Below are 143,516 nucleotides of genomic sequence, written 5' to 3'. Positions count from 1 at the left end.
GGTGTTTTCCAACTTGATTAGACCACAGAATCATGTCACTCCACATCCATAAGATCTGTTATCATTGCATGGAATTGTGTGGGGTTCCAAGGAACACACTTTGGGAAAATCATGTATCATATTAAGATTTTTTTTCACATTTGTTCTAAAAATTATAAGGAAATATATCGATTTTATTTTTAAAAGCATGCACACGCTTATGTGTCTACCTTTAGGTTACTTAGCTCAAATTCTTGCAACAGTGTGTTAAATTTTTCTATAGCAACTGCTCAATTAAATATCAACTGACCAGTTTACATTACAATGTGAAACACAAAACTTACATTCAGGTATAAAACACATGAACTGGTGTTTCTTCATGCCCCACTTATTCTATTTATAGGTTATTTTCGAGGTTAATATTTAATTAAAACCTCTGTACTAATCAGAGGTGTTCATTTTCAAAATGTTTGCTTGGCCTGGGATACAACCCATAGCAACCCTGGCCTAGATTCTCCCACTCTCAAGCTGTGTGACCTTTGACAAATCCATTAGCCTCTCTGGGCCTCCCTTCACTAGTAGGATGAGTGTTGAAGCAGATAATCTCTGAGGCCTACTCAGCATCAACATTTATATTTTGAAACCCCTGCCATAGCAAACCTCGCTAGCCATTACTGCCACCCTATGATCTAAATATTAGACTTGTAAAATCTGAACACATTTAATTTACTAAAAGCCTCTAATCAAGACCAAAACCTTTTACTTAAACAATTAGAAAACAATTAGCTAGGGAAATAAAAACAATTTTAATTTGCTAAATGGGCTTCCTCCCTCCTAATAGATATGGACAAGACCCTGACTAATGCTTCTGACCACACGGAAACCGCACAGGCATTGCTGAGTCTGTGGGTAGAGGCGTGGGTTGGCTCGATTTTCTATTAGGGAATGGAAAGGCGCTCACATTAACCTCAGCCTTTCTGCAGTGATTCATGTTTAAACATGCGCCTAATGTTTGTGATGCTTAGTGCTTCCTCGTCATTGATCTATCCTGATGCCTAAACAGAGATGAGCCTTTCACAAGCCCAACGCCATGCACACCTTTGTCTTCATGCCTCTCAAACCGCCCTGAATTTATGTGCCTCCCCTCGACCACATGCGAGATACCCCCAAAAAAAGCCTTTTTAATCAATGAGTTGTGAGAGCGTCTGGCCCCAAATTCTAGTATATTCCAGCTAGCAAATGACTTGATTTTACATGATGCACGAAGGGATCAATAGGCATACCTTTCATTTCCACCACCACTCAATAGCAATATAAAGAGTGTGTTTAATATACTCCTCTTATTTAATAGGAAGTAATTTTTCTTTCCATTTATAACACACAAAAATGGAATAATCTCCATTTTAGAAGTTTATCCAGGCTAGTTCTTCACCTTGTATTTATTTCTTTCCTTATTGGTTCACTTTTCCTTACCCTCTTTGAAATGCACGTATTTTAATATTGGGCAAGTCATTTCATCCTTCTGGGTCTTCGTTTTCTGTTTATAAAGCAAAACAAAGATTTGCACCATCTCCATTTAGAAGTCCTTTAAGTTTTTATTTTGCTTTTCCCCAGCCTCTCAAAATGCACGAATTTTCATCTTGGGCAAGCCTCCCGCTGCTCTGGGCTCGGCGGTCTCTGATGAAATGAGGGGTGGGTTCTTTGAGGTTCCTCCATGCTCTATAATAGGTTGGTGGAGTAGTTTCTCATGCAGACATTGGGAGCTGGGGCACCTGCTGATTTTTCTTTTTTCTCTCTGTTTTACTTCTCTGCCCATCTCCAACTTTTCTTAAATTTTTCTCTCCTTTTTGCCTCCTCCCTGACCTATGTCGCAGATTCGGTCCCACGAGGACTAGGAGAGTTGGCTTTGAATCTAGGCCACCCGTATGTGAGGAGTGGCTCTCTGCCTGACCAGGTGTGGGAGACCCTTTGAAGCAGTGTCCATGTCTGGAAAATGGAATGATAGCAGAAACATTCACTCACAGAGCTGTTGGGAGGCTTCAGTGGCTTAGTTTACATAAAGTGGTTAGAACAGTGTCTGGCTCGATATATGTTATCTTTCGTCTGGACAGGACTGTTGGATTGGTCATTGAGAAGCCAACTTGCATGAGTAGAGAGTTCATGAGAAATTTTGGTGGAGAGAGGAGGTTTGAGGGAGCCTGGGGTGGATGGGAAGAGTACCTGGGAGCCAGGAGGACAGCCAAGTGTCCATATTACAGCCCCTTGGTCAACTCCAAGGAGGCCCATGGGAAGAGATGATGCACCAGCGGTGTGGACTGTGAGGACACACACAGCTACTTTGGGGCTAGACAAAGCATGACCCAGAATGAGAAGAGTCTTCCTGACAGTTCAGTACAGAACACAAAATTGCTCTTGTGCAGTGAGGCCTGAAGAGAGCCCAACCAAGGTTGGACATCACAAGGATGGGAACTTGAGGGGCACCCTGAGAGAGTACCACCAGGGCAGATATCAGCTGTCCCAGGGAGGACTCCAACCCCATGGGTGGCACTGAGAAACTATGCCAGCAGGGACATCATCAGGTGGGCAGAAGCTGTGCATACATGGCCCATGGGTGAGAGCTAAAGAGATGCCCCTTGGGGTCTCTCTGACTTTCAGGGGAATTTTGCACAGGGCTAAAGTGCTCACCATACAAGTAAGGGAGCCTGGGTCAGTAAAACTGGGTGACTAAATCCTGTCACCCAGGATATATTCATAACACAAGGGTATATTCACTTCCATGAGACCTGGGGAATCTCAAGTAGTGCTTCAGGATAAGAAGTCTGCTGATCCCAAGCTAAATGCACAGCAGCACATAAGCTGGTACTAACTGTAGCCTTCCCCATCTGAACCACAGCTCTCACCTGTTCTGAACCAAATCTCAGGATACCTGATAGAAAGGTCAGCCAATCACTGACAGAGCCAACTGAAGAATGTGGCTTGAAACTGCAGCTAAGTTGGCTTGCTAACATTTAATCCCCAAATTAGTCCAATGCGACCTGCTGGGGGCAAGCAGGCAGTGCTGGACAACCTCGGCGGTCTTGTACAGAGAGAGCCCCCATCTCTGGGTGAGAACAGAGCTGTTAAATATGTTCCTGTAGGCAGGCAAGTCTGAGCTAGGCACGCCTGGTTCCTTCTTCCAAACTTACCAAGTCAGGGGAAGGAGAGGGACCGGGAGTGTTACTCAAAACTTTCTCTACATAGAAACACAAAAGGGGAAAGATGAGATTCTCCCCCACCAACCTCATCTGGGATCACAAACTCAAATGCTTATGACAGTGTGGGTAGGTGAAGCACACAAGCATGTAGGAAGGGCAAGAACAGCAGCAGGCAGGTGCAGGGTCTGGGAGAAGATGGGGTGGGGGCTGAGACTGTGCCTAGGGATCAGGAGCACCCACCCCCTTCCAAAGACAGCAGCCCCCATTCAGCTCCAGGCCATTGTAGGGCCACGTGCTGGCCGAGCTTCTGAATTAGGATTGTTTTTGAGCAGGGAAATGTCCTGATTGTTAGCTGATGACACAGAATTCAGCCTCACACAGCTCATCTGCGGGCTGCTGGGCTTGTGGCCTATTTTACAGAAACCATGTAATGGCCTGGGAGGGATGAATTTCAGAGATAATGGAAAACCAAGCCCAAAGGCATTGGTTCCCTCAGGTAAGGGCAGAGGAAAGAGAGGGAGATTTCCTCAACAATAAGAAGAGGAACCCAGGGCCCCGGAACCAGGAGACAGGGTCTTCCAGGGGCTCCAAGGCCAGAGCATCTGGGAGATTGCTTTGTGGCCCCAAATGGGGATATTGTAGCCCTTGATCCATAAATATAGGAGATGAAAAGGCTCCCATGTAGAAAAGAAGACGTTTCTGCCAGAATCTGCCTTGTTCTACAAACTCACACCCTCTACTGTCCTCAGTCCATTCAAATGCCTGAAGAGAGGCAAGGCCAGAAGCTGAGTGAGTCACCCAGTCTGCACCGGCTGTCCTTCCGTCCTTGCTTCCCTTCTGCTCTGCCCCCCTCACTGATTATTTCCAGGGCTAGCGCTGGGGGCAGGCACCAGCCAAAGGCCCGCTCTGTTCCCGTCTCCCTCTCAAACAGGCCCCACAGGCCGCCCTGTGTTGCTGGTGCCCATTCATCTGGAGCTGGCTGTTCACAGCCCCAGCTAAAGAGGCCTTTCATCCACTCATTAGCCCTCCACCAAAACCTCAGTCGGGAAGGGACTTCAAAGTGCCACAGCCGAGTCTGATTTCCAGTCCCGGGCAGCGGAGGCAGGAAGGAAAGGGAGCTCCCTGCGCTCAGGTCCTACCTCTGCGGCCCAGTCCCCATCTGTGCGAGGAACGCCCAGCCTGCGGCGAGCCTGCCCTTTTTGGATCCTTCCATTATTGTGTCTGCTCGGGAAACAAAGGCTTCAAAGGCAGGGCGCCCGCAGCTCGGAGCCGCCCCTGCTCGGGGAGGACCCCGATCGCAGCCAGGCTGGAATGCTCTGCCTCAGAGCTCCCCTGGGCTCCGCTGCAAACCGAGAGGCCCCTGGCACGGCTCCTGGATCTCTCCCTCCAACCCTCTTCCTCCTATGATTTCATTCCTGATCAGAACCATATTTCTAAAAGATTTAAAATGAGCCTCTGAGCAGCAAGAGGAATGGCAAAGTAGCCGTTTCCCCCACCCTGATCTTGAGAATCAGACTAAAGCCACCTGGTGCTTTTTTATAAAAAAAATCTGGTTTTAAGTTGAGGTTGGGATAAACTTTCATAGTTATGGATCTTTGAACATTTGTGGTGTAGACCTATCAGAACCACATATGAGCCAGGGCTTCTCCCTTCCTCCCATCACCGTCTTGTTTTCCTGAGTGAGACGCTGTCACTAGGCAGGAACACGTTCATTGCCTGCCCTCCGCCTAGACCGAGCGTGAATGAAAAGTCCTGTGAAGCTTTGAGAATGGTGCACACAAGCTGTCCACTGAATGACCTTAGGCCTGCTGGAACCTCAAGCAACGGATTTCTGACCTGTTTGGTAAACTGAGACTGACCATTTGCCTCATGGGCCAACCAAAGGTGGGAACCTAGACTCTTGCCTTATTTGGAGTATCCCCCCCCCCCAATCTAGCCTTTTCAGTATCTGCTTGGGAAAACCCACTGAACTTGAACTGAATGATGTGGCTTTCCCTCGCCTTACAACAGTGGCTATTTGCTTCTAACACAAACTAAAAAATAATAATAATAAATAGATGCCTCAAGTCCTGTGGGGACTCAGCACTACGGCTCTCTGCCCGTTTCATCAACCGTTGCTGCTTCCCCATTAAAGGCAGCCATCCTGTCCCCAGGAGCCCAGCCAGGCCTAAGGTAAAGGGAGGGTCTCAATGTCCCCTTCGACTGCCGTTGCCTCTTCCCTTAAACCAGCTTCGATGATCTGACATGAGGGGACTCGGGAAGCAAGAGTGAGAACTCACCCTTAGCTCCGAGACAGATTGACAACATCACCTTGTGCATTTCATGAGCTGGCTTTAGGTCCCTGTCTGCTTCTCAGTGGAATGCGTCCAAGCCGGTCTAAACCATCATTGGATAAGTTTGGTGCTTAGGCTTATGAATGGGTGGGGCTAGAGTCTAATTTCCTAAATAGGTGTGGGAATTGAGCGTTCAGCTCAGAGATGGGTCTGGGGAAACTCAAAATCACCAGATACACATTGCACAATGTTCTGTTCATTTTATTCAAAGATTTATTTTATGGAGAAACAGTTCATTAACAGACATTACAAGTTTAGAATGCAAAATGCTTTGAGAAATTTTAAGCTAGAACTGGAGACTGAAAAGGCATTTTCTTGCTTTAGGCAAGAGATTCAGGCAAAGTACTCGGACCCCCAGGCCAGCTCAGCCACTTTGCTTTGCTCACAGGGATAGAAGTTTGGGAAACCTTGCCAATCAGAATGATCATGAAGGTCTGTTAGAACTCCTGGATTCAAAAGTACCTCCTCCTTGCTTTCCTGGGGTCCTCATTCATACCAGAGGTAAAAACTACTTCTCCCCATGTTCATGTTGGACCATCTAAACAAAAAGCCACCCTGAGGGGACACTGTGAGAACTGTGAATTTGAGGACACATGAAGCCCTGGGTGGAGAATGCTCATGGGGGGCAGGAACCAGGGGTTCTGCTGTTCAAGATCATCAGATACCACCTCACAAGGAGCCACCACTTCTAGTTGTGTGACCTTGGGCACTAACTTAACCTTGGATGTGTCTCCGTTTCCTTAGAATGTACCTCGTGGGGTTGTTAGAAGGATTGAATGACTACTTATGAAGTGTTTAGAGCAGTGCCTGGCATACATCAAGTTATAGAAAAGTGTTTCTTGATGAGTAAATAAATTACATTTTGGACCTGCTCCTTTCTCAAGATATTTTAAATTTATTAGTTCCAGCAAAAACCTTCCCTTCCTTGTTGGCCCCACCAGAATTTTCATAGCAATTATTATATGGATCAGTGGTAGGACGGGGTCCTCACTCCTCGTTACCATGGGCATTTTCCCCCTTCCTATCCATGGTTGGGTGGCAAATTTGCATAATAGCTCATGTTAGTTATTCTAAGCAAGGCTGCCTGTATTAGCAAGAGAAAGATGTGTTTGACTTCTAGATACCTGAGATCAGCTGAATAGTGGCCTCCTAAAAATGTCCACATTCCAATCCCCAGAACCTTGCATATGTTACCTAATATGGCATATGGGATTACAGTAAGGAATTTGAGATGGAGAGATTATCCTGGATTATCCTGGTGGGCCCAGAGTGATCATAGGGATCTTTATAAGCAGGAGGCAGGGGATCAGAAAGAGGGGAAGATGCTGCATTGCTGGCTTTGACAATGGAGGAAGGAACCACAAACCAAGGAAGGAGGCTGGGAACAGAGTCTCCCCTAAAACCTCCAAAAGGAATGCTACACCTTCATTTTAGACTTCTGACCTCCAGAACTGTAGGATAATATATTTGTGTTGCTTTAAGCCAGCAACTGTATGCTGCTTTGTTTTCATAGCAACTGGAAAGTGATACAGATACAATGCTCGACAACAAAGACTTTCTCCATATGGAACATGGAAGTTCAGAGGTCTTGACCTTGCAGCAAGGTGCCCAGAGAGAATCATAGCACGAGCCGAGAAAAAGCACAAGAAGACTATTTTTAAAAATAAATAAAAAAGATTTGCATCATCCTCTGGACTGTGTTTCATGAGCAACTAAGAATGAGATCACTTGCTGTCTGGTCACGAATTGTACCTGCAGATGTTCCCAGACAAAGCAGGAAATTTATTCCTTAGAACATATTTGAAAAGTTTTCATTTTTGCCTTTGTGCCATTTCTTGCATTGTTTTTGTTGACTGTTACCCAAATCTTTTATTTGCATTTTTACATATGTAAGAGCACTGACAACTAACAGGCGCTATCCAAAGCATTTACACAATTCGTTCATCTAAACTTCACAATAAACTTCTGAAGTATATACTACCATGATTCCCATTTTATAGATGAGAAACTGAGGCACTGAGAGGATAAGTCATTTTCCCAATGTGACACAGCTAGGAAGAAGACAAGCCAGCCTTCAAACTCAGGAGGTGTGGCTCCCAAATCCGTGAGCCTAATTGCTATGCTATCTTGTCCCTCATAACAATGAACTTGCTAAGGGCCAAAATTCAGTTTATTCGTGTTTTTATTTCTCCCCACTCCTACCCCACTGTGCCTAGAACATTCATTGAGTACCTGTTATTGTAGGGCTATGGTAGCTACTTCCATATATATTACTTCATGCAATCTCTACTGTAGCCTCAAGTGTCTTGTCCAAGGTCATTCAAATTTAAAGTGGAGGAATCCAAACCCCACACCCTTTCCAAACCACAGTGCTGAATTACTGGAGCACTGGAGTTGGAGCCAAAAGGCCCTATTAAAGCCTTAGCTCCACTTATTACCAGCTGTGCAACTTGCACCAATCTCTTCACCATTTGGGCCTCTGTTACTTCACCTCTAAAATGGAGGTGATAGCCCTAACTGGTTTGCTCGGTGGTTAGGGTGTTGGCCTGTGTACTGAGGGTCCCGGGTTCAATTCCCACCAAGGGCATGTACCTTGGTTGTAGGCTCATTCCCTGGTCCCGGTAGACCCAGGAGTGGGAGGCAACCAATCAATGTGTGTGTCTCTCTCTCCCTCTTCCACTCTCTCTGAAAAAATATCCTCGGGTGAGGAAAGAAAGGAGGAAGGAAGGGAGGAAGGAAGGAAGGAAGGAAGGAAGGAAGGAAGGAAGGAAGGAAGGAAGGAAGGAAGGAAGGAAGGAAGGGAGGGAGGGAGGGAGGGAGGGAGGGAGGGAGGGAGGGAGGGAGGGAGGGGAGGGAGGGAGGGGGGAGAGAGAGAAGAAGGAAGGAAGGAAGGAAGGAAGGAAGGAAGGAAGGAAGGAAGGAAGGAAGGAAGGAGGAAGGAAAGAAAGAAAGAAAGAAAGAAAGAAAGAAAGAAAGAAAGAAAGAAAGAAAGAAAGAAAGAAAGAAAGAAAGAAAGAAAGAAAGAAAGAAAGAAAAGAATAAAATAAATAAAATAAATAAAATGGAGGCCATAAACCTACTCCTGCTGGCTGGGATTGGTGGAGCACCATGGCTGGAAGACCACTAGCTTCCCCCAAAACAGCAGCAGGTGCCCAAGGCTGACTGTGGGAGCAGAGCTCTGGAGGACACTCTACCTTCTCTCCAAGCACAGCTCTGGTCCTCCCTCCTTGACTTTTCCAAGAAGAGCCACTACCCATTGGAGGGGTGGGAGTTTGCTTCCTCGCTGGGAGCAGCATTGAGTCGCTTGCCCCAGCTCCCCTCAGCACTGTTTCCCTTCCCTCCGCCGCCCAGCCAGCGTCTCCTTGCCAAGGCGTTAGCAGCCTAGACAGCGACCAGCGTCACTGCCATGCGGGAATGGGGGCAGGTGCCAAGACTGTGCCTGGCCCTTTCCTTCACCATGGTTCCACACACCTACCCAGAGCTGAAGGAAATTTGAAGACCAAAGGCCTAGGGCACCTTCTCGTTTGATGTGATAGAGAGCGGCCCAGTGCCTGGGAAATGGGTGTACCACCGGGTTCTACTACTTCCCCAACTCAAAGAAAGGAGAAGGGAGCCTCCCAGAGCAACCTTCAGCCCCCACTCCAGGATGCAGGAAAGCTGCTCAGCCAATTACCAAATTATTTAGAACATAATTCAGGACTTCAGCTGGTTTAGCTCTCTGGACATTATAATCTGAAAGTCTATGGCTTTTTTGGACAGTTTACTTTTAGACAAATTTTCAGTTCTCATTTTATGGGAATGAGAATAGAAGATTGCCTCTCCTACATCACGTCAGTGATTCTCAGCTCCTCACTGACTTTTCAAGGGCAGACTACACGCCCTGGGTTATCACTGCCACGGCAGAAATGATATGTCTGTCCCAGTGTTTCTCAGGGCAGGCTGCACCTGAGAATCACTTGGGGAGGCCAAGGTAAATAACAAGCCTTGATCCCACCCTGACTAGTGAAGTCAGAATCTCCAGGGCCAGGCATAGGTATTTTTAAAAGCCCCTCCTCCGGTATTAATGGGCCGCTAGAACCAGGAACTCTTGGTGTAGGGGTTAAGAGCTCAGTCTTTGGAATCAGACGGACCCTCCTTATTCCTCACTAATTGTGTAAGATGGGCGAGTCACTTGGGAGTTCCTTGCCTCCATTTATTCATCTGTGGACCAACAGATAGAGCAGCCCTCCCCAATTTTTTAATGTCATGGAACACAGAAAAAATGAAAATATTTGTCAAGCATCCCAGAGTAAACAAATAAGAGGAGGTGATTTCTGCTTCGACCATCCCAGGGGCTGAGGGGATCAGCACCTACACACACTGTGTCCTTTCCAAGGCACACTTGCTGGGGGGCCTTATGGGAAGAGTGCGGGGGGGGGGGGGGGGGTTACCAAGTCACCACACCATAGGTTATTAGAGGTAAAGAGGGAATCTTAGAAAAATGGTCTGTTCTAATTCCTTCATTTCACAGAGGACAAAACTGACTCTGTAGAGGTGGGGTGACTCACTCAGTGTGCCAGGTCGGTATGAGGGTTGCCTTTGGACAAAATCAGATACCCATCCAGGAGGAGCTTACTCTCCCTTTGATCAGATGCCTCTTGTCTGGGCATCTCGCTCTATCCCCGGCTGACATCCTGACTCATCAGCCCCACCCTCTTCTGGCAGCCCAGAGGCTGGCTAAGAGACAACTGTCTTCAAGGGCCAGTGCCTGTGCAGGATGCCAGCAAGCAAGTCTCCTCGCTTCTGTTCCTCTCCTGCTCAGTGGGAAACCCGACAGTCAGTGACTATGTGCAGACTTGAAGCCAGGAGTAGGGGAACAGAGGCATAATCAGGGAGCCACTCAAGACTAAGTCAACCACTCAGCATGTTGAAGTCATTTGCCTGGCTCGAGGATCATTTCCCCCTTTCGGTTTATTTCAGTTGCAGAATGGTTGGGGTTTGGGGGAGCTGTTTGGGTCCCAACACTTGAGCTGCTTCTGCGCTGCTGATTTATACCAGACCCTTGATTCTGGAAACACTGGTTGCCCTGTTTACGTGCAACTCAACTCCCTCCCCCACCCAGCCTGGCAGTTCAGTTTCCCCATGCTGCTCGGAGATGAAAAACCATAATGTGCCACATAAAATGTGCTAGTGACAGAGAAGGCCAGGAAGCCACTGGTTACATGGGACTGGGAGGGGAAGCCAGGTGCGTGCTCTCCAGTATGGCTGCAGACTGTCTTTAAAACAGATGTCACCGTTCCTCCGCCATCCTCTTTGCACCAGGGAGGCTCGGAGCTCCAGAATGAGAGACAATAGGCATTAATATCCATTGGAATGACAGCTGTTTATGACTCGCTTTGCTCAGGACACGTGTCCCCCCAGCAGAATGATTAGTGCTCCGGCAGAATACGATATTCGTGGGTAATCAAAAGCGAATGGCAAATGGTTGGGACTAATGGGAAGCAGGGTCTGGAAGTTCCCACCGAGAATAAATAATAAAGTGAGCTCATAGCAGTAGCCTCCCTCCTACTCATAACGCGGTGGGTTTGTTTAATGCATCCTGGGAGAACTTACCTGCCTCGCCAGGGTGTTATGAGGATTAATTAATGTTTGTGAAGGGCTTGGAATTCCACTGAAGAAATGTACCTTGTCGATGCAAATTATTATCATTCTATATAGTGCCTTTCATCCCGGACTCTCCGAGTGCTTCCCCAACAATTAATTAAGCCTCACTGCACCCCTGTGAGGAAGGAAAGCATCCTTCTGCCCTCGCTAACACAGCAGAGTTTCCACACCTGAGTCACAGCCTAATGTTCCAGTCACCCTCCAGGAGGCAGAGAGACCCCATTAGCGAGCATCCCTAAGTGCTTCCTAATGCATGAGTTGCTAACAATGCAGGCAAAGCACTGTGCCCGATACCTATGGCCATAAGGACTTGTTTAATTTTGCTTGGTCCCTGATTGCCTGGGCTGCTTGTTTTATTTTGCTCTCTCCCCGGTAAAGTAATAATGCGCTTGTCAGATAATAGTCCAATTAGCCACTGTAAGGAGTTAGTGTCCTGGCTCCGCCTTCTAATCCAATGCCTCTGCTCCCGAAATTCCAGAAACAGGTCGCATCCCTCTGCCAGCGCGCACACCGCAAAAGAAGCTGACTTACCTGTCATTCGTAAACATTTTAATGGGGTTATTAACAGGCTGAGCAGTTAGATGCCGTGTTAGCGATCTAGACACCACACGTCCGTCTAACATCTGAGCATCTCAAGCGTGGATTGTAATTCTTTCTTCATTACAAGTTCAGTAATTCATAAGCACAAATCTCTTGTCTTGGCTCCATTTAAAAGGAACCTGGAGATCAAGTGAGCATGTGTAGCATTCCAGTGTGAGCTGGAGACAGATTGGCCCCGCGGAGTCCTCACCAAATGCATTTTGAAACAGAACTTTTTGGCATCAGTTCTGAACAGGTTTTAAGACAGGAATTTCCTTAGGAGGCCAGCATTCTAGTCATGAAAATCTGGAAGGAAAATCATGATTTCCAGCTTTAATCCTATCTCAGGGGTTAAGTCACTGTGTGACCTCAGAAATATTCCCTAAGCTCACATAAAGCTTCCAATTTCTCTTGCGCTCATCTTGGAGACAGAAGAGCCGGGTTCCTGGTTGGGCTGACCACTTACCAGTCACATTACCCCAGATAAGGCACTAATCTCCCTGAGCCCACTTCCTCATCTGTAAAGTGGGAACAGTGATATAACGATGGCTGCCCGACGTACTTTTCATGTTGCTGTGTAGCTGGGATAAGATCGCTTCTGTGTGGGAGTGCTTGGTAAACCATGAGACCTACACAAGTGGAAGTGGCTGCTTATGGCAGGAGGCAAGAACCCTGCAGCTATAGGAAGACAAACTTGTTCAAAGTCAGAAATCACGCTGAGGTAGCCATCTCTAGGTATTATCCATGCTAAGTAGCACTGATAAGGGAAATTAAAGAGCTCTAAGGCTTTGAAATTCTTAGGCCTAATCAGATGGATTGTAGCAGTTATGGTTCTGTTCTCTAGCTTCTTTCCCAGTCCCCCACCCAACACCCAAACCACCCCTCCTAGTTTCCTAGGATTCCTCCCCAACACTGCAGTCACCGTGGGGCTTTCATGTATGGAGTGTCATCCACAGCCCCCTGTGAGAGTGGTCACATGACCCAGGTTGACACCATCCTCTGGCCTCAGAGATGGGCATCAACTTAACCGTGGTCGGTTGGAGTCTTCTCAATGATTGATGTTCAGATGTTGGGAGAGAGAAGTCCAATTTCCGTTGAAGTTGCTAAAACTGGGAGGATGAGAGCTCCTTGAACAAAGCCTGCTTGTGAATGTCACCAATCAGAGACAAGCTGAGCAAGAGAGAGATCGATTACTTGGGGCACATGTGCACTATGGGACAATGACCTGAATATTTGACATTATTTGGGTTCCTGGATCTGGCTGTGTCTAGATCCCTGATTTCCCGAGTATGTGAGCCAGTGAATCCCATTTTGCTTGAGCTAATTTGGGTTGAATATCTGTTCCTTGTTATGGTAAAAGGTTTGATTAATTCAGGCATGAACTTACCAATGGAGAATTGACAAGACCGAGTAGTTCACCCTTGGGGGAAAGTGAGCCACATAAGTCCAATGTCCACGACTGGATGAAGCAGTTGCATTGTGAATCTTTTCACAGTACCTATAAGGTAGATAGCAAAGATGATTTGAAATAACCCTGATTTTTAAAAGAATATAGTCAGCCTCCCCACAAGTCGGTTGGGTATCATTAGAAGTTTGGAGTCCGTTCTCTCTGCCAATTCCTTATAATTTAATCCATATGGTCAATCGCAAATATTCTCCTGATATTCATCCCTCTATCAGGGCTTCCCTCTCTCTTCTGCTCCTACTCCATCAGAAGTCTTCATTTTCATCCCACTGCTCTGCCATTTTTATCATATTATTCTCAATAGGTTAGATGCTTTCCTGTGAGTAAATTGAAAGCTCTTTGGGGACAAAGTTTGGAGCCCCTGAAAGGTGAGCATCCTGCTTGGTACGGAGTGGGAACTTGCATTTTCTAAAGTGATATTGACTGTGGCATACTGCTCACTAGATTTAAGGGAAAGCTAAGGCACAAAAGAACGAATTTCTTGTTCTGAGATCAGTTTCATTGGTTAGGCCAATCAAACATTTAAGCCTGTGTGTGTGAATGTGTGTGTGTGTTTCAACTCACTCATAGTCTTTTTGACTGGATTGTATATTTATCCTAGGGTTTATGGTTACAAGTTCCATCTCTGGTTCCAGGTAGCCTTAGTTAAATCCGGACACATGGGTGACTTTGGGTTAATTATTACATCTCTGTGTCTCATTCTCCTTCTCTGTAAAGGGGGCAAAAAATAAACCTATCTTATTACTGTGAAAATTAAGTTGATTTGCACCAGTAGATCAGTTAGAACATTGCCCGGATCATAGCTAATAATAAATGTAAGCTAGTATTAAGAAGAGTGAAACCCGGCCTCTCGCACTCATTCACCTGGGAATCGCCAGCTTCTCTCTACTACACAGGGCACTTTCTAGTTCCTCTGATTGTTTTGCCTGTGAAATTGGGTGCTTGTTCCTCCACACAGGATCACTGGGCAGCAGGTGGCGTGTGCGTGAAATCCTTCGATGGCGTGTCGCCCCCATGGCAAGGCACAGACGGTGTCCTGAGAAGCCAGTGAGGGGGGCTGAGGGTTCCCATCAAGCTTTAGTTAAAAATCATTTAATTCAATTAAGAATCTCCTTTCTGTGCTCGTCACTGTTTTTTCCGACTTGTTACCCTCGCAAACATTTATTTTTCTTTCTCACATCCCAGTGGTAGGTCTCCACTGTCTGTTTTGCGGCATAAACTTTTACTTTCCCCCCATCTCCCTCCCCGCCCGCCCCATCTGATCCGCATCTGCATCTCCGGGCTTGCGTGAGAAGCGCAGACGTCCACGAGTGTCAGGCAGATGAAACGATCCCCATGCGAAGGCGAGCTCATGAGTCCTCCGAGGCCTCCCACAAGGTAACTTCTGACCTACATGCACTCCGCTCACAGAGCTTTGAAATTTGTTCAACTTGCTAACAAGTCGGAGAGTGCTTGCAGAGCGGGATGAGTCAAATGGGGAACATGAACAGATGGAGAAGAGCCAGTTGTCATGCTTCAAGTACATTTCCCACACCGGGACGCATCAAAGCCTGGCGGTACGCGCTGCCTGCGAGTCACCCACATAGTATAAAACTGATTTAATTTACTACCAAACGCTTTGTTTTGCCATTACATAATCGCGAATGTGCCCCCGAAGAGGCCGCGTCGGAATGTAAGCCAGGGCAAGGAGCCAGCCAGACGTGAGTTCTCGTGCTTGTTGGAAAACTCCTGCCACTCTCCTGCGGGTCCTCGGTGGCCATTCCGATCTGGGACAGGGACTTACCTTCACGCCACCGTTACCTGTGACTTGTCTCGCTGGGAGGGTGTGGGCTGCCCAGCCAGATTCTAGAGCACGCTGGAGGCATACAGAGCACAAGGGAGCTGGTACTTTCGGGTGCTGAAGCGACTCCCAGCTCCGCTGCCCCGCATCCTGCCGGCTCCCTGGCCAAGCCGCTCTGAAAGCAGACCTCAGTGCAGCCGGCGCAGGCCGGGAGAGGCCCCCCTCCCCACTGCCCCCCAGCGCCTTGCCCTTCAATCTCCCGCAAGCTCTGGGAGCAAATTGTCAGCCATCCACTTAGCCGGCCCTAAACACCTCAGCTGCCTCTACTGGCTGAGGGAAATTGCTTTCAGGGATATATGCATCTCCAGAAAGTTGGCTACAAAATGGATTTCTATAAAGAGAATTCCATTTTCTCTTGGCTTCCAGTACAAAATTGGAAAATTTGTCACACCGTGGGAGGAAAATCCTCTCAGGAGACTCAAATGAACATTTGGGATGAAAAAGAAATTAACGTAAAGCCATGGCAATGGCCCGTGGCCCGTTGGCCTGTGCCAGGGCCTGCTGGGAACCACCTCGTGGTTCACGTTCCCTCTGGGTCATGTCCAGCGTTTTGCAGACCGGTTGCGGCTCCCGAGCCTCCCGCGCAGCCCCGTTCCCTCCCGCCCAGCTTGTTAGAATTCCCCGCGGCCCGAGGCTCCCTCTCCGTGTTCCTGCACCCCTCAAACTCGCCGCAGCTCACTCCGGTGGCCTGAGCATGGCATTAAGCTGCAACATCGCATTTTCGTCACCCATCCTCTTATTTACACCCCGCTTTGCTCCTGTAAATAACTTGATGCGGCTTACAGGGAACGTGATAAAACGGTGAGTTTGCATTGCAGATTTACTTCTCCTTGCCCTCCCTAATTAAGTCCATTTTGACATTTTAATGTCATAAATGATAGCCTTAAAATATAAATATTAATCTACTTGAGTTGAAAGAGTTTGACAGGTCATCTCGTCCCACCTCCCACCCAGTAGAGCTTCTACCATCTCCTGTCCGGTGACGTTAGAGATATTTCTCCCTCGGCTCTGTAACAGATTCCTAAGAACTGCACAAAACCCTCCTCCGACGCGGTCCCTGAGAAGCCCGTATTCATGATACGAAGTTTGGTGAGTGTCCCAGGGAGCGAGGGAAGTCTGAGCCTCTCCGGGAAGACTGTGTCACCGTAACCCAGGTCGTTTCCTGCTGCCACTATCGGCTGACAGAATGTCTTCTCTCAATCAGCAGGACCTGGGCATTTCTAGCTTCTCTTTCAGTTTCTGTCATTAAGGTCCCTGGGACAGCAAGAGTCTTTGCGCTCTGAACCCCAGTTCTACCATCTCCTGCCCCCACTTCCAGATGAAAACTGCTTATCTCACCGTCACTCGTTCTCTGATTCAGTGGACTTTCCTGGGCTCTGTCCACAGAATCTCCCTGCCCTAAACTTCCCCTTTTCTGGATCAGTTCCTCCATTCATTTCTGCTTTGTATTTATGAATAAGGCACTAGGTCTTTCTCTTGGCCCCTCAGTGGGGGACTGTAGCTCTCCTTTGGCGCTGGGAAATGTGGGCAGTAACACTGATCTGACAGTTTAGCTGGTCAGCTGGTTGCCAGAGACTTCTCCTGATCTCCCTTCCCATCCTGGAGGTCCAAGCACACCTCTTTCCGGCAAGGACACACCCTCCCTCAGAACTGTAGTTTCATCCCACCTGTCACGTTGTTCCAGGATCACAGGGAGCACCCACACAACGTAAAGTGCATATTCCACGTTCACAAGATTATATGTTGTACCCTCGAGGTCTCAGTGACTCACAGTACAAATGATGTTTCTGTCAACCTGTCCTTGAGAGACGTACCCAGTGCTCACACTTTTAACGCTTCTCAGTGTGTGCACGCGTGCACATGTTCCATTTTTTCTGTTGTTGTTTTGTTCATTTGTTTTCAGTGGTGAGTGAAATCAGTTCTGCCACTGGATCAGGTGGGAGCTCACTGATCCGTGGAACTACATCACCCTCCACCACCACGTGTGTTCCACGTGTGTTCCACTGTCCCCATCATGGGCCCATGATCTCCTACCAGTGCTTAAGCTCCCACATATGTCAGGGAAATAACCTGACTTTGCATCCGCACACTGACACTTCTAAATCATCTCCAAAACAACACTTATGCGCACCGGGACTTTCACTTTCCAGTTTGTTTTTCTCTTGTCACCTGAACAATTGCAGCCTAAACTCTGCTTGCACCCTCTGATCTCCCCTGATGAAGGGCCCCTCTACCGGGCCCTGTGACTCACAGGATACTCCAGGGGACAGGGACCTTGAGACTGGCCCAGATCACTCAGGTATGCGGTTGCCTTGGTTTCCACCCAGAAAGGTCATGACCTTTGACCCTCATGGTGTTTGCATTCCGCCCCTGAGCCTAATCCCACTGCTTTGGGACAAAGGGTGCTAACCTAGAAATTGCCAGGCTCTTTCTTTTCAAGTATGATGACCATTTGAAATCATGTAAAGCTGAACACCTCATGAAAGAACACACATTGAGAGAGGGCTGTTAATAAAAACACCCAGTGAGCTCCCGCTTCATAGACCCATGGGGTAAAACGAAAACTCATCTTGAAGGGATACCAACCTATTCCAACCCCCTCATTTTACAGAGGAAGAAACAGAAACCTAGACTGTTGAGGATCACTTGCTTGCAAGGCTGGTAATGACAGAAAGTAGACTTCTTGTCTCTTAAAGCAACACCCTTTCTGCTTCACCATTCCCCCCTCCTTGGGCTAAGCACAGTAATTTTTTCAGCAACAACAAACCAACAAGAAGATATCTGAGATATTTCTGTTTCTGAGACTGTTACATAATAAGTAATGGCAACTTGTCCCCACGTAGATACGAGTTGGTTTATTTCACTTAGTTCCCATTGGAACTAGTAGAAATAATATTCAGTGGTTCTCCCCACCCTATTTGTGTGTCCCTGGAGCTATCTAACACACCAACACGAGACAGGTCATCACTCGGGAGTGTGTACCCTGCTATCCACGCATGGCATGCCTGAGTCTTTCTCCCTCTTGCTCACAGACCGTCTAACTCTGGGATCTGCTGAAGGAGGAACTCTCTCTCTGTGTGGCCCCAACCACTCCCTGGGAGCAATTAGGTGCTTGGTAAATGCTATTGTAGGGTGACATGTTTTTACTAAGATGGTGATAATTGTTTTTTTTAACAATCAACATCTTGGTGACAGAGCCCAGTTTGGCCAGCTGATGCTGATTTTCGGTATGTTGCAAGATTTCTTTTGGAATCTCTTACCAAGTTCTTTTGAAGGCGTGTGAGTAAACAGGCCATGTGGAGAGAGATGAGGAGGGCCTGAGTTTGGAGTCCGAACATGGCCCTGTGGTGAAATTTCAGAACTTGGTGTCAGAAGTTTAGAGTTTAATTTCCTGCTCAGCCAACAACTCTCGTGTGAGAAATAAACTCACGTCCTATGCCCAGGACTCTAGAGCAGGGAGATCTGCTTATTTTGCCATTAGCAAAAACTAAAGGTTGTCCCCTGAAACATTTAGTGAGCATCCCAGACCTGACACTCCTTCTACTAACTATATGCGCTTCCCTCCTATTTAAACAGCCCTTCACCACCACAGAGTCTGAGAAATTTTTTTTATTAACTCATAAATATTGCAGCCGTGCTTGTTCAAATTGACTTTTTTACATAGTTTTCACTGGATCTGGGGTTTCTCTGATACGTTACTCTTGAACAGAAAAAAAATCCAAATACAAAAGCTATCGTAACAATATTTCTGATGGAATTGCCCTGGTGAGCATTTTAAAAATAGCAACAAAAAAGGCTTTTATTTCTTCCAGTCACAATGTTGCAAAAGAGCCTAAATACAGCTTTGCATTTGTTTAACTGAAAGCTGCCATTTTGGTGACGGTTGGGTGTCACGTCTCAAAATGATGAGCACAGTTAACTTCCTCTACCAGAAAAAAATTAGGAGTCTTAGCATATTTTCACCAGTGTCAATGTCAGAATGAGTCTATGCGAGATCTTGCGAGGAGAAAATCCACAAAGACTGGAATTACTTAAAGAAATACATGGGATGGGTTTGCATTTGATATGCCTTATATCAAAAAGAAAAGAGAGAAAAGTGAATATATTGAATTTCCCTGACCTGGGCAAATTCATCAGTAATAAAGGCAGTAATAATAACAACAATAGCAATACAAATAAAGACCATAAAGTGATGCAAAAGCTTTTCATGATTTTTACACATTTTGGTCTAAGCAGGAGTTTCAGAACTAATTCCAAGCAAATATGCTTTAGGTAGTTCCAAGTCAACCTAAAGTTATCGGGCTGATCAATTCTGAGATCCTTCTTTGCTTTAAAAATATGGGCTTCCTTAAAACAGTGCACCCTTTTAGATTATTTATAATATACTTTGATTCACAAGACTGTGATTCCTATGTTATAGTTCAAGAGCACATTTTTGAATGAACCAAGGTGCCCCATAACAAAAACATGCCTGTGGCCATTGCGTCGGCCCGCACGGGGTAAGCAGTGGCAATGTGACTGGCGCGCCAGGATGCTGATGTTTCTTCTTGGTGCCTATATGTGTGTCTGCTCTGCTTTGGGGAAGGTGGGAGGGGATGCATACAGAAGGTTGGGTGTAGCCATCCTAAACCCTGAGTCAATTTGCCTAGCCATGGGTTTTCTGGCAATTAAGGAAATGGACTTGAAAATTAACTCATGGGCATGTGCGTTGGGCCCTGAGCAGGGTCCATTGACTCTTGCCTTTCTTAAGGACGATGTATCATTGATTCCTCAATGAGATGGCCTCGGTCTGGTAACCCCATCCCAGTGGAAGTCAACAAGGGTTCCAGGCAAGAAAGGATGGAAGACTTGGGTCATCTATTTCTAATCAAATGCATAATTTAAAAAAATGATTCTGAGACTGAAAAACCTGCTTTCTGAAGCCATAACTGAGGAAAAATAATCTTTGTTAAAGTAAGATTACTGCTGCTCTGAAGAAGATGACTTAACAGTGAAAGCTCACAAGGCCAGCTTTAAGAAGGCAGAATTATCTGGATCCCCAAGGACAAGAAATAGAAGAATTACCCCACTAATTTTTTTCTTTTTAAAAACATCCTGTAGGTTTACTGAATTATAGTTATAAGTGGGAAGAAGGCAGTTTGCCATACTTGGGAGAAGAACATGTTAAGTTCACTCTCTCTTTATAAATATCTTTATTTTTAATGCTCACCCAAGGATTTTTTTTCCATTGACTTCTAGAGAGAGTGGAAGGGAGGGGAAAGAGAGAGAGAGAGAGAGAGATCGATTGGTTGCCTCCGGCACTTGCCCGGACCAGGGACAGGGAACCTGCAACTGAGGGATGTGCCCTTGACCAGGAATCAAACCTACAACCCTTCGGTCTACAGATCGATGCTCTAACCACTGAGAAAAACTGGTCAGGGCTACACAGATTTTCTGAGAATTCTAAAAAAGTCAGTTCCTAGCATCACAAGGGCAATATAATTTTGAATTTGGTGTGTAAGGCTGGCATTTGGGAAAATATAATAAATTATTTTGATACTTTGGTAAGTTACTTGGCAATTTATATTAGGTGGCTTTATTTATTTTAAGACTTAGTGCATCAATCTCATGTTTCCATTAATTCAAAAAACATTTATCAAGCATCAGTTGTGTGCCTGACACTGAGTTAAATGCTGGGATTTTCTGAAAAGCAATGCTACCATTTATTCAATAATAAGTAAAATCAAGCAAGAACTATACTCTGTTGGGCCCCTGCTATAAAAATTTAATAGAATCATAGAATTTGAGAGCTTGAAAATATTTTGAAGATCATCTGATCCACTGCAACCCACAGAACTCTATTTTATATATGATCCAGAATATTTTTGTGTGTTTCTGTGTATATAAAATACATATACTTAAGTGAAAACAAATTTCATGAAACAATGTGCACTCATTTTATTCTGATCTATTGCATTTTTTAAAATATTGGTCACAAACTTCCAAGTTGATCTAATAACCTACTAATGGGTCTCAAGCTGAACTTTGAAAAACACCAGTGCAGCACAACCCCTTATCTTAAAGATAAGAGACTGAGCCTGAGCTAGTTTACTTGCTCAGTAGAGCCCTAGCTAATGGGAAGGCTAACCCAGATTCCCTACCTCCTAGTTGACTGATCTCTATCACATTATGTTTTCTTCTTAGATCCTGTTCATTGTTGCCTTGGGTGTTATCTACCCCTCCCCCTAGGAAGTAAAGCTCTGAGAACAGCCATTTTCACTGATGTGGGAACTGTTATTCCACCATGCAGAGCTCGGCATCTACTAGGTGCTCAATAAATATTTTTTGAATCAATAAGGGCTCTAAGTGGACCTTACTTTATATCAAGTGTAGAGGCACCTGACTAGTTTGATAGAGCCATCGCTTTGGAATCACAACATGCCTTTTATGAGCGAGGAAACGGAATCACAAAGAGATGAAAAGACTTGACACAAGGCACACAGCATCGGCGAGAAAGCTGGAACCAGAAACTGGGTCTCCCGACCCCGGTCCAGGGCCTCGAGTTCCCTCTGACATGTCTGTCGTCTTCCATTGTTAACCTAATGATTAATGTTATTAGGCTGACTTACCCCAGACCGCTCCTCACCCCTACAGTGCAACTTGTCCGTCTTCTAAGCGCTAGAGGACCCCAGGGCTGAGGCAGCCACAGTCCGTGTGATGAGCGCTCAGTCTGGCGTGGCAACAGGGAAGGACACTTCCAGATGTGTTGAAAGGTCAAAAATTACACTTGCTTCATCTAAATTATGACCTAATCAAATGGGAAGTGTTTTTACATCCTAGAGCCTAGACAAATCCTAAAAACATGCTTTGTCGTTTACCTCTAGGGAAGCAAATTGCTCCTGGTCAGAGAGGTTTTTGTTTAGTCAAGTTTCCAGTATGACTTTCAAAACTTCTTAGAAACTGAATTCCGGGACTCCATGTCAAACAGAAAGAGAATGAGAGGGGGGACTGAAGAGAACTTTTGACTTCGAGCTACAAGGGAGACCCCAAATTCTGCAAAATGACCCTTGTTTGAAATAGCTCATGTTGCAACTTACCCCAATTCCTCTAAACTCAGCTGCCCGTTTGAGAAAGCCCAGCTGCATCTGACGCCGGGTTTAGGGGCACCCTACAGCAAGTGCACCTCAACCTTTGTTTAATAACCCCAGGTGCCCAAAGTGTCCCCTGTCCATCCTGGGTCTTCGATGAGTAACATGAGTGTAGCAACCATGATGGGTGGTTAAGACAAAGTGCCTTTGACCCTAAAATGAAAGTTTTTGCTGGGTTTTGGTGAATGACCTTGGGTCCAGAGTTTGGGACAGCCTGGGAATATTCTGTCTTCTGAATCAGATTTGCGACTAATAAATACAGGGCGCCTAGGCATTCCATGCTTTACCTGGTTACCCTAGACCACGGGTTCCCCAAGCTTTTGTGGTCTTTTTTAAAGTTGGGGAGGGGACGTTTGAATGACACAGAGAAAAGAAGACTAAATGAAAAGCGATCGTATTTATCGTGCTCTAGAAGCAATTTTCCATTTCCTATGACCCCGGCATAAATATTGCCCTTGTGTTGCGTTCACAGTGCCAAACATCAGGTACGGGACTCCCGTGAGGGCTCGTTTCTGCCTGATGTACCGGGGAGGGAGGCTAGGAAACATTAAAGCAGTAGCCGGAGCTTTAATGAAGTTAACCTGCTGAAACCAGGGGGCGTTCGCCTGAACTACACCTGAAAGCGCTCTGATTAGGGCCTCAGCTTCAAAAGAAACCCGTCCCCTCGTTTCTGAGCTCTGCTGCATTGAGAACCAGAGCTGCACCTTTATATCCAGGCTGATTTCCCTGCCTTGCTGAGGGCCGAAAGCGTTCTTCAGCAGCCTGAAGATGCAGGGAGTGGGAGCGGCTCCCCTCCACCCCGGCCCCCACCCCCACGTCGAACCCCACAGACAGGGGGCACTCTGGACTCTTCACTTGGGGCAGGTCCAAAGAGTAAAGTCCAGCATGACAAATGCCTTCCAGTTCAGAAAAAGATAACCTCCCACTGTCTGCTGACATTGAGCCAGTTGGGGTTCTACAGGTTTGCCTGAAACAAAGCAAAAAAACAAAAGCAATCTCCGGCCTTCCTTGGTAAATCCCCCCCTTTCTTAACACACACACTTCCTTTAGCTTTTTAATATTGTCACTTCATTCTCCGTTTCCTTTTGTTTTGTAATGCTTTGCATCTGTTTTCTTCTGCTTTCTTTTCTGTTTTTCCTTTTTTCCTGATCTTTCTCCTAGCATCCTTTTGCTCTCCTGTCACATCTCTTCCTCGTGGATTTTAGTTCTGCATTTTCCCCTGTTGTTTCCATTTCTGGTCCCAGCTGCCCCCTAATGGTTTTCAAGATCATTACTGCTTAGGGCTGGAGGAGAGAGGGGAAAGGAGGGAAAGAGAGCTGGAGAAAGGAAGCTGGGGATAAACATAAAATGTGTTTTTGCTTCTACCTTCAACATAGTCTCAATACCTCTGGGAGGATACCCCACATCCTGTACCAATGGGGATGTGAACTGGGGAGGTGAACTGCAAAACTGGGGGACAGGATGGGAGGGAAGCTTAAGTTTTCATTGAATACCTTTTTTGTGTTTTTGAATTTTTTCAACAATGTCCATATACCACTCATTCTCTCTCTTTTTTAATTTAAAAAACAAATATAATCCAAGTCTGGAGTTGCAAAAGGAGACTGCCTCTACAAATGATTTCTTGATCGCTGCAGAAAGCAAGCATCCTTTGGAGCCCCTTCCCATCAGGGCTCTCATCCAGATCGTGCGGGTTGATTGGCAGCTCAGTAAACTGCGTAGGAGTAAATATGAAGGGAGAGTGTGGGGACTAATGACTACGGTGGGTGTGAATTAACCCACCCTGGAGTATCCTCAATAGCAAAAGGTCAGCTCCTTGACTCTTGCCTTTCCATCACGACTTTCATGTTCAAATTAGCATCTATTGCCATCATAATGTAACAATCACTTGACATGTAGATGTCTAATTAAGGTACCATAAGACATAAGTTACAAATCTGAAAATAGCAATAACCATCAAAAAAAAAAAAAGTCCCTTATAAATCTGTGGGGCTTGCTGGGTTTGTATGCATGCAAACGAAGGAAAAGCAATGGGCACTCATGGGTGGGAGATTCGAGTTTCCAAGAAAGCCCATCTATGAATTTAGTAAGAGGATGGGAATTTTCAGTTCAAAATAAGATTTTCCTGAATAGTGAAAAATGTCAGACTGTAATTCTAAAATTTCCAATCATATCATCTATAAATGCTGTGAGATTACAAATAAATTCTTGGCCTTTGTTTGTGATTGTGAAGTGGAATGGTAATATTTTTTTTGAGGGACTAGGAAAGGCCTTTGTCTGAAGATAATGCCTCTGAAAGCCCTGCCAAGATGCCTGACATACTTTTTGAGAAAAGGTGCCCAATATAAATACTGTGATAATGGAATATTGTATTAAGCCCAATCTATGCATTAACATACATGATTATTAATTTCAATTACTTAGGGTAACCGTGTAATTAGGACTAAATCCAGTTGTAAATTTATGAATGAGGGTGGAGTGAGAAAGGAGCCCAGCCAAAATTCAAAACTGGAAAGGACTAGTAGTCATTCAAACCAACCTCTTCCTTCCACAGGTGAGGAAGATGGTCCCAAATTGGTTAACAGACTTTTCAGGGATACCCAAGCGCAGTGGAGACCTAAGGTCCATCTGCCCCGACCTCAGCTTTCTGCTGACCCAACCTGCTTCTCTCTACTGAGGACTGAAGCTAAGGTCAAGCGCCTGGGACGCACTGTGAAGTCCCTGATTCCTGGTGGGTGCTCCGGAAAGTCATCCAAGGGCACACGATGAGGCCCAGGATGATGGGCAGTAATATGAGCCAGCCCTTTTCTTCCTCACCAAATAAACACCAAACATTTTCAAATGATGCCTCTGCTGATATTGTGGTTCACTCTTTGGTGAACAGATGAGGTAGCCTCAGAGACTTATAAGGGTCTGAATTTCTCTGGGCTTCTATGGGAAATGCCATTCTCTGGTCTTATGAGTATCTAAAGCTGAGTTGCCCAATATGTAGCCATTAAACACATGTAGAATCTGTATATTTTTAAGGTGCTAGGAAATCATATTTAATAAAATGATAGTCAGTTACTCAGTCACACCAGGCACATTTCAAATGCCCAATAGCTATTTGAAGAGAGCAGATATCTCCAACTTGGCAAGTTGCACTGGAGAATGCTTCTCTCTAGGGAGATGTCGACTGGGTCCTTTCTGAAGCACTGATGCCGCAAATGTGTAAAAGTTAGTGTAGCAGAGGGAGATGAGCTTCATGCTTAAGACAAGCAAAGCAAGGAGAGCAACACGACTTTAGTTTCCTTTGTAAGGATTCCAGGAATGTTTGAAAGAATTTTGCACATTTCATTCTTTTTTTTCATTCATAAGGTTCCCTCCTACCTGATCCAGTGTCTGTGTCTAAGAAAAAGATGAGAGACACACACAGTTTAGAGTGAAGGAGACTTCAATACTGTAAGAATAATTCTGGGAACCCACCAAAGGTAATATCAGATAGAAACTACTAGGCAGTGTCCAAATGTGTAGGAAAAATGTTGACTGTTTAAGAGGTGAGTGGGGAAAACCCCTATTGACCAGAAACCTGGACTTTAGCTTCAAACAAAAGAATAAAAAATGAGGAGCTATTACATTTTAACTGAAGCTTTGCTTCTCAGACAGAGGCAGCTAAATATTAACTAAAGCAGTGTAGTAAATTACAGATTAAGATGCAATTATGCTTCATATCTTCCCCTTTCAGGGTGAGAGCTTGTCGATGTTAGGGCTGAGATAAGGGGAGGCACCCTGTGACAGGTGGTATCTATTGTGGAAGCATGAAGCTTCAGGAGCTTTTAAATCCTGTGTTCCCAGGAGGCAAGACCCAAATGCCTTACTTGCTTGCGTTCCTCCTGCATAGTCATGCTTCCATGAGCATTTAATAAGTACAATGTGATGAACACAGATGGAGAACCATACCTGAAACAAACCTCTAGTAACAACCAATGCTTGAGTGGGTTGGTGGTGAAAGGCCTGGATCCAGCTCCATAAACCCCATCAGCTGGCTCTTTGAACTTGTTCCTGCAATCCTCCTGCCCCGTGAGCTGAGCTTTTCCTATATTCAAATAGGCTCTTTGCTGTTACTGCTAAATAAAGGTCATGAGTTAGACCTGGGATCCCCCCACCCTACTCTGGCATTTTAAGGGCCACGTTTTTGGTGCCTTTTCCCAGAATCTTGAGACATGCATTTGAAAAGTGCCTGGAAAAGAAATGTGAAAAAATACCTATCCAGGTGTCCTTCAGTGAATGTGCCAATATCGATGAAGGCTGTGTGTAAATATAAAACCTCAGGACAGAGGTTCCCAATTGCTTGGCCTGTTAAGCATCTGCATCAGAATCAACTAAAATGTGTGTTAAAATACAGATTTTTATACCACCGCAGATTCAAGGAATCCAACCTGCAGGAGGATGGCACCCAGGGACCTGAATTTTTAACACTCACCCTGGATCAGCAGTTTTCAACCTTTTTCATCTCATGGCACACATTAACTAATTACTAAAGTTCTTGTGGCACACCAAATAATATAGTTTTTGCTCATCTGATGATTAAAAAAAAAATAGGTATAATTTTGATTCATTCACACTGGATGGCTAATGTGTTGGCTGTTGTCATTTTTTTAGTTGACAATCTAAGGAAAAAGAGGCCAGTGCCCCTGACTAAATAGCCAGGTGTTGCATGTTTTAAAAATTCTTGCGGCCCACCAGCTGAGAATCGCTGCCCTGGGTGATTCTGTGCGCCCTCTGCTTTGGGACTGCCCAGCTGGGAAAGCCCATCTTTCCACTGGGGTGTGGCTAGGTTACGGCTTCCCTTTGCATCTTTTATGAATCCATTTTATGTTCCCCACATCCCTTCCTGTCAAAGGAATGGAATGTAGGGTGGGATTATCTGTTATTATTTCACAATTAAAGATAATGAGGCGAAACGTCCTAGGTGAGTCAGCGATGCTGCCAGGAATCTCAGCTTCACTGGTTAGCTGTTTTCTAGTTCTGTATTTCTGTTCACAAGCCCGTTGTTTCTGTTGGTGCTACTGGCCTTTCAGTAGGCAGGCTTCTCCATGCCTACTAAACGATGTAAACTCACAAAATAATGAAAAGTAAGGTGCCTGGCTCCTCGGCCCTGCGCCTCTGGTGGTAACCAAACCAACTGCAGCCAAAGCCCTGAGATTCCAGTCGAGACAAAAGCTGGGGTTTGGCAGGTCTGAGCCAGCCCCAGTCTGGAGAATTTCCCTAAAGGTTCATTTTCCATTGGGCACACGTGGGATTTGTGTCTAGTTCCCAAGAGTCCTTGGAAGTCCTGGATTAAAGCAATTCTAAGTCCTTCCTGGGCCTGCGGGGTCTTGTTCAGAGCGGGCTGGGGGAGAACTGGTCTCACTCTGAATCTCCGCTGGTCTGATAAAGGACTTCGAGCACCTAGAAGTAAAAGCACCACCAGAAGTGCTACCACAGGTAGTTATTACCATTATTTATTGAGTGCTGCCCCCTAGAGGATTAAAAAATTGAGTCCTGAGGGCTCTGAACCAAACTCACCAGACCTCTACCCTACTGCAGGAAATCAGGCCTTTTCTCCAGTGGGCTTTTGCAGAAGCCCATCTGAGGACCCTCAGGAAGTAAATTAGCTCCTCCTTTAGGATACCTCTGAAAAATTAAATTAAAATCCATAATGTTGGCAATCTGGTCCAGGAACAGTACGCTGAAACCCACACTTCTCTCTACCAGACCAAAGACTCTGGAAGCAGCCCAGTGAAGAGACAGATGCTCAACCCTCAGACCCCAACATCAGAAGTCCAGACTTGTCATTTTTGTGGTTTTCCAATGGGCTTCCGTTTATTTTTTTTCTCTCTGTCTCCCTCCCTGTGCCCTTCACCTAAACTCTGGCTATAACGTTCTCAGAAACAGGATTCTTCCATGTTGGGCACTTGCTAGAACGATCTGGCAAGCGTGGTAAGTGGTGAGGGGAGGTGATACTAAGTGATTCTCTTCATTCAGGCACTGTCACTGTAGATAGTGTTATTTGTCCTTAGGTTAGCATCTTGGCCATAATAGAAGCCGGGATCTCCGCTTAAGGTTCAAAATCCAGACTGCCTCTTTACTCCATTAAATATTGGGAAGTGGCAGTCTTTCTTTATAACTGACATTTAACCGGGGGGGGGGGGTAGTAAATCTGGAGTTTTTAATATTGTGGATATGTTCTCAAGCCAAGGCAGGAGGGAGGGGAAGGAGGAAGGGAGAGAGAGAGAAATGAAAGGTAGCCTTTAGTCCTTCGTGGCGATATGCTTGCTGGAAGAGATCACCAGGCCTCTGCTAAATGCCCTTTCAAACCAGGCATCTAAGATTCACAGTGTGATATGCAGCCTGTGGATTTACACAGCATCAGTAAAACCCCTCCACGGCTTGGCTTCACTATTTGCAAATCACTTCTGATTCAATTTTGTTTTGGTTATCTCAGTGTAAATAACAGTTAAGTGGGAGTTACAGATTTTTCAAACACTAAAAGTGATAAACAAAGCTAATGGCAAGTCCAGATAAGGAGGAAAACCACCCAGAAGAACCCACAAGTACAAGCAAAGAAATAAATGGGATAGTCAGATGTGTGTTTCTTGTCACTGAAACTTTATTTTTCTTAATCTGCAGAGTGCCAGAAAAGGTATATGCAGGGTGTTACTCAGCCCGCGCCTGTTCGTCTTTGTGATAGTGTAGTAATAGGTGCCTAATGAAACAAGACAGTTTAGAATCCACAAAACCATCCTCGGGAACAAAGATACAAGTGTTCCCCCAACTGTTAGCTTGCAGCTCCCTCTAAACAGTTTTCACGCCTCCATTTAAAAATAGTCGGCGTAATGCTGGTTTTTTCACCCCACGCTGTGGCCACATTTCCAAGGGGGGAAAGGTGTGTGTACGTAGTCACAGCAGCATTTCCAGGAGACCCCAGGTACCTGTGGGTTTTCAGAGGGTTGGGGGAATCCTGTTTAATTGCCTGAACCAATTCTTTGAAGTCTTTCTTCTTCTGGTAGTTGCAAGTTAGGGGCGTGGGAGGAAGTGAATCACCACCCAGAGAGGAGAGGAGTGTGTTCGGGACACAACAAAGGACCTGAAGAGTGAGCGCGGGGTGTTTGGGATTTTACTCAGCCGGGCTGTGCTGCGCGTGTGTCGCCGCCACGCACCGCCGCGGGTGGGAACGCGTGGCCCAGCGGCCGCCTCGCTCCCTGCCCCGAGCACCGTGCGCCACCCAGCTCCCCTTGTAACGCCATTGCGCGTGGCATTGTGCTGGGTGCTACGTGTGTGGCATCCGAGTCAGGAAATTGGGGGGGGGGGGGGGGTGGGGCAAGGATTTCCCCGGTTTCCCGCGGAGTCTCCCTCGGGCGGGGTCGACGTGGCCAAGGGCAGGGCGCCCTGGAGGTGCCCGGGGCGCTCCTTCTCCGGGGCGTTACGCACGGGCTCCTCGGAGCAGCGCGCAGCCGGGGAGCCCGGGGGGGGGGTGGGAGGTGCGGGGTGGGAGGGGGCGGCTGGGTGCGAGCCGCCTCCACTTGGATCCGGCCGCGGCCCGGGGAAGCCGCCGCCGCCCCGCCCGAGCGGGTGCCGCCGCGCTCGCCTCTGCGCCGCGCGCTTCCGCGGCTGCCTCTTTAATCAGGAACACAGAGGGGGCGGGCCCTGAGCCGGCGCGTAATCGGATAGCTCTGCCGCGGCGCTGACATCCACATGCTGCTCTGCCTGAAAAGGCAGTGGGGAGCCGGAGGGGCAGCGGAGCGCGCGAGCGAGGCGGCCGCGCAGCCCGCCCGCAGCCCGGCTCGGACGCGCAGGCACCGGCGAGGCGCCGGGCGAGGTGGAGGCGAAGGCGGGCGCGAGCGAACTCGGAGAGGGGCTCGCTCACTCCCGGGCGATCCCACCGGCGCCGCCGCGCCGCCCGCGGCGCCCGCGCCCGCAGCTCCTGCCTGCGACTCCCCTCGTGAGGCCGGCCGCGCGGGGGTAGCCGCCGGGGGAAGATCCCGCTGCGGGGAACCCGGCGAGGGCTGGAGCCGGGCGGCCGCCTCCCACTCGGCCGTCCGCCGGCGGTTGCCTCCGCCCTCGCGTGGGTCCTGGGTGCCGGGGGATGTGTGTCAGTTTACGCCTCTGAGATCACACAGCTGCCTGGGGCCGTGTGATGCCCAAGGCAAGTCTTGGCTTTTATTTTTATTATAATTTTTTTTATTTTTTTTATTTTTTACGCTTGGCTTTCGGGAAATATTCGTGATGTTGTAGGATAAAGGAAATGATACTTTGAGGAACTGGAGAGGACATAGATCCGTTTTGTTTTTAAGAGGAAAACCGTCCCCTCTACCCGGCTTGCTCCCTCTTGGCTGATTTCAAGAGCTACCCTCCTCCTGGCGAGGTAGGGATCCAGCAAGAATAGAGGTGAAGACGGGCCGCCAGGACCCAGGAGGGAAACACTGACCATTAGAAACCTCTGCAGAAGACACTGTAAGGAAGAGCATAAGAGAAAGAAAAACACAAAGACTTACAATTATACGAGAAACCTACAAATCCAGCTCTGGAGAGAGCCTCTTTCTCCAAAATGGATATGTTTCTGCTCACCTGGGTTTTCTTAGCTCTCTACTTTTCAGGACGGGAAGTGAGAGGCCAACCAGGTAAGCCCCTGAAAGTTTTTTCTATTCATTTCAACATACTTTCCCTTTTAAAATAACTGCGAATGCAGGGGGGCCACAAGGACTGGCATAGGAGGCTTCCTCAACACTGAATAATTGAAAGAGAGACGATCCCAGCCGGCCCTCCCTACCTTACACCACCACCGCTGCTAAAACCCAACTTTATTCTCCTGCTAGGACTGTGTGTGTCTGTATGTGTGTGTGTGTGTGTGTGTGTGTGTGTGTGTTGAAACATAGACAGAATTTGGCGGTGTTCAGATGTCACATATGGACTGAATCAAAGGTTTAAAAATACTACAAAGCCTTTTTGCATTACAGTTTTTGGGAATTTTTTTCCCTTTCTTGAAGCAGAGCACATCTCCCTTGAGTTTCTTCAACCTAGCCAGCGAAATATAAATCATTTGCATTCCCTCCACTTAGCTACATTGAGCAATGTTAACTGAAGGGCTTGGGAAAGGCAAGAGTCTAGTTTTGGTTTTCTAATGCTGTAGATTCTTTGCAGAATGTGTGGATACGCCTCAGAATCACAGGGCTCAGGCCCATGGAGCAAGTTGGCTCTCAGCTGAGCTAGGGCTTGGGGCTGGGTGCTGCTGGCAACCAAGGCGGTTGGTTCATCGACTCTTCTCTCTTTCACTGCATCCACGTGTGTTCTGGGGAAGTAAATCATGTTCTTTTAAAGAATATTATTAGATAAAACAAACTGTGTGACCCTCCAAGTTCTCTCTCTTGAAGTGGTTAGAAACTTTTGAGTAGAATTTGTTCTCGACCACTGCCAAAAAGGGTGTGTGGACTGAGCGCAGAGACCAGCACCGAAGGCCCTGAATGTCTGGAGCCCGTATTTGTGTGTGAGAGTGTGTGTGGGGGGGTGGCTGGCAAGGGGTACACTCCCTGAACAGGGATCTCTGGTTTCAGGGAATATGGTGGGGCTCGCTCTTCCTTCCCCACACCACTTTGCAGGGTGAGCCTCTCTCCCCTCTGAGAACAGCCTCTGGAATCTGACAAAACTCTTGGAAGCTGCTACACAGGTGCTTGAGAATGAGGAAACCGTCTATGGAGGAAAGGGACAGGAGAAAGGTGAAAAAGCCCTCTCAAAGCGCCCTTACCCAGCGGCACTTCCAAGGCTAGAGCTGCAGGGTAGGGCCAACCCCCACGGCAAACGCTGGTGGGGCCAGTGGGAACCTGCTTTGACTGAAGGGGAAGTTTGTGCCTGGTACTCTGATTCTCCCCAACACAGGCACACCCCCCACTTATTTGAGGGGGGGAAGGATATTTGGGATTGCCCTTGCTATCCAGATCCACATGTTGACGGCGGCACCTTCTCTGCCGCAACCGGTCTTCAGGGCAGCTGCAAATCGTAGCAAAGAGATGGGTGCAGGTCCCACTTGGGGAGATTTCCTGTGCCTCCCCAATACCTCTTGCCTTAATTCCAAGTGACCGGTTTGATGTGAAATGAAATTGCCTCCCGCAGACCTGAAGGCTGCATAAATTATGTATGTTTGTCTGATTCGCTCTGTGTGTGCACACGCTCGGGAGCGCGCGGCGAGGGTGCCCACGGTGTGTTATGTATCCAGGCACCGTCTCTGGTAGGCCCGGTGCGCGAGTGTGCGGACGCTGGAGCACTCGCCGGCACGCGCGCGCACACTGGCAAACGCACACGCACTCACACACATATACACGCACACACAACTTCAGAGTCTATGAGCGGCAGGGGTCGTGAAGACTCGGGGGCCATCTTCTACCCCAGATGTTCGCACATCTGTCCCCGAGCGCTGTGTGGATGGAGTGTGTCAGTGTGTGTGTGACACCGGATGGGACCCGCTCCCGCTCCGACACCTGCCTCCCGCGCTCTCTGCAGAGCCCCCTCCTCCCGGCGCCCGGCCCCCGGCCGCGCCGCAGCACTTCTAGGGCGCGGGGCGCGGGGCAGGTCTTCCTCGTGGTGGGACGCGGAGCTGAAACCTGCCCAGGGATAGGGACTCTCCAGCCCCCTAAAAGGGCGATCGCGAGCCCCGGGCTGCTCGGAGCGGCTCCCTGGCACCCGGCAGCTGGCGGCCGGTAGCAAAGGGCGAGGCCCAGCTAGACCTCTGACTCACCCAGTCGCGCCGGCCAGGAGGGGGCTGGGGCCAGCCCGCGGCCGCGGCGGGAACCCTTTCGGAGGAGCCTGGGGACCAGGAGGGCGGAAGGTGAAAGCGGGAGAGCAACTGAGCAAATAGCCCCGCAGCGCGCAGCCTGGAGGCTGGCGGGAGGCGCGCGCCAGGTTCCCGGCTCCCAGCCACGCCGCTCGGCCTGACCGCGGCACCGCCGCCTTTCTGCTCCCTTCTGCCCCGGGGGGCCCTGCCCGGAGCTCCCCTCGGCCTCCGCGCTCCTCTCTGCGCTGCGTCGCCCGCACCCCTCACCCCCGTCCCCAGAGAGCCGGCTCTGAAGGGCTGAAGCCCGGGGCCGGCGGGGCCGGGGCTTCTGAGCGCTGACCTTGCGGGGTGGCGGGAATCCCGGGTGGGATTTCCGAGCCGAAGGCGCAGAGAGACGGAAAGCAGCCCGCTGGAGCCGCGGGAATGCGCGCAGCCGCGCCGCCTCTAGCCGCGCCGCGCGAGCGCTCGCCCCTGCTCGGAACAGGTGAAGAGCGCGCGGCGCGAGCACCCACGTGGTGGGGACAGGTGGCCCCCAGCCCGCCCGAGCCCCCAGCGCCGTCTCTAGCGACGCATCGATCTGTTTGGGCCTCGCCGCAGAAACAGAGCCGAGCGATCCATAAACATTCTATTAGGCAAAAGTATTCCCCGTGAAAGCAAAACCGTGGCTCGAGCCCGGGCAAAGTTGGCCGCCTCCAACTCCTGCAGCCTCCTCCCCGCCTCCTGACGGAGGACCGCGCCGGGGAGAAGCTTGCGGCTTTTCCGAGGCGCTGCCCTCCGCCGCAAAGTTCAGTGGGCGGCAGTTCCCTGCTCCCGAGAAACCTCCGCAGCGCCGAGCCCCCTCCCCCGCCTCCTCCCTCCCCCGCGCCGCCGCCGCGCGCTTTGCTTTTCCACGAGAGAGAGAGAAATATTCACGGCCAATGCTTCATTTTCACTGATTGATTTCTCTTTAATATCAACACAAGTTAACGGAGGCGAGGCGAGCGGTGATTAAATGGCTGCCCCCCTGGCCTGGGGCCGACTGCACCGCAGTTTTCCGCGCCAGCTCCGCGGCGCCCGGCTGCTGCTGCGGGCGGGGAGCGCGCTCCCGCAGAGCTGACGCCCTAGGGCCGGCGAGGGGTGGCGGTGGGAAGAACCTGGCGACCCCAGGGAATAAGGGGGTGTAGGGGTGGGCATCAGCCTTACAGGCCAAGCTTGGGGAGTCCGGCTGACCGAGTCGCGCTTCTGCAGCCCCGGCTGACTCTGCAAGGGGAGGGAGTGCGCCCTGGCTTACTGGCGAGGGCTCCCGGCTCGCCTCCCTCCTCCACTCCCTCCCTTCCTTTCGGTTTCAGAGCGAGAGCAGAGCCCCCTGGCGCTAGCCATTCCCCGTCAGCGCCCGGCCTGGAAACTCCCCTTTGCTAGAGTTAATCGAGGTCCGCGGGGGACTAGGTTACGCTCAGGATATCGTTCAGGCCCTGACAATGGGTTTCTTCAGAGGGTGGCAACTCCCAGCCCCAATGTCCACACCGCTTGGGGCCAAAAGAACCCGCACCCTGTAATCTACCGCACACACCCCGCCTCCGCCTGGAGAGCTTTGATGTGTCTGGGTTTTTACACCACTGCCATGGACACGGGCAGACTGGGTCAATTCAACCTTCCGTCTAAAATGATCAGATAAGAGGTGTAAATTGGCTGTGGGAGACAGGTCTGGGTTCAAACAAATCCTGAAAGAGAAGCAATGACTGTCTAGGCGCCGAATAAGGGTTTCAAGAGGGTTTCTTTTCTAGCCTGTCTCCCCCAAAATGCCAGCTAGTTATGAGCAGGCATAATAATTTGCAACAAAACTCGAAAGTCCTTGAATATACACAGACAGCCTGCTCTAGGCTCTGGGGACTGGTCTCATGTCTGCATTCTATGGGTGCCCAGTAAACTTTACCCCATAAACTGCCACTGGAGGTAGTGAAACTTGCCTGTTGCCAACAGAGCACACAGTGCAAAACAGTGCAGAGGAGAGCTCCCAGTGAGGGCTTCAGGGCAAGCCCCTTCTTGTCCAAGATGTGCCTGGTAGAATTGTGAAGGTCCAGGCCGCACGGCAGGTTTGGACTTCTTGTCATTCTATTGAGCCACAGAGCACCCAACCTGCAAAATGAAAGGTTGGAACCCCAGGCTATCCAGACAGGACTCCTGCTATCTACCAAATGGCTTTCAACCCCTGCTATTGAATGTAAAGTCCACACTGGGTCAATGAAAGGCCAGTTTCTATCTTCATGGTATAGAAGAAGCTAGGAGCCCAAATGCTAGTTCATATGCATTGAATTGAGAGGCATGAATGCAAATAACTGTTGGGGAAGGGCCTGGAGTGCAGTGGAGGGAGGTCAGTGGGGAGAGGCACCCTGTGGACTAGATGATTCTGAGTTACCTGCCTGGTGTTTTCACTCAGCTGCTCATTAAAGCAGCAAAGAGAATGAACTGACTTTGGGTAACCCAAGTGTGGGGATAATTCTGAGTTGACAGATTTCAGAGTTATGTTCATTGGTAAAGAGTTTTCAGAATATATCCCACGGAAGTCCAGTTTGGAAAGACGTTAGGAAATAGCGATATGATTTTCCTTTTTAAAAAAAAGATAGAGCAGAAGCAGAATACCATCTTTATTCCTTACTCTGACAAGAAAGGACTTGAAAAGTGACGTCTGGGAAGTAGTTTGTAATATCATTAACATATTTGATGTATTATATCATCTGACCATCATTTGCCCCTAAACAATCTTCTTTGAGGCACCCTCCCTGAGTGGCAGACGTGTGTTTGATCCTGAAAAGTTAGTCTTTGTACTGTTCCTTCCAGGTAAAGTACTCACTTAAAAAAAAAATTAACCCATTCCTGGAAGACACTCTGGCAGTTTGTCCTGGAGAGTCTACGGCATTTTTCAAAGCTTTATCTGCCTTGATGAGAAATGGCCGAGGGGCTTAATGGTTTCCTTACCTAACAGGATTCAGGATTCAGGGGGTTGGATTCCTGGACACTGTGGCCTTGTAGTGTGGCTGGCCCTTCAGGAGAAAGCATCTTCTAAAGGTTTAGGAAGCTGTCAAGTTTAGATAAGGCTGAGCTCTGATCCTATGGGACCTTGGTTGTATTAATAAGGAGAAATTAATTTTTAACCACTGGGAACGTTGCCAAATTATGTGACCTTTGGCAGACCAGCTGTGCTATAAAAATAAATCCCCCATTTCTGAAAATGCTGTTCCTATCCAGCAGAACAATAACAACGTGGTATTTAGCACAGATGAGGGGTAGGGTTAAGAAGAAAGGGGAGCTGCCAACAAAAAACCCCTCCAATGTTGTAACATTCTTTCAGACCTGGGCATCCTATCGACCCCCCACTCCCCCAAACACATACCTTGGTCTCCAGTACACAGGAAGGAGGGCCGGGAGGACTAGGAGCAGGGTGCCTGTGGGAGCAGGGAGTGGAGAAGGTGTTAAGTGTTTCCAGCCCTCTCACACCCCAGCCTCGAACACATCTCCCATTGTCCACACAGACAGACTACTGGCACAGGAAGAGACAAAGGAGTTTCCAACAGGCAAAACGTTTGTCTTTCCCTAAATGCCACTGAATGAGTTTGTCACATAGAAGTTTGGGGGAGACCTTCATTGGGCTTTCCAGCTTCTCAAGCATTGGAGCCAGACTACCTGGGTTTAAAGTCCAGCTCAGCCACTTGCCAGCTCTGTGATCCAGAATACTTCATCTCTCTGTGCCTCAATTTCCTGGTCTGTGAGATGCGTTTGGTAATAATAGAGCCCACCTCATAGGTATTATTTTCTGCTCAGTCTGAAACCATTTCACCTTTAAAGCAGCTTCAGTGGGGTTAACTGTATCTCAGAAAGCACATTATAACCATTGTGGTAAGTTTATATTATTTTATGAGTGTTTTTAATAAGTAAATAATTATTCCTCCCCAGCTCTTACCCCACTAAACCTTTGCCTGTGTTTTATACGCGTTGAATACCCCTTCGCACTCTGTTCTTTAGAGATGGATGTTCTCTGCTGGGTTCTCGTCTTAGATATACTCCTCCTCTTTGCATTTTTTTATCTCCTAGTTCTTCCACTTTCAGTGTCCTCGCCTCTACTGGTTTTTAAAAAATCTCTCTCCTTTTTTTCTTTATCCTTTATCAGGAAAGTGTGCTCAGCGGGGATCCCAAGGCTGAAGGTGCCCCCCACCAACCCCCGAATGTGTAATAACTTCTACTCTGGCATTAAGGCCCCTCAGCAGCTGAACTCAAAAAAAGTCATCATAAAGACAAAATAGCTTTTACCCAGCAAGACTCTTAATAATCCCATTTCCCTCTGGGTCTTCATAAAAGAGTCATGATCTAATCCAGAAGAAAAGGGAGGGAGCCTGGGACTAACAAAAGGAAAGCTCTCCCTGTAGTGTGCGGTGGATGGGCCTGCTGGCCAGCTTAGAGCACATGTCCAGTGTGACCCTGGTCCAGTGTGACCCTGCTCGCTGCCTCCAAAGATCTCGCGATACCCAGTGATCTGGCTAGTCTTTCAGTGAAAAAGATAAAGGGAGTTGCAAATTACTGGACTGAGTAGTAATAATAATTGTTTTGATAAAGGGGGAAAATAAAACAGATATGCCCAAAAGGTATTTGGGGGGGGGGCCAGGGGAAGGAGGGTGGGTAGAGAGAAAGGAACTGAAACCCAGCAAGAGGCCATCCATTACCAGCACAAGCTCAGAGATGATGTAATAGTTTGCACCTTCCTGGTGCTACTGACAACAGAGATCTAGAACTTGCCTTTGGGTGGGTGGGGGGCTAGAGTGACAGGGCAAGCAAACCCTCTGATAAATTCTTTTTACCATTATTAGAATTAAAATGTGTCATTTGAACTTCCTCATTATTATCTGAGGTTTGGGTGTCTTCAGAGACATAGTTCATACTAACTCCACCTTCACTTATGACTAGGTATTGTTATCCCAAACTAACTAGTCAAACACTCAGTTTACCACTAAAAAAATAAAATAAAATTCCCATTTAATAGCAGCTGTGGGCTGGGAAGGAAGAGTCGCAGTGGGAGAAGCAGGACAATTGGTGATAAGGCTTTCTTAGAATTTGTGTCTCCTGCTGATACTTCTGGTGTTACTATAGGCAGTAATTTATTAATTCATCAAACCTCATCGAGACTGACCCTTGGGAAAGGCTCTGGGTTTGATCCTATAAAGTTCACCAAAGATGAATCAGAAGGGAGCCATACCCTCAAGTTGAGGTGGTCCGGCCGAATGGATAAGGCTGTCCTGAGCTCTCACACACCTTACTTAGAACAGCGATTATTAGCTGGTATACCACAGGAATTTTTAAAACATGCAACACCTGACTATTTCGTTGGGGGCACTGACCTCTTTTCCCTTAGATTGTCAAATAAGAAAATGACAACAGCTAACGCAATAGCCATCCAGTGTGAATGAATAAAAAGTACACCTTTTTTTTTTTGGTCAGATCAGCAAAAAATATATTTTTGTGTGTGCCCCAGAATTTTAGTAAATAGTTCATATGCCATGAGATGAAAAAGGTTGAAAGTGGCTGCCGTGGAAGATACTGAAGAACTTCCATCTCCCAGGTTTGAGGTAGCTGTGGGTGATCAGGGAGGGCAGAGGTTGTTGCAGCTGAGCCTGGATTGAGAGAGTAAATGAGATTTAGAGCTGGGAAAGGCAAAGCAGGGGAGAAGGGGAAGGTGGGAGCAGAGAATTGGACACCAGGTTTGTTGGAGATAACACTCAGAAGCTCAGTGTGGAGGGAAATAATTGCAAATAAGGTTGGAAATAGTAACTTGGGCTAAATGCAAGCCCAAATTGCTAGGCCAAGGGGTTTAAATTTCACTTACTAACCAATGGGGAGCCATTGATGTTTCAACATAAGCCTTCAGTTAATCAAAATAAATGAAAAAAAATATTATATTACCTTTTTTTTTCCTCCTTCAGTTTTTGGAGAGACCTCAAAATTATTCTTCTTCTATTTCCTTCCCCAAATGTCTGTTGAAATGGTCAGGAATTGTAATCCCAGATCTCTCATCAATGGCATCAAAATTACATTTGCAATGAAGGCTGGAAAAGAGTGGACATAAATATAAACTAATGATATTATATTGGCTGCCCTATTGGAATTGCATTTGTTTATGATATAAGATGACAAATAACAAGGTTACCACAGGTGGCATGATTCGAGGTCAGCGAGGTAATCACATCAAACTTACATTTTAATGATTAAACAGTGGTTCATTTTTAGAATCCCGATTGAGGGGGAGAGACTTCCCAAAGCCCTATTTCCAGACTCAACTTCCAGTTCTCTCCTTGGGGAATCATTGGAGGTGTTCTAAAAGAAAGGTTTTGCCGTGTTCCCTTCTCCTTTTTCCATGCTTCTGTGCTGGCTCTCTCTCCCCCTCTCAGATCCCCTCCTTCCTGCCCTCCTAGAGATTCTTTTATTCAGATTTTGAACTTTATCACTGCAAAAGTTCACGGGGTTTCCATTTGCTGTGCCTTCAGGAGTGCATCATTCACTGCCACCCGGCCCCATAAATTGAATAGATTGCATCCCTTCCCAGTTGCCTTAGGAAGTGGTCAAACAGCCACATTCCTGGGCTGATGGATTGGCTCATTTCTTCCCAGCTTAAGCCAAGATACAGATTTTATGAGACTGTCTTGTGACAGGCTGAAGTCGCTTTGAATAAAACAAAATCCAGCCTCAGCTCACAGAAAAAACTCTTGAAAAGCAGCTTATCCAGGGTAAGTGAAGAAAATTTGGTTAAAACCCTGAGCAGAGGACTTCGATGATTTGGAAGAGGGATTTTAAGAAACTCTTTTTGGTCTTTCTTTTTATGCATCACTGTTGTTGACAGGCTCACGCACAGAACTGTGTATCCATAATATTTATAAATATGCAGCCGCAGACCCAGTTAAGAAAAGAAACTCACGTCAGTAGAGCTAATGTGATTAAAAGAGACATTTGAACTCTCCATAATGCAAGACAGACATGTTCATCTGAAGAATCCTGGAGTTTTGTTTTAGGCTCACCTAAAGCAGATGAAACAGGAGTAACACCTTGAATAAATAAATAATCTGGTTGTCTAGGAGGGTCGAGAACCTTTCATTTTTGGTTCATCTATGGGTTACAGGATCTTTTCCCCCTCCTCATTGTATAGGCTTTGAATTTTAGAACTGGAACTGACTTTTAGACTCACTCTCCTCATTTTATAGATGAGAAAACAAAGGCTCAGAGTTGTTGACTGACTTACCCAAGGTCACACAACTTGCTAGTGGTAAGACCATGCAAGACTTCTTACTGGCTAAGTGGCAAGGTGACAACCTTCTCTTTTCAAGTAGGAGAAAGTGCTTCTTTGCCTTGCTACTAATAATTAAATGAAAACAATGCTGTGGAAATAGGAACAGGATGGGATTAGGCTGTGGATAAAGGATAAATTATAAAGTAAATAAAGTTATTTTAATGGAAATGTGACTTAGTACTTTTCCCCACCAAATGCCCCCAAGTGTATGTAAGAAACAGATGTATTCTAATCCTTCTACACTCTTCTCTGTGGCATTTTAAAGTAACAAGGGAACTGAGATCAGGTTCAGTAGGTTTCAAACTCTATTCCAGGGGAAGCCCCGGTGTTGTTAAAGAGAAGGCCCCTCAGAAATGAGGGAATGGATTTCGGGGCCTGGACATTACACTGATCCTGGCCACCCTCTGTTCCCACACCTAAGAAGAGCTCCACTTTTAGCTGCTTTGCACATTGGAGTTCAGAGTAGAGTTCTGTTCAAGAAACAAACAAACACTTTAAAAAAGAATTTTGAAAACTACACATTTAATTCAGTCTACTCACTGCATTACAGTTTAGGAAGCTGAGACCCAGGCAGGTCACTGAGTTAAGAATCCAAGTGCTGCACCTCTCTTCTTGCTAATACCAGTACCCCCCCTTCCCAGTAACCCGTTCGCATTACCCCAGACCCTCCGCCAACCACACCCTGACTCCAGTCGCACATCCAGCCAGTCCTAAATCCCTCCGCTTGGCCCAGGGCGGTTTCCTCAGCAGCTAAACCAAATGATCTGATTATTATTTTATTGCGGGACTGCCTGCCGGCTGTTGCCTGGTGTCACCTGTGGTCTCTGGCTTGTGATTCTGATCATTTAAAAGTCCTCACTATAGTCAAGCTTCAGTGTGGAACAACAATCGTTGTCAAGTTCAGGCTCTACAGTGATCCTTTAGCAACTCCAGTTGAGTTCCCTTATAAGGCAGACCAGATTTTTTAAAAGATTTTCTTTTACTCCTTCCTAATACTTTCTAAAAATCAAATATTACTAGGAACCAGTGAGTTGTCTGAAAATGGGTTCTGTAGGCGGGTGAGTTCCTTCTGAAGCTGGCAGAGTACCTGAGAATTGTAGGTGAATGGGTACAAAATTTCTTAACCTGATCCAGGGCCTGATTACCCCAAGGCAGAATCAGATAATGCTTAGGCCACCAGCAAACCAAGGGCACCTGAGGGAGGGAAGGGGGAAATTTTATATATCAAATAAAAACACGTAAGTAGTCAGTATGGGAGGGGTGGGAATCAGACCTTTGTGACTTTAGAACGTAGTATTCCCTTTATTTCAGATTACTTTTTAAAATTAAATTTATTGGGGTAACATTGGTTAACAACATTATATTAAGTTTCAGGTGTACAGTTTTATAATATATCATTGTATACATATTGTATTGAGTGCTCACCACCCAAAGCCTAGTCTCTTCTGTCACCATGTATTTGACCCCGTTTACCCTCTTCATCATCCCCCAACCCCCTTTCCCATACTGTTGTCTAGAGGTGTCACTTTAATCCATTCATCCTTGGGCCTCTGGGGTCTTTATCTGTCCAGACCTGGTCATCTCAGATATAGGAGAAAACTCTGAACAGATCAGGCCTGAGTTTGCCTGCTCCTCTTTGGGAAATGAGTTTGTCCCAGGTGAAAGTTATTTACAAAATCTGTAGAGAAAGAAGTCCCTTGTCAACTCACCAAACTGGCTCAGTAGCTCAGACTTCAGCAGGGCCGACTTCCCTTCTGTCTATGCATATTGGCCTAAAGGGCTTTGTCCTTGAGTTCACCTTTCCTTTGGCCGGGCTGGACTCCTCCGGAGAGAGCCATTATGCTGTTCCACTGGGAACACAGTGAAGGCCTCCGAAGGAATGGATGGTATAGCTCTTCAGAAGAAAGCCCATGTCCTTCCTCCTTGGGGGTGTTTGTATTTTAGAAATGGAGGGTCCCCACACCTGGAAATGAAAGATCAATGATAAAGAGGAGGCATAGAAGGATTAGGTGTGTCTTCTTTACAATTTTTACTGATATATTTCAAAAATTTGGTTTTCTCCAAGAAACACAAAGGCAGAAATTCCAGTATCTATCTTGATGGATCTTTGTCTGTCCAGGTGATGTCTGATATCTCATGAGAGGGTGCGAAAGTGTGTACAGAACTAAAGTGTTCATTTCTAATGTGTTTGTGTACCTGGTGTATGTGTTTGTGTTTCTGAGTGTGAGTGCCATCCAGACAAGAATGTGAGTTTGTAAATGTTTGGATATTGGCAAGGCTAACTACACACAAACAAAGCAGATGTTTTAATGAGTTCTCAAATATTTTAATGAGTCCCTTCATTTTCTTCAGATAAAGAAAGGACAGAAGAAAAGAAATGGGTTACTTCTTTTCCTTTGAGTGAAGTATTTTTACCAGGAGAACAGGCAGTCAGCTAGGGGACATAAAGAGTTTAAATTTTTTCTTCATTAGGGAAGTGATGACTCCTGGTGTGGGTCAGAAACGAAACCATCCTATGAGGAAGTTTCCTGTCTTTCCTGCTGATTACGTGTGCCTGCTCTAATTACTGAAAGCTTAAACTTGGCGCCTTGGCAGCATTGAGGGGGTGGAGTTCTTCTTTCCATAGAAAAGGTCAGCAGAAAATTTCCTCTCCTCCTAGCTTGGTAAGACAGCTGGTGATCTAAGCCCCGCACCTCCGCCTTCTCTGAGGGTCACTCTTGTCCTGTTTCACATATATGAGCCAAAACCAAAGGGCCACAATTTGACTTGCTAAAAGACATTAGGTGCCCTGCTTGGGTGAGTGGCGTGGGCACCTGGAAAGCCTTCGGGGATTGGCTGCAGAGGAAGTGGTGGCACCAGGCCTCGCTGCTGGCCTCGTCTTCATCTAGGCTGGAGGGCTGGGCCCATTGTCCTGCTGACCTGGGGAGGGTGCAGGGTCATTAGTGAGCCGTTGATGTGGTCTCTGCGAGCCAGAGGAAATGGCCTGCTTTTGTTTTCCACCCAGTAGGAAATGGAATCTGAATCCATTCGATTCCGGGCAGTTCAACAGGGCACAGTGTGAGATCTTGGAGGCTCCGATGCCTAAAAGGCTACTTGTGTGGATTTGTGTGTCCCAATCACCACTGTGCAGCGGCCCATCTTTTATGCATTTAGAGCCTGTCAGCCTGGTAATCTAAAGCAGAGTTCTGGAAGACAGTAATGCCAACAGGCACAGGGAATAGTAAAGTGCACCTGTAGAGTTAAAAAATGCATGACCCTTTCCCTCAAAGAGCGAACACAGGAGAAAGACCACGTCCTGGAGGGTGGCTGCTGAGCCCTGATACATAATTCACGGGCCCACGCTGCTCCATGCAGATGGCGATATTAAATCGTGATTGATGCTAAGAGCAGCACAGCTCTCAGGAAGGTCTCCGAGAGGCGTCTGGATATTTCCAGGTCTCTTGTGTCTTCTTGTCTTCTCTCCTACTGTGGTATTAAGCACAACCCCCCATTTCCCAGGAACCCTTCCTGGGGATTGAAGAACTTCACTCCCAGATATGAGAGATCTTCAAATGTCATCTCCCACCGTTTCTGCCTTTGAAGATCACCCCCTTCCCTCCTGGCACGTGTGAAGCTGTTTCCTTCCAGCGGGGCACTTAGGGAAGGGGGGATGCTCCGCCAGCCGCCTTTCCCAGGGCTGGTGGCCGCTGGACAAAGCAGCAGCACACTCTGGTGGTGGTGACCAGGCAGGAGGGACAGTGGGCAGAGAGCACGGAAAAGCACAGCCGTCCACTCGGCACAAAGCACTCTTTGTCGAAACTCTGAGGTCAGCGTCGGTGGATTCTCCTATGCAGATTTTCCACTTGGTGTATAATGAAATAAAAAATCAAATTTGTGGTGTGTGTGGAATTAAGTGTTTGGGAGTTTTGCTTTTTCTTTCTTTAAAAAAAAAAAAAAAAAAAGGCTGAAATCACCCTCCAGGGCCTGTTCTGGCCCAAAGCTGAAATGCTTCCTCCGCATCACATGTAATTGTTACCAGCCTTGCTTGTGGATCGGCACCACAAAACCGCTCTTGTCAGTTCCCGGAGCCGTTACTTCTGGCCGCCTGGGCTGGGCTGGGCTGGGCCGGGCTGGGAGACACGGGCGTGCATGAAGGATTTACGAGGTAAAGAGAGAGATGAGAGGTTTGAACGAGCGCAGATGAGCCAAGGCCGGGAGACAGGAAAAGGCAGGGAGGCATGTTAAGTTTGCAGCTTTCTTCTTGTGTGTGTGTGTGTTTTTTCATCCCAGAGCATGTGATTGGGAACATTTATGACCATTTTGTGGAATATTTCCATTTGGGGAGCATGTGTGCGTGCATGCGTGCGTGCATGCGTGTGTGTGTGTGTGTGTGTGTGTGTGTGTGTGTGTGTGTCCAGTCACGTGAGTGGGGCGAAGATGAGCTGAAATAATCTCTTCCACTGAATGAACAAGTAGGCTCGTTTTCTGGACTGCCATAAAAGGTCTGTGAAACAGTCTCAATCAGCCACTGGTAGGGAAGAGAAACGGGGAGAGGGGGAAAAAAAGGCTGGGACATATTTGAAGTTCCTTGGGCTGTTTGCCTTGTCTTTCAGACCCACCCTGTGGAGGTCGTTTGAATTCCAAAGATGCTGGTTACATCACCTCGCCAGGTTACCCCCAGGACTACCCGTCCCACCAGAACTGCGAGTGGATTGTTTACGCGCCTGAACCCAACCAGAAGATTGTCCTCAACTTCAACCCGCACTTTGAAATCGAGAAGCATGACTGCAAGTAAGCACCCGCCCTGCCCACCGTGCGGCCTTGAGCCACACTCCCTCCGGCCCCGGCTCCGACCACTGCGCCACCTAATGGCCCGCTGAACAAGGCAAGGCCGGACCTGGGACCCAGGCACCCCAAGATGGCATTCATTTTCAGGGGGAAAGAAAGGCCTAGTTGGTCCCATAGTGTGAGGGAAGAGCTTTCTTGAGTGAATTGCGTGAAGAGTAGCATCCTATCTTCAAAAGGTGGCAGTGAGGAAAATTCCCTGCGGGGGTGGGGTGGGGGGTGGATTACAAAACGCCAGCTCTTGACTTTAGAATTTGCTCCCCCCTTGAAGATCTCCCCGTTTCCACTGCTGCAACCACATATAGGAACCCTACGGGCTTCCTTAATAAAATAGTAGCCAGATCCCCAAGTGGGGACTTCCTCTGCACCCAGCCGCATAGGATCAGGCTATTATGAAGTGGCAGCTGGTTTCCTTACAGTTAAAAATTGGAGTCTCCGCTGGTAGATGAAAGATTTGCACTGATTCTTGTATCTGTACTGCTCAGGTTAGAGTCGCAAAGCTGGATGTATCTCACAAACGTTCTTCTAATTGCTCTATCAATACCAATTCATTCCATCCTCACAGTGGCTCTGGGAAATTGGGGGGTCCTTACGGCCTCCATTTTGCCAATATGAACAACCAAAGCCCAGAGAACTTAAGTTAGTCACCCGAGGGGACTCGGCCTGTCTCACAGCATCGGTGCTGTCACTGTGGAAATGGGTGGCTTAGGAGACACCACGTGGTCATGTAGACATCTGTGACTGCTTCAGAAATGCCGTGTTAACACAAGCGCCCTATAAATTAGCTGAGGGAGCAGGCAGCATTGTCATGTCAAGAGTGGGAATGAGCTTTGTACCATCTAGTGGGCTCTGTCTTACAGTGTTTCCTCATTGAAACAAAAGCAAAAGTTTTCTGTGTAGAAGGTCATGTCTGCTCCAGATGAGCATCTACAACGTGCCACTGCTCTGATGGGTTTTCAGTGCCCCCTTATGGCTGATAAATAGCCTGAGCCTTCTTTGTGACCAAGGCATTGCAAGTACAGTGGCACCTCGGTTTTTGACCATCTCCGTGGACGAACATTTCGGTTTACAAATGCCGTAAACCTGGAAGTAAATGCTTCGGTTTACGAACACGCCTCGGAAGTCGAACATGCCACATGGCTTCCACTGAGGGCAAGATCCTGAGGCCCAGCTGTTGGATGTTGATCCCTCGGTTTTTGAACGTTTCAGAACTCAAAACGGACTTCTGGAACGGAGTACATTCGAAACCCGAGCTACCACTGTACTGAAAATTTAATCAAGGGGCCAGCTGGTGAGAGAGGTACAGGATGCAGGCCTGGGTCCAGGACCCTCCGAAACCAGTGCTGGACTGTGAAGCTGTGAATCAGTGTCATTGTTATCCTCAGATGACTACTTTTCACCTACATAACGGTTTCCCCCTAACAAGAGGTAGTCTTTGTTGAAAACCCAGGGGTTTCCTGGATGGATGCCTCTTGTGACAAAGAGTCATAAGACCGAGTTTCTAATCACAGCCCATCTCTTGACTCAGTGAAGGACATAGGGCAACTCACCAGTTCCTCTTTGTCTAAGTTAAATGCACACCCTTGGACGCATTTGCACAGACTCTCAAGGCTGCCCATTCCCTGCCAGTGAACTTGACCAAGAATTTCTGTTAGAAGAGCTTCTTTATAAGGTGTTTTTGCTCTTGGTGCCTCTGGCTGGGCTGCAGGAGGTTGGCACAAACTGAAGCTAATGCACAGAGAGCTCAGGTCTGAGCTCAGAGAAATTTGACTAAGCACCTCTCTGAACTGAGGGCCAAATTCTACTATGCTTATGCCAGCAAATCTCCCAGGGAAATTGTTAAGAGGTCATCTTATGTATATTCATAGTGGCAGAGGGAGAAGGCACGGCTTTGGAAGGAAAAACTCAGGAGCTGGTGAACATGGTGTTAAGCATGTTTTGCAGTGTGAAAGGCCAGGAAGACATGCTCCTGCCCTGTTGGGGGCTGTGGGGTACCCCTTCCCCTTACAGGACCAAGTTCCAGCGATGGGGAGAACTGAGACTGGTGAAGCCTCTTGTAGGGGAAGGACTGTAGTTTCTTGCCTGGGTTGGAGTAGGCCAGTGACAGGTTATCGGCTAGCTTATCTGCACTGAGTAGCTTCCTGTTTTTCTTCCCGCTCCCTGATTCTAGGCTTCTGGCTTGAACCAGAAAGGTCAGGAAGGTCAGAAAAAAAATCTTTCTGGGGTCTCTCTCCCCCAGTGCCAAATTGTCAGAAAAGGTCTGTTGGGGTCAAGCCCCTGCTACTTAACCTCGTCCTTCATTCTCTCTCCCTCCCCCATTTCCCCTCCTCTCCCCATTTCTCTCGCATCCTGATTAATTTTTGTATTTAGAAAGACACATCCGGCCCTCTCAACCTCTCACTCGGCAAGGTATTTTTAACATTCTCCCCTGGCCATTTGCATTCAGAATAAATAGGCTTCTCCCCAACTGCCTTGTTTCACTTTCTTGTGAAAGGAACAGTTAATCTAATTGAAGTCCTGGAAGTGCTGTCTTGTTCTTCTCTTTCCCCCCTCTCATTTCTGTTCCAAGGGAGCTCCTGGGTGTGGAAAGCACTGACTATCAAAGGAAATCAGCCTCCTTTCTCCTTTCATTTCTGGTGCACGCTTCCAATTGGGTTTGGCTCTTAAAGCCTATTGAGTGGATGCTCACCAAGAGAAAACTGTCTGAACCGACCTTCTGATGAGACAACACGGCAGTAACATCCCTGCAAAAGGGAAATGAGTAAGAGAGTCGGAAAATCAGCCAGCCCGTGTCCCCCCCCCTTCTTCCTCTGTGCAGGATTAACTGCAAATATTGCCTGGTGACCTGGAAATGGGCCCTGATGGGAGAGGCTGGCCTGGCCAGTGCAGTTGGCCCTCTGTGCCTTGAAATCAACAACCTGAGGGTCTAGGCCAGCGAGTTTCAACCTTTTCATCTCATGGCACATATAAACTAATTACTAAAATTCTGTAGCACACCAAAAAATAGATAATTTTCTCCGATCTGACAAAAAACATAGGTGTAATTTTGACTCATTGACACCAGATGGCTGTTGTTGTGTTGGCTGTCGTTTTTTTATTTGACAATCTAAGGGAAAAGGGGTCAGTGCCTCTGACTAAGCAGTCAGGTATTGTATGGTTTGAAAATACCTGCCGCATCCCTGGCCAGTGTGGCTCAGTTGGTTGGAGCATGGTCCTGTACACCAAAAGGTGGCAGGTTCGACTCCGGGTCAAGACACATACCTAGGTTGAGGGTTCAGTCCCGGGTCAAGGTGAGTGCAGGAGGCAACCTATAGATGTCTCTCTCTCTCTCTCTCCCCCCTTCCCTTCCTATCTCTAAGATCAATTAAAAAAAATTTTTTTTGTGGCATACCAGTTGAAAGTCACTGGTCTAGGCCATTACTGAGTAACCCCCAGACAGAGACTTTTCCCCTAAACTTTGCTTGTGAATTTTGTTCCATTTGCTTGTAAACCTTCACTCACATGCCTCAGCTTCGCCTGAGTCAGTGCCCTCCAGCCACTCTCAGGAATCCAGGCCCCCAGCACCTGCAGGCTGCTCTGGGGCTGAGTCACCAGCTATGGGCAAAACCCAGAGGACCCTGTGGCCCTGCCAGGTTAGTGTGGCCCGAGGGCAAAAGGGCAGGTCTTGGGCCATCTGAGCAAACAGGGAGAGGCCACTTCTTGTGGTGAGAAGAAGCCACTGCTTGCTGCCTTTTACTTGAGTCACCAGCCAACAGGCTGAACGAAAGGGTTTTAGAAACATATGCACACAAAACGGAATCTTTTTCCATTTCTGAAATCTAAAATATATGCCTTTTGAAAAACACCCGTGTGCATATGATCCACAGGTTATTCACAAGTCCTCCTCACACAGGCACGGATGGCAGCCCAGCCCAGCCCAGAGGCTCCACCCAATAAAACCAAAATCAAGAGCCTGGTCCTTTTAAGTTTAAGAATTGGCCATTTCCAGATGGGTATGATGAAAAACGTGTTTTACAAAGTGCAGAAACCACTAAGGAGACTTGAAAGAATGGTTCTTAGGCTAAACACCCACATAGAAGTCCACACTAAGGATTTCATGTGTGTGTTGAGCACAGCAGTAGTTGATTTACCATGAAGCATTGCAGAATAGCTCCATCTAAGTGAAATTTCCAGCTACCAAACATAGCCCTCTAAAGTTCCAGAAGTTCTTTCTAAAAAGGTTATCTGATAAAGGACCTTCTGAAACCTGAGCCACGCTTCCCTGTCTTGTGAAACAAAACCAAAACTAAGGAGAGTCAACTTTCTTTTATGATTCAGGCTTCTGATTCTAAACTTCACCTTTTGAGAGGTTTGTCCTGGCCAGTGCAGTTGGCCCTCTGTGCCTTGAAATCAACAACCTGAGGGTTTAGGCCAGCAAGTTGCAACCTTTTCATCTCATGGCACATATAAACTAATTACTAAAATTCTGCGGCACACCAAAAAATATATATTTTTTGCCTATCTGACAAAAAACCTATGTTTCATTTTGATTCATTGACACCAGATGGCTGTCGTTGTGTTGGCTGTTGTCATTTTTTTATTTCACAATCTAAGGGAAAAGATAAGCTGGTGGGTAATGTCATGTTCAGGTTAGGTAGGTTTAGAGTTGAGTTTCTGTTTACCTTTTAAACTTTGGAGGCCTCAGTTTCACACCTACAAAACTGTGATGATGTTAATAACTACTTGTTAATGTAGATGCACAGTAAATTAGCTACGGTGTTAGCACCTTTGTGTTTGGTCATGGGGAAGTTTGGGCTTTTTTCTATCACTACTCTTGCTGTCGCTTCCTGTTCTGAGTAGCCTGTCTCCTGGAGCCTTCTTCTGACCTGTTTTTACTTTTATACTGGGTGTGGGTTTTGCTTCAGGAGGTCTTGCTGTCTATTCTAGCAGTTTTCAAGTGGTGTGCCAAAAGAATGTTTAAAACATGCAATACCTGACTATTTAGATTGTCAAATTTAAAAATGCCAACAGACTACAGAACAATAGCCGTCTAATGTGAATGAATCAAAGTTATACCTATTTCTTTGGTCAGATCAGCAAAATATGTATTTTTTGGTGTGCCACAGAATTTTAGTAATTATGTGTGCCATGATATGAAAAAGTTTGAAAATCGCTGGTCTCTTGGGAAGTTTTGGTCCTGAGTTCTAAGCTTTGCCCCATGCCAGTGCAACCCCAGGGCCTGTATGTCTGCTTTGCTCCAGCCAGCCAAGCTCACAGCAGAGTGAGGAAGGGAACGCAGTCTAAGAGCGTCAGTGCATGGGGTCCTCCGCCTTGATTGAGCTACTCATGATCTTTTCTTATAAAACCATCGCTCACCCCTATCCCCATGTTCTGGATATTTTAGGTTTGGGATACTTGGCCTTTAGCTCAGTGTCCTGGATAAACAAGGTATTCCTGTGTTTATTTACAGCCAGAGGAGCCCTCCAAATCCAGGAAGATGTGTCTTTCTCCTGAAATAGGGGGTGATATCTTAGAAAGCTAGCAGTTGAGCCCTAGCCAGTTTGGCTCGGTGGTTAGAGCTTAGGCCTGCAGACTGAAGGGTCCCCTTTCACGTCTGGCCAAGAGCACGTACCTCAGTTCCAGGCTCAATCTCTAGCCCTGGTCGGCTCATGAGCGGGTCGCAACCAATCGATGTATCTCTCTCACATCAATCTCTCTCTCTCTCTCTCTCTCTCTCTCTCTCTCTCTCTTTCTTTTTTCCCCCATCCACCTTCTCCGAGAAGCAATGGAAAAAATACCCTTGAATAAAGATTAAAAAAAAAAGAAAGGTAGCAGTTGATAAATTGACCACAGTAAACAGAGGAAACAGACCAGATCTCAATAATCTGGCCCCTCGCCACCATTGATTTCCTATGCTCAGTAAACACCCTCGATTTCAGTCAAACAACCAAATACGACCTTACATCTGCATGAGACCCAGTGAATGTCCAGTGCTCAGGCCCTCTTTACTCTCCCCTCTGCAGTGTCCAGCTGCACGTTCCCCTCTTCTTCCCCTCAGTTTCCTTGATTCCTCCAGGTCTCTATGGACCCTAGACTCTGAACTCAGAGCCTTGCATATCACCTTGGTTTGCTTGCTTGCCTTTGGTTCATGTGTGGTCACCTTGTGTTCTGAGCATGTAAATTCTCTAAGGGCATGGACCATATATTTCATGTCTGTATCCCTAGGGCACCTAGTTCTGAAGAGTGCTAAGCAGGTGATTGTTTTGGTGATATTTTACATTTGTGATGCCAAGACATAGGTCAGCATGGCAAGAACCTGCACTGGAAGACTGACAGAGCTGTCTTCTGTACTTGTCCATCTTGTGATGTGACACAGTGATAGCAGAAGGATCAGACACAGGCTGTGGACGTCTGTAAGCTCTCTGTGACTTGGTCTCTCACCCACAAAATGTCAATAAACCATTTATTCATTCACCCAAAAATAGTTAAGAACCTACTACACGCTGAGCATAATAGCATTGGGAATGCAGTGATGACCACATTGTACTCTTTGCCCTCATGGAACTTAGAGTTTGGGAGGAAGAAGCAGGTAAAAACATATGGGAACTGATGATAAAGCTGCCACATGTGGCGCTCACCAGAGCACTCTATCTTCATCATCTCATTTGATTCATGCAGCAAAACCCTGGGAAGTCATTGTTACTCTCTCCGTTGTATAAATGGAGAAACTTGGGCTCGGGGAAGTTAACAACTGACCCAAGTAGCAGAGAGGGTTTTAAAGTCGGAATACACTACTTTGCCACCTGTGCTCTTTACTCTTATGCTCCACCACCTCCCGCTACACCATGCATTCTGACTGGGGACATGATATGGATATGTTATGTGAGCCCACGGCACTGAGATTTAGCCTAGGCCGGGGCGATCAGGGAAGACTCCCCGGAGGAGGTGAGGCCTGTACTGATCCTGAAGAAGTTAGCCAGGCAAAGGAGGTGTGTGTATGGCTGGTGGTCCAGGCAGAGAGCTGCATGTCCAAGACAAGAGGGGAAAGAATTTAATGACTTCAGGAACCAGAGTAATTGAAGGGCCATCCTTGTGACTTACTGATACAAACCCTCTTCTTAGTAAAGAGGTGCCTGAGCGTTGCTGTTTAATTTTATTTCTGGCCAGGCAACTTCCACCATCTCGGAGAGGGGCTGTGGTCAGGAAGCAGAAAAGACTGAGATTATGAAGAGCCTCTGCTGCCTCCACCCTCCCTCGCCAGGGTCTCTGGGTCTCATACACTATGTCCAGGAACCCCAGTTTAATGCCTGAAAGTGGGGTTGCCTGGGAAAGTCCAGGTAACACTTTGGATTTTGGATTAGGCTCTGCTCATCAGTTTACTCCTACACAAGACTGTCTCTGTCCCTTCCCTATACGAATAGATGGTAGGAGGCCACATTGTCCAATTGGAGGTGTGGCTTCAGCTGGTATCCACCTGAGTCTCTGGAAGTCAGAGCAGAGTGAGAATTCTCTGTGGTTCAAGAGGGTGTCTTGCCCTCAGGAGAGACCCTCAGGTGATTACTCATGACATCATTCCAGATTTACTGCCTGCCCAACCACAGAAATATTCTGGTTCCCCCAAGCTGCCAGTGAGCAGCAATACTTTTCTGTATTGCAACAACCCTGCTAATAACAGAAACAGATCCCCCTCCAGGTATGTGGTGCAATAAACGGGAATAGTCCTGCTGACTCAAGCTCAGCTGGCAGCTGACCCCACACTCGCCAGCCTTGACCAAAGACTCCACCCAGCAACTTAGCTCGCTGAAGAAGTGAGAAAGAAACCCCACAGATTGTTCTCCTCCTCCTACCAAGGTTAAAGAGCAGCTGGGTCAGCCATTATTTTTGGCAGTTTGTTTTTAAACAGGCGATGTTGCAATCATAACTCTCCAAATGCAAGCTTCTTTTGTGGACGTCCTTCTTAACAATGCTCTTTATCTCCTGATTGAAAAAAATCACTTGAGATTTTCTAATGCAAAATCCCACTTGTTCTCCCTCTCAGCCTGGGCACCTCCTCTGAACCCAGAGGTCCCCGAAGGCCTGCATCTCACCCCATGTAACTCCATGTAATTCTCCCATCTAATTACAGCGGGTGAGAGTGTCTGCAGAAATTCAGTGGGAGCTCCAGGTGTGGAGCGGATACAGAGGGAAAGGATAGAGACCAAGTGAAGAAATTAGACTTTTCTAAAAAGGGATGTGTGTGTTGTCCTGTAGTCATAAGTCCTATCTACGGGAAAAATGTATATTCTTTTTGTTTTGTCTTTTTTAATGGTAAGAGGGCTTGAAACCTTTGAATTAAGAGAAACTCAACAGGTAATTTAATTCCATTTTTCTGCTTCTGCCTGGATAAGTCATCTTGGGGGGAAATATATCAGCTGCCCTTGTCTTTCCTTCTAGAAAAGCGCGTCCATAATTGTCCTTCGTTGGGGGACCTTGTGCCTCACAGCTCATCTCAGTTGATTGCAGAGTAGACAGAGAAAAGTCCCTGAAAAGTGTTATCTGGGTATCAGATTAAAATTTGAAAGAAAAAAAAGAAGAAAGAAAGAAAATGTGAGTTGGGCTTAGTTTTGGGAGGGCAGCAAAGCATAATAAAGGAAAATCCACATGATTTTTTATGATTTTTTCCCCCCTTAACTTTGTAGCCAAGCATCTTGGCAGTCTATCAGTCTACATGTGTTTCTCTGCTCTACCTCCACTGTATGTTTGTAGGTGGTTGGAGGGACTGTCCGTTAGACAATAATGCCAAACATTTATTACACCCTCTGCAGGCATCAGACACTACTGCACCGAGCACTTTCCATGTTTTACTTCAACAACAAGCCTACGGGTCTGGTACGACTGTTATTCCCATTTAACAGATGGGGGCTACTGAGGCCCTGAGAGATCAAACAGAGAGTAATGGTAGGACTGGGATTTGAAGCCTGCCACCCAAAGCTGCCTTCATACACCTGTGTCCATGTACCTAGACCCGTCATCTGCTGTCCCAATGCTTAGGTGTTTGGGGCCTCTCTGATTTCCTTAGCTATTCTTGACAATTCTTTTCCTTTTCTCTTTTTTCATTCCTTTCTTTGCCTCTTCCTGCCATGTGGTCACCTCCGGATGCCGGCAGGGCAGTCAAGGAGAGAGAAATCTTTCTGTCTTTAAATACAAGCTGGAGGCCTGATTCTCAGTCAATAGTCTCTGTCTGCCTCCCTGTCATTCACCTCCTACTCCCCTGGTCTCCTCTAGCCCCCCTCACCACCCTCTTCAAATTCCCTGCCATCCTCCCGCCACCCCACTCTCCATCTAGAATCTGAAGATGTGAGGGCTCGTAATAGAGTGTCAGCGGAAGTAATTGATTCCTCACACAGAGAGAATTCTCCTGCCTTTAGTGTCAATGGAGCTGAACCAGAGCGTTGGAGGGTGAGCGAGACATGTAAACAGTCTATGGCTGAGCTGTCAGGGCGAAGCCAGGCACACAAGAGGGAGCAAGAGGGAAAACGGTGGAACAAATCATTGTTTCACTGGAAGGAAAGAGTAAATAATATTTCAGCCCAGGAATCGGCAGTTTGAAAGAAATGGTTGAGTGCTGGGAGCAGAAGGAATCCTGATGCAGGTTTTAATGGAAGAGTTTTCTTTGTCTCAAGGCAGGAGGTTTCATTCCCACCCCACCCCTTTTCTCCCATTATCATCATTATTATCATTAAAATAATTACCGTAACAATTACAGTTGATGAGACCTCAGGTTTATAGAGCACCTTTCATCTAAAAGTTCAAAGTGATTTGTCTATGTGTCATCCCTTTGAGAGTGGTAGGAGGGTAAGAAAGTACTATTATTTTTTTGGTCTTATCTGCTGGGAAACAGATCCAAGCAGATACAGGATTTAGGCCAAGCCTCAGGGCAGGCTGCTGGGTTAAGTCTGTGGGTTTCGCCTGCCCACCGGGGCCCGTATCCTCCTGTGGCCTGCCAGCCAGCCAGCAACACACTATGGCTGTGGGATAAATAAAGGTCCTCCGAGATCTGACTCACACTATTCCCGTCCTGCGAGGAGACTTCCTGCAATCTGGTTCCCTTTCTTGTAGAAGCTGGTGTCCTTTCTAGACATATTTCCTCCTGGTCTTATGAGCCTGCAGCAGAACACCCAACATTCCAAAACACTCGCTGCTTCCACCCAGCCCTTTCATTCGCAGGGGCGAGTGCTTTATTTAACGTGCTGCGTGGACAGGACTGCTTTGGCTCCACGTGCAGCCAGGTGCCTGGAGAACACGGCCATTGAAGAGCTAGCAGTTCTCAAGTTGCTGCTGAGAGACGGAAGCAGTTCCAGCTGACTGGCCACTGAGTGCTGGATTCAGAATCTCCACCCTGGCGTGGCAGCCGCCCTTCCTGCTTGGCCGTCACCACAGGCCCATCATTCCCACACCGTGTGCTTTTTGCACAGTAATGACAACTTTGCCCCTGGAGCCAGGAGAAACTCTGAGTTCTGTAACCTGAAGCTCTGAGTGAATGAAATGCAAGGACAGGGCCCAGCACACCTGCCACCTACTCCCAGATTGTCCCCTGCTTAGATTTCTGCGTGGGACATTTTTCAGACAAGTTTCATAGTTTCTGTGTTTTGTTAGGGAGCCTGGATGCCAGCAATGGAAAAATAGAAAAAAGATTGGGATCCTAAATCCCTGGAAAGCTATAAAGGACTTTTCCGATGCTGTGATTCCCTCATGCCCAGCACACCTCGTTCCCCGCAGGCTCCCGTTTTTCGGACAGATGGGGAGGTTCTGATTCGATCTCACAATCAGACCCTCTGGGAGCCAGGGTTAATGAGCACCTATTCCAGAGGGAACCATTTACCCAGCAAAGTGCAGGGAGGCTGCCCCTTCCATTCCCTTTAGGAGACACAAAGCCACGATCCCTGTTCCCATTTATGAGGTGAGGCAAACTGAGGCAGGTGAGCTTGATTGACCCAGACCAGCTAGGACAATGTAGGGAGTCTCTGGCCCTGCCGGGGTTCCCCTTTGAGTCCGAGCACCAGCTTACTGGTGAATGGACATAAATTGTGGCTGTTCTTACCTCCTTACCTCTCTGGTGTCCTTACAGAATTCCAGCAAGGGGCTGGGTAAGCGCACTGCAGAGGGTGAGGACTTTCTAGACATGGACAGCAGGCAGAAAAAGAAAGACCCAGCAGTCACCCTGAAAACAGCCTACCCCAAAGCCTTAAACTTCCCATTGGCACCAGTTGCCTAGAAAATAATTTCTTACATAAGCAAACACGTTCCATCTGAGCTGGCTCCTGAGCGCTTGCTGGTCCAGGAGCGGAGCGGCGGCCTCAGGAATGTGCCGCGCTGGGGAGCCGGGTCAGGGGGAAGCAGTGCTCGGCCAGAGGGTCAGGGGACAGGCCGTGGAGGCTTTGTTGTGTGCCCTTAATTCTCTGAAAGTTCATCTGCAGTGACATTTATCAGACAGCCTGTCTGGAGCGGGCTCCTTCCTCACGTTGCGAGGCGTTCTTGGCAGGCTGCTCTGTCAGGAACAAGGCGGCCGGGGCGCGCTCCATCATCCCAGGGCTTCTGCAGAAAAACAACCAGCATTTATAAATAGATGTTATTTGTAGTTTCCATACTCTTGCCTTCAAGGTTTTCTGGAGTAATTCCTTCAGTTTGTTTTGGGTTTTTGTCTTTGCGTACTTCCTTTGCCGGGTAGTCAGATTTCCTCCTCAAGAGCCATGGTGACCCTGGTGGTGAGGGGACTGTGAATAAGCTCAGAACATCAGAGATTTGTGGTGGGAAGAAATGAAGGAAGAAAATGGAACTGCAAACGGCCACTATTCAAAAACAACTGGCACCAGTTCAAGTACACAAACAAGTGTAGAATCTTGCCACTGTTCGAGTCCTTGGAGTTAGATCACAAATGATAATGTTAGATAACTAATAATAATAGCAGCGGGAGCAATAACAACTGATATCTACTTATTGAGCACCTACTATGTGCGAGGTGCTGTGCTGAGCGGTCGATGTGTATTAACTCACCAAATTGAGGGAAGTTAAGGACCTTGCTGTTCAGGACCCAGCAAATGGGGGAACCGGTGGTTTTGACCCCGGCCTGGCAGGCTGGTTTCAGAGCCTGGACTCAGACACACGGGGCACATGAGATTGAAGTGAAATCTCAAAAACTCAAGTGAATGAAGCACTGTTGCTGGATTTGTACAGGAGGATTTTTAGAAACCACCCTCTCTCGCACACCCAAGTTGTGGGGCATTGAGATTCTCTCTAACTTCATGATTTTTCTTTTCATCATCATGTGTTTGGTTTCCAAAGTGTCATGTGTATGTAACTCTGCTTTCCCCCAAGTCTACTATCCTGCTTTGTAGAACATAGGTAATAATAAAAATAGCCAGTGTCTCCCAGGCATGTTCTAAGGCATGTAGCATTGTGCTTGGGTCTGTATGTATCTTTGCAATCCTTCCAACAATTGAGGTGGGAACTATTATCATTTCCATTTTATAAATGAAACTGAGACCCAGGGAAGATAAATACATGGCCTGCAGTCATGTCACTATCGGGAGCCAGCAATTAGATGGGCCTGTCTACAGAGCCCGTGTACCATACCTCCCAGAGTACACACACCCTCATGGACAGATGTTTCTGTATAGGAGTAATTTAAGATTAATTTTTTGTCACACACCCCTTTTCTATGAAAATGTACATATACACAAACACAAAATTTCTGCATGTGATTATAGGGGTTCCCAACCTACTGAAACTCACCTGTGGACCCTCCTGAAAGTCCACGGACTTCAGAATACATGCTCTAGATCATACTTTAAGAGCTTATAAATACACAGGATACTATCTGCTCACTCGGTCATATGGTCACATATGGGTGTATATGTGCATATAAAAATACTTCACTTACAAAAATTAATGTTACCCCATCTAAACACTTACATGCTAGATTTCTACTGAGTGAGTCTTGAAACCATGAATTCTAAATCTGCTCACTGCTTCTATTGGTGATTTGTCTATTAATTTTGGCAAGTCCTATAGGCTTTGTTTAAACAAAACAGCTAAATAAAAAGAGCAAGAGTCTGTTAAGTCTCTAACTGAGACCAAGCTGTTTCTTTACCCCTGGTGCCTTCTAATATTCTTGTGCTTTAGCAATCTGACATTCCCTCTGTTCTCAGATACTCATTCAGCAATGAGGCAGAGGGACAGAGGTGAGGTCTGTGTGCCCTGGGGTGAGACTGTGTGGGTTCAAAGCCTGCCTCTGGCCTTTCTTTGTCTTGTGACTTTGAGCAGGTCACTTAACCTCTCTGAGCCTTAGCATCAGCATCTGCAAATGGATGGTAATTGGAACAGGGCATGGTGTGTATTAAATGAGGATTGAATGAAATAGTATCTCAACTGAAGGCCTAGCCCATAGTAAGTGCTCAGTAAATGGGAGCTCTTCCCATTGATAACCCAGCTTATCAAATGGGTGATATCAAGGGAAGGAAATTTGCTTCTCTCAAAACCCCACCTGATGGCAAGCTGATTTCTCCATGAAGGTGGGATGTCCCTATTGACCCCTAGAAGTAGGCAACCTGACTTCGGGCCTGAAGTAACCAGAGACTTTAGCACGGTGCAGACTGCCCCCTGCAACCTCTGTGTCTCAGCAGCTTCTTCTTTGGGAAGTTGTATATGACAGTTGTTTTTCCTCCCATTTTCCCTGCAGGTTTTAAACATAAGGATTAATAAGACAGTGTTTGTAGATGTCTTTGAGCTTCCTGGAAGAAAGGCACTCCAGGAGGTGATAAATTTTCTGGCCTGGATAATCTGCCCATGAAATGTGGAACTTTGAAAGTGTGAGAAAAATTTCAAATCACTTTGACAGCATTTTAATTATAGCTGATTTGTTTGCCGCTAATAGTGAAAATGCTGTCAGCGTGATTTGAGATGTTTCTTCCACTCAAAATGTTGTATTTCGTGTTTTTTAATCACAAGGCAACATTTTGGTTTCCAGATATCACCAGAATAACTCAGTGAATGTGTTGGAACACAAAGGCAAAGACTATAAAATGGACCACACACGCTAAGTTCCTCGGAAAGTGTCATCACAGAGTTCATTCTTCTGCACATGCAGCCCCAACCTCCAGCCCCTCATTGGTTCACGCAGCGGTAGGTCAGTGAGCCCTCCCATGTGCAGGGCACCGAACAAGTGTTATAAACGCAGCAGTGGGACGGCCAGGGCCTTGCCCTCCTGGTGCTCACTGTCCGCTGCAGGACACGGATTCCAAACAAACAAGTATAGTGACTAGGCCTTCACAGGTGCTGATAATAGAAGTGAAGGCAATAGGAGGGCGGTGAGATAGAGAATGAAGGCATGTCATCTGAAATAGGGTGGGTCAGGGCAGGTTTCTCTGAGGTGACATTTGCACTTAGAAGGATGAAAAGGTACCAGCCATTAGAAAAAGCTAACAGTACTGCAGGCAGAGGGAAGAGCCAGTGCAAAGGCCCAGAGGCTGGAACAAGCATGTCACGTACCAAATGTGATAGCTAATGCTTTATGTTACAAGTAGCATGAAAGGGGGCACCGCCTGGGAGGCAGAGGTCATGGCTTCAGGACTTGGGTGGGTACAGGTGTTCTGATGTGTAGACTTAAATCCCAGGGCATGGGCACAGCGTTTTTCCTCAGAGTCCCCAGGTAATCACCTGTGATACAGAAATCCCCTCATAAAGGAAGATTCCGGAAGGGGCTGACGTGGTGCGAGAAGGCCTCGGCGTGGTGAATGTAACCAGCCTTTGGTGGCCTGCCGGGAGGTGTCGCGCGTGGACAGGGTCGTGGGCACTAGAGAGCCTTTCTTCACCTTTGCTAGTGAGGAGAGGAAGAGACAAGACTTTGCTTTTCCATCTCTCTCCCCTGGACTCTAAAAATTAATCCCACTGTCAAGATCCCCAAGCCCCCAGTGTGGGTTTGGGGGGAGAAACAAAGACTTTGAAGTCAAGAAAGAAAGTAGAGAGAGCGTTCTCCAGGCAGACGCTCCACGGGTGATGTCAGCATCTGAGGGGAAAAGCAAAAAAGCACCTGAGGAACCGTTTTAGAGACAAAAAAAAATGAACCGGGAGTAAAGGGTGCTGCTCCCACCTAGGAAAGTAAGTAAATAAATAAAATACTAAAAGGTAGCGCTGAAGCTTTGAAAGGAATTTTTTCACTTATGAAGAATGAAATGCAAACATGATGGGTCATGTGTCTGTTAGCTGGTTTGTGTGTCCTTCCAGAAAGTGAACGGTGGCGCTCTAAGAGGCACGGCTCTTCAGGCTACCCCTGGACTGTTGGGGGTGAGCCCTGAGCTTGTACCCCAGATTCCTTTCCCAAACACACGCTGGCTCTCAGCTGCGAGCCGTGTTCATCCCAGGGCCACAGGCTTCCTGAGCTCCTGCAAGCTCTCACTCAAACCCAACAGCACCGAAAGTTCTGAGATTTACTCCAGCTGTGGCCAATCCCTAATAAAAGTTTCCCCAAATGAGTCAGCCCCACAGGAGGTACATGAGACATTCTGTGTGAAGTCAGCATGTCATTTGGAGTGTGTCTTGTCTACAAGAAGCCCAGCCAGAGCCCTGGTGGTTGCTGGGGTTTGTCCACAGGGCAGAACCCAGACACTGGAGGGAGGGGAGAGTCGGCCACCAAATCACAACTCTAGGTAGTGTTCCCCTCGAGCAAACCTTAGGAAAAACCAGCTTTTCTAAAAGGTTAAGTAAGGGCTGATTCTTTGCTTCACAAAAGGATTCACCAGAGGGGTCCTTTAAATAACCAGCTCAGAGAGAAAATGTACAATAGGATTGATTTAGATGAAAACTTTTTTCAAAAGGGCATCTCTTCACTCTGAGATGATGGTAGGTAAGGATGGCTTCGTAGCCGCCAGCATTACACAGAAGGGTCTGGGGCCCTGTACCCATCGAGGAAATTGGGGCCAGCCTGTAGCTGCGGCATTTGTTGGGAGCCCTGCTTTATCGATGATTCTGCTAATCCCTGAAATTGCTCCACAGGTGATTCGGCAACCAGGTAAAACCTCCCACTTCTGACCGAGGCGCCGGTGGGATGTCAGGGCCTGTCTTTGTCCTTCCTAGAGAAATTGGCACCACAGAGACTGGAGCCAGCCGGTGGTCTTTATAGAAATATTTTTAAGTATTTATTGAGCATAGTCCATGTCCTTGGCACTATTCTAGGTGCTCTCACGGGCTGCATCTTACTTAGTTCTTGCTGAGAGTCTGTGAGATGGATGGTGATGATGATGATGGTGATATTTATTTTTTCATCTGCTAACTTATGAAAGCTGGGTTATTTTTCCTAGCTCTTCTTTGAAAAAAACCTTTTTAATGGAAGCAGCTTTATTTTATATATTTGTGGCTTATTAGAGAAATGTAGGCTTATTGTAAACAATTCAGATAATAGGAGAGAACAAAGAAGAAAGTAAAAATTACCAATTGTCCCACCACTCATATATCTCCCCACTGTTAATATTTTAGTATGCACCCTTTTAGACTTTTTTGTATGTGTATGCAATGAAATATATGTATATTTATATATGTAAACATATATTCGCATATAAGTTTTACAACACACTTTTAAAATATCTACTTTTTTCAACTTACTATATCATGAACATTCTTTTCCATAAACAAAGAATAGAGACCTACAGCACTATTTACCATAGCAGCAGAGAATTCTGTTTTATCCATATATCAAAACTGATGTACCTGTCCTCTGTTGTTGGGCATTCGATATGATGGTGTTTATAAACAAAGCATCTTTTCACTTTTTATGTGCTGCTGCTTATATGTCCAGACACAAAGATTCCTATACATCTTTGCACAATTGTCTGATTATTTTCTTAAAAAAAATTCCTAACGGTGGGATTGCTGAAGTAAAGGGTATATACACATTACCTTTTGTCACACTTTTGTCAAGATTCCCTCCAAAATATTTGAATAGATGTGCATTCCTGCTTCTCCTGCACCTCTCCTTACTCACTCTGCCTCCCAGGGAAAGTCACTTCCACTCCAGGCTCAGCCTCTTCACCTCTGAAATGGGTGTGAGGACAGCAGGTCATAGTTAACATTTATTAGGCACACACTGACTGCCACGCTGTGTACTGACACTGTTATAGCTTATGTTGGTCATTTATATCTCACAACAACCCTAGGAGGAAAGTTGTAATTGCCCTGTTTTACATTTATTTTTCCCATTTCTGAGGCTCAGAGGGTTAAGTAACTTGCCTGAGGGCACCCCGTTAATAAGGCTAAGTTGGGGTCCAAGGCCAGTTGTGTCACTTCTGGGATGGGGAAGGGCTCTTTCTCACAGGGCCATGCACTTGCTAGTCCAGGTGAACCAGTGGTGTCTGCGTAAGGAATCCATGTGGCTTCTTCACCGCTGGGCATGCTGGGGGACATCACTATTACTCAGCCGGGAGTGACTCGCTCGCCACACTGACTAGTGTGGAAATAGTAAGGAGGGATTTTCCACAAGGTTTGGGGAATTTCCTTTGAGAATCAACTGTCTTCTCACTTTTGTTTTGGAAGAGAGTAAGCATGTTTTCAAAGTCAGCACCATCTCCCACACTGAAATCACAGACCCACACAAGTCCTCCACCCCCACTGCCTTCCTCAGTCTGTGGCCATCTCTCCAGAGCTCCTGGCAGAAACTGTGCCATCGCCTACCCTAGACTCTAATCAGCTTCTGTGATTCTTTTGGCTGTAGGATTCCAGCTCTCTGGGATCAGAGAATGAACCTATCCCGATCCACACCTTATACTTCTTTCACGGGCCTATTTATTTGGATATAGCCAAGCAATCTGAAATATGGGTCCCAGGGGCTGGAGGGAGGCCTTGGGCCACTCCTGCTCAAACAAGCCACTGGCAATGAGCTCACACAAACCCTGTGTGTGGCAGGCACATCCCAGGGACGGTAGCCTTTCCAGACCCTCTTTTTAACCGAAAGAAAGAGATTTTTTTCCACGTCGTTTTAACAGGTTGATGCAAAATAAACAAACAGCTGGAGAGGGAGATGGATGATTTTCAGTAAATAATGGTGCAGTGACCAGCCATTGGAAAGGAGCTGGTAGGGAAATTTCCCACCTCAGCAGTTGGGACCCCACAGAAGGGGCCCAAACAGAGCACAGTGAAGATTGCCAAAGCACATAGCAAGGCTGAAAGTATGTGTCTGTACAGATACAATGGTGCAGGATGTGTGCACCGTTCCAGGGGTGCCTTTGAGATGTCTTTCGCCACCCAGGACCAGTGTGATTCCATTTGAAATGAGCTCAGGCGTTGGCGGTGTGGGGAGGCAGCCCACTCTGCCTCTTGCTGAGGCTAGGAGTTATGTGCTCAGAGATGCTGGTCCCTGGAGATTCACCCCCTGCGCTGGGAGAAAGGTTTTTATTGCCTTATCTGATATGATGCTGATTCCTTTTAAAAACATGTTGTTGACCAGACATTGCTGATGTGAACTTCACAGAGTCCTCTCAGAGAGGGAGGTGGCCCATGTTTGGGGAGTCTTTGTCATGAATAATTAAAGAGAAGAGAAGAGGGGAGGGCCCAGAAGAAAACTGAAAAGTGGGGGAGGGAGCAAGGAACTAAAAATATCTCTGAAACATCCCCAGTGTGCCTGGCTTGGTGCCTAGCACCTTGCATATTTTTTTCATTCCATCTCTATCCCAACCCTCTGAAGTGGATATTTTTATTCTAATCTTCCAGATGAAGAAATGGATGCACAAATGGGTTAAGCAACTTGCATTGCTACAGAGCTAAGAGGAAACTACCAAGACTCAGAGAGATCATAATGGAAATAAAAATGGTTCTACGGAAGGAAGGAAAAAATGTTATTTGAGATATTTCATAAGAGTGATGCTACTGCTCTTATGTGGGCACGAGATAAGGCCTTAATATCTAGCCATCCGCTGAGGTGCTCATTCACTCTGTGGCTTCAGTTAAGCAATGCAACTTCCTGTGTCTGTGTTTGGCACTCTACAAGCACACATAAGTGACCTTGGATTAGCAATCTGCAACACCTAGGTGTCTAGGAATGAATGGAGGGCACATGAGTTGGAGTGAGGCAGGGGGTCCTTTTCATCTCCCTAGAGTGATATGTGCCCCTTCATGCCCTCCTCACCTAGGTATGACTTCATTGAGATTCGGGATGGGGACAGCGAGTCTGCAGACCTCCTGGGGAAGCACTGTGGGAACATCGCTCCGCCCACCATCATCTCCTCGGGCTCCGTGCTCTACATCAAGTTCACATCCGACTACGCCCGGCAGGGTGCGGGCTTCTCCCTGCGCTATGAGATCTTCAAGACAGGTCAGTGCGGTCATGGTGGGAGCCAGGAACTGGGCATCTAAGAGAAGATGGGGCACTGCCATCTGCTTCTGGCCATGGGGCACAGTGTACAGGAACTGCGTAATAGTTATATGCTCTCAGACAAATTGATGGAGGGGAGGTGGGTTCAAGGTGAACCTGGAGACAGCCCAAGATGAAAAACCATTTAAACTTTTCACCCAACTTGAGAAGGCGAGTTGCAGGGTTAGTGCTGGGTGCTGCCTGACAGGCCAACAAGCATTGTTTGTGGCACCAAAAGAGGGGGGGCACCAATTAAACAGAAAGCCACTTTTGGAAAGAATCTGATTTTTGTGTTTTTAAAAATCACAGTAATCTTCATGGGAAAAAGCAAAACATGGTTGACCTTCCTCCTAATTACTTCACGGTTTAATGTTGCCTTAATTTGGAATTACATGGGGCAGGAGAACATAATCTTTTTATTGTTGAGAGTCCCTAAAGATCTCACTGTGACCTGCCCCCTCCCAGTGGGGTCATACAGAGGCTGTTAAATTCAGATATGGTTCCTAGAATTTCCCCTTGCTCATCCATTTTACCACTTCTACCCATTGAGCCCCCACTTCCTAAACGCCAATGAAGCTGACCCCCTGAAAAACAGTAAAAAAAAGGGGTGGGGGGGAAGGAGGCGTAAAATACTGCACGTCAAGGTGACAGCTTGCTTTCCATTAGGTCCCCTTAGATTACTGAGAGTAGGGGCCAGTGCTTATTTCCATAACTGGGTAGAGCCAGCTGTCAGCCACAAGGCGCTGGTTCAGCATCTCCACCGAAGCACTGCAAGCAGCGTGCCCTCCCGTCTGATATGTGAGCTCATTATCTTGAGGCCAAATGAAACTTATCGTCCAATTCTTCCCTCTCCCTTGGCCGCTCCACCATCTAAGAGGCTGCCCGCCCCATCTAACGAGTGCTCCCCTCACCAGCCTAGGTTTTGCAACTTGTGGATGGAGCCTGGTGAAAGGGGAGGCCTTGTCATCGAGAGGCCCAAGTCCGGCGCCTGTCGAGTTCAGTGTGAGGGGAGCTATTCATATATATTTTCTTTTTCACTAAACAGTTCTTGAAAGGAAATGGTAGCTGCTGAAAGCACTTTTTATATCCACTCTGTCTAAATATTTGTTGGATTTGTCTGCCTGAGAACAAGAACATAGAGTCCAATGAAGGGGTGAGGCCAAGGGAACTGTATCAGGCCAGAGTGGGAGCCCGGACTCTCCCAGGACACAAGTCCCAGGAAGGTCCCTCTGCCGTGGGTCCTCATGCCCCTGACTCTGTGAGGTCACAGGGACTGACAGTCTGTGTCCAGTGGCTCGAGGCTGGTGGGAGGCTCCCAAATAGCTTGCTCCGCAGTCCCTTGAGTCCGTACAAGATTCAGATCACTGATGAAAAGCTTATTGTTCCCTGCCTGGGAGCAGTGGGGGAGAGTGGAGAAGAAGAATAAAAGAGTGTTGCCCTCTTCTAGTGAAGGGGACAGGTGTGTCAACCCTAGCTCCTAACAGAGGCACAGTAGATGTTGTTAGATGAATATATGCAAACAGATATGTAAATCGGAAGAACAACTGTAACTTGGGGCAGAGTGAGTGAGCCCTCAGTGAGGTGCGACTAACATGCTACGGTCATAACAATGAGGGCTCCCTCGGGGGGCTTGGCAAGCAGAGAATCTGGGAAGTCTGTTAGGTAGGAAGGTCCCCAGTGCGAAAGCTGTCGCTCGGCTCCACTGTGCTCCGAGCAAGGTCTTCCAGGGAGCTGGCGACAGGAAGTGAGAGCGAGAGAGCAGGACCGTGCAGGCTCACCTCTGTTCCTGCCTCCTGACTTGGTGCTTCGCAAGAATGCTGCCACATTCTTCAGAAAGCCACAGAAAAAGGGAATTTTAACGCTGTCCCTCATGCAGATTTGAAGGGACGGTGTTAAAAGATAAAACACACAAGAGGGTATATTATAACTGGGCGTTGAGGCTCTGAGGACAGGTGGAAGTAGGATTTCGAGTGAGGCAGCGAGTCCACGCACTTCCGAGACACAATAGTGCCGGCCAAGAGAGGGGGCTTGAGTGTGGAGAAATGGGGAGCCCCATTTAAGGACTGACACTGTCTGTACCGGGAAGAAGGAAATTACTGCAGTGGGGGGTGTCCTGCTGACAACAGCCATACTTCTGGGGAATGGAAGAGGGAAGGTGAGAGCCCAGTGGTTTTCTCAGGGCCACTTACCTGCCATCATACCCACTGCAAAGAGCAGCTCTCAGCATGTGCAGGGGTGCACAATTCAGCATTGTTCCAGGTGCCGTGCCCTGCACCCACTGTTGGAGTCTTGAGAGAAAATACACCGTTTACATCACCTGCCGAACATGAAAGAAATGCACGGACGTTCTAAAGAAATCCAAACAAACACAGCTATGTTTGCTGATCAGATTCATAGAGAAAGAAGGAGGAACCATAAACACAGATACGCAAATAACCATACAGAGGGCTCTGGAAGCCTTCGACGGCACACTGCCTTGGCAAGACTGCTGCAAAATTAAACCCACAGACATACACCCACAGCTTGGGTACAGACAGGGGCCATGTGGCTGGAGTGGGAGGTTCATGTCTGCCCTGAATGAAGTGGTTTATAAAAGAGTCTATATATTACCAGACTATCCACATATAAAAGGGTAAACCAAAACAACTCGTAAACTTAAAGGCTCTCCAGTCACCAAATCATGAGCAGAACAGAGAAAGGAATTTTAAAGTAACTTAAAATATAGCATCGGAGACTGAATCCCTGGAAAATGTGGTTTGTTTGTTTGTTTGTTTTCTGATGCTCCTTGGACCAAAGTTCAAGATCAAGTTTTCTTTCCTGGTGCTCAGTGACATTCTGGGAACTGCAATCTCTGGGGTCGTTCACAGACAGAGAAAGCCTGGAGTGCCCGCTCCCCCCACTCCCGGAACTGAAGAGCTGTATTCACCTCTGGTCAGGCCAAGCTCAGCTTTGGATAAATCCACCATGTTGTAAAAAGCTTTATGCGTACAGATTCTTCTTCCGCTTTCAGGGCTGCTGTAAAATTTACAGTGGAAAAGCACGGCGTGGACATTTTTCATACCCGAGCCCTTTGGTATGAAATCATTCACTGCAGCTGAAATCCCCCAGCTTCTATGGACAATCTCAGCACTGAGTGAACTTGAGTATTTGTTGACTGAGCTATTTTTTTAATTTTTTTTTTTAATCTTTAGCTCTGTAACACATTACAGAAAAGGATCTTGGATTAGGTAGATAGCTGCAAAACTCAACTTTTGTCTCAAGGAGAGTCACCCTTTTCCGAGATCCCTTCTCCACATTTGCATTCAGCTGCCTGCTTTCTGACACTTTGACCACAGTAAATAATGAGATGGTGCAATTACAAACTCACGATTATAATGGGAAAGTTTGAGTTTTCTGCATAAAAAGGGTAAAACTCTTTGCCTACCTCATTCCAAATAAGCCAGGTCAGAGACAGATACACACTCTGTTTTTCTTTTCTTTTTTTCTTTCCGTAAGGATGTCAGATTACAAAATTCTGCCCAGTCAAGTGCAGGGCCTCAGAACCTGGAAACAGTGGGCACTTTAGGTCACATCTCCAGGCTGCTCTCAGTGTTACTCAGTGTCCTTTGTAGAAGCCTCTGGCCCCCATGGATGATTCCACCGTGAATTCCCCACTCCCAGGGGGGTGGGGATTCCCCTTGCCTTGGAGGGGAAAGACAATGGAGCCAACTCCCGGAGGGAAAGTCAGGGTTCCTCTTCTAGCTCTGGAAGCAAGTTGTGAATAGAGACTAAATTTCCTCTGGCTGAGTGACCCGCGGGAAGAAGGGTGCACAGCAGTCACAAACGCTAACCTTTTCAAAGTTCCCTGAGGCCCCAGGACCTGCCTGCTGGCTTGGCTTGGCTTGGCCAAACTGCCTTACCCCAGGCCATTGAGGGAGGCCCTCGGGAGCTGAGGGCTGGATGGTAAAGGAACTGGGGACTCTTTGGTTGACACACAGGGGGAGGCCATCCACCTCCTCCCTCTGGCCCTGGCCCCCCATGGGGCTGCCCTGCCCCCAGTGACTGAATGCAAAGCTGCTGAGATGTGGCACTTAGCCTCCAACAAGTCCTGAAAAGGTTAAAGGTTAGCCCCTCCCCCCAGGTGCCCAGGGTCCCCACCTCGCTAAAGCCCAGGGCTGGGTAGTAGAGATATTGGAATTTCCTGCCTCATGATAAAGTTGCAACCCCCCTCCCCCGCTCATTTGCATGACACCTTTTTAAGTCAGACATTTGCAGCTTTCCTGAAAGCCCTGGTCAATACGGAGTCTCACGGAGGGGCCCCTGCAGGAGCCGCGGGTAAAGACAGTGCTGCGGGCCAGGATCAGCAGAGTTATACTTCAGCGGCCTCCCCAGAGGACACTTCCTGCCAGTAAACACCTGGTTTATGGAGGGGTTGTGTGTTTTTTTTCTTCATGCTTAGAGTGCCTATTTATCCTCTTCATAAATCCTGGTCCTTTTTTTAATTTTAAAATCGGAACGTCGTGAAATCCAGTCTAATTGGCCTGCAGGACGCGCCCTGCATTAACTTGTAACCACTGCGCGCTCTGCACCTCATGCGCCGGTGGTCAGGCGCAGTGTCCCGGGACAGCAGTGACCCCGACAGCCCTGGGCCTCTCCTGGCAAACGGTGGCTGGGTTAAATAAAGCACAGGAGGGCTTTCAGTGTGACTCCACCCAGAAGCATTGGGAGAGAGGGAGGCTGTAGCCCTCTCGCGGCTCCCGCCCTCCAAGCCTCCCCAGGATGCGGGTGTGTGCCACATTTAGTAAGGACGCCGCCTGAGTCCCAAGAAGGCAGACACAAGCGCTTAGGCGGGAAGCAAGGCCATCCCCACAGAAAGGAACCAGAAGCCTTCCAAATGTCGGTGCGCGGCCGCATTTTTCCAGACTTGCTGCTGGAGCGGCCTTTCACATCCCCAACGCCCCGCTGTGATCCACCGGCTACAAACGTCGATTGTTAATTGTCTGGCCACTACAGAGCAGCTCGTTTTAATATAGTCATGACATGAATGAGACCCGAGCTCCCCTTTGCCCCTCCCCTGAGGCACCTTGGATCTTGGAGGGAGAAGGGGGCACTTAGTTGGCTCTGGTACAATAGGGGCTGTGTTGAGGTCAGCAATAAATAAGGGGTAACATTGTTTGCCCTGCTGGCAATCAGCAAGCCTTCCTTAAGGATTGAAATAACTTACATTTCTGGAGCAAGCAGCTGAGTAATTGAGAAAGAAGACTCTGTTCCTCTTTGCAAGAGAAGCTCTCCCTCTTCTCTCTTTTCTCTCTCTCTCTCTCTGACACACACACACACACACACACACACACACTTCTTTCTCCCCCCCCCCCCCTCAATTCCTCAATTACTATTCTTACCCTTATATGTAGAGCAAGCCATCTCGCCTCCTTAATTTCTCTCTTAAAGAAGGTCTGGCTTAAGGGCTTGAAACGTGAATGTGAAGAGTATGTTGCTTCAAGGGCCACTCCAATGGAAACAAAAACCTCATGAGTAGGGGGATTGGGGCCCAAACATTTAAATAACACATGCAACAGAGGCAGCTAAGAAAGGCATCTTCCTGTACTTTCTTAACGCTACGGTTCTCTTTTACATACAGGCTCCGAAGATTGTTCAAAAAACTTCACAAGCCCCAACGGGACCATTGAATCCCCGGGGTTCCCCGAGAAGTACCCACACAACTTGGACTGCACCTTCACCATCCTGGCCAAACCCAAGATGGAGATCGTCCTGCAATTTCTGACCTTTGACCTGGAGCACGACCCCTTGCAGGTGGGAGAGGGAGACTGCAAATACGATTGGCTGGACATCTGGGACGGCATTCCGCAGGGTGAGTGGTGTCCCTGTCACAATGCACTTCTCAGTAGCCCCCCCTGTGCCTGTTAATTGCTTTAGTAACAATAAAAAATGAGAACCGAGACTTCAAAGCTCCTTAGGGTTTGTCTGTGACCCATGATTGCTTTCTTTACTTATCGGTCACCAAGGATGATGTCAGAGACACTGCAGAAAGGCAGTTTCCCTTCTTGGAGATAATGGTTTGGAGGATAGGAGGAGACTGAGTTGGTCCTTGGATGAAAATGAGAAAAACCATAGGTGATGTTCTTTTCTGCTCCACGTTGCCAAGATTTCCATAGAAAATGACTCAGTGGCCACCCTCTGTGCCCACATAGGACTCTAGAGCTGGAATGATAAGTTTTAACCCCTGACTCTGCTATTAGCACGTCTGCAACCTTGGGCAAGTTGCTAACCTGTCTGTCGAATCTGTATAAATAAGCTGCTGTCATTGTCATTATTATCACTATAATTTCATTATTATGAATATAGTTGTAGATGTCAAAAAGCTACATCACCCAAAGCCAAGAAGAACCAGGAACCTGTACTTCTGAGGAGGAGACCAGCATAAGTCTTGAGTGTAGTCAGTATCGGTGAGGAAACCAGCCTTTCGCTTTGGTAGTCAGTGTTTTGCCCTGAAACGGAGACTTGACAGCTAATCAGTTTCATTTCCTGAGAAAAATACAAGATTTAGTCATAACACTCAGGTTTGAGTCGCAGCTCTGTTAATTCCTTGCTGTGTATGAACAACAAAAAGTCATGTGACCTCTCCGAACCTCCATCTATTCTTCTGTAGAGCAGTCTTGATAGTGATACCTTTCCAGCCCATCTCCCAGGGCTGAGAGTACAGAGTAAGGCAGGTCAGTGAAAGTGCTCTTTACTCTGCAAAAAATATTAAACATTGTTCTTAAAACAATGTTTGGTGATTCTTTTATGCCAAGGCATGCAAAGGGATGCTCTATTGAATGACTTGCACTCGTTCAAAGGGAGAATGTATTGAAAATGGAGTTTGCCATTTCCATATCTGTTGACCTCTGTTTGTTCTGCATATCCAGTTGGTCCCCTGATTGGCAAGTACTGTGGGACCAAAACACCCTCTGAACTGCGTTCGTCGACGGGGATCCTCTCTCTGACCTTTCACACAGACATGGCAGTGGCCAAGGATGGCTTCTCTGCACGCTACCATCTGGTCCACCAAGAACCACTAGAGAGTGAGTTGGCTGGCTGGGAACCTCTGACCTGCCCTTTCATCAGAGGAGTGAGAGTGTGCTGACCTCTCCAAGACAAGGGGCCTGGCAGGAATTCTACAGAATTTGCAATGGCATCAGTTCAGAGAATGGGAGCTGTATCCTCTTGTTAGACAAAGATGAATGAAAATAGAACAAATATTGATTTGGGTGCTCATTTCTTTAAAGAAAAAAAAAGTATGCATACCAAGAATTAGTTATTCCCAGGGTACGTTATGAGACCATCTGAAGCCTCAGTTTTCTCATCTATGAATAGAAGGGAGGTTAGTTGGGATATCTATATAGAGTTCCCCTCTCTGCTTACATGTTTTTAAAAAGTCTCAGGCCCTTTTTCTCCCTTTCCAAGTCTCAATGGCCATTGTCAGAAAACAGCAATTGTATATCTCTCTCTATAAATGTTTTGACATTAAACATCCTTGCCCTCGGTAGAGTTTCCCTCACTAGACTGGTATACTGGTTGGACTTCCACTTCACACTTCCAATAAACACAGCTTTCTGAGCTTCTGCTACATGTCAGGCACTATGCACAGCTCTGACCCCAGTTAACCTAGAACTTGCTGTCTAGGTCATCAGTCTCTTCCCCTGAGCTCCATCTTCATATCAGCTCCTCTTGAATATGTGCTTCAACTGTGCTTCTGTTTCCACTTAGAAACCCAAATGATAACTTTAAAGACTAAAGGGCTGCTTTGAGGATGGTTAGAACTGGGGAAGTTCTACCATGGTTGTAGATAACATGCCACATGCTTACCTGTAGACATGGCAGCCTGGCCTGCTGGAAAGTTGATGAGTTTTATTCTGGGGTTTTTTCCTTCCTTTTTTTTTTAAAAAAATTTGTTATTTATTCAAAGGGCTCATGAATATTGAGTGACAAGAAAGTAATATTGCAAATTTTGCACCAAGTGCTTGCAAATGGCAAGGGCAGTCACAAAGCTAAATAGGTTTGATACCTGAAAAGGTTGCCAGTCCTTATCAGACACATGCACACACAAATATTGACCAGTGTCCACAGTATCCATGGGAAGGACAGCAATTAAACTGATGGCACAAGGTCAGAGTATGGGACTTCTGAGTCTATTTGCCCATACAGGTGATTTGGAGGAATGTAGAGTGACATGCATATGTTTATAGAGAGGTCTCCCAAAGACAGGTATTTATTGCTTTGTAATGTCTGTCTTCTGTGCTACAACTCATGAGACACTGGAGTAAAAGAAAGAAGGAAGCAAAAAGCGCCTTCTGGGTGTTTATTAATAAAGCAGGCTTCCCACGATGTATCAGCCCACCCAAATTGCCACAGTCTATCACACATGTACCTGTATTTTAATAATGGTGCATCTGGCATCTGTAGCCTGCAGCACTAACAGTTCTTGTGCTTTAGATTGTATTTTTAATTTGTATGATGATTCTTACTTACCCACAGCCTGATTTCTTTTAGGTCCAATTTAGTTTCTTTCAGACCCAGAGGGGTTGTCAAGCTCTATGACTTGGTGTAGTTGTTTTTAACATGTGAGTGTATAATTAGGTCTTTGTGATGAGAGAGTGCCTGTAAAGACTTGTCCCTAGAAGGGAGGAGTGTTTTGAGAATCCCAAGGGTATGAAGTTGAGATACCTAACTGCACTTGACCATCTCCACTCCCCAGATTTTCAGTGCAATGTCCCTCTGGGAATGGAGTCTGGCAGGATTGCTAATGAACAGATCAGTGCCTCATCTACCTACTCTGATGGGAGGTGGAGACCTCAGCAGAGCCGGCTCCACGGTGATGACAATGGCTGGACACCCAACTTGGATTCCAACAAGGAGTATCTCCAGGTACCTACTCAGACATCAGAGGGTGTGCAGGGCATGTGTATATTGGTGGGCAAAAGACACATAGAAAATAAACACAGCATACTTGAGAATACCATTCATTCACCTGTCTGCACAGATACATGTGCCAGGCACTGTGCTGAGTGCTGGGATAAAATGATGAGTAACATGGGCACTGCCCCGCCCTTGTGAAGATAACCAGGCCTTGGAGAAATTATTTGGCCAAGATGCTGTTTGCCCTATCACTATAGACATCCCAGGAACAGTCTATGAACAGTTCTAGATATTCCTCATTCTTGGCACAGGGAAGCATCAGAAATGTGACAAGGTAAGGGGTGGCGGGCGTCTTCCTAAGGGCAGGCTTGTTAAGTTGCTAGCTGAGCATGGCAGCTTCCCATGATCTTTGCTATCTGGAGGGAGCCCTGCCAGGCAGGTTTTGCACATAGCTATCAGAAGAGCACATGGGGAAATGTCACTACCAGGAATGAAACTCCGGTTGCCCAGATGCTCTGCAGCATTTTTTCAGACTACTGTTTGCTTTCCTTCTGAATAAGACTTGGAGTCATGTTGAGTAATCCTCCCTTGCATGACAGACTGGTCCAATTCTCATCCCCAGGGAAGAGCAAGCTGCTAGTTCTGTGCTAGAGCAATGACTTGTGACACACAGCAGCCAGCCATGTGACCCGTTGACAAGCCTGTCTTATCTCTGATGCGACATGGTGACCTCTGCTCTGAGAAGGACATTGCAGAGCACACAGTGGGAAAGGGAGAAAGACCACTTAGAAACTTTCAGGGAGGTTCTCACAGCACGACCCTAAGGCCATTTGTCACTGTCTCTCCCAAAATCCTTTTCATCCTGCAAAGCTTCCAGAAAGTTCTCCCTTGTAATGGGCATTCCATTGATTATACCCTTAGTTTTGGTGCTTAATCACATACTTCCTCTTACTGCTATCCACCTGTTTATCATGCACAGATACAGCACTGGGTACTTCTTTTGAATGTTTAATAGTGCTGAGCACATATTAAGTAGCCAATAAATGCTTGCTGAATCAAATTTTACCAGTGTGTATGGGCTAAATGTTGGTCATATGGAGGTTATCATTAAGAAACACTGTGGCCGGCAAAGGAATGACATCCAGCAATTTCCAAATGGGTTTGGTGTGGTGGAAGGGGGGGTGTCTCCAAATGTTGGCCATCTTCCTCATCAAACAAAGGTCAAGACTTGGTGCATAAGCCTAATTGTTTGGGCAGACTCTGCATGCCCTTTGACCTCTTACTGACCTGAGCCACTAAATACACAATGGATCGAGGGACGGAGGGGAGGGGAGACAGACCTGAGCTGAGACTTTTGCAGCTAGGGCATCCTAAGTGAATTGGATTGAACTGGACTGGAATTGAGTGGAGTGGATTGGATTGGATTTAGCAATTGTTCCTTTGAAACAGAACCTGCTTTCACTATCCAAGGCTAGCTGCTGTTTAGTAAGATGGGGTCATACTTCTAGACATTCAATGATTCCTTTAAGATAAACTTAATACTGTCAATTCAGATTTGTAAAAAGAATCATTACAGTTTCAAAGGTGTCCCATTTAGTGTCAAATAAGTTGAGTTTAACTGTCCAGTGGAATTGCAAATTGGTCCTTAATCACTGATACATCTGAGTGAATCACAGACATAGGTTGTGAGCTGAGTGTTACAATTGTGTCCTTTGAAGAGAAAGCAAGATGCTGCCTGGCGTTGGGAGCCACAGCCCCCTTACTTCTCCGCCTCTCTTCCTCAGGTGGACCTACGCTTCCTAACCATGCTCACAGCCATTGCAACACAGGGTGCGATTTCCCGGGAAACCCAGAATGGCTATTATGTCAAATCCTACAAGCTGGAAGTCAGCACTAATGGTGAAGACTGGATGGTGTACCGGCATGGCAAAAACCACAAGGTAAACCCATCTCCCCACCTCAAAGGCATGTGGGGACGGTGCGGGACAGGCGGGATGAGAGGAGCTTGCAGTCGACCCCACACAGGGAAGGAAGCCTTGTTCAGTGACGCTCAAATAACTGATGGAGGCATGGGAGACGCTGGCCCGGAAAATGTTCTTCCTTATGCTAAAGTGATTGGAAAATACCATTTCTCCGTACCATTTCTCCGACAGCCTGGCTGCTGTTGCATCTTGCAGAGCAGAGAGAGAGCTTGCAGAGTGCTCTCTGACTGCAAATGAAGGAGAAAATGTGTTCTCAGTCCGAGTCTCCCCACACAGGATTCATTGAGCATTTATGGCCTGAGTCCCTTCCCCGTGCTGGATTAACAATCACAAAACCACATGAAACGGCAGTTTAGGAGTTACTGAGGTCTGGAAATGAAAGGGCACAAATTCTGAAAGGGAATCACAATGTCCCGAAGAAGAAAGAGGACAATAAATAGTGAGGAGAAATTCCTTTTGTCAGGGATGGCATCTGAACAGGCAGTCATGCTTGGGAGCAAAGCATTGAAATCTCTCTGCTGGTGCCATCAATGTTGGTGACTCCCGGAGGTTGTGACCGGATGGGTGATGTGGGGCTTTTGTTGTACATATGGACAAAAGACTGGCACTCAGATTTCTTAAGACACATGGCATTCTGGCTTGAACAGGCCTGTGGCTGGCACTGGCGATGTGGTTGTGCGCTCGTGTCTGGGGCTTATTATAAATGGTCGGTGGTCTCACCTGGGCAGGGGGAGAGCTCTGGTCATCATTATCATTGTCTGGCTCTTAGGTCTGGAAGGAAAGTGTTCAGCATGTCTCCTCTTTTGTGCTATAGTTCCACCAGGCCCCTGGTCTGTTGGGTTGTGAATGACCAAAATGGTATACGTGTGGCCAGACCTAGAGAGGCCAAAGATCTTTTCCAAACAGTCTCCTCAGGTCTTCACTGGTCCAAGGCTTGCTCTTGCCAGTACAAATGGAAACCTTGGACCCAGAATATCCTGAGCTATAGTGTTGGTGGCACTGTTTCACTTGGGAAACATGAATCTTTAAAGGAGTGGATTTTTTAACATTAAAATTGCCATAGTAACATGGCACCATTCATCTGAAAATCGTGGCTTCTCAATATTACTAGGCATCGATGCAATACACACATACACAGGAATTCCCCATTTCACAGATAAAGAAAGCGGGTGAAAGACTTCCTCGCCCTGACCCATGAAGCCAGGTCTAGTTTCTCACTGACTTTGTTTGTTTCAGAAAGAGTGGTCAAATATCGCTTGGAAATGGCAGGCCTGGGTGGGCACTGGGGGCTGGGAGCACTGTGGACTGAGTCTTTGTCCCACCTCACTCATTTTCATGACGTCTTTTTCCACCCACCCTTTTTAGTAAGAACTGGTGGAATGCAGAAGCTTAGCCAGGTAGGCAAGGGCCAGCAGCTGGGTAGCGGTGGGTACTGGGGGAGGAGAGGAGGTTCACCTGACCGCCGCCCTGTCCGGGCTCAATGACTAAGCAGGGCTGGCCAGAAGGATACTGTAGCATAAGCTGATTTTAAAAGCACACAGATGGACCAGGATGCTATTTAAAACACCATTTGTAGGAAATCTGCTTTTGGAAATACCTTAGCACTGCACATTTTGACAGAATGCTGTCCTCCCTGGCTTTATCCCTGGTGTTTGTTCTGCAGAGAGGATATTCCTGAGAATTGAATGTTGCTTTCTGGGCTCCTTTAGAATCATTCTTCTCAACATTTTCATATTGGATACATCATTCTCTCTCTCTCTCTCTCCTGTCTCCTCTTCCTACCCTTGGCTAAATTTTTTTCCCCAGTAGCCAAAGGGTAATTTCATTTTTGTTTTGTTTCATTGTTTTTTTAGTGAATCGATCCTGCCCACATAAAGGCACCAGGGCAGAGGAGTAGTCCTGTCTCTCCCCATGAGAAACTCATCCTCTTGGTACCTAAAAGGACGTGGGAGATGCAAAGCTTGCCAATTAGGCATTGCTCCCATGCTCCCTCGCCCCATGCGGTGTGGCAGGCGACAGAGGAGACCCTGCTCGGTCCTCCCTCCCCTCCAAGGGTGATCTCCGCTGCCCCTTCGTTAGCAGATCTACCTCCCAGACATCTGTATTTAATGTGCAGATTCCATACCGTTCATGAGCCTCCACGTGGCTCTCTGGGCTGTTTGGGCTGAAATAGTTGAGTGAACCATGCCAAATAGATTTGTCAAGTCTGCTGCAGTTGATTTGATGCCATGAAGAGGAGGCAGGGTAAGGAGGGAACTTGGGGGCAGTGGAGGGAGAGGCTTCGTCTGTGCTGGGCACTACCGCTGAGCCTTTCTTTGTAGCCGCTGGATGGTGGGCGCCGTGCCAAGCTGACTGGTGCTAAGTAGTGGGCTTGAAAGCAAAATTCAGACAGCAGGACCTGTGAGTAAAGCAGAGCCAAGACAGAGGCAGCAACCGGCTCTGCTCAGTGTGGGGGGCAGGGTTCATAGACTTCAACCAGTGCAGAGGGTCTGAAGAGGCGATGGTGATTTGGGGGGCAGAATTGTGGGAACTTCATTTTATCCCCTGGTCACTGTCAACACCAGTGCAATGTACCAAAGACCAGGGAATTGGGGACACTGGAGAAAAGTAAGATTAATGAGCATTCAAGGTGATGGGGGATTGGCTGTGCTATTTCCTTGCAAAACACTATTTATAATTTGCACCCAGTCTGGGCTAAGGCAAGGACTGGGCCTGTGGGGAAAAGAAGTGAGGAAAACTCAGGAACTCTTTCTCAGCCTCCCCTAGCCCAGGAGCAGCCTCTTCTTAGTCTCTTTCTATCCAACAGGTAGTAGTAGGGTTGGTTGCCTAGGAAAAAGGCATTACACTGTTCCCGTGGGTATTGCGAGCATCCTCTTGGCAAAACGCAGCACAGTTATGCAGACCATATGCACAGCACATTCCCAAATCCTTATCCAATCCCACATGCCGTAAACATGGACCCTATGATTTTCCTATAGGGTGGGTCCTCCTTATGCGTATTTATGGCATAACCACAAGGCAGAGAGCCCATCCGCCCGCCTGATGGAGCCCATATCTCACCCATGTGCTCCCTTAGATTACCCAAATTGCTTCACGTAGATTTCCTCCAAAACCACAAGCAGAAAACGACTGCTTTTGGTTTCCCCAGCTGTATTAATAACACCCCAAACACAGACAGAGTGTTGTAAATACAATAGTAGGAGGTTCATGGATGTGTCTGTAATTATAGGCACAATTATGTACACATAAACCCAGGGAGAGGGAGGCGCAGGAAAGGCCTTGGCCAAGTTCCTGCTCACCTCTGAGATGCTGGTTCCATGAGACTGCATTAGAGGGAATGAGACTAAGACTGGTGTCAGGACAGGGGGACAGAGGCCATTGCCCTTATATATCTAAGCAAAAGCCCTTGTCTTCAGTCCTCCCTTATTTGGTAAATGTGGGCACCTCCCTTGTTGCCACAGCTCTGGTTACCTTTCTCTTAGTCACAGTGCTGCTGGGCTATTCTGATGTATTTTGAAGAAATTTTAGCTAAAAGAGAAAGTCTAGAGGATGCTAAATATATCCTGATGACCACATTGAGAATGGCAGGGTGAGAACTGGGGTGAAGAAAGGTTTGGGTCCAAGAGTTTTTAGAATTACCCCATAATGAATGGCAGAAATACACTAAGTTCGTCATATTAATGTAATGATGACCTCCAAGGGGCTTGAAGAATCCTCAGACACCAACTTATTTGCTTCCAAATTTAACCGGGTTTAAAAGACTATGGAATTGAAGCTCTCAGAGACAAGTAATTTGCCCCAAGGACAGGGGGAACTGTGGGGTCCCTGTAGAAGGCACCTGATCACCGGGCTTTGACTCCCAGGCAGGTGTTCTCAACAATCTGGTCCACACCTTGCTCACCTCTTGCACCCAGAGGGAAATTGGCTGCCTAGCTCTTCTGTCTAGAGGTGGAGAGCTGTGCATTTTCCTGGAGATCCTCTGTTACAGTGGAGATCTAAAGGCAGGTCACACCTGGACAGCATGGCTTGGAGTGCCAGGTTCAGTGTTTCAGAGTTTGGGCTCCATCCTAAAATCCTGAGAATGTAGAGTTGAAAGAAGTCACTTTGCATTTGATTTGTCCACATCCCTTGAAAATAAACAAACACTCCACTTCAAAAATTCTCTGTCCTATATTTATTTTCTAGATTAAAACGACTCATTTTGAAAGCCATTTGAGAATTTTAAAACCTCTGCAAAATGACCAGAGAGGAAGAGAGAGAGTGGTGTTAGAAAACCAAACCCCCCCTCAACAGTTGGAACCACATGGCATCTATTCCTAGATGATGAACTGTGTGATCTTGGAAATTTCTCTGAGCAGCTTTGTGCCTCAGTGTTTCCATTCACCCAAATGGATGGTACTGCAGCTGTTGGCAGAGCACCTTGGGATCCGTAGATGGAAGGCTCTCTGCCGATATAATTAATGTATTAGATCTACAAAGCTCTTCGTGAGCAGAAGCAAGTTATCAATTTTAAAAGTAACAAGGCCCCATGGGATATTTATCTGCCTTTTTAAAATCAGAGGTCTGGGAGGGACCTAATAAGTCATCCAGACCTCTCTCTGCATCTGATGGGCCTACACTTGCGCTGCCTGAGACAAATGTTACCCCGCTCAGCCTCCTCTTAGGAGTGCCATCAATTCTTCCAATGAATAATTTTGAGTTTTCAAGAAATACTTTTTTTTTAATCTCCCAGTGGATGATTGGCTTCCCCTTATCCTTTTTATTGTTGTAATTGTGTTTGTTGTATATAAGATTAGGGCATGACTCAAATCGTCAGCTAGTAATGGGCACCAGCCTTCAGATGTCATGGCTATGACTGCATCATTTCACCAGGGTACGTGTGTTCAGAAGAGGCTGACACCCTTTCCAAACTCAAGTCCCCCCATTTATCTGCTCCCCCTCCATTATAACTGAGAAGAACCCAGGGCCCTAGGTAATTAAGTTTGTCGCTTATCCATTTGCCATGGGATGAGCTCAGACCTTTAGCCTCTCCACTTAGGAAGCTCAAGGGAAAATTTCATTATACATAAGCTTGGAACCTTTTCTCTATCAGGCTCCCATGGCTGGCTTCACCCAACTCCCGTGGGTGCTGAATTGTCTCTGGGAGCTGAGACCAGCCTCACTGGCGCTTTCAGCCTTGATGCTAAATTCCCCATGCTTGCCAGGCCACTGCCATGCTCGGGGGACAGGGACAGAGCCAACGAGCAAGGGATGTAGAAGGGCGCAGTGATTTCACCTGGGTTGGGAAAACATGCTCTTTGCCCTGAGCCTGGAGTCTAGGTGAGCATCAGAGCCAGCACCTCCTCTGGTAGGTCATCAGGTTCTTTGCTCTCACCATTTCCCTTCTTGGATTTGCTGAGATCCCCCCAGAAGAGGAACACGGGTGGCAGATAGGCTCAGGAACCTCACTCTCTATACCCTTTTGCTTTCTCTGCCCACCTGCAAGTTCAAAAATGTGGCAATGTCTGTTTTAGGAGGTTTTTAGTGTGGAGGGCTCTTCCCCCCCAGTTAGAATGTCTGTTTCTCCCTCCACCTTTACCAGAGGATGCTGGCCATTCCCTCCAGCCCTTCATTGCTCTGATGCTCCACTCTCCCCCACCCCGTCTCCTCCAGCCCCAAATCCCTGAGCGGCCCTCCTCTCCTCTCCTCCTGATGCTTTCCTGTCTCAAATCCTGAAACCCTAATCCTGTTAGTATGCTATGTTCCAGGGCTCAGCGTCTCCATGGGGGTAACATAATCCTGCAGTAAATCTAACGGCCCCACCAGGCGCACACAGATGGGGATGCACACATCCCCCCCACCTCCCCCCACCTCTAGAAAGAAACCCACAGGCGTCCCCCACCCTACACCCCATGACACGATCCTGCTTCTCAGTCTCCTCCTTCACATCAGCAAAACTGCTTGATGACAAAAACAGCCCTAAAGTAAAGGAGGAGGAGACAGGAGGGCATCGTGGTCATAAATGAGCATTTGGTGGTTAGGGAACTTTCTTTGCCCTACCCCCCCTTCTTACATCCACTTACATCCCTTCTGACTCCGTGTCTGGCCAAGTTCCCACATCCACTAGAATGAAAGCAGGTTAAAAAAAATTTTATAGTCTTTAAAGAAGAGTTTTAAGAGAGAAATGTCAGGACCGTGATTTACAAAAAGGAGGCAAAAATGTCCATTACATTAACATCATTTTCCTTGAGTGCAACAGCCCCCTCCACACACACATACACTACCCCTTGCCTGTTTGGTGCAACAAATTAATTAAACAGGATGGCATTCATTGATTAACAATTTATTTTCACATGTTGATCCGATGGCTGGTTTTAGAGAAAATACAGGGGAAGGGGGTGGAGAGCGGAGACGGGCCGTGGATTCTGCAGTGAAGATGCATCAGCACAATTGTTTCTGAGACAGATTTTTAAAGGGTGCTGCTCCTGGTTTCCCCAGTTCCTGCCACCTCTCTTTCCCCCCTGTTTTGTCTTCCTCCTTCAGTGTCTGTGCAAAGTCGATTGAAAAGGAGAGCTTGGGGTGCAATGAAACATTTATTAGTGGAGAGAAGTATTTTTATTTTTTTAAAGAAAGGAGTGGAAGAAAATCTCCTGCACACTTCCTACCTCAGGGCCCGAGCGCTGTGCTGGCTTTGAAAATTTTCCTGCTTTCTTCACAGTCCCTGGAGCTGGCTGCGTTCAGATATTTACAGGAAAGTAGAAATAAACTGTAGGTCGCACCATAGGTAATGAAGAGACGGGCATGTGCAGACTGAACACCGAATCCCTACTCGAGCAGGAGGCACTGTCCACACTCAGCCTGCATCTTCGGTCAGGGGCTTGCTTGTCGAGGAAGGTTGAACGGCCAGGCACCGCCGTGAGCCTGCTCCGCTCGAAGGCTTTGACGGACGTGGGCACCGCCGCTGACCTGCCACCTGGATGTTGGTGGCAGACATTAATAGAGTATAAGAAAGGGACTGAGACCTGGCAGAAAACCCCTCCCAGAGGCCTTTAGGGGCAGGCAGGCTGAAATACTCACTGTTCTCAGCAGTGCCAAAGTCACTGCATAGTGATGCTCTCTGGCTAGATATTTCTATATATATAATCTCCTTTCTTTTACATAGTATTACAGTTCATGCCTTATGAGCTCACAGACATGGTCAAAACATGTTGATTTTCTTTTCCTGGTTTGGGGTGGGAGGAGGAGGGGAGGTATAGATAAAAATAAAACTGGGATGTTGGATAGCAGCCAATTTAATTGGCAGGTGCCCCCCTCCCCCAGAGGTGCAAATCAGAAAATCCTACGAGGTGCTGCTGGTTTCAGATCCTGTCTCACAGAAAATCAACCAAAGGTCTCAAGGATCAATTGGAAAGTGTTGGATTATGTTCAGAATTCAGCGAGGCACCAAATGGATTATACAAACCGCTTTGTGCCCTGAATTGTTTTTCAGACTTGGTTTACAGAGATACATTTAAAGAAATCTTTATGTTCAACATAGCTTTGATATCTGTATAATATAAAGATTTTCCTCTTCTATTCCCACCTCTTAAGAAAGCTAAGGTCACCTTGAACATACTTCTGGTTTTCCTTTGGGTGGTAAGGCAACCATATTAGCATCTTTCTTTTAAAATTAACAGAAACGTATGCCATCTGTGACATCCAGCTTTTAAAGCAGATGTTATCATTTGATCATCGCATTTGATACATGCCTGTCTCTGTACCTCATGCTGACAATCCACTGAGTTTTCTCAGCCTTAGGGACATGCACTGAAAAGTTATGGCTTGAAAATTTCTGGCCTCGAGGTTTGACTTGGGAGCCAATGGTTTTCAGGACTAGAACTCTCCCGATTTAACACAGACCCATTTGTTACTCGTGACGTAGCTTCCACTCGAACATCTGTCCTGGGTGTTGTGCAGGCACTGGAGCCAACAGGGAGGGCTGGTGGACTTTATAGTATCTATCGGCAAGCCTGTTATTGACTTTATTTTCCTGAAGGAGAAACCAGGGTATCTAAGGTTTATTGATTTGCCTATAGTGATTCAGTGAGTCGGCAGAGACTAGGGAGTAAGACCAATTTCTTGGCACCATTTCCCGTGGACACAACCCCTTACCTTACAATGCCTAGACTGGAAGCCAAGAATCCATCTCAGAGAATTTGATCAGAAAACATATGAAGGGTGATTCGGAAACCACAGAAGCATTGAGAAAGTCATAAAGATGTATAATATATGATAGCATTTACCAGCTATAAATAGGGAGGTGCAGGGAAAACAATAGAGACCTTGTCAATCCATTGGGTCAGGAGAAATAGAAAGTGCTTAATATTTCATTAAAAATGGATTCTCATAAATTGCATGTTGATATCTTTGGGCAAAAGACAATATGTAAGGACCAAGGTGTTATTTAGTACTCTTTGTTATTAATAATTTGAACTGTTATTGAACCAAAATATCCACAAGGTACACTCTCCCTCTGAGTGGGGTACTCACCATGTGTTCTGGGCACCATTGTAAAAGTATAAAACCCACAGAACTTGTCCACAAATGCACCGAGGCTATAAGATGCCCTGTTACAAAGTGGACACTCCCAGAGCAGTGCTAGACTGGAAACTCTTGTGAAGGAAGCCTCAGAATCTGGGGGCCAGAATGGACCTTACAAATCAACTCATACAATCCCCTCATTTAATAGAGGAGGAAGTTGGGGCCCACACTTTTGAGCTAATTAACAGTAGAGTCTGTCCCCTGACTCGTTCAGTTGTGTTTGGATTTTTGGGAGAGTTTTCCCACTATGCCACACTCAGAATGAAAGGTGTATGTATAAATAATTTAATAAAATAAGAAGGCATTCCTTCAGCAAAGGGTCCAAATTGCAGAGGGCAGATATGAGCACAAGATCAAAAACAAACAAGAAACCAAGAAGGAACTGGCCTTGGAAACATGAAGGGTCATTTGAGGTCACGTGGAAAGAGCCTCATTTGGTTCCCGGGGTGGGAGAAGCTGAGCAAAATGGAATGGCAGAGTGAAGTTCAATTTGAGCAGCCAGGTTGATGGCCTGGGACAGATAAACCCAGTGTGTGCCTCCCTTGTCACTGATGTCGCTGTAGGCAGAGACCTGAGGTGCTCCCTCAAAGCCTGTGACCACGTGCACCCATGGGGAGACCAGCCTTCTCCCTGGACGTGTGTGCACACACATGCAGCCACACTCACACACTCGCCAGCCTCCCAAAGGCAGTCCAAAGACACAGTCATTTCCTTACTAAGGTGCGGGGAGAAAGGTTCCTTGGAATGATCTGCCAAGGCTGAGAGATGAAGGGGTCAGATAAGATAAAACTGGGTATTAGAAACACATACGACGTGCTGTGTTTCTGAACAGGACGAGCGTGGCCCGTGTGCTGTGGATTGCAGCTGTGTTAAAGTTCGAATCCACTCAACACTCCAATGACCTATCACATGGCCAATCAAGCCCCCACCCCTCCAACTCCGTAGCCTCTGCTGACGAGGCCACACGCAGTCACTGTCATGGTCCTCAGGGAGCTGGCCAGTGGTGGTCCCCACTGCTCACAGCACCTGCGGAAATAAGCAGAGCACTGCACTTGCTGCTTCCTTGCCAAAGCAACACAGAAACGAGCACAGCCTCAGCTGCACGCTGATGTCTAAGTGAACTAATTAACCTTCCCTGAATGGGCTCGGTCCCTCTGTCCTCGGAGCGTCCGAGTACTTGATGAGCACCCAGGAAGCTAAGGAATGGGCAGGGTGAGGCCGGGGCCTTCCAGGGCCTTGTTCCCCCTCCAGCCGTCCCTCTCTGAGGTTAAGAGCCTCAGGCTCCTTTCTCCACTTCTCTCTGAAGGTCTTCTCCCAGGTGTCTGGCTCTCACCCTCTTTCCATGTGTTTCCTGGGCCCTTCTTTGTCTCTTCTAGCCCCTCTTTGGGCTCAGTCTCTAAGCATAAAGCAGCCAGAGTGACCCTGGGAGAGATGCGTGGTTGAGGGTCCTGCCTCTGTGCTCCCTGCGGTCAGCAGGGCGGCCGAGGCAGAAGCTGACAGCCTCGGGACCAGGACAGGAGGCTCCCCGGGATTCGGTGGGCTTAGCACCGGAACAAGAGGTTTAAACAGAATATGGTGGACTGGTGACAACCTCCTTCTTCCTCTCCTTTCCTCTATTTGTCTTAAGCAAACCACTTCTCATTTGGTTGCAAAAGGTGCGATGTCTCTTAACCCTTCACCCTCACCATCAGGGATGTGCTGTATATTAAATGGCTCTGACTTTGGACCTTAGCAAGCAGGGAATATGGGGGGTCCCAGGTTGCCAAATGGCAGAGCTCCTAGTTACACCTCCTGGGGAAGAGAGGACCACGTTGTTCGTTAGCTCTGAGCTTCCGGCTGCCCTTTGCTGTTACCCAGGGCATTCTCAGTTGGGATTATAAACACACCGGGAGCAGCAGCTCTGCCTCCATTCAGTCTGCACTTGGAGACCAGAAGGGCTCCATGACTCCTAGCCACCAACACAAACACTGCAAGTGTGTTAAAAGAGATGAGAGCCTACCTAGGAAACTACAGCCTAAAACCATGGCAAGGGCTTTGCATCCAGACAGATATCTCTGAGCCTCAGTTTCCTCATCAATAAAGTGGGAATAACATTTAACCTGTGGGGTGTTGTGGATATAATTGTCTTTACGAAGTGTAGGCTCGAATATTCGAATATATCAGCTTCCCAGCCCTGTCAATGAACAAACACCTGGCACATTCCAGGTTTCATAAGCTGAAGCATCTACCAACTCTCACCCAGGAGAAACTGCTGGCTGTTGCAGAGTTGGCTGTGAGCAGATTTATAGTGACTTGGTTGTTATAGCTATGACAGGTATGATTTAAACGTGATGGCTGGTTAGTTGGTCTTTCACCCCACCCTTATCCAGGAAACCAAGAGAAACTCACATATACTTGCTCCAGCTACTTTTTTTATGGAGAGCACACACAAGAAAGCATAAGGTCCATATGGCAGTTATTGATTCAGGCCATCTGGTAAGCTAGGACTCGCTCCCACCATGTTGGATTAGAAGCTATTCCGAAAAGCCTTTCCTCCCATAAGAGATGCATTGGTCAGATGGGGACAGGGATGGATTTCATTATAGGGCGGGGACTACAGCGAGAGGAAGCCAGAACAGGACTCCAAGGGGACCGTCTGCAACCCTGACCTACAACAAAGACCAGAGAACCAGGAACATGTTGATTGACACAGGGGCACTGGGGGTAGACGGTGCCCCCCACCCTCTCACCCATTCATGGCGCAAGGAGGCCTCTAAGTAACTAACAAAACAATTGTGAAGCACTTCACAGTTATTAAATACTCTGCAAATATTACTATACGCCTGCAACATGGGGAAGGAGGAGAGTCAAGTTCAAGCTAGTGAGTGAGGTCCGCTAGCCCTACAGGATGACATTTCTGCTCCATTTTTAAAGGATATCCTACATTTTTTTCCTTCTTGCTCAGCTTCTGAAGTGTTTTCCTTTTCAAGCCTCCTTCCTCTGCTAGCTCTCAGCCCAGAGGCACAATTTTCCTTGCCTCCAAAAGTTTTTGTGAAGACCACTTATTGTTTTCAAGTTAGAGCTCTGTGAGAAATTAAATTTTTTTCATGGTGCTGCTAAAAAAGCCCCAAACAACAAACCCACTGGTTATTTTTAAACTTGAGGGAAATAAAACTCAACAGAATTTTTCTACCCTCTTCAAAGGCTGCACCGTTGGCCCAACTACAAATGGGGATGCTATTGATGTGATTCTGCATCTTATGTTGCAGGTGTTCCAAGCCAACAACGACGCCACGGAAGTGGTTTTGAACAGGCTGCACACGCCGCTGCTGACGAGGTTCATCAGGGTCCGCCCTCAGACCTGGCACTCGGGCATCGCCCTCCGGCTGGAGCTCTTTGGCTGCCGGGTCACAGGTGAGGTGGGGCTCCAGAGAGGTTGGGGAGCTGATTACATCCGGGCTCTGCTCTCTTTTTCAGCCCTCTTCCAACAGCATGATCGCACCGTGTGACCTTTCGAGAAGGATTGGCTCAAGGACTCAAGTCCTAGCAGAATTCCTCCATTCATTCATTCGTTCATTCAGTATATGTTCATTAAACGCCTACTATTTCTAGTAGCTAACATTTATTGAATGCTTATGTACCAGGTTCCATTCTAAGCACTTAGGTGTGTTATCTTTTAGAATCTTCATAAAGACTCTATGAGGTAAGTGTTATTATTCTGTCCATTTTACAGATGAGAAAACCAAGACTTAGAGACCTAGGTCCCCCAGCCACTAAGCGGTGGATCCAAGGTTTGAAACTAGGCAGTTTGAATTCAGAGTCCAGGTCTCAAATAACACTTTCTGCTGCCTCACCTGGGGGCCAAGAGCTATGCAAGGTGTTATGGATACAATGATGAGCTCACTGACCCAGCTCTGTGGGGACAGCTGGACAGGCTGGGAGGACATAGTAAGAAACAAACAAACCCATAAATAAAGATAAATCAAAACTATGACAAGGAACATTGTAGGGGACTTGACCCAATCTTGGAGGCCAGGGAGGAGGAGGACTTCCTTGAGGAGGTGGTGACTAAGCTGAGGGCAAAGGGCACACAGGCATTAAAAACTGGAGGGAAAGTTCACCAGGGAGTGATCACAGCTTGCTCATGGCACAGGAACAAGAAGGACCAAAAGAGAAAGTGAGGGGGTGGGCATGGAATGCAAGCTGAGACCCCAGGGGTGCACTGTGGAGGGCAGATTGGAAGGACCAGAGTGGGAGCTGGGATAGTGATCGAGGCTGGTGCAGTGGTGTGCGTGAGAGAAGACGGTGGCTGGACCCGCCCCAGCTGTGTGTGAACAGTCTGAACCCTTCACCTTGTAGACTAAGCCCAGAGCAAGCAAGTTGCTTCTTTGGCCTGGAAGAGTCTTCAGTGCACATCTGGCCCCATCCTGTCCCGTAATCATCCCAGCTCTGAAAGGGAGTGCTCCCTGGCGGGACCTTGTTTTAAGCTTCGAGTTAAAATACCTCGCATTTATACAGTCTACATATTCCACATGCCTTCTTTGCATACCAAATCATCTATTGTCTCTAACAGCCCTTGAGGTGAGTGGGGCAGAAAACCAAGCCTCAAAGAGGATAAACAGTTTGCCCAAAGTCGCCCAACAAGGAGGCAGCAGAACCATGAACTGAACCCACATTTTCTCAGTATAAATTCTCTGCTCTTTTCTCCTTTGCACAAAGACTTGGCTTCCCTCTTATGGGAGTGGTTCATCCTAACCCCATGTAGGAAACGGTTTTCTGTTCCCTTCACATTGCTGTTCCAGGTCAGCATAGCCTAACCAGCAAGGACTCAGTTAAAACTCATTTTCTGGAATATAGAAGAGAGAACCAGGGGATTTGAAGAGTTGGGACCACCTGGAGGGTCTGTAATTCAGTTTACAAGTGTCTAATGTGCACTGACAGTGGACCCTGTCTTCTCCACTCACTCATTTGCTCCACAAATATTTATTGGAGGCCTGCTGTGTGCCAGGCCCCATGCTGGGAGCTGGGGCCAGAGAAGTGAGCAAAGCAGATGGGATCTCTGACATCACAGAACTTTCAGGCTAGTGGGCAGGATAGCTAATTAACAAAGACAAGTACTGGATCATTATAAACGAAGATGTGTGTCAGGAGAAAAAGAACAGGGTGCTCTGAGAAAGAGTGACCGAAGGGACCTCATTGACTGTCGATTGAAAGTTTCGGGACAGCCTTTCTGAGGGTGTGACACTTAAGCATTGAGGATGAGGAAAGGCTAGTCTGGCGGCCACGGAAGGGAAGAGCGTTCGGGGCAGCAGGAGCAGCCGGTGGGAAGGAGAGGAGGCAGTAAGGAGCTGTGATAACACCTGCCGAAGTAGAGATCTGACCCCAGCAAGGTTTCCATCCAATTGGGAAAACAGTCACCCAGGAAACAGTGCTCAGCTGAGCTCCCCCCTGTGCTCACTGCCTCTGGGAGGGTCACTGGGGACTGGTGCCACCAACAGGGATAGGAGGGTGCTTAGCTAACAGCGTTAGATGCTTAGACATGTCAGGCACTGGGCTGTGAGCTTTTATATAGTCACTGACGGAATCCTCACAACGACCTCCAAGAGGTAAGGACTACTGTTAATCCTCCTTTAGACCTGGGGAAACTGAGGCACAGGGCCATTCAGTCATTTGTCCAAGGTCACGCAGCTAGTAAGTGGCAGAGCAAACATGAGCCCAGACAGCCTGGCTCCCAGGCTCGGCTCTCAGCCACAGCACTATTCTACCTTGAAGTGCAAGGAAAGTAGTGCTGACTTTAAAGTGTTCGATACCGGTTGGTTGGTTTTTTTTTTCCAGCTCCCTACAGATGGAGGGTTGTCCCCAGTTGGCATGGTGTTGGCCCTGACCTCCTGTATCTTCCTCCCTTCTCCGCAGACGCCCCCTGCTCCAACATGCTGGGGATGCTCTCGGGCCTCATCACCGACTCTCAGATCTCGGCTTCGTCCACCCGCGAGTACCTCTGGAGCCCCAGTGCCGCTCGCCTGGTCAGCAGCCGCTCGGGCTGGTTCCCCCGGATCCCGCAGGCCCAGCCGGGTGAGGAGTGGCTTCAGGTGGACCTGGGAGTGCCCAAGACGGTGAAAGGCGTCATCATCCAGGGGGCCCGAGGAGGAGACAGCATCACTGCGGTGGAAGCCAGGGCATTTGTGCGCAAGTTCAAAGTCTCTTACAGCCTAAACGGCAAGGACTGGGAATACATCCAGGACCCCAGGACCCAGCAGCCGAAGGTAGGCCGTTCCTAGAGGACTCTGTCACCTTAAGTTGGGGTTGCTGGTTTCCCATCTAGGCAGTCCTCACCAAACCCCTATAATCCAATATAACAGATATTAATTAAGAGATTACTCTGTGCCAGGCACTGTGCTAAATGCCTTATTGTAATCATTATTATTTTAATCCTTACAACATTTTTAGAAGGTAGACCCTTTGTCACTCCCATTTCAGAGATGACAAACTGAGGCTTGATGTCATGCCCAGGATCACACAGTGTACCTGAGGTAGTTCCATGGTACAGACCCCATAAGTCTGACTCCAGAGCCCAAATGCTTCTCTGTAAAGTTCGGCACCCCTCGTACTCTCATTCAGATAAAGTTTCCTTCGAATTGGCCAGGTATCCAAAGGAGATGTGGTTTTTGGAGACTAAACTATAGAAACAAGGGGTTTACTTCCAAAAACAACTGTGTTTTTCTGACTGTTGCTGCCCTCCTTTACAGTTTCCTAGTCTTGACTCTTAGATCTTTCCTGCCTCTCGTACTGAAGCTGGGGAGGCGCCAGAGAAACCTGCTCCAGGCCTGAAGTGCAGGCCAGTGTAGCCCCTCGGCCGTCAGAGAGGAGTGGAGGGCACAGAGGAGCCCCAGGAAGGAGAGAAGACATGGAGTCTCTTCTCTAGGTCAATTTCCCGGTTAGCCAGGCTTTCCCGTCCTCATTTCTAAGTTACCCCTAGTTTTCCTCAGAAAAGCAGGGCCCCTAGCAAGGAAAGGGTATCACATGTCCCTGTTTAGCCCCTTTACTGAGCAAATGTTTTCATTCTTAGTGCAGAGGCGAGGGCTGGGCTGGAGGTTTTGCAATGCTGATGTAAGCTCTCAGCTCACAATTCTGGAGGCTAGAAAGGCTCAGGGCTTGGTAACCGGAACCTCCAGTGGATGGAGCAGAAATTGGACCACAGGCTTCCCCAGGGAGAGCTGACCCTGACTCTTCTTAACCATTGTGGGGGCCTGGGAAAGGAGATGATCTTAGCCAGGGTCAGAGCCTGCCTTCCCTAGGACAGCGCCCCCCCCTCCCCCCCCCCCCCCCCCCCCGCTTTGGGAACTGTAGACCTAGGGCATCCTGCAAAGTGGGGTGGTTTTGCAGCATTCCTGGTGCTGATCAGCCACAGCCCCTGGCTCTCCGCACACCAACATTTCCCTAAATCAGTAGCTCCCAGGTGTTCTCTGGGCTGAGTCCCCCACTAACTTCAACCAGGGAGACCCCAAAGTCTTCAGGTATATGTTTTGGGGCTCTAAGTGAGTTTTCTTTTAATAGGATTGCCTCCATTAAGCAAAAGTTTGGGTAACACAGTCTTTATCAATGTGTGACCAGAAGGCATTGTTGTTCTAGAGAAGGGGACAGAACTTGGACCTATCAGTCAACTGAGACTTCCTAAATATAGACTTTCAATCATTAGAAAAATAACTAGATTAGAACTTCTTTTTCTAATAAACTGAGAACCTCAGAACAGGCAAGGCAGCCTAAACTCCCTTCTCTCTGGCTAAGTCCAGCGTAAAGACTCATTCGGAGCCAAATTCTTTTCTGAGCCCTCAGTTTCAGTCCCAGGATAGAAGACAGGACCTGGCAATCGCCACTTAGACCTGCTTTCCATGTTCTGGGCTTCTAACCACCTTCAAGTGAACACGAGCATTGGTTGGTCTGAGGATAGAGCTTCCAGGGACTGTAATGTCCAGTGACCACAAATCAACTATGACATTGCTTTCTGGTTGGATGGGATGTGAAGGGTAGGAAGGAGAAGGGGGGAAGAAGAGGGTGATGGAGCAGGGTATCCCCCATAAGAAGGACTAAGCAGCCTGTCTCCCCTGCAGCTGTTTGAAGGGAACATGCACTACGATACCCCTGACATCCGAAGGTTCGACCCTGTGCCTGCACAGTACGTGCGGGTGTACCCCGAGAGGTGGTCCCCAGCAGGAATTGGGATGCGGCTGGAGGTGCTTGGCTGTGACTGGACAGGTAAGGCCCTGGCTTCTTAAGATGCCCTGGAAGGAGATCAGACCATGGAGTGGATGGGGACAGAGGGGACACCCATCTTGGTTGAAGCCCTATCAGCCTAAAACCCTGCACCCCTGCCCACCCTGGGCTCTGCCATGTTCTCCTGCCTCAGACCATGGGCACTGCAGCCTCTGGTCTTGAGACAGTTTCTCAAGGGAGGTGCTTTGTCATTTTTAAAGGATCGTTTCAGCTCCCCAACCCGAGCCTCTCAAAAACAAATCATAACCACACACCACCCACCCAAATTCAATTAGATCCTGACTCTTCAGGCCAGGGAGCTGTGGCTGTTGATTTAGGGAAGAAAAAAAAAAAATCCTCATGATAATAAAGTAATCGGTTTATGTCTGAATCTGGCCTCCAGATGTCAGTGGCTAGGAGACTTCATTTTCGTTTCGAAGCCACATCTGTAAAAGGCATTCATTTGCTCAGGAGGGACCCTGTTGCTGGGGACTTCTTCCCAGTGTGTGGCAGGAGATTGCTCATTCCTGCCCCTGCCAGGCAGCCGGGTGGAGGGAGAGCCTCTAATTCCCCTTGACAAGGAGCAGGCCCACTGAGCATGCCCACCCTTTGCTGGGAAGTGCCCTGTCCTTTTGAGTCAGACCCCACCTTCCCTCTGGGCACTGGCCCTCCTCCCTCTGCAGAACTGGCACTGGGTCTCCCCTGGAGCTCACTCACTGCCTGCCAAAGGAGCTCGGGGCAGCCCCACGAGCCCCACGCCGGCAGGAGTGGCAGGTGGGCTGAGCCTTCCTGCTCCTCTCCACCGGGGCCCCAGGTATCTCCATTTTCCTGCCTGTGCTCTACCTGTCACCAGCTCCCCGGCAGGGCATGGTGAAGGATTAATAAGGGCATGTCAGAGAAGTGCTTTTGGCTCCCAGGGAGAAAAGTGCCCCCTGCATGCCCGCTGCGATGGTGCAGAGGAGGAGGCCTGTTGAGGCACACAGGTGGGAATTGGCCCAAATTAGCCTCCCCCTCGGCGTGAAGGCAGCCCCAGTGAACACAGGTAGTGGGAGGACACTCTACTCCCATTAGGAAGGACTGAGGCCAAGTTTCCCTGCCGCCTGCTGACTGTGTGCCACCTGTCCACTTGAGGTGCTGAAAACTGTCCCTCCCACAGCGACACAAGCTGGTGGCTTTTATGGCCTCTTTGGAATCAGAGGGTTAGAGATTCGGGGGACCCGGGAGCTTCTAGGCCAATGGCTTTCCAATGATTTTAACCACCATCACAATTTAAAATAAATTTATAAATGATCCACTTGACTTACAAGCACATGTGTGCGTGCATACACACACACATAAGTGCACACACGTGTTTGCCTGTGGGGAATAGTGTGTCACTAAGTGCCTGGATTCCAGTGACAGATTGCCATGTACAAGTCCTGCCTTTGCCGACCACTGGTGGCATAACCTCAGACACGTTACTTCACCTCTCAACATCTCAGTTATACTGGCTAAAAAATGGGGGTGATAATGATATAGCGATACCCCCAGGGTTATTAGGAGAAATCAGTAAATAATGCATATCAAGCACTTAGACTGCTGCGCCACACCTAATAAACCTGTTAGGATAAGTAAATCTGACTGAAACGAAAGGTTCCAAAGGCAGTGTTCATCCCTGCCATGTGCGTGCACTCTGAAATACTATAGTTGCTATTTTTAAAATGCTGGTCACGGCCCATTAAATTGATTCCACAACCTACTAATGAGTGTGACATACAATTTGAAAAAATCACAAATCTGAGCCGGCGCCTCTTTCACAGACAAAGAAACTGAGTCCCAGAGAGAGGAAGAGCCTTGGCAGAGGTCGTTCAGCTAGCTGGGGGCTTTCTCACACTTCCCTCCTCTCCTCGGCCCCTCTGGGCCATGCCGCCCCCAGCCCGGCCCTGCTGTATGACCAGCCGGACAGTTGCAGATGGCCTTTCCCACTTACTGCTCCCCCACCCCAACCTGGCCCAAATTACACTGGTGATGGTCAGCAACAGGTTTCTCATTTCAAAGTCCTGCCTGGCTGTTCCTCAGAAGATCAGAGTTGGGGCTTGTTACCCTCTGCCCAGACTCCCTCCCTTTGAAGTCTCAGACATCTGGTTTCAATTGTAGTTTAACGGGCAGTTACCTCGGAGCGCCCAGTACAAACACAGTGGACACAGAGGCCGGCTGCTGTTTCCTCACTGCCAGTCACACGCCCTGCCCTCCCGTGGCCTCACCAGCCCCTGTGCCCCTGCATTTAGCATCATCTCCACCAACCAGCTTGTCCATTCTGCTAGCTAACATTTCCAGAAACTGCTCTCCTAGGGCATGTGGCTTTCTGGCTTGTCACATGTCCATGCGTTTGTGCAACTCATCCTTAGTTCGCTTCTTCATTACTACCCCAGAAGGATCCCAGGGAAGATAATGGGCTGGGCTCAGTCGCTGCAGCTAAATAATTTGACAGGGCTGCTTCACCTGTTCGCTGGTGTGTGTTTCAAATGATTTCTTCTTGCCTTGCTGCCCAGAGTTTGCTTTACAATTGAGTTTGAGGTTCTGTGACACGGTGACAAATTTGAACTTACAAATTAGGACGCTTCGAGGTTATTTGCTATTTACTGTGAGCAAGAGGCAGACACGGCGAAGAGAAGTCTGAAAGGTTATGTGAGTAGTATTTAATAGCAGAAAGATGGGAAGTGGAGCGTGAAAAAGCTATTCAGCGTATTTAGCGAGTCCCTTCAGCTCCTGGCTTTATTAAATGGTATCCTGAAGGGGGCCTGACAGAGACGCCCAATCACACACAATAGTGCCGAGGAACAGGTATAGAAATGGAGGAACAATGCCGGGGCGTATGCGGGTAGTCTCCTTGGAGTGCAGTTCTGGGATGAAGACCCCACCCCACAACACACGGACTTGAACACCAGTTACCAGAACTTCTTTTTGTCCCACTAAGGGCCTGACTCACAGTTTCATTCATTTCCTAAATGGTGGCTGAATGAAGGATGGCCATGAACAAATAACAAGTGAATGGGCAGGTGAATGAATCACTAGGTCAGAACTGACTGCCTGCAGCCAGGTTTGGCCCAGCCCTGTTTTGTTGCATTCTGCTTGTTATAGTATTTTGAATAAGTAGCCAACATTGATAAGTCTGGAGGTTTTCCATGGGAATTTTGAATTCGTGTGGGGGGGAGGGGGGATTTTTTTTTTTCAAGATGTGGGCTACCTCCCCACCCTTCCCCACCCTCGCCCCTCGGGGCCTCAGTCTGCTGGAGCCAGTCATACTGGCCTCCTTTAAATCAGGCATGCAAACTTCTGTCCCACACTTCACTCTCCCCCACACCCAGTGCCCTGGCCTCCCTTCCAGTAGCTGTTTGCACTTAGGAAGCTTTGGAATCTGCCACACCTTGACCTAAAGGTACAGCCCCACATTATTTCCACCAAGTGAGGTCTGGGTGGCTTCGATTTCATATTCCTTTCCATTCCCTTTTGTGCAAATGTGAACCAGTGTCTGCGGCCACACCTTCCAGGCTTCTGGCTTTGGTGATTGTGCCTCCTAGATCGGGTTAGCTGTGGTTCAGAAAGTTCTGTCTGGCTCAGAGAAAGAGGAAAAGAGAAAGTCTACTCCACCGGAAAGCAGGAGTGAGGCGGAAGGCATGTCAGCTGCCACCCCAGGGGAAGTGCACAGATAGGCATTGTCTACAGAATGGAAGCTCACTCTGTTGAGCACCGAGATGTTCTCAAACTGTTTTGGATGGGCATTACTCATTGTGTGTACTTGCCCACCCGCACTTGTCTCTTAGAAGAGCACCCAGAGCCTGGGCTAGCCCTGCCTCTGGGTCAACATCGCCCACATTCATTCCTGTGTTGTGTGGCCTTCCTGCTGGCCTCGGGGCCTCTGCTGGGCAATAAGGAGCACGGGTTTGCATCGGGGCCTCTGTCAGGGCTGTTTCTGCAGCTTTGGCCTGTTTTCGTTCAGCTTGGACAATGCTCCTGACATCACTGACAGCACACAGAGGTGACCTCGGGAGTGTGTGTGTGTGTGTGTGTCTTTGTTTTCTTTCCTTTACCTTTCTCTGATAGCCCACACTTAGAGAGGAAACCTAGATTTTGGCATCTTCCTTGTGCATTTCAATGCAGACCACTGCATGTAGCACTCACACCCCGGCCTTTCCCTTCATACAGACTCGAAGCCCACGGTAGAGACGCTGGGACCCACAGTGAGAAGTGAAGAGACCACCACCCCGTATCCTATTGACGAAGAGGCCACAGAGTGCGGAGAGAACTGCAGCTTTGAGGATGGTGAGGATCTGGGTCAAAGTTCTATTTCATGCAGGATGGCACAGGTGCCAACCAGTGGGGGTGGAGGCTTACCTATGGCTGGGACCTGGGGATCCCCTGGGTCAGAGGTCAGGGAGGCGTGGATACTCAAGGGCTTGGGGCAGTAGCCTTTTATAACCCATCTGGAAGCATTCAGTATTGGAACAACCTATACAGCCCTATGGGCACGAACCCACTGGTCATCAGCTGAGATAAGGGTCCATTTAAAGATGACTCCTCTTTGGAGAAGTCTTCTTCTCTAGCCCTCACTCCGCACCTTCAGAATCCACAGCTGTGACCCTTTTTCCTATGAAGCCATGTCTTCATGGTACAGTCAGGTGAAAATCTGGAGGTGACCCAGTTCATGGAGCACAATAGTCAGGTTAACTCAGCAGTTAGCCGTCCCTTAATTGCATTTCCCCATGTCTTTCACCACCAGTGATTGAGAAAATGTAATAATTATGACTCTATGGGAGAGCGCATCCTCTGTTAAGCAAGTGCAGGTCGGTGACAACGGAGGACATGTTAACAGGCACCTCAATGTCCTTCAGAGCACAGAGCCTCCCCCTCGTCACGTGGGAAATCTGGATTACTCTCATTTCATCTCCTAAACATACCCACGTTCCATAGAAACAATTGGCAGAGCCCAAAAGTGCATCACATTTTAAATCATGCCACTAAGGTTACCGAGAACGAAGACATTCCTAACAAACCACAAATTTTGGAACACCTGGCATTTTTGGCTAGAAGTTAGTGCTTTGCAGCCTCAATTTACAGTAAATTACTGACCATTATTAAACGTTCATTAAGCACAGTGAGGGAAGGTGGGCGGAGAGACTTGGGGAGTGACGGAGACACACGGGCTCGCACCGACTGCAGAGGCGGCCGGTGGGGCCTGTGGGGCCCACGCTCAGCCCTCGGACAGTCTGAGGGAGCGCCGGCTCCCAAACAGGGCTGCGAAGAAGAATGGGAGGGAGGCCAAGAATAAATGCTGAAGCTGTGTGACTGAAAAATGATAATTTAATGCATATGCTTTTAGGAATGTGCTTTTGTGTATTGTGTGGGCGGAGGGACACTATTGGTCAGGGTTAGTTGAATACAGAATTCTGACATTTTAATGAACTTGTTTTTGTTCTATGAAGAAGAGAAGGAGACTTGGAGAATCTTCCAAGACGTGTTTAAGATAGTTTGAGGGCCAAAAGTGGAATGCATAGGGAGTTAATATATGGTATCGGATTAGCAGAGCTGGCTTGGTGGAGGGCGGGCAGTCCAAAGGAAAATTTAAGGGTTCTGCTGCAAACATTCAGAAGTTTAATATAATTTTCCCGTTTGTAGTGGTTTGTTTCCTTTGAGGTTTCTTGGGTGGTTCCTCCCTTCACTTTTTTTTGCAAAAGATCTCTTTGTGGAATTTGGTTCCTGAGATACCATATGCATGTAAACATTAGAGAGGAATTACGGTATATTGAATTACTCCATATTTTTGAACGGAAAAATAGAAATTCAGAAATTGTCGGGAGAAGGGGATGGTGAGGGCTAAGAGCTGCCTTTTCCAAGCCACAGGTTGATGCTTCTGTAATAGATTCCATGTGTTTCTTCTCCACTCAGGCTGACTTTGGCCAACAGTAGGCAAACATTAAATATTCCCTCTTGAGAAGGAGAGGCATAAACAGGACTCGGTGGCACTCTGCTCTGAGGTCAGCCATGCTCTTCCCCTCAGAGGTGTGAGCAGTTTGTTTTCACCAGTCTGTTGTTCACTTTATGTTTCCTAACCCACATTCGAGGCCTTCCCTGCGGAAATTCCTGCCTGGGAACCCTGAGAAGGGAAGTGAGAAGGCCAAAGACCCCACTTCCTCTCTGCTGCCAGCATTAGCCAACACTTTTCTGCTGTCTCCACAGCCCCTGCCAGCGAGCGCCCAGATCTGGGTTCCCATTTCCTCTTTTCTCCCACCTCCACCCCGACCCCCACTTAATCACATACTTGGCACGAGCTCATACTAGATTTTTAGAGCTGAGTAGAAACTCAAAAGAAACACCTTGGAGCCAGTCTTCTAGCTTAGGCAGGTGAACCACCGAGCAGCTAGGACAAGCCACTGGGTGGTCACTGCTTAGATTTCCATGAGAGTACATTCTCTGCTGACCTTGGGTCTGACCTGCAGGCACTCAGCACCATGTGGAATTCCTTTCCCTCTGGGTCAGCACTGAGCTGGGCAGAGCAGCTGGTCCAGCTCGGCTGGTTCCCTCCTTTGCCCTAACATGCCACCTGGCAGTGCCTTCCCGGGATGTTGAAATGACCTGATCTTCTGAAATAAGACCTACCACAAAGAGGTGAAGGGTAGCAAACAAGCCTCCCTTGTTTCCGAGGCCACTGTCTCCTCACTGGCCCACACCTCCCCGGCATTCTGCCTCTCTGGATGCTAATGGGCTGCCCCATACTTCTGAGCGCCAGGTTGGCAGGAGCCAGCCTTCCACTGAGGCGCTGGGGAGACATTCTTCTCTGGGCATTTAGGGAACAGCAATTTCCACATTTGTCTGCTCTCCGAGGTGGACAGAAGAGGCTGATGAGAGCCTGAAGCCATTTGGTGGCCTCATTTATAATTGCTTACTATGGGAACCACTGGCAGACTTGGCTTTCATGCCTGGGAAGGATGAGACCAAAGGCTGACCCGAAAGCCAACGATCGCCAAGATGAGTTACATGAATAAGCAAAAGGGAGCCACTTTTTTCTCTGCTCTGCACTCAGGCCTTGCCAGCCATTTAAATAACACCACTGTGGCTGTTCTCTGAATCCACTTCATTTGCCTTCCTTTGGGTTATTTTTTCCCCCCCTTTTAGACAGAGATTTGCAGCTCCCTTCAGGATTCAACTGCAACTTTGATTTCCCTGAGGAGCCCTGTGGTTGGATGTATGACCATGCCAAGTGGCTCAGGAGCACCTGGACCAGCAGCACCAGCCCAAATGACCGGACGTTTCCAGGTAAGCCAGCTGCAAATTAAGAGACAAAAGAGTTAATGCCAGCTTTCTGAAGCCACGTTTTCAGCTCACACTCTCTGACAGGCTTTATAATTGCCCACCACAGACCAATCCTCTGCTCTTTGCCCGCAAACCACCACAGTCTTTGCTCACCACGTCACCCCACAGAATAGCGGGTTGGTGGTTTCTACCCTCTCTTGTGATTATAGGCTGGCCTGGAAGCTGGGAGGGAGTGAGAGAGGCCAAGATAAAAGAAGAGGAAGAAAGAAAGAGCCATTGGGAGGTCTAGGAGATGGGATGAGAATGTCCCCTTGTTCCCGTAGCCAGTACTCGCTGCCAGCATCACAGAGCCTCTTGTCAACTTCAAGCTGGGTATTGTTCCTAAAATGGCCCATTAGGAAACCATAGCCCTCGAGTCTGACTTACCTTCTCCTTGGGTGTCATCGCCTCTGTAACAAACCAAGTCAGGGGCCTGAAATCTGCCACACCCAAGGGTGTCCAGCAGAGCTGCCGGGGACTGTCCTCTCAGAGTCCGATTTCAGAACCCTCGGCCTTCTAAGTAGGTAGAAGCGAGTCATCGACCATCTCCACCGGCACACACTGGTACAGTGATGTTCTGATAGATGTTTAGCAACCAGCTCTCCGAGGATTAAAATACCCTGCTTTGTGATGTTTGCCACTTTCTATGGTGTAACCCTCCTACTGTGGTCAAATTCAAGTACCAGCCATCACTGGAGGTGGAGAGAAGGGCAGCAACACAGCATTGTAGAGTTGTTTCCCATCAGACAGTCATAATACACATAACTTTGGGAGCATCGGTACCGGTAAATTGTATTAAAATAATTAAGAAGTGTCAAGTTTTGAGAATTTATTACCTTGAGTTTGTAATATAATTTATTTAATTGTAGCTGTATATAATTTAATTATTAATAGTGCTTGCATTTAACCACTGGCTTGCAAAATTCCAGATAATTTAACAATGGGCTCTCACAAACATTGGCTCCAGCACACCAGGCATTAGCTTTCAATTTTCCTCCACGCCTGGCCTGGACCTTGGGTCCCGGTAAGCATTCGAGAGGAAAAGGGTTAATTCTGGAAATTAGTAGATTAAATGTTGCCTGACTAGAGAATAGAAGGGGAAAAGGACCGCCCCTTCTGCAGGGTTCCCGAGAGCTGCTCCCCTGCCCCTCACTGCAAGAACTGGCCATGGCCCCTGTCCCCAAGGGAGGCAGTAGGACAGACGCCAGGAGAGCACTGCGGCCGCCTCCTGACACAGCCTGCACTTGCTTTCCCAGAGGGTCACAGCGTCTGTTCTAGAGAAAAACATTTTCATATTTCAAGTGTTTATCTCTTCAGCATTCGAGTGCTTGGAGAGATTAGTATCTGAAGATCACCGCAGCCTCGGGCAACGGGAGAGAGCACTTACCCTCGTCCCAACCTCAATCACCCTCCCTCCCCTCATTCACTGCAATAATGTTTAATTAATATAATGAGCCTCCTGCACGTTGGAAAAAATACTTATTTTTATAACCCAGCCTGGATTTTTCATTTTATTTCCTCTCCTTTGAGACTTGGCCCAATTAATTGGCTGTTCTCCCAACCCCCACTTTTTATCTTAAAGATTCGTAGGGGATATGCCTGTGTGTGTGTACGCATAGTGTTTATATGTGTGTATTTTTGGTTTATACGTGTCTGTAGGTGTTTCTTTCTCAAGGTGTTTGGGTCTTTTGTGTACATGCATATGTTTTGTGTTTTTATATGTAGGTATAGATGTATTTATAAATATGTATGTGCATGTGTGTGTGCATGTGTCTGTAGATTTGTGTTTGTGTCTGTGGTTTCTATGCATGGGTGTGAATAAGAGGGAAGCTTGGCAGAGGCAGTTTGAATACAGGGACGTAGGTGAAATAGCACGGGGACATTTCCTGGCTCCTATTCAGCGTTCATCTTCAGGTGCTTTCTAATAATTCAGCCTCTTGCACTCTTCTGAGCAGGTTTTCTCTAAGAATGCCTGTGGCCAGCCCAGCTCAGGCTACAAGGCCACCAGTTAGCAAGTGACACTTCTGGGATAGCTTAAGTTACTCTCCGTTTGACCCTAGCCTTTACCTCTGTTCCATCGCCTGTTCGCCCTGCCTCCCCCTGGTCCAACTGTCGCCTTCACCTGAATGTCCCACCCTCCGCCCTGGCTCCCCGTGGGGATTCTACTTCTTGTCCTCATTTGGTTGATTCATTGCAGCCCGTGGCTGGTAGGGCTCTTCAGAGCCAGCTTGCAAAGCGGGCAGAGTCCCAACCTCTGGCTGGCCGGATGGGGACAGGAGGGAAACGCGGGCCGTAAGGAACTGCTAGATCTAATGGTGTTTTTCCCCTAAGATGTTGAGAAGGAAAATAATTATGTTCCTCCTCCAGAGGAATCCCTGAAGTTTGGAAAAGTGGCACTTGTAACTTGCCTCCAGAAAACAAAATCATAATATTGTCTTCAGAGCCCTTCCTTCTCCCCTCTGCTGATTTAGAAAATCATCTGCTGTATTTCCCTTGTTCCTTCTCCTTACAGAACTGGATACTGGCCTTTAAGGAGGAGAGGAGAGAAAGCCCTTTCTGTTCAGGGTGGTCCTTTCTTCTTCAAAAAAAAATGGGGCCCTGAGGGGAGCCGTTGGGAGAAAGGAAACAGCTGTGCTTGGTTAGGGGCAGGGCAGATGCTAATGGGATCAGAGTGGCCGACCTTCCAAGTCAAACCTGAAAGCCATCGTGTCACCCACACATCCCCATCTCCCAGAGAGGAGCCCACTCCACTCTTTAAGAAGAGTGTGCCATATGTTGTACCCTTTTCTTTGGTTGGTAAACAGAAGTAATTACATTTAAGAAAGGAGGTGTCTCCATCAAGTAGGCAGAAAAAAGAAGGAAGGAAAGGAAAAGGGAAATGGCCGTGTTGAAATATCACACACAGGCCATTTGGTTAGATGTGTCTGTGGAAACCACTTACATTCCTAAGATATTTTCTGATTTCTTTTCTCATGTTTTGTTTTTTCGTGTTTGTTTTTTTTCTCTTTTCCTTTTAAGTAAGCAATTAGTTCTGTTCTTTTGGCTAGCAGTGGTGGTTGCTTAAGGCTGACAGGACACCCACTGGTTTCATTCCACTGTTTTTGTTTTTCAGGATAGTCTTTCAAGCCACTCGGAATTTCTTTTTTTAGCTCTTTGCTTGTGCTCAGAAGCCTGGAGTGTGTTCACACCCGCCCCTGGGGAACCTGTTCCCAATTCAGTGACCCCTGGTGGTTACCGAGGAGCCCGTCCCATGTTCTCTCAGAGGCCACTCTGTCTTTTCTCTGTAGCTACGATGACACAGAAAATATCTCCCCTAGTGGGAGTTTTAAGGAAGATCAGATTTAGGTCTTTAAAGAACAAGGCAAAAAGTCCTTGAGGTGGCCCATTTGTCAATATACTAGCCACATGTGGCTATTTTAATTTCATTAGTTAAAATTAAATACAGCTAAAACTTTGGTTCTTTCACACCAGCCACATTTCAAAGGCTCAATGGCCATGCTGTAGTGGACACTGCAGGTATAGGACATGCTCATTGTCACAGAATGTTGTCTTGGCGAGCACTGCTCCAGCACCATTAGGCATTAACACGAGAGTGACCTCTGAGACCCTCGCTGCTACTGTTCCTTGGTCTGCTGTAAAGCAAGAAGCAAGTAACTAGAGGGATGTGCCATCCCTACTATCCTTTCATGGGAGTGTCCCATGACTGGTATTTTGGTCATTGTTTCGTTTTACCCCAGTGCCCAACCACAATAAAGTAAGCAAGTAACATAGCATTGGCTAGTATAGGAACTGCTTCATTCAGTCAAAAGGAGCATGCTAAATAAATACTAAGCAATACCATTAATAGTAATAATAATCATTTTTGTTGTTGTTATTGTCAGGAGCAAGACAGGAAGACTAGAGATACAGGTACTGTGCCAGATTAGCTTCAGAATCCTCAGGTGTGTGGTCTCCCTAAACGTGTGCTCTTGTACAAACTTGTTGACCTCATGCAAGGTGATTACAGTATGACTTGATTTTAACAACTTCAAATCATGGAAGTGATATAAAGAAAAGTGGCAAAGCCTACTTGGAAGAGTATGCCATCGTGTAAGGACAGAGCTTGGCTGCCTCGCGTTCATATGTTTATTAGATTGAGAGAACAGAATCTTTACTCTGGGTTCCAAAACAAGCTCAAGTGGGAGTGAATCAAGAATACAATGTTCTGAAATATTTGAATTCTACAGATGGTGGCTATTCCACCAAATGTACATGGTAGACATGGGCTGTTTGGATGCAGATTAGGCCACTGTATAAGCTCTGCTAGAATGGAGGGCCAAAAAGGTGGGACACACAAGAAGAGAGTAAGCGTGGGTCAGGATGGTGGGCGGATGGTTGCACAGAAATCAAAGGAAATAGTTGATGAGTGAACTTGCTTGTAATGGGAGTGATTTTTGCCAGAGAGCTACTGTTGACTCTGTGAATTAAAAAGCAACTCCCTGAGCTCAAAAGACCTTCCCCATAGATGGGACCAATGGGAACAGACAGCCCAGACACAGGATTGTCATTTGCTTGAACTGCCTTGAGAAAGAGGTCACTGTGGCTTGGCTGGGGCTCTGCAGCCACTGCAGATACTGAGACAGGAATTTCTCGGGCTTAGATCATGATAGATAATTAAATAGCAGGAGCAGCTTGGCCAAAAGAAAGCCAATGTTCAAGCCATAACTTCAACTGGAAAAGAAAGCATAGACGTCCTTCACTAAGGAAAGTAGAAACACTTCTCTGGCTTTATAGAAAAGGCAGCTGTCGAGAGGACTCCTTTTTTTGAAAGTCATGATTGCTTGAGTTTCCCGGCAGTGTGTGGATTGATACTAAAGGAGCAGAATGATAGCAAGACTGCCTTCATTGCAAAACCTTCATGGAAGCTGACATACCAAAACAAAGCTTTAGGTAGACTCTTGCAAAGACCAGGCCTGAAACCCCAAATTGTCCACAATTGTAAACCTTGAGAACATCCTGCTGAGTTCATCCAAAGTCAGTGTTTCCTTTCACTGGTTGTTAATTCGAGGACCTTAGTGAGACAGACTGACCTTGGGAGGCCAGCTGAGGGGCTGACTCATGTTTTAAGCATGACCTATACAAAGAGACTCCATCTCCTGCAGCACTAAATATTCTTTCAGATGGTTGCTCTAGTAGGAGGGTGAGATGCTAGCCAGGAGATGTACGTACTGGACAGATGGTGTGTTTGGCTTCATGATAGCCAGAGGATCAGGCTGGTGATTTATTTCAGGGTTTGGTATGGTGGGGACGCTGCGGTTCCACTGCTGTTGGGCCAGACGCTGTCACGTGTTCACAAAGCATTTACGCAGCTGAAGCCAGATGTGGCTGTAAATCGCCAGGTGAAACATCAGGAGACCCCTTTTAGAGACGGCAGCAGGTTAAAACTCCCGAATGACCCTGTCCTCTGCACTTCCTCCCCACCCTTTCGAACTCCTGTTGTTCATTCCCATGCGATTGCTTTCCCTGTATCGTGGGTAACAACAGATGTTTTGAGTCAGGACCCTCGCAAAATGCCTCCCAAGTATGTCAGGTCTGGGAGGAGAGGGATTGTATCTCTGGGACATGATTTCTTCATTCTCTGTCAACAACTGAACACGTTTCCTTCCCATTGCCTTTTTGCTGGAAGCTCTCCGTTGCCGGCATCACTGCCACCAGGTACAAGAACAAGATGACAGCCTCCAGCAGGCAGGGCTGATTCGTAGCTAGTCAATTGTCATGTTCTAGCAACCTTTGAACAATTCAAAGGACTCTTCCTTAAAGTCCAAGTGACTCATTAAAGTGGCCTACCCATGCCATGCCAACCCTTTGCTCTATCAAGCAATCAGCAGCCAGTGTGTGCTTAGCAATCCCTCTGTGTTTGGCAGTAATGGGCCATAAACTGGGATGTTCCAGAAGAACAAACTTCACTTTTACAAGTGTGTTTCACTACAGCACATCAGTGGTGCCCTAACTTAAAAGAACAGAGGCCCTTAGTCAGTGGAGACCCACCACTCTAACTAAAGACCTGGAGAATGGCCAGTGAAATGAGCAAAGGTTGTGTTTCCTGGGGAAGCAAAGACTAAGGGTCTTCATTCTTCACGAGTGGCAATGTCTAAGTCAGAGGATAGATACTGGCTGTGCTCCACCAGAGATAGAAGGGGAGGACATGTGTCTAAATGACAGCAGGAAAACTTAAAACTGAATTTAATAAGTTCCCGACCGTTAGGGTTGTGACCCAGAAAACACATTGCCAACGTAGCCTATGGAAATTTCTTCCCTGGGAAACTTAAAGCAAAGGGTGGACAGCTGTTCTGGATGTTTCAGCATCATTCCTCTGGACGGCAGGGCTGTGTCTCCATCCAGGATCATGTATTATTTTATTTCATCTAGCACAGATTCACACACAGATATGTGAGGGTGCACCATGTACAACTGTGGCTGCCTGGTTTCTGGGATTAGGATGATGGATCTGGGAACCGTCTTATTCCTGAAAACATCTTTACTGTCCTCAGGCCATACTTCCCTTTGAGTCTTGGATTAGTCTTCCCAAGTTTTTGGTGGTCTTTCAACCCTTTTTCTTTCATAAAAAGCAAGAAGGCAGGCACAGGAGGCAGTGTGTATAGCCATAGTAGTAGAGATAAAAGACAATAGTTTTATCGAGCTCTTGCTGTGTCCCTGTTACTGTGCATTTCCTCCTCCTCACACCCTGTGCAGTAATGTTATTACACTCATTTTACAGACGGGAAGACTGAGGCTTTAAAAGATTAGTGAAGTCGGGGCCAAGATTCCAGCCAGGGTGAGAGGCCATCTTCGGTCCAGTCAGGGCTCATACCCTACTTCCATCACTCTGTAGCTAGGGTGTCAGACACATCACTTCAGTTCTCTGAGCCTCACTTTCTTTTTTTGGTGAAAATGGGCGAAATGATACTTATTTCATAGGGAAGATTACATAAAGTAGGCAGACAAAGCCTCCAGTGTAATATCTGGCACATAGTAGGTGCTTAGTTAACATCGGTTCCCTTCCCCCTGCTTCTCCTCTCCCCCTCCCTGGGATTTTCCTGGTCTCGGCCATTCCTTCATGATGTCCTGGTTCTAATCAGGCCTCTCTCAGTGACAGGCGGGGACATTTTGCAGCTCAGTGTCCCTCCGACTGATGTCTACTGCTAATTCCTTAAATTTACATATCATCTTTCTTCCCTCCAGCTCATAGCACTTAACAGACAAGTGGGACACAAATGATTTAACTAAGTGAAATTCAGAGGCCTGCTTGTCTTGAGATTCTGCAAACCAGTGGATTAGCTCAGATGTCAGCCCTGAATTATGATCCCTCAGCTGCTCGTGCTTAGCACGCCACCAGCATTAACTCCCCGGTCTTCCAGTGGCCCTTTAAATCATGCACAGTGATTATCATCTTATTGCTGGGAGGGGAGAGCGGGAGCTCGGGCCCCTGGGAGAGGAGTCGGGGAAACCTTTGGCCTCACTGCGCTTAAGTTTTAGCCACAGGATGAGTGAATAGCACAGACCCAGGTAACACCCAGCCAGCCCAGCTCTTTACACCTCCACGCACGTTTTCCTCACTAAATTCTAACCATTATAACACGATTCCCCTGCCGCTTCATGTAAATTCACACAAGTGACAGTATTTCTGCCAAGCACTTTTCAGACAGCAAGGGGGTCTTATTTGTGAAACTGTGAAGGAAGAAGGCTGAATAATAAGTCTCTGAAAGCTGGTTGCCTTTATATCTGGGTGGGAGACAGCTGGGGCTTGGGAATGACTGGGGCATGGGAGCATCTGGGGGTTCTCACTGGTGACTCAGTGGATGGGGGTTCCACAGGCACCCTGCTATTACCAGTTCAACTCACCTTGAAAAGAGCTGTTGGCTCAGGAGGGTGGGAGGCAACTGTGAAGAGATTTCATGAGTCTGAGGGATCACTAGAGGCTAGGTGATTCTCCCTCTGTTCTTACTTCCAATACATAGCCTCATATCATTCTTTACCCATGTGTTTGTCATTCGGTCATTCATGGGAACAGAATTTTTTTGAGTAGTGCCATATATATGTCACTATTTAGGGGCTGTGAGAAGAAGCCGTATTAAGCCTTATGTGTATAATACCAGGACCTTTTTATCTAACTGGGCCGATAAGAAAGATACACATGAAACAGTTAAGTTATAGTATAAGGCAGTGGGTGTTAACCTGCTGAAATGCATGAAAAAAGTGGCCTCCAGTCTTTGTAAACACAAGGTGAAATCAGTGAAACAGTCTGTAAATGCTCGAGCTGTTGCGAGAAGAGAAGTTAATGCTGAAATGTGCCAGAAGGGTTCAGAGAAAAACTAGCCAAAAAGGTGGGATTGGTGGATTGGTCAGGGAGGGGGAATTACAGTAAGAGGAGTGGAAGGAGCAATGCCCAGTAGGGAAGTCAGTTTACCATGAATAGAGTGTGATTGGTTGCCCGGGCTTGGGGCAGGGCACCTGGGGCACAGCTGAACTGAAGAGTGTACTGTCTGAAGGTGGGAACACAATGTCAAGTCTGGCTCTACTACTTACTAGCCTCTCTACCTTGGACAAGTCACTTGAACCTTTCTGAGCCTCAGTTTTTTTCATCCTGTGCAAAGTAGGGTTAATAAAACCGAGCTCTCAAACATATAGCAAGGATTAAACAGAATAATGCATACAAACATGCTTTGTAACCTGGAAAGCATTATGCAAATATGATATGACATAATTATTATCATTAACAGCAGTAGTAATGAGATCTGATAGGAGAAGCATAGGTTTAGAAGCGTGTTAAGTGTCTGGTTGTGGCACCAGTGTCTCCTCCCTCGGCAGATCCCCATCATTAACATTCTCAGCTGTAGGCAGCTGCCTGGTTATCTGTGCTGACTTTGGCCTTGAAGAGGTCTTATATTGTGGGGTATTAGACAGGCATGGCTTTGAATGGTTAAGGAGACGCAAACTGGAATCCCAACTATGCATCCTAAGCTGCTCTCATTTGACTTCAGGGCAGGGGAGCTTCTAGAGCAATAATCCAGAGACTGTGACCAGAAGGGGCTCAGGGAAGCCACAGGAGAGGAGAGAGGTGGCTGGGAGGAGAGGGGTAGGATCTGTTTCTGGGCCACTGATGGGAGGAAGGACTGTCACAGGTTCAGCTCTCAATAGAAAGATGATGTCCGCAGGAGTAACAACAGCAAACCAGTGCTTTCGGAGCTCTGAAGTCCTCGCCTGTCCTCCCCGACAAGCCCAGGGTGTTCACAGACCCTGCTGAGTAAGAAAGCTCTGTGCACATGTCTCTGATTAGCATGACCCTGAGGTGTCTGGTGTGCTGGATGTGAGGTGCAAAAGTGTCCCTGCCGTCTCACAGAAGTGTTCAGCGTGAGAGGTTTCAGGGCCAACAAGGAGGCAGTGAGGTTTTCTCTTCAGATGGCACCTTCTTCTCTGTACAAGTGGCCAGAACACTCCTGCCAAGTTGGATTTGCAGGTGCAGGCCCCCACACCTGTGTCTGCAGGGCCTGAGGTCTGCAAAGAGGAAGAGGAGCTCCATTTTTCACATAGTGTCGGATGTATTTGAAAACTAATCAGCTAAAAGGCCCATTCTCTGAACATTTGGACGTGTGAAACCTTAATTTTCCAGCATGTGTGTATTCTCTACCAAATGCATAGCCTTTGTTAGTGATGATGACAGCGCCTGTTTTCACTGGAGCTGTGTTTGCCCGGCTGTCTGAGAAAGGCCAAGTTCAGGCCTCCCCAGGCTGGGCTGGGCAGGGAAGGGAGGGGAGCCTGTGAATCACCCCTACTCGGCTCTCACCCCCCTGTTCTCTCGAAGCTGACACTAAGCTTCTGATTTACGGTCGCCCAGGCACCATCTAGTAACGCTGGTGGAGACAGAAGGTTTTAAATGTCTTCCATTGGGACAGTGCCCAGCCAAGATGACAAAGGCTTGAAGCATAAACCACCTGGCAGAATCATCCTCTAGTCTAGCAGCCACCTCACCCCCTATAATTCAGTTCATTGACTGCATTGGTCCCTTGGGTAAGCCAACGGTGAACAAGATGCGAGTCTGGCCTCTTAGACTCTAGGGAGAGAACACAAGGAGAGTCACAACCAGCCGAGACATAAGGCCAGCCGCGCCGGGTGCCATATGTAAAAGAGGCTCAGAGAAAGTGATGCCGAGGGATGGGCAGGAGGGACCGACCTGATGGAAAGACTCAAAGGGCTTCAAGAGGACGCAGCATTTGGATCCAGGCTCTGAAGGAGCTTTAAGAAAAGGGCGCAGGGCCTGGAGAGCCAGGACGTGAAAAAACAAGTCACCCAAACTCTGACCCCAGCTTTCCCCTGGAGGAGCAACAGCTGCAAAGCGGTGTCTTTCCCAGGCGTTCACCGGGAACCTCTGTTTGGCTTGTTTCCCCCAGATGACAGGAATTTCTTGCGGCTGCAGAGCGATGGCCGGAGAGAGGGCCAGTACGCGCGGCTCATCAGCCCGCCGCTGCACCTGCCGCGCAGCCCGGTGTGCATGGAGTTCCAGTACCAGGCCACGGGCGGCCGCGGCCTGGCGCTGCAGGTGGTGCGCGAAGCCAGCCAGGAGAGCAAGCTCCTCTGGGTCATCCGCGAGGACCAGGGCAGCGAGTGGAAGCACGGGCGGATCATCTTGCCCAGCTACGACATGGAGTACCAGGTGGGACGGCGACGGGGGGCCTGGTGATCTGTGTTGCAGTATTTCAAAGGGCCGAGGGTGCCCATTCATCATTAGGGAGCGTGGTTAAGCGCTGGTGTTTTCCCTGTGTTTCTCACGTTGCCATGGCAACTAAATGACACTCTTATTTGTTATTCAGAATGTGCCTATCTCTACACCCAGACTTGGTTCTTTGTTCCTCCTATTGCCTTTTCTATTGCTGAAATCTCCAGCAAATGTTTCTTCTCTCCATTTTATTTTAGATCCCTATCAGGTAGGCTGACACAGGGACCCAGAAGCCAGGGAAATAAACACAAACAGACCCTCCGCACACAGGGAAGAGGCCTGTGGAGTCCCTCAGACTCCAGGGTGGGGATGGAGGAGCACAGCCTCCCAGACCTGTCCCAGCCGGGGTGTGAACACAGGCAGGGGAGGGCTGCTGTGTGTGCTTAGTGGCCAGCGGACCAGAGAGACCCATCCCTGAATGAGCAGTTTCTCTCCCCGTGGCTCCAGGAGTTGAGTTCTATTATCTCTGCCCCACAGAGCTAGAGACTGAGGCACAGATGGGTATGCGCAGCTGTGGGCTGAAACTCGGTAGAGTAGACACACTGTGGAAGAGGTGACTAAGAACCAGCCAAAGCATTAACCTGCTCCTCCCCAGACGAGAAGCAGCAACAGATGGCTGGAGAGGCAGCCAACTGCTCGCTTAGCTTGCCAGAGGACATGTGCTAGTTTGCAGAGAGAACCTGGGGAGGGCGAGAATGAGGAGTGGCTGGAGACCAGGGAGGAGAGGGGCTTCTGTGTGCAGTCTGTAGTCCCTCTCGAGGTCCTATGGTGTCGAGTTCCTCCCCACCCCCACTCACATCCCCACTTATAAACCTTTAATGCAGTGCATTGTTAAGTATCTGTTTGCATTTTTGTCTCACCCACTGGATGGTGAGATTGTCAAAGGGTCTTATCTATTAGGTTTTGTAACTGGCCTTGTGCCTGGCACATAGTAGGTGTTCATCAAACTACTGGTGAAGGAACAAATAATTTCCCTCCTAGTTGTAACAATGGAGCCATAAGACAGTGTTACCCCCAAGGCAATCTAAACTTGCATACTATATTTCTCACCTTATCCCCGCCTGCTCATGTCTCCTGAGTTTCCAAATACCTGGATTGGGCATTTGAAAGATTTATGAGAAATGAACCTCAAAAATGCTAGGGAAATTTTAACCCTTCTTTAAACGTACTCTGAATGTGTTCCTTTTACTCCACATATTCGAGTTACTAGACAACCGCATCCATCACCTTGTAATATATATTTTTAATCCCTTCAAATACGCATTTGATTTGAACCAACTCTTTTTAAATTAGGATTTCAAGCACTGTAGCCATGTGGTCAACAGATGTGTACCTGGATCAGTAACACACACACACACACACACTTGAAGCTGCAGTTAACAGAAAATCAGGACTCCTTACACTGTTTGGACCAGGAGGCTCAGCTAACGATGGCTCTTGTTCATCTCGCTTCTAGATCGTGTTCGAGGGAGTTATAGGAAAAGGGCGTTCAGGAGAAATCGCCATTGATGACATTCGGATAAGCACTGATGTCCCACTGGAGAACTGTATGGGTACGTGAATATCTGTCTCTCTGTGGCTCTTCCAAATGAGACACGGTGGGCTGGGATGTACAAGAGACAGCAGTATACCACGCTCAGACACAGCTGCTACCCAGCGGGTAAGGCGGCGAGAGTCTGCAGCAGGTGAGGTGTGAGCGTAGCTGTGTCTTAGGCTGCATTCAGGATGGGAGAGGTGTCAGATAGGGAAAGCCTTACAGCCCCTGTTCCCATTCAGAAATAGACATGCACGAAGTATATGGAGATTCAGGGTGCTGAGACCCCATCATCAGACTCCAGCTTTTAGCAAAAAAAAAAAATGCTAGAGGACAAGAACAACTGCCACTCAGAATTACATGCTGGAAAGGTTTGATGGATCTAATGGAAGCCTTTGCTGGGGAGCAAAAATAGTACATATGTTACATCAGAGCGATCACATAATTACCCAAGTAGTTCTTTTGCATGAATGAATTGCAGGGCATTATGGCATCTGAAGTAACATTTTAGATTTTGCTTTGAAGCAATCCCAGAATTATTGTCAGATTAAACACGCCACACCAGGTGACCGGTGTTCCCTTGGACAGAAGTGCAGAGCAGGCAGCCACCTTATATACACATTCTACCCAACTCACCCCAGGGACACCCTGATCATCTTCCATCAGAGCCACAGACATTCCTAAAAGCAAGAGGGAATCCTGAGAAGGACTGGAACCTGCTTTCAGTCGGCAGAGTGACTGTAATAACTCACCGAGTGCTTTTCTTGGCACATGGTCCTGGGTGTGTGTGTGCGCCTGGTGATGTCAGAAGCACCTGGGACTGCCCCAGTCCCTTCAGGCAGCTCTCAGGCCCCGGGCATCTAACAGTAATCCAGACTCTGAGAAAGTAATCAGTGGTAAGTGACTGATTACAATGCTTCTGGGACCCATTACTCTATGAAGGACTTTTTGTTCCAAAGCAACTTTGAGAATCTCTCCCCGCCCACCCAGCCCCCATGATGATGGTGTGTTAGACACAGTCTAGAGCATGTGGAGGACATGGGACACTTTCCGAGGGGTACTGTAAAAAAAACTGGAAGTCATCTTTGTAGTGCCCTATGTTTGCCAGATTCCTTATCTAACTCAAAATATTTTCTTTCTTTTTTTTTCCAGAACCCATCTCAGCTTTTGCAGGTGAGAATTTTAAAGGTAAAAAACAATTCTTTTTGCATGCCTTTTCCTTCCCCTCATATGATGTGAATTTGATGGAGGGGATAAACCTCCAAATTTAGCAAATCTCACAAGAGAAAACATGCCACACCTTCCCGCCACTAGATGGCACCAACAACACCTGTAGGAGCAGGGGAAACAGGATTGAGATCCTCACTGTCTCTTGTTTAATTAAAGTTTAGAAACCTATAATAGAGACAAATAGGTTACAGATAAACCTTTCAGCTTTGCATTGTCCAACGGGGAGCAATGAGGCTGAAAATGCATGAGTGGTGAGAAAGGAGAAGCTGTGGGGAGACTGAACAACAACAAAAAATCAGTAGTAAATTAAAAGTGAAATGAGGTGGCAATGATTTATTTTAGCCTGAAGACGGTTTCTTTCCAGTTCCAATTCCAGGGTACCAAGGCAGCAGTTTCAATTAACCTTCGGTGAGATGCAGTGGCGCAGGCAGTGTTGTGAGGGAAGAAAGTTAGGGGCAGGACACAGTGATCATCCTAAAGAGGAAACGCTGCAGGATTCAGGGGCTGGTGTCTAATACAGGGACGAAAAAGACACATGTGGTGCCTGGAATTAGAGCACTTTAAGCAGAGGACTGAAAAACAGAAAAGGACATTTTCTCCCTAATAAAGTAAATAAAGAACAGATCAGAAAGAGAATAATTTGGGGCGCTTGCCTCATCCAGGGGGGAAAGGGCCTCCAAGCTGGGGGATGGTTACCTGTGCTTCTATAATGCAGTGGGTTTCACATTTACCCTCTGTGCAATCCAGTGAGTTGGCACTGCTGAAGTGTCCACCTGGGTCCCAATGCTAAGTGTTTAGAAGCCACTCGAAATGCCTCACTTCGGTTGGCCTGGTGTAGAAGCGCACTCGGAGACACTCACCCTCACCCGGGACCGGGACGGGTTTTTCATGACCTACTTTACGCAATCAGTTGCGAGGGTTGCTGGGCCCTGTTTGAGCTGGCTGGCCTTCACCCCGTAGGTGACAGCATTTCGGAGATAAGAGAAGTCAGTTTTATATCTGAGTCTAGACTCATTATCTTCACTCTCATTAATCTGTCCAGCTCCTGGCTGGAAAGAGATGAATTTCCCGTTTGTCACCTAGATGCACTGTCTGACTCAAAATCATCTTGCCTAATTTGCCACTCATCAACCCACGGCCTTAAGACAGTGGGGAAGAAAGTGGCCGAACAGAGAGTGACAGACCCACACAGATTATCTTTTCTTTCTTTCTCACCTTCGTTGCCCCCCCGAACCCCTTCCCCAGTCCCCATCGCACATTTTGAAGTATTAAGGGTCTTCATGTGCCTGTGTTGGTGTTTCTGGGATATGAGATTTCTGTTCATGCGAATCTAAGTATGGGGAGGAAAGCTGAGGTCTAAACTGAATGACTTGGATTACAGTTGAATTCAAGTTCTAACCTTCAGGACCCAAGGTAACATTGATGTTGGGGAAGGGGAACCCGCTCCTATTGTTTCACCGGACTCATGGGTTGTTGAGACTTGAAGCTCCCGGGCAGGCTGGTCGGAGGCTTCCAGCCACCACCGCAGACACTGCTCTGTGTGCGTACGCATGCCTGGGTCCTGACTGACAGGCCCGGTGGCTGAGCGCTCGGCTTCTGTAGAATAAACAAACTGGGCACATGTGCTCTCCTTGAGGCTGTGTTTACCATGCAGCTTCACAGTCCAGTCATGTTCCCTTGTAAAAAATATATAAATAAAATATCAGCAGAGCCGTGGTGCTCATTTAGCCAAAATAAACACAGATCTTAGTGACTTGAAGGTAAGAATTTCCAGTGCTCCGGACTGGCTGGTTTAGGGATTAAGCAAAGGCCGAGCACGGGGGCATGGGCTGGCCCACGGCTGTTGTCCTGGGAGATAAAGAGCATCTTTGGACAGTTTCAGCCACATTGATGAGTTCGACATGGATCTCCAAATTGGTAGCCAAGTGAATCCAGGGCCAGAGTCTACTTTTGGGCTGAGGCCCATTGGACCTCAGTATACAGCTCTGTTTTGATTCAAGCAAAGCTTTCCATCGGGAGAGGAAAGAGGACCATTTGCTGTGTCTCACCTGGCAACTGGCATGCCGCTCCTCTCCTGGCTGGGCAGAGGCAAAGCTCTTGGCGGGGCCACGGGGGCCTCGGGATTAAATCGGCCTTTTCACTCAGACAGAGAAATCAGGTTTGGGCAGGCAGGATATGGAAAGTGAATGGTAAAACACTACTAACAACAGGCGTTTACATTGTTTGTGTGTTTTTCAAATTTGAGGTGGTTTTTCTTTTTGATTCTAAATTAACCATGAGACAGCAGCACTCTCATTCTTTAGGCGAGACCAGTGTGTACTAGGTGCGCCTTGAAGGAAACGCAATAAAAGTGGCCTCTGAACCTGGGCTTATCAGACAGTCTTGCTCTTTTATATTTTGAAGTCTGTTTCATTTTCTGCCTCTCACTCGCTTCTTGCCATGAAACGTGTTCGTTTTCTATCAATCACCTTGTGTTTTCTGCTTAGCGTGTACCTATGATTGTACGGCAGGGTGTGAGTCAGGAATGAAGAGAGAGACGAGCCGTGGAGAGAAAGAGAACCGTGCAGAACAGGGACACGGGGAAGAGGGCATGAATAAGCTGAGCTGTCGCGTGATTTCTGAAAAGACTTTTTTCTTGTTGTTATGAGTCATGTTTTAAACAATGTAGCCGGGGTGTGCGTTTTTTCTTTTCTCTTTCTGTTTTTAAGCACTGGCTATAAACATAGCTCCGTCATGTGTCTTTTTCTAGAACTTGAGCTCCAACAAATGAAAAACTGTGTGTAAAGAAGGAAAAAAAAAGAAAAAAACGAAAAGTGGTGTAATTAAGGTGATGGATTGTTTCCTCTTAACCAATACTTTCTTTTTTCAATAAAAGAAAAAAGGGTAATCAAGAAGCCAGTAAAAATACATAAAGCCCGTAATCAAGGTTCTGTGGTGGTTGTCCAGGCGGTGGTTTTCAGCAGCTCTCGGTGGGAGCAGTTCTTGTTCATGTTAGAGGCTGTGGGCTTTGAGCAGAGCAAGGGCAGAGAGCCTGAGTCTGGGCCCCTCCCCACTAGAGACCCATGGAAACCCCAGGCTGGGTGCGCTTGTGAAAGGTGGCTGTTGGAGTGAAGAATTGTCTACCCCTGATGGATGCTAAAGGGACGTCAGTAATGACTGTGAATGTGCTCTTAAGTCTCAGACCAGGTCTGAAGGTCATAGGCCATCTCTTGGGTTTCACATTCTGCAGTCCTCCACAGTCTTCCTCCAGGTAAGACCAGGAGAGCGTGAACATCTAAGACATTTTCGTGGGCATGGAGGGGAGCAGTCAAGAGAGAGCCCTTTTGGGGTAATGACAGAGCTGGCAGGGGTTCGACTGTGCATCAGGTCTTAAGTTCTGTTTAATTGGTGCCAACTGGCCCATCTCTCCCTTCCCATCCCCGCCCTCATTCCCTGTTGGCTGCCTCCCAGAGGGCTTGCCCGCCAGTGCCACGGCCCCCATCCCAGGGCACAGGGCCTGGGGCTGGCCTCACGTTCCCACTCTCCTTGGCTTCCTCTCCCCCACAGCTCCATCTGCGAGAAGCCCTTCTGAGACGCAGGGAGGGTTAAATGGTGTTCGTGCACGTAATCCTCTGATGAAAGGCAGAGAAGTATTCCTAGACCCTGCCAGGGTTCGGCTAGGCAGCTGTGCTGAGTCCCCCTTGCCCCTCCCCGTCCGTCTCCAGCTGCCAGATGCAGCCTAGGTGTTGCTGAGCAAGGAAGCCTGGAGATCAGATGTGTGTAAGCGGGTAACTGCCTGGCTGCCGCCGCTCGCCCAAGGGGACACTGAGGCATCCTCTGTGAGGCTCGCTGGTGCGCGTCGCCTCTCCTGTCGCAGAGGCCGGCGCATCCCCTCCCAGCAGGTTTACCTTCATCTAAACAGCCGCCAGCAGCAGTCTCTGTAAGGGGAGGAGAACATTTCTTTCTCGGACTTTTCCTCTCTCCAAGAACAGAAAGGACAAGCCTTAGTTTAAAGACAGTTACACAAGTGCCACAGGAGAGATAAGAAGTGTCCGAGACTTCAGCCAACCAACCACAGATCTGAATTTAGAGGCATTGTATTTTTTTTTTTGGATGCAATAAATAAAACTTTTATTCAAACAACTATAGTACAAGGCACAATTCCGATTTTTTTTTTTAAAAAAAGGGGAGGAAACAGAAAAATATTTTTTAGCACTTTATATCTTTATACAAATTTTGCAGGGTTTTTTTTTGGTCTTCTTTCGCCCATTCAGCATGGAATCCACGGGATTTGAAATCTTTTAACAAAATTAGAACACCAACAGAAAAGGTTCTCTTTACATAAGTCCATGTTTTATGTAAAAAACAAACAAAGAAAAGCGAATCATTTTCGATAGATGGGGGTGGGGTGAGGTGGGGGTGGAGGTACGCATGGTTTCTGCGAGCTCAGCGCAAACCTTCCTCTGACCCTCCACATACTGCTCGTGGGGCAAATCGAGAATCATTTCTCAAGGATACTTCATACTTTTACATTCTTTTTCCAAACAGACCACATTCTTCTACTATCTTCTGTAAACTTTTCTAGAGGAGCCAACCTTTTTTTTTTTTTTGGCTTGTTTAATCTCCCAAATTAAATAAGCCTTTTATCTGAAATGCCCCTTCACCGACACTTTATTTTCAACCTATATGCAAAGGACACCACAGACAGGCCAGGCCTGAAACGGTTCTTACTTGCATCGAGCCTTTATTTTTGTTCCCCTTTTGAGAGAGAGAAGACTCACCGTTGTTGTCTTTCAAAACATTACTTTAGGAGCCTGGGTGGGTGACTCCCCAGGTCCGGAGGATGTGTCGTAAGCTTAGCTGTGACTGAGCGAGAACCTGGCTTGACTGGGATGGTCCTCAGACAGGTTCGGACAGAGGCAGGCGGCAGAAGGGGACGGGGAGGTTCCTGTCCAAGGCCAGGGGTCTGCACACTTTCCCTGTGTCGGGCTTTATGAGACCATCGCGAGTTCTCAGCTCTGCCACTGAAGCACAAAGAGCCAGAAGCAGCATGTGAACGAAGGAGGGAGGCTGTGTTCTAAATGGACAGCGTAGGGCTGGGCCGGGTTTAACCAGAATGCGCTTCTGGTCCTGCCCCTGCCCCTTAATGGTGGCGGGAACTTCTGAGGGCCCTGGGCCATCTCTAGGGTTCCACTGTGTGTTGTTGCTCTGCCCTCCTCCTCGATTCTCCTCCAGGTAAAGCCAGGAGAAAATCACTTACGCCCTCAAGTGCTCAGGTCCCATCTGAGAGTCATGAGAAGTCAGCAGGATAATTCTCGTGATGGTGATAGCTCAGTGCCCACCACACGGGAAACGCCCACTCATTGTTACTGCCGTTCTGACCACATTTCCCAACTGCATATTAATCCAGGAACCCTGTTTGCACAGTAGGAATGGAAGGAACACTACCCACGGTGTAGTCTTTCTCCTCACTTTCCCCCTATGCATGACTTCTTCAAATTTATTATTTTTCCAAATTCAAATCCTGTGCTTTCACGTTGCCCCCTATCCTGAGGGCTCGGAGCCTTTACCGATGAGGGCCTGTTCAGCCTTGCAAATACACTCGCAGTTACTGACTCTTTTAAAATATGTTTCCCATTATCTCACACAAGGAGAATACTCTGTGGAGGACTGGGGGGTGGAAATTAATAAAAAAATAGTTCAGGAGTTGATTTTCCAATTGGAAAAAATGGAGGTATGTGAGTTAGTGGTAGAAGTTGGAGCAACCAGAGGGAGCGTTCAGGTCAGCACCTGACCAGCTCTCAAGGTTGAAGTCTTACCTACGCTTTCTCCATGTTGGGGACCAGGCCCAGTCTCCTTTATTTTAAAGCAACAGCCCAGACACCTTATGTGGCTGAAGGTGCAAGTAGGGCAAAAATGCAGCCACTCACCAGCCTAGGCACCTGGCGCAAGTGGAATCTGCCCAAAGGGGGCACCTTTTTTGCAGTTTTACATAGCGGCACCGTGTGAGCCAGCAAAATCTCTAGCACTTCCCAAGAATAACTGTTAAGTGCCAGTGGGTCATTACCATTTTCCAGGGAATCTGAATTTTGGCCCAAAGTACATTCTTCCACTCATCCATCCATCCATCTGGTATTTGTTGGATTGCCACTGTTGTCTGGGAAGGTGCTTTAGAAAGGGACTTAACCCCAATTGATCTATTACCTTCCATTTCTGGCAAACCACAGCCTCATCGGCATAGAGCCCTTGAAGGCTGCCAGAGAGCCAGATTCCAAACCCGCCTGCCTGTGGGAGTTGAGTCTCTTTAGCTGGAGAACGTTCTGAGAAACTCTGGCCCCCAGTTGCAGGTCTCCCAAAAATTGCTTGTAGGAGATGAGGGGAGGGTATCCTCTCTTCTCTAACTCCCTTAACATTAAAAGCACCAATTCAGGTAGTATGTTTCCTCATTCTCCAAACCAATGTTTAAGGAAAACGTTAAGGAGCCAATCTAATGTCCCCCAAATGGCTTTGGTCACCAAGATTTTCTACATGTTGATAATTTCCGGGGAGGGGAGCATTGCTCACAAAAAGGAAGAGGGTCTTATACCCAAAGTGGAGTTTGTCTTCTGAAGCAGAGCAGAACTCTGAGGCCAGGGTCCAGCCCTGATTCTGACTGGGCAATCCACGTATTGTAATTACCTTCCTCCAGCCGGCCCCCTTGGTCCTCCCCACTGTGCCCCCACTTTCTCTATCGTAAGAAACACTCCAGGAGTAGCATGAAGGCCACATCCTTCCTCAGCCCCGGCACTAGGAGCCCTGGGTGGTGTATTTAATGTTGAAAACCAGGATCTTGGCTGATGGAAAGCAAAGCTTTGAACTGAGACTAGGTGGTGATGGAGGGAAGGCGGGCAGTTGTGGCTGTTTTCCGCTTGGCAAAAATGTGTGCTCCTGCCCTTGGGGTGTGGTCAGGTGCTTCGGGTGGGGAGTTAATCCCTGCAGATTTGTCGCCTTCCTTTCCTCTCATGGGTGAGCTGCAGCTCATTAAAGGACAGCCCTCACTGTGCAGCGAAATCAAAATCAGAGGCAAGCCCAAGGACGCCCTTTAGGGGAGGGGTTCGGCAGTGAGGAACTTGGGGCCGTCCCTGTGCACTTTGTTGTTTCTCGTGCATTCTTCTGAGCCCACATGAAAATCCAGCAGCAGGATGGTTGCCAGGCAGCAGATACTCTGGTGACCTGAATAATGAGTTGACACCAGTTCGCTGTGACTCGAAAGCTGCCCATTTCAAGGAGCTGTTTCCAGCGCCTTGCTTTCCTTTTCTCTGTTTCTACACATAATTTTTAATATAGTTGGGGGGGGAGGGGTAATTTCTCAGCTACAGTAATGAAATTATGAAAAGACAGCAATGGCTTGGGAATCAAGAAAAACAGACTAGGTGATGAAGATGTCATGTAGGCAGGGGCAGGAAGGGGACCCTGGGATTCTGGGATCCTTTCCGCCCCAGGGGCTGTGGATGTGGCTGCCAGGGCGTGTACTGTGTGACGCGTCCTTGTCGAAGCTCTAATACTGTGGCACTTCTGATGGCTTAAGAGGCACCAACGAGCCCTGCACCTTTGCAGAAGGGATCCCTAAAGCCAGAGGAAGCAATGATTAAGATCTGAGAAGGTAGGCAGGCTCTGAAAGATTTTCCAGGAAAAAAATGCTCTCGTTTTTCTGCCACTTCTGAGAAGACAGCAGTGATCCCCCACTCAGAGAGGGGAGTTCTGGTGTTTGGGCTGCAGGAGTGGGCGGACACTGACTCAGAAATAGAAGTCATTGCCTCAGTTCAGGCATTTATTGAGTGCCTTCTCTGTGCATGCCGGGGGGGTAGAAACCAAGATGAGAGCGTGTTCTCCTGCTTGAGGAGCTCCATGTCTCACGGGGGAGGCCTGAAGATATACATAAGCTCTGTCTGCATCTGAGCAGAGATACACCCACAGGGTAGGACCAGCGATGTATGGAGAAGGCAGCCACACGGCCATGGCCCCCCACTGGCTAGCCCATGGATAGAGAAGATACATCCTTCTAGCCACCGGCACTTGATGTAAGCAGCTAGGGAGGAATTTTCATAGGTTAAGCATACATCATTTTTCAGAAGTAAAGATCATGTCTGGTTTTGGCAAGCTCAAAAGCTCCTAGTCCCATTCCGGGCCAGATTCTCATCTGATGTAAATCGTTGGGAGAATCAAGTTGTAGTACTGTTTTGCATCAAGTGGGACTCCAGCCAGTCTTTCCCCGGAGTTACCCTGAGCTTAAATCTACTACATCATCTCCATGGCAACCAGAGGCCGGCCAGCAAATGTGGTTGCCTCCTAAATCCTCGCTAGCTTCTCTTCCCTCCTCTGTCTTTTCCATGATTAAGAACAATCTCCCTCCCTTTGCTCACACTCACTCTCGCTCTCACACACCCACTATCATTTCGTGCCCACATTTTTTGTTGCAACATCCTTCCAATCAGATTTTTAAAACCTCTATACAATTAAAAAAAGAACACGAATCGTTAGTCATTGCTTGACAGTGGTAATTGACCTGTTTAGACAAGACCAGGCTGATTTCAATGGGCATGGAAGCCTTGGCAATCCAACGTGGAATTTACCTTCAAGTCTAGCCAGCCTAATTAATACATTGCTTGAAAATGCTGGCCAGCCAGACCAAATACTGTATTTTTACCCATTCGGGGAATCAGCCTTATGGAATCCCAGAAGTCATTTCAACATCATGTACTCGTGTGTGTGTGTGTGTGTGTGTGTGTGTGTGTGTGTACGCGCGCATGCGTGCGCATGCATATGTATGAATTATACTGCTTCTGTGCATTATAGAGTAATTGTGGTGTAACAGAAAGAAGAAAAGAGCTCTCTAATCATACAGCTCTTGGTTGAATCCCATACTTACTACCTACTTACTGCATAACCACTGTTGGTTTAACCTCTGAGCCTCTATTTCCTCAGCTGTAAAATGGGTCTGATAGTACCTGCCTTGAAGGTTGTGAATAGACGTGCTTGTCACGAGCTAAATACTCAGTGTCGCCTTATTCCCCTGTCCCCTTCCCTATCCACTCCAAAGCATGTGTGTGTTTCCTTTTTTTTTTAATTGATTTTTGATTAGTCTGCATGCTCTCCGCCTAGCAACACTCTTCTGTGTCTCTCCACCAGGGGGCACCCTCCTACCAGGGACCGAGCCCACAGTGGACACGGTGCCCGTTCAGCCCATCCCAGCCTACTGGTATTACGTAATGGCCGCCGGGGGCGCCCTGCTGGTGCTGGTCTCCGTCGCGCTGGCCCTGGTGCTCCACTACCACCGGTTCCGCTATGCGGCCAAGAAGACCGATCACTCCATCACCTACAAAACCTCCCACTACACCAACGGGGCCCCTCTGGCGGTGGAGCCCACCCTAACCATTAAGCTAGAGCAAGACCGCAGCTCGCACTGCTGAGGGCCGAAGCAAGGACAACACCCAAAAACGAGAAAGACTGCAAACACGTTGCCTCGATTTTGCACTTTTTTCTCCTCGCCTAGTCTCTGTGTGACTCAGACATCTCTCTCTTGGGGCCCAAACCCTGTGCACTCCTATCCATCCTGACCATTTCTCTTGAGTTGGTTTTTTTTTTCCCTTTTGTTGATTCCAACCAACCAACCAACCAACCAACCCCAACTCTAATGTTGCATCTTGGACTATGAGAAGAGAGACACCCTAAACACTTCACAGCCCAAGGCCCAGCTGGCTTTCTTCCAGAGACTGGTTCCCTGGCCCTCCCCTTGCCTTATCCCACACCCCCTCTCGGCGGGCAGTCTGCCAGGAGACTGGGGGGGAACCCTGGATCTGTGTTTGTACATAGTATACATTTGGCGTGTGAGAGTAGCTCGGTGTGGGTGTGGGTGTGAGAGAGACTGGTTCATTGTCAGGGGGGAGTGTGTGGGTGTGTTCAGAGAGGGCCCCCTTTACCTATTGTGTTACTTCTCCGGGGGTACATTTTACAAGAAAATAATATACTGTACTAGTTTTGTTTACTTGGAGAAGAGATTGAAGCTTTTTGTTGCCTTATCTAGCTCTGGCTGGCTTTCTGTTGGCTACCATTGTCATCTCCAGGTACCTAAAAACCTAGAGGCCGCATGGACCGAAATGTGGCCCCTCCCATCCCTCGCCCATTCCCCACCCACCTGACCCAAGAGGAAGGTTCCCGTGCACTCGGACGTGACCCCATGTCACGTCTCCTGGCTTCTTTGAAGTAACAGATAACAGCCATTGGGTGCGAGTGGAACCATCTCTACTTCCAGCCCTGAAGCAAATCTGTCTCATGTTGCCTTATAAAAGAGAAGCTCATAATGAATGTTTAGCTTTTGTCAGTTAAGTCCAATCCTGGAATAAGTCATAGAGAATGATGGAACTGAGACTGATGCAGAGAAGCAGCAGCTTGTTTAAGCTGAGAGCAGGAGGAGGCGGGGGAGAGAAGGCAGGAGAAGGAAAGGACTCCCCGCCCGAGGGGAATCATTGGGCCCAGCTTTAAAGGGAGCTGAGTGAGACGGTTACGAATCGTATTCCTTGGTATTATATTGGTCATTGTAATAGCATTTGTAAAATATGGAGAGAAGGGGTCCTTCGCTTTCCTTTCATGGTGTTGATGTGTGCCTGAACCTACAGCTGCTAAAATGTAAGGCTGTCCACCTGACTTATTTGAATATTATGAGAGAATAAAGAGTAACCATTTTTTAAAATGTACCAATGTGCTTCCCCTTAAAGCATCTGTAGCATCTGGCAAGTACACCCTCGTAGGCTGGCGTGGCACTTCCAGGTGTTGCCACATCGTCAGGAGAAGGTATAGTGAAGATAAATCCATGGCTGCCCGTTTGTCCTCTCTAAGTGACACAGGGAAAGGGAGGTTGGAAATAAATGGCCTAATGATATTGTACAAAGGAGAGATTCAATAATGAAGTCAATGTCATTGATAGAAACTTTGTATTTTAACGAGATGCTCAGTGTCCTGGGGCTCCGCCTTGGGGGTGTTTATTTCTCACCTTCCTACTAGGAATCCACTGGGAGAGTCTAAGATTCTCTCCAAAGATGGTTGCCTGGGCTGAAAGCTTCCAGGTACCTTCTGAGAGCAAAATACTAATGATTGAGTTTTTTATTTTTATGTTTTTGGCTGCTTGGGGGAGAGAGAGACTTTGAGCGTTCCTTCAGAATATCCACAGCACTCCCTCTAGCACACGCACTCACTTTCGCATCTGGTTTGTTTCATCCCCCTGAAAGAATGGTGCTCTCCCACTCTTACTCTATTTCAAAGAGCCACTCTCTCAACCACAGCAGCCCTGCCAAGAAAAGAAAAGATGAAAGGCTAGAGCATGAGCCACCTTGAGATTTCAAGAAGAATCCTAGCCCAGCTGAAGGTTGCAAAGAGAAGCAGGCAGAGGGAGGAGGGGCAGGAGCCCGGGGTACCATGTGATGACTTCCATGCCAGTCGCTAAGGGCTTTTATCTCAGGTGTCCACATCCAGACATGCATCTGGGGCCAGGCATTCCCTCGAAATGATTAGCATCCCTGGAGGCGCCCCCTGGAGGCGTGGAGTCAGGAAATTAGATCTGGAAAATCCAGCCAGTGTAGCAACTGAGTTACCATATGCCCTTGAAGACTTCCCTTCTTTAAAAGAAGATGACAACAACTTTGTGAATTTGCTGTATCTTTATCCGATGCCCCGTGTGGCATCATCTTTATATACATGCCATAGCTGAGAATACGAGACCGCTCAAATCTTTGTAAAGCCCGTGATGCACTTCAACTGGGGATGTCATTCCCTCTCTCCTCTCTCCTCTCTCTTCTCTCTTGGCCCCAGCACCGTTCATAATATTATCTAGGTCTCTGCTAAAAGGGCAGCTCTTCTATAAAATCACGTCTTGCGGTTTTAAAACGCAAAATTCTGCATTTCATAAAGGGAGGGAAGGGTCACTCTCTTCTAAGGAAAATAGGCTGCACAGGTGACTGCATGTGTGCATGTGTTTAGAGTTGCTTCTCGGAAGACAAAGAGGTAATAGCAACTAATAAAATATAAATGAATGAATGAATTGAAGGTCTAGCTCGGGCTACTAAAGTTTTTGCCTTAGTAGAGGTTTCATATCAACAGACCCAGGAAGGAAGGAAACCCCTATCTCTGGGTGAAAATCCCGTCCTTGACATTGTGCTGGCAATTGCTATCCCCTAATTGCTGGCAAAGGCGGGGGAAAAAAGATCATATCATTGCCATTAACAAAACAGAATGCTTAAAATAAAGTAAAATTGTCTTTTCCCTTGTCCCACATTTTAGGGATTAAAGCCAGAATAGAATAGGAAATTCAGTGATAGTTCTGAAGTTGATGCCCCATCTTTAAAAAGACCCTCTCTTGAAAATAAAACTAGCAGGCAAGCTAACACCTAAATAATCGAAAATTACCAAAGAACAACAGAAAACGAAACAAGAAAATGTAAACATTTTAACTTCCTATTCTTACCCCCTCTCCCTATAACTGTGACAACTCTTGCATTGCTCAGTTGCCTGTGTATCAAAATAACTTGTGGACAATGGAAACTATTTGCAAATGTATTGTGTGGAATGTAATAAAATGATAATATTTTTTATACAAACATCTGGGTTTTTTTTCCCCTTGGCCTGTGAGAACAAAGTTGAAACGTAGGCTTTGAACAAATTGATGTTTTCAAAGCTTACAGATTGTCTTCTGAGCTACAGGGCATTTCTGTGGGAGGTAGGTGGGTTTTCTCCTTGAGGCTGAATGCCAGCTCTTCTTTCTTTTATTTTTATTACTGCTTGTCAGGAGTGTTATCCAATTTGTGCAACTGAGCCAACTTTTGTGATTGGTGTGGGATTTTGCAAAAGTTGCTAAGTGCTAAATTGTTTGATGTGATTTCCACAAAATGTCTCTTGATGGCAAACCCCTGGAGACTGGACTCTTCCTTTTTTTTTTTCCTTAAATATGTTTTTATTGATTTCAGAGAGAGGAAGGAAGAGGGAGAGAGAGAGAAACGTCAGTGATGAGAGAGTCGTTGATCGGCTGCCTCCTGCACGCTCCCTACTGGGGCTCAAGCCCGCAACCCGGGCATGTGCCCTGACTGGGAATCAAGCCGTGACCTCCTGGTTCATAGGCTGATGCTCAACTGCTGAGCCACACCAGCTGGGCGTGGACTCTTCTTTCAAAGAGCCCCAGAGGGGAATGGGACCGGTGAAGCCGAATCATGTACTGGGCTCTATGGAGACAGATAACTTCCTCTGGAAGAGAGGCAACGTCTCAGCCCTCGCCTACCTAATTATTACTTCCAGAGGAAGGTGGATCTCCAATTTATGAGCCCTCTCACAGACAAAACAGAAACTTGTAGCGTGTTCGAGGCTCAGAGATATTCCAGACTTCATTTTGGAGCAAGTAATGAAGATCATGATGTGATTACTGTGATCCTGAACTACCAGGGTGGAAGAGTCTATGAAAAGAACATTCCATAAATACTTTGAGGAGAGGGGCTTGGGGACACTTACTCCAAAAATGAGGTCTTGTTGACAGGTATTTTTCTTTGGTTTGCTTCTTTGGGTTGTTAGTGATTAGTTATATAAAATATTTCTATCATAGGGGGATTAGGAGAGAAAAAAAATCTAGGAACTACAACCTCCCAGCTGTTCAATGTTTCTAGAATGTGGTCAAGAAGAGACTGTGGACGGATTTTCCACCACCCCCTATTCGGGGAGCATTCCATCAACCAGGGGCCGTCCTCAGGGCTCTGAGAACCATGATTAAAGGTCTTAAAAGGGACATATCCCAGAGGCCCAATTTCCACCAGAGTCCTCCTTTTTTCCCTCTCTAAACCTAGGTCCAGGAAAAAATGTTTTTACAGCTATAAAACCTCTCCCAGTGGCGCTAAAAGGAAACAGGCTTCTGGTTTTCAGATCTTAGAGGAAGCTCTGTCTGTACAGATGGCTCCATAGATGTCACTGTCTGTCCTGTGCAGGGGAGTAGAGGAGACTGTCCATGACGAGAGCCCTGTTTGTTCCTCTAATGACAAGCATAATTACCCATTTTATCTAAATAACATTTGGCTCTCCTTAAAGCCATTTGTTCCCATTAGTAAAGGGTGAAATGAAAGCATCTCAAAAGCACATCTTTCAGGCGAAGACCCAGGCTCAGTCAACATTTTCCTGAGCTGGCCTGGGAACAAATTTGCCAGACGAAATTAAATTAGCCACTGTGTATGCTTCGTTAGCATTCCTACTTTTGGAACCAGTTTTGAGAATTTCATCATTGCTCTTCCTGCCTTGGTTCTAGCCCCAAGGCTTATTCTAGAAGTACTTTCTCTGCCCCAAAAGAGCGAAGACTGTTAGGACTCCAATCTTAGGCGTCAGACACGGCACTGTTATCAGTGTGGTAGTTCAGACAGAACTCAAGCATAAATGTTACAGAAATTGTGTTTCCATGGATCATAAATACCAGATGTCAAGGCCCAGTGTGGTCTGTTTGGGCTCCTACCTGGCCCTTTACGATGGTTTAAATGTGCGATCTTGCTGCTGAAGCAAGGCACTGCCCTCCTAGCCCAAGTAACCGAAGCCCAGCCAATCTGCTGTGCCTCGTGTTTACTGTAACCCCACACACACTGACTCTTCAGTTGTTTTGCACAAAAACTGTGGCCTTTCGGTAATTGTTGATGGAAAGAGCTTCATTTTTAAGTTCTAATTTGTCTACCTTGTGGGCTACTCATCTGAGCCAGTCTGCAGATCTGTCCGTGAGGCTTGTTTTCTCTCTCTAATTGTGCACATCACTGGGCTTCTCACGGCTCTAGCCTGCCTTTCATCCACTTCAATGCTGGCCCAAAGAAAACACGAAACCCAACTGGAGAAAACGGAGGGGCAAGGGGAACGCCAGTGATGGCGTTACAATCAGCGGGGAGATGCATCGCCTTCTATAAATAAATTAAAAGCTAGGAAGAGTGCAGGAATTAATTAAGCCTGACATAAATCGGGCGCACTGGAGTATGTTTAGAGGTTAGATATAATCAGAAACCTGCACCCTCAGAAGGCATCAGGCCGTGGGCCTTGGCCAGAGCACATTTTTACTAACTGTATAGAGGAGTTGTGTTTGGCCCCAAACCTAAGTGCTGAAGAGATGTAAGGTTTGGGGAATCGCCAAAGAGCAGAACCCCATTTAGCATAGAATGGCACAGTGGCCTCAGACAAACCAGAAGAAACCATTCTTGCCCCACTGCCAGTGGGTAGGCAGGAAACCCAAAATCATTCTCCTCTTTTCTGGGTAAAGTAATTATTCTTGGACTTTCTTTGGTCACTGACCTTTAAGAGTTCAAAAAAACTAAAGTCCCACAGGCATTCGATCAAGAAATAGGAATAGCCATTTGAAGAGGCAGCAACAGACTTGCTGGTGACAGGGCTGGGTGTTGAGTGGGAAACACCTTTTTTTGGCGGCTTATAACCAGAATGGTTACTGAGCATGAAGGATGTTGTTGGGGGAATTTTTAGGATAGTAACTGACTGGTTTCTCTTCTTTTCTTTTTTTACAAGTTATACATAACTACATCCTCAAAAAGTACAAATAATACAGAAAAAGCAGAAGTCCATTTTATTGTTAACCAGTCCCACTCGCCTCCCCAGAGAAAGTAAGCATGAGAGATAGTTGGAAGTATATATTTCTAGGCCGCCTTTTATACCTTTACAGACATATATGTTCATGTCCAATTCTGTGGTTTGGTTTGGTTGGGGTTTGGTTTGGTTCTGCATAAGTGGGTATCATAGCGCTTGCTCTCTTTGTTAGACAACTTGCTTCTTTTCATTGGACAAAGCCTGCAGGATACATCAGTACCCATGGACAGAGTTACCCCACCCTTTAGCTGTTGTACTGGATTCCATCTCATTTGAAGTACTGTAGTTTATTAAGTGCCCCCTACTGGTGAGCATTCAGGCTGTGTCTGGTTTTCTTTTTTTACTATTATAAACAATACTGCAATGAACAGCCTTGAAGTCACCTCCTTGTACACACGTTTGTCTTCGATAGAACGTCTGGGTCAGATGGTGTGCCTGTTTTCATTTTAATACATGCTTCAAATGGCTGAGGTTTTCCTTTTAAATGAACCTGTCTCCATTTGAGAGGACAACAAAGTCGTGGACATCCTGGAGGACATCCCCTGTCTCATTTGCACAAGCCACATCATCTCTGTGACCATCTCCCTTTCTCTAAAGTGAGGAGAGTGCTTGCAAGCAAAGGCTTTGGATAGTGTTAGCCAAAGGGAATTTTAATCCCAGGGGCTCTTTTTTTTAAAAAAAATCTTCTAATATGTGGAGAATGTGTGCCTGGCTGTACATCGTGGCCCACCAGAGCCGTGGCAGCTATGGCCCAGGAGTTAATTCTGTCCCCGGTTCGGCAGGCAGAGCCCTGTTCTCCATGATTAATGAGTTCCACTTGGTTTCCTCAAAGAGTGACTGTGCTGTGCCTTGCTGTTATTTATTTATGTTTTCTACTAAAAAATTCATGTAAGAACCATTCTTTAAGGTCAGTGCTCAGTATTGTGCTGCAGACTAAAATGTTCCAGCAGCACAAGTAGGTCTACATGCCAGCTGAGATTCTCCAGCCCTTGGGCTGAAAGGCAGTGTCCAGCTTCCTTCTGAGGAGGTTCAGGGCTGGTGTGACCCAAGGAAAGGCCGCAGGCAACAAGGCCACTTTCCAGCGGGAGGTGTATACGTGCAGGCAAAGCTACCAGCCCAAAGGGCTCCAGAAAGGAGCAGCATATGGAAGAGAAAACAGGGCACCTGTTAGTTTGAAACACCATTTTTTCCAAGAGCACTACTCTATTTCTACCAGGCACTAAAACAAAGGGGTCATGAAAATGCAACTTTGCGCATAATGGATAGCTTCTCCGGCCATATGTGAGCTTTGTGGGCTTTCTGTGACCTGCCAAAAATCCAGGCCTGCTAACTCTCTGACATGGGGCATGGGTAGATAACTCTGGGTGGCTCAGGAAAAAGAGCAGCATCAGCTCTAGGTGTGAATGAGCTAGAGACATGTCGCCACATACACAAGCTTTGTTTTGCCTTCTGCGTGTAATTGTGTAGAATTGAACCCTTTTAATATCATTAACTAGCATCCCCGAAAGCAAAGGCTCTGATCCAGAACTGGAATGACAGTGTGCCATGTCTTGGCCTTTGACCACAACAATTTCTCTCTGGCAGCAGGACTTATTAACGGGATGGCTGGACTAGAGTTCTCTGTACCTTGTTAGAGAGCAGCTGGCTCCAGTAATGATGGGAGTGCTGAGAGAGCTTTGAGCCAGAGGTGGCCTTGACCAGAGTCCTGTTCTCAGCCAGCCTGCTGGTTTGGGACTTTATTTTAATACAGTCTGTCAAAGAAACGTTTTGTCCCTCAGTGATTCCCTGCTGCCACCAAGGAACTGAGGAAAAGACCTCAGGGACCCGTGTAGGCTTCCCCATTGCTTCTCTAGGGCAGTTCTGACAGCTGGTACTGAGGTAGGAAGACAGTTATTAAGACCTAGATGGGGGGTGACATGGGGGCATCAAAGGAGACCTGGGGGTGCCTCATCAGCCTTAGCCAAATGCAGACCAAGAGTGTGAGCTCAGTAATAGTGTTCACGAGAAGCCCTGGGCCCACACCATAACCACCATCTGCTCCACAACCCCTGAGAGGGCCATTGTCCCTCTTTCTCCAAGGAGGACCTGTCTCCAGCCCCTGCCTTTGTTCCAGGTGGTCATCTTCAGCCTCCGCCCTCTCTCTTGGTGGCCCCTGTTCCTGTCCTCTGACTTCCTTACACTTTCTCTGCCCTCCCTCCACCAAAGCCTTTTTGACACATCTACTAACAGTGATGGAGAATATGTCTGATTTTTCAAAGACCTAGAGTAGAGAAGAGGTTCCAGAATGGTCCTCCATCTGCATTGCTGGTTTTTTCCAGCCTGCACAGTCATGAAGCCCATCTTTATCGCTAACCATTTCTCTGGCTGCGTATTTTTTATTTCCACTCCATTGTTGGGGCTCAGTGGAGCCATTCCGGCCTCCGCTGCTCATCCACCTCCACACTTGAAAGTATTATTAGGTCATTTCACAGCCTTCTCATTGCAATTGCTATTTCCAATCCTTTTTAGTGTTTCCTTCTAGTTATTCAACTAAAAATAATAAAAAAAATATGACTAAATTCAAGTTCAGACTCTTCCAATATCTCAGACCAAGCCCCCTTTTCCTTTCCAGCTTGAAACCATTTGAAAACTCCAAAAACTACTCCTTTTCCATGACTTTCCATAGATTTGGCTACAGCCTAAGAGATAATAACCCATGATGAAGGAGCTTCTGGTGGTGTTTCTAAACTCAAGCCAAACCCGGCAAGAGGTGAATGGCTCTCACATAGCCTGACTGTGGAGGAGTTTTGGCAAGGTTTAGGTTAACGTCTGAACTTTTGGCTTCTTATAGCAACTGTGGACGAGCAAACCAAGTTAGGGAAATTGCGTGTAGTGGGGAGGGGAGGACCTTAGGCCAATACTAAAACACTTCAAAGGGCCAAGAAATATCTCTTGGTCCTTCATTATTTCTCATTTATTTTGGTCCGAGTGTTGTATGTCCTGCCAGGATCAAAACAGAATGGCTGAGAGAATTTTCTGAAGGCTACTCTCATCCAAATAGTCCAGCCATTTAGCTGGCTCAGGGGGCTCGGGAGCTTGGGATCAAATTCAGCAAGAGCTCTAAGTAGCCAAGGGCTTATCCCAAACAAGTCATAGACCCATAATAAGATGTTAAAAGTGTGGCTTGCTCTCAGTTCCACTGCTGATTTGTTCAATGATTTCTTGCATTTTTCTACTCTCCTTTCTCAATTTCCTCCTCTTTAGCATAGAAGCAATGATACCTGGTACCTGCGAAAATGAATGATTTTCTGTGTGGAAGAGCCTCTTCAATCCTTGCTTGACAGGCTGCTTGCAGTTTGGTGGGTTAAGTGGAGGTGTTAAGGCTGGCTTCCCACGACATTTTCTGAGCCCTGTCTCAGTTAAGGTGCAGGCTTGAAACTTGAGGCACACTTAACTCACTTCGTCAGTTTCTGGATTGCCAGTTGGCAGGACTGGTTCCTAAGCCTAAGGAGCAAGTATCACAAACATAGAACCTCATGGCTCCCATTTATCTGTCCTTAGCATGGTCTTCTCTTTCCATGCACACCTTAAGATGGATGCCTTCAGGGAGCACCCTCTTCCAGGAGAGGACAGACCTGGGGTGAAGACTGGGGCAGTGAGCAATGTGCAGCCATGGAACCCTTTTCTGTAGAAGTCACCTTGTCTGCTTCCACTAGCGAGCCTTCATCAGAAGGGCCCCTGTAGTTTTATTATTTCTGCCCATAAAGACGGTAGAGTTCTAGAGCAGGGGAGATCAGTGGTTACTTTACAGAGGAGCAGACAGAGACTGAGGGACGTCAACGCCTTGTCCAGGCTCTCACACCTGGGGCAGTAGCAGAACTCAGGCAAGAAGTGGGCAGTCTGCTCCCAGACAGTGCTCCTAGTCTGGTGCTCCTCCAGGTACAGAGTGGATAGCCCTTTGGGTATCTCTGCTATACATCCCAGATGGCAAGCCTGTCCTCAGCTTTAACCAAGCCTCTTAATCCACTGCTCAGATTTGGCTTGGAAGAGACTCTTCTAGAGAACCAGTGTATGTCGGTGTCCTGAAATGATCTGTGTGCAAGTGACCCAGAGACGGACTGTCTTCAGTTATTTATCTAAAAGTAGCCAGTGGTTTGGGACAGACTTCTAGCTCTCCTAGCAACCCTGTGAAGCTCCCTTTACAATGCAGAAAGTACACGGAGCAATGTCAACGCCTGTACACTCACAGTAGACCACAGCAGAACAGAGGTGGTGAAAGTGAAGGTCACAGTTTTTCTATAACAGAGTGAGAAATGAACCCCAAAGGATCTTAATTTAAGAGAGGAAAAAAAAGGAAGAAAATAAAATAAATAAAGTGTGTGTGTGTGTGTGTGTGTGTGTGTGTGTGGCGAGAGAGAGAGAGAGAAGAAAGGGCTGTGAGAGAGAGAAAGCACTCTGGTTTGAGACCTAAACCTTGCTCAGCCGGGAATTTCCCGGTGCAGGTTGGAGTGTCTGGGGTGTTTCCCCTGCGTAGCATGTGTGGTCTTACGCCACCAGGCAGTGTTCCAGAACCCTTGGGGGAAAACATCTCTTAGACTAGGTTCGGTTCTTAACTAGGTGTGGCTGTTCACCCTCCCTGCCACAGTATTGCAATCTACTGATGAGGACACTGGAGACTATTTGACTCTTCCACAGGGGAGGGAGTTCCTGGAACAGTCCAGTGGATGTTTCAATAACTTGCGCTGAAAAATCAGAATAGTGGGAGATAGATGAGGCCTTGAATAGCTCATCACTGTGTACCTAACCCACCTCTAGATGATGCTAAGGGAAGGGACTCCTGGGGATGCAAGAGTACTTCCAGTCTGAGGTTCACGGTCAATATGAAAATGACCGTGTTTTGTTGAATTGAGTTTTTGTTTGTTTTTTTAAGTAGACTACTCTGCTCACTTGATTGCTCCAACTCTACTAAACTCCCTTCGGGTCACTCATGAGCCCTTCGCCCTCTCACTGTGCTGGGCTGAGGCAGCTGGTGAAGGGAGGGGCACAGAGCCCTGCCTCTCAGGTAGGGAAGTACAGGGTGGGACATTTGTGGCAAGGCAAGGCAATCTCCTCGAATTCTTCAGTGGATCTGATAAAAGTGAATATGAGCCCAAAACCAAGAAATCAGTGGATGAGTAAAAACTCCTGGTGCCATGTTTGAAACCATTCTTAGAACCCCCAACCCCCACTTTGCAGCTTAATCCCAAAGCATCTTCCTCCTCACTCCCAGGGTTTTTCCCTGACCGTGGTCCGGCCTCACTTGCCCAGTCCCTGCCCTGGGCTCCCGCAGCACTTGAAGTCTGCTCCACGATGCCCCGCTTTCTCATACGCTATTTTGGCTTGGGGGAGTCTCTGCTTCCCAGCCACACTTAAGGGCCTTGATTATAGACACCTAGTCCCATCCATCTTCATTTCCCAAAGTCCTCAGTATGGTTCCTGGGCACCCTCTTAATAAGTGATGGTTGGTTGATTAGTTGGTTAGTGGGTTAATGAAGAACAACTTAAATCAGCCTTCCCTCTATGATTAATGCTTATCATGGAAAATGTGAAGCCCTAAATTTTAGATCACCACATCTTCATGTTCATGAGAGGTCTTCATTAGTTCCCATCAAAGTGGTGAGCCATTGATGCAGGCAAACAGCTGGAATGTGTGTATCTGGCCAACTAAGATCCAAGGCAAGGCAGACCTTTCTTTCTTTCAGACTGGGGGAATGATAATGTGGTGGCATTTGTAGTGTCCTGCCCATACCCAGAGAACTTGAGTGCATCCTAGGGGAGGAGGGCTCTCCTCTGGCCCTAATGCAGTACTGAGAGTGAGCTTTCAGGCTTTGTGGTCAGACTGGCCTGAGACTGAACCCATACAGGGGCCCAAAAGGAAACAAGGTCATGTGAGCAGAAAGGTTGAAAGTGGAAGTCAGGTGCGTGGTAAGATCCATTCCTGATCTGTGTTTTCCTAAGGCCGGGGCCCATCCCAATCCTCCTCACCCATCTCACGCTCACAACTACAGCCACCCACTAAAACAGTCCTGGCAGGTTCTCTCCAAGTTTTTCCTCATTAAAAAATAAAAAATAAGCCTAGCTAGGCATGGCTTCAGAGGTTGAGCGTCGACCTAGGACCCAAGAGATCATGGTTCGATTCCCGGTCAGGGCATATGCCCAAGTTGCGGACTCAATCCTCAGTCAGGGGTGTGCAGGAGGCAGCCGATCAATGACAACTCTCTCATCATTGATGTTTCTGTTCTCTCTCTCTCTCTCCCTTCCTCTCTCTGAAATCAATAAAGATATATTTTAATTAATTAATAAATAAATAAAATATAAAATGAAACTCCAAGTCCCTGGTCTCCACACTTTTTTGCTCTCTGCCTCACTTCCCAAGCTGGGTCCCCACCCTGTGGCTATCATTTTTCCTTCCCAGGGAGGTGCTGCCTCCACTCTCTTCCTTGAGTTCCTAGCTCATGACTTCTCCCCCCTCCGAACCCTTGCCTTTTCTTTGCGTTAGAACTACAGAAACCAGGTGGAAGAACCACACTCTTTCCTGCCAGCATCCTGAGCAAATAGGCTGAGGTTTACCTACCAAGCTCAACAGAAAAGGAAGATGGCCCATGAAGGGCAAAGAGGATTTTGAAAAAGAAAGCTCTTAATCAAACACAGATATCAAGAATATTGGCAAGGGAGTAGAGAAAAGTGCTATCAAATTAAATTGCCTTTGTAGAAATGTTCCCTTTATTTGGGTTTTCCCCAGTGTGCCATTCTTTCTTTAAGGCTTGGTGAACAGATGTGCTTTTGAAAATGTTGATTAACTTATCCTTTTTCCAACCCCTTCCCACTCACCCAAACTCTGGGAGCAGTCAAAAACCAAGTCAAGCTTCTAATGTGTTCCTCTCCTTCAGTAGTCTTTCATTCTCCAGGTGCAGAAATAGCAGCCACATCGAGGCAATCAATTTCATGGATCAATTCCATTGGTCCAATTTCTTAGAAATGGACCAATTCTTAGGAAGGCATCTCATCCAGTCCCCTGCCTCCAGAGACAAGAGGCTGTGATCTCCTGGAACAAAATGTTCTTTCTCATAGTCATCACCACCCTTTTATCTTTTTTTCCCTAAGATTCATGCCATGCCCACCCCTTTCCAGCCCATCATCAATAGTGTCCTAAGAGTTCTTCCCTGAGAGTATGAGATGGAGCAAGATGGCAGTCTAGCCTCCAAGAACTCATCACATCCTTAGCAGAGACCAAATACCTAAAAGCAAGAACAGGATTTGCCCCAAAACTCACTGGCAGGAGCCCCACAATTCTAGGCCAATTCATCGTCTCACCCAGTGTTCTGAGTCTTTTGACCATGAAGGTGTTAAGACCTATGAACATCCCATTAAAACAATTAATTGTTGGAAATGTGATGGCTTTCTTCCTTTTTCCGCGTTTGTTTTTTTTCATAAGGTTAAAAAAAAACTCTGGGTTGACTTTCACAAGTTTGATTTGATCCCCATGACAGACACCACCTGCCTCTTGTTGATTCATGCTCACGTCTTCTTTCCAAGGAAACAGTCGGCCTTGTAGGAGCCTGGAGAATAATGCAAGGGATGGGCACTGAGGTGGGGAAGCCAGCGTGGCCTGCAGGTGCCAGTTGCTGTGCTATAAACATGCCAGGAGCAGGCTGCATTTACGGAAGATTGGTGCCACATGGTGTTGATCCTTTCAAGTAGGGTCTTGGCACATGATTTTGGCATCCTTTCCAAGCGACCAAGAGGATGAGAGTGTTCTTTAGCACTTTGGCCATGAATGAAGAAGGCTTCTAACATGATTACAACCACTGCCTCCAGGAAAAGATTGAATTTTATGTGTGGCTGATGGATCGACCCTCAGTTCGGGTCATGGTCAAATAGATCTTCCCTGAGATGTTGTGCTGATGAGGGAGAAGTCCAGGCTGGTCTGAAGTTCTTTTTTTCCTTTTGTTTGATACTTTGGCATTTTGGGATTTAGATTTTGTTTTAAGCCTTGATTCTTGGATATCAATGTACAGTGCTGGCTTCAAGGTTGTCCACTTGACTTTTGGTTGAATAAAACTCTCAAAGGTTCGCATACATTCACTTGGTGCCATTTTGCTGACAGCCAGGACACGATAATTAACTCGTGAGATTGGAAGAAACGATAAGACCCTGCTCTTCTTTTTTAATGTGTGGGATTTTTTTTTTTTTTCATTTTGGACAAGTAGTTTTTATTGGCTCTGATTTCTATAAGATGGAAAGCTTAGTGAATAGAGAAACCTGTATTATGCCCCATCCCCAAAATATTATCATAAAAAAAGAAACAGATAGTGATAATACTGGAGAAAATTCAGAGTAAATTAACTTAGCTGTTTTCAAGCATGGGCTAGTCAGATTGGATGCCCATGGTTGATCTACTCTAAATTGAAGAAAGCCAACAGAAAAAATAGACGGGAAAGAAAGATGAGCGATAATAACACAGATCTGTGAAGGTGAATAGGCATTATGACATCCTTTCCAATTCTACGTCTACATTAAAATATATAACAATGAAACGTGACGTCTTTAAATTACCATACATTTATTTGAAATCCAGAGGACAAAGACTCTTGGACTTTGGGTCCACTTAGGCGCATCATATAAGGAGGGGCAGCATGTTGCAGTAAATGAATATCACAGTAATGGCAACTGAGGATGGGCATGCGATGTTGGTGAAGTTGCCTTAGACAAAACTCAGACCTATATTCGTCATGAATGACAATCATTATAAAGACGCAAGTGAAAATTTACTTGGCACTAAAGACCTTTCTTATTATTCCTGTTCTTCTGGTTACTGGAAGTAAAGACAGATTATTTGAAGGGAAAAGCTCCAGTAATGTGCCTGTTAAGTGATCTAGAAGCAGATGGGATGCTTGGGCTGCCCACCATCCCAGGGAGTCATTCTTAGAAAGGTTGCATCTCTGCCTTGTAGCCATGGAGACAGACCTTGCTATAACTTGATTCGTTTGCGGTCTTTTTCGTTACAGTGGACATCCCAGAAACACATGAGAGAGAGGGGTCTGAAGATGAAATTGATGGTGAGTATTGCTGTGATTTAGCAGATAATCATGAAATTCAAGTTTGGTTATAAAGACGTCAACAAAAATAATGCCCAGGGTGTTAGAGCGCCAGAAACCACAGATTGCTCTGTGAAGGTCAAGTTTAGAGTTTAGAAAGTTTATCGAGTTCCCTCTGCTTAATCTGAAACAGGTCCCCTACTTCAGGCAGTTTTCACCACTGATGGACTTCGAATCTGGATAAACCCTTTAGAAGTGAGGGCCAGGCTCCTCTACACGAGTCACTGCTTGAACCCATTAACCTCCTTCCAAAAAGGGCCTGAGCGAATGAGCGTAAACATGCATATTCTCCCAGGCCTGCTGTGGTTCCCAGTTCCCTGGCTTGTAGGAACCCTTCTCACACTATCCCAGACTCCAAGTTGGGGTTCACGGCAAGATTTATGTTTCTTTTTCACACTACCCATTCCGTGTTTTCATATTTATTTCAAGCTCTATTTTCCCACTTCAAACACACATACTTAATGAGGCTGAAGCAAGAGTCCTGACTGGAGGACCACTGAGCAAACATGCAGATGTAATTTCTTCCCTTGACAGAGCAGCACAGGTCTCTCCGGGCTTCTCCAAGTGCCAGAGTTGATCTCTGAGAGAGATCACTAAGGTTCCCCTCAAAGAACAGCTTTTAGCCCAAGATTGATGCGTTTAAGAAGAGCAGTTTATAGAGCAACTGCTCTTAACCCAACCTTAATCAAACACTTCAAGTGTAGTTATAGAAACAGTGACTAATCCAAACAGTACCTTGTTAACCGAACACAGACTCTCCCTGCAAAACCAAGTCTAACGCTCCTTTTATGGGCAAAGCTGCTCCCTGGCCTCTGCAGGGAGGCTGCAGTGGATCAAGCAGCAGAGCGCTGTGCGGGGGGAGAAGGAGAGAGGCAGGAGGACGCGGGACGCCCGGTTCCCAGTCCCAGCACAACTGCTTGCGAGTTTCCTAGTCACCTAACTCCTTAAAACCTCAGTTCCCTCATATGTTAAAAAATATACGTTTCACCCTGTTTTCTTCATGGGATTTTTAGGAAATGCCACAGAATGAGCCATGGGTGTGCTCATGCCTTGGCCACAATATAGAAGACATTCGTTTGCTAGGGCTGCCTACCAGAGTACCACAGACTGGGTGGCTTAAACAACAGAAATTCACTTCCCATCATTCTGGAGAATGGAATAGCCCAAGATCAAGGTGTCAGCAGGGTTGGTTCCTTCTGAGGGTTGTGAGGGAAACTGTTACAAGCCTGTCTCTTTGGCCTACGGATGACCATCTCTGTATCCACAGGGCATTCTGCCGTCTGTGACTGTCTCCAAGTTTCCCCTTTTTATAAGAACACCAGTCACACTGAATTAGAGCCCACCCTATTTTAACTTGATTAGCTCTTTAAAGCTCCTATCTCCAAAAAAGGCCACATTCTGAGGTACTGGGGTTTAAGACTTCAACACAGGAATCTGGGGAAGGGACATAATTCAACCCCTTAGTAAGGTAAGATGTGTGTCAAGTGAGGTCTGGTGGCTCAAAAAAAAAAAAACCCTCCCGCTTGGATGGGTAGAAATGCTGAACTGAGAAACTCTTCATGTGAGAACAGTCTCAGCCTGTCCTTTGCTTTAACTTGAAGCAGTTGGGAGGAAGGGAGGAAGAAACAAAGGAAGAAGGGTGCTCAGACCCAGGGCCATCCCAGGAGGTCCAAAGGCACCCTGAAAGTTCTGTTAGAATACGTGTTCGCCTAACATGAGTTAAATTATTTAAGCCACAAAAACTTAGATATACTCACTATGTGCTGGACGCCAAGCATTTTATATTTAATTCTCCTAGCAACCAGGTGAGGTAGACTTTATTAATGTCCCCATTTTTCAGAGGGGACAACTGAGGCAAAGAGAGGTTAAATAACTTGTTGCCCAAAGTTAACAGCTAAGATACGGCGGGGCTGGGCCTTGAAGCCAAGCAGCACAAGCTCCGGCTTCCTGCCTTGGCTCTGAGGACCCCTGAACTGGGCTGGGGACGCTCAGGTCTTACGCCCTGAACGAAGCCTTGCCTGCAACCTGTCGTGTGCTTTATGTCATAGATGAGTATGAAGTGGACTGGAACAACTCTTCTTCCTCGACCTCGGGGTCCAGTGCCCCTTCGGCCGACAAAGAGAAGAGCTGGCTCTACACGCTGGACCCCATCCTCATCACCATCATCGCCATGAGCTCGCTGGGCGTCCTCCTGGGGGCCACGTGTGCGGGGCTCCTGCTCTACTGCACCTGCTCCTACTCGGGCCTGAGCTCCCGCAGCTGCACCACGCTGGAGAACTACAACTTCGAGCTCTACGACGGCCTCAAGCACAAGGTCAAGATGAACCACCAGAAGTGCTGCTCCGAGGCGTGACGGATTGCGCCCGAATCACACCTGACGTTTCATTCCAGCAAGAGGAGCTAGTGGAGATTGCAGATTTTTTCCTTGGGAAACTGAATGCCATAATCTCGATCAAACCGATCCAGAATACCGGAGGCGTGGCCAGGACAGACAGGCAAGTGGAGGGAGGAGGGGAGGTGCAGCCGCGGGGGGGTCACCACCCACACAGCACCGCGGGGGCCGAGTCATTGCTGGGACAAAGACCGGAGCTCATCTCTTTGGGGTCACAGTTCTATTTTGTTTGTAAGTTTGTTATTATTATTATTATTATTATTATTATTATTATGTTTTGTTTCTTTGGTCTGTGAGCAACTCAAAGAGGCAGAAGAGAATGACTTTTCTAGTATAGAAGCAGAGCGGTGATCACTATTCTATGCTTTCTCTTTCCAGTCAACACTTGAAAAGCAAAGGGTCTTTTTAGACTTTCCATCTTTAGGGGGGGAAAAAACTAAAAGTTTAAAAAAAATAGCCATCCAGCTCATCCCGTCCTCTGACCCTCTCGGGACTTGCGGATTTGCTGCGGTGTAAGCTCTGCCAGCGGACCCTGTAAGCTGCCATCGCCAGTCCTAGCATTAAAGTAGGATATTGTTGCCTTTAACTTTGTTTATCCAGGGGAAAATTGCCATTTTAGGGTCAGCACGAACAGCTCTTTCTTACACGCGATTTAAAACAAACCAGAAAGGAAACTTCACACGTCAAAACCCGTGGAAGCACCTCCGTGTTAGAAGTGGACCGGCCTTAACCTGCTATATGACTAGGAGCCATTCAGACCAGAATTTATGGCTGTGAGGCTACTTCGTGGGGCCCCTGGTGGTGGTTCTGCTTTTTCTTTTCCCTCCCCTTGTTCTTCTAAGACATGTACACACACACACGCACGCACACGTACATGCACACATACACACATGCACACACACACACATTTGTCTCTAAGCCCCAGGAAATAGTCTTGTTTGATATTCTCAAAGATGGGGTGGGGAAACACAGGCTGTTAGTACATTTTCTCTGTTGGTGCCATGTAACCGGTGACCACTGGATGGAAAGGAGAGCAGTGGAGAGGGAGAGAGAGGTCCAACCTCTGTGATCATGTGATGGCGAAGGCTGAGCAGACTGTACAGGGAATCTTGATGAGCTAGTCTCTCCAATGGTAAGCACTGATTTCTCCTTGGGGTCACGGCCATCACCTCAGCCTTTCAGGAGAGTCAGAGCTAGGATGTATGGATGTCTAACCAGAAGTCTGCGAGCACTGTGAACCAAAACGCTGACAACGCTGCTTGAACCCCAGAGAGACCATGTTCTCACACATACACACACACACACACACACACACACACCCCGATGTATGTGTTTTTTATTAAGTGCCTTGAAAGAGTGAAGAAAAATGTATTTTCCCTCTACGTCAAAATCAGTGAATATCATACAAGTTAAGGCATTTCTCCCTCCCTAACCCCAGTGGCTCCACTCCCAGTTCCCCCCCATTGCCGCTGATCCCACTAATGGAATGAGCCCTGCTGCCTAAGTGGTAGTCATAGCCCTAGATGACTCTCAACTGCTCCAGAAAGGGAGGCATCAGGAATAGATTGAAACTGAGTGAAGGATAATATTGTCCACATCAAAGATTCAAATCTGATGTTGTAGTAATGCCTAAGGATTGCCTGTGTGCTGGAAATACATTCGAAACCCAACCAGTGTGCTCAGCCTATTGCATATCAGTGGTAAACTGTCCGACCATTTTTGCTGCTATGGCCACCCCCACAATTTCACTTGTCTCATACCCAGGTGAAAGGGGAAGGGTAAATGGGACTGGCAGCTTCCTTTCAATGTTAACTTATGGAAATGCTAGTTCAAATGGTAATGTCATCGTGTTTTGTATGCAGAGAGGGAGATTCCTACCGACAGCTATTTATTCATATGTGTGTGTCTTTGCCATCTTTGAGTTCTCTGTATCTACTGTGTATGTGAGTGGTCACGTGGGACTCAGTGGTGTTGTTGTGACTTTGACTTTGACCTAGGGCCTGAGTTAACTGCTGATCTCGGCACTCGTTGGCACAGTGGTAGTTAGAGGTGAGAAGAAAAGCTGTCAAGCCCAAGGGCTTAGCTTTAGGCACCCCCTGAGCTGGGGGTACAGCAGAAGCAAATGTTTTATTAGCCTCCCCTCCTCTTCTCCTTCCCGTGTAGCTCCATCTTCAGGAAGCTAGCAGGTCCTGGGGATATCCAGAAGTAGCCTGCACAAGAAAAGTTCAGACACCTTCTCTGGGGGTCTGGCCGTCTCATGCCCAGTGGGCCATGTTACAGCTCCCCAAAGACTGGCCCTGTCTCCAGCCTGCAGCTCACCTCTAAGTTATGTTCAATTCAACCTGCACCCCTCTGTATTCATGTTCTCTGTGGGCTGATGTGAAGCCTCAGGTGGCCCTGAATGCTGAACGAAAGCAGGCTTCCTGGGCTGCATGTAGATACCTCACCAACGCTGGAGGCTGGTCTCTGGTGAGACAGAAAGACAGTGGGCCCGATTATAACTTGGCCAAGAGGCACTCTGGTGCATTTGTTGTCTCCATCCACAGGTAGGCTGGCTCACCCGTCTCCTTAAGCCGTTCCCTTTGGGAAACCCAACTCACAGTATTGATCTCCTTTTTTGCCTTGTACTGAATGACACATTACCTCCACGCTCTCCCAGACTAGACAGTCAACAGGGCCACAGGGTTGCTTTCTCTCTTAGGTGGGAATGAGGAGTTAAGAGGGGTGAGGGTCCAAGGAATGAGCATGAATGGCAAGGAAACAAGGGGAAAAGTTAAACCATCACCCAGAAGGTTAACTTTTCCGGGGTGTGCAGTTAAAGGTATTCGACCATTCGCTGGCTGAGCCAGATCACGGGAACTTGAGAGCTTTTACTGTGATTCTTCAATGTAAAAATGAAACAAACAACAATGTCAAACTGTGTTTATATGATTTGTATAAAGCCTTTTTAAGATTACTATTTAAATAAACATTATACCAGAGATATATTGTGGCTTTTTTTTTTATTGGAGATGAGACTTGAGGTGACCAAGTCATCCCCGTTGCCCAAGACTTTCCTGAATGTCCTATATCCTGAAAACCCCTCACTCTCAGCCGAACTTGGACAATGTCTCTCAACACTTTCATGTGGGATTAATAAGTTGATTGTCTGGCTGGCTTTTTATAAAATGAAATTGTGATGGAGAAGGGTAATGGGCTATCTGGCCAGTAGGGCTATTTTAACTCAAAGTCTTGCCTGGTTGATTTCCAAGACTGATCCCAGAAACACACCTCTAAACAGTGGATCAGGGAAGGCCTCTCTGTACAGGTGATATTTAAGCTAAACCCAGGAGAGGTGAGAAGTCAGCTAAGAAAAGTGCCCAGGAAAAGCTTTCCACATTGAAGGAACAGCCTATAGAGATACTGCTGTGGGAAAGGGTCTGTTGTGTTCCTGGGAACACAGAGCCATTCACTAAGAG

The 143,516-nt window shown here is 47.4% G+C and overlaps 1 protein-coding gene across 4 annotated transcripts; it reads left to right on the top strand.

The window, feature by feature from the left end:
• Positions 1-29,753: 29,753 nt before the first annotated feature.
• NRP2 (neuropilin 2) lies at positions 29,754-143,043 on the top strand. 4 transcript variants are annotated; one of them, XM_016196687.2, is made up of 17 exons: positions 29,754-30,799; positions 44,842-45,019; positions 64,207-64,388; positions 70,045-70,275; positions 71,333-71,488; positions 73,162-73,331; positions 75,107-75,262; positions 87,112-87,256; positions 89,756-90,105; positions 91,951-92,095; positions 96,278-96,394; positions 99,245-99,385; positions 109,849-110,111; positions 111,631-111,727; positions 112,861-112,881; positions 137,577-137,627; positions 139,715-143,043. In XM_016196687.2, the coding sequence occupies exons 1-17, from the start codon at positions 30,727-30,729 to the stop codon at positions 140,017-140,019; spliced, it is 2,781 nt and encodes a 926-aa protein (XP_016052173.1). In that variant the 5' UTR covers positions 29,754-30,726; the 3' UTR covers positions 140,020-143,043. The 4 variants fall into 4 exon arrangements, with proteins under 4 accessions (XP_016052173.1, XP_016052172.1, XP_016052175.1 ...); XM_016196686.2 differs by having other exon boundaries at positions 112,861-112,896; XM_016196689.2 differs by lacking the exons at positions 137,577-137,627; positions 139,715-143,043 and adding an exon at positions 122,086-123,650.
• Positions 143,044-143,516: the final 473 nt, after the last annotated feature.

Source organism: Miniopterus natalensis, chromosome 8, assembly GCF_054644295.1.
Source record: "Miniopterus natalensis isolate mMinNat1 chromosome 8, mMinNat1.hap1, whole genome shotgun sequence".
NCBI lineage: Eukaryota > Metazoa > Chordata > Mammalia > Chiroptera > Miniopteridae > Miniopterus > Miniopterus natalensis.
The sequence above is the reverse complement of the archived record's forward strand: the minus strand, read 5'-3'. Positions and strand labels throughout refer to the sequence as shown.

Bases quoted from the DNA above. Each gene is read 5' to 3' on its own strand.
- NRP2 (XM_016196686.2), top strand. From the start codon at position 30,727: ATGGATATGTTTCTGCTCACCTGGGTTTTCTTAGCTCTCTACTTTTCA. The intron at 99,386-109,848 runs GTAAGCCAGCTG...TGTTTCCCCCAG, and splicing joins AAATGACCGGACGTTTCCAG to ATGACAGGAATTTCTTGCGG. The intron at 110,112-111,630 runs GTGGGACGGCGA...TCTCGCTTCTAG, and splicing joins GCTACGACATGGAGTACCAG to ATCGTGTTCGAGGGAGTTAT.